Consider the following 142,296-nt stretch of genomic DNA (forward strand, 5'->3'; position numbering starts at 1 on the left):
AAGTAAAGGATTTTAAATCTTTAAACGAGTAAGTGCTTTAACATGATCACCAAAACCAATATACAAACATCATAAAATTGATAACAGCAAATATTCTAAATTTTTTGAATATTCTCTTTTATCTATTTCGAGTTGTTCTGAACGAAATGACGATTAAGAACAGTAACATGGTATTTGATGGAAACGAAACGTTTTTCCATAAAATTTGACGCTTTAATCGAGTTATCGGTGACCTATAGCTTCGTTAATTTTGGACCGACTCCCTTTTCGAGCTTTCGATGAAACAAGAAAATTTCTAGCCGGACGAGCACCTTCGCGTCGATGAAATCGCTTGATAACGCGATTAGCTAGTACGGTACCTAAAATTCTGTTACGTGGGCGGGAAAGACACGAAATGGGTATTTTTAAAAGCGCTACGTTCGTGAGAAAGAGAAGGAAAACGAAAAGAGTACGTGTGTACATACGTGCATGTGTACGTGTGTATGTGTGTATAAGAGAAAAAGAGAAGGACGACGAAAAGGTATATAGGGTCGGCCCTGAGTATCCACGAGCTATAGCTGAACGCATCTAGTCTGTATACTGGGTGTACGCGATAAGTAATTCACTTAGAGCTCTATTGAGTTAACCCTTGCTTCTGCCGTGGCTCCATTTAGCCTCTGAAACCCCCTGTTCCGTTACTTCTGCCGTCCCGCGTCCTCTCTTCTCCAGCCCCTTCGCGTTCTTCCTTCTTCTCTCGCACCCTATCCAAAGTCTCGACTTCGTCATCGTATGCCATACATTGTTAAAATCTTCCTACGATTGTCAAAGTTCTTGTTCGTCTTCGATTTAACTTAGACCATTCGCTCGTATATGAAAAGTACTTAAAAGAAATGAAAATTTCTACCAAAAGGTAAATGAAAAAATCAAAATAACAGACAAAAATTACAGTCGTAACAAAGTTAACAGCGAGAATGATAAAAATTTAAGAATTTGGATTATCCACTTAATTATTATAAAAACAAAATTTGTATTAAAAATAAGCATTAAAAAAGTCGGATATGTGAGATAAAAAATCATCACAAGAAAATCAGAAGTGAAAAGTCGTGTTGATTTTTTCTTATTGCTGTCAGAACTTTTAGTTGAAGATTTCTAGACTTTCCTTTCGAATCCTTGACAAGAAGGACATCGGTAATTGATATCCATTTAATTAAAGAGAAAGATGTTAGATAGTCTGGCCATATGAAAAAGTGTGTGAGAGAGAGAGAGACAGAGAAAGAGAGAGATAGGAAAGGAAATAGCAGCTCCAAAGAGAAAAGGATACTGCGAAGGGGCAAAAGGCCAGGTGGTCATTATATTGCGGATAGGTAAGTATCTACCTCGTCGAAACGTCGGTGTAAGACCACTTAGGGCAAGGGTTCGTCTCTTTGGGAAAGCTTATGGCGGGCCCTCAAAGTGGCCATTACCAGCCAATGGTTGGCTCGTGGATGGTCATCAGAAATCGACGAGCATCAACAGCTTCCTCCTCTTTACCTCCCACTCGTCTCTCTCTCTCTCTCTCTCTCTCTTTCTCTTTCTCTCTTTCTCTCTCTCTCTCTCTTTAGATCTTCGTCCGAAGCTTTCATTTCCACCTTCTGCATCATTCTCACTCTCTCTCTCTCTCTCTTTCTCTCTCTATTTCGCTACAGTTTCTCGGCGAACTTGTCCAATTAGGTGTATCAAGAGATATCGAATAATTTTCGCGGTTCGTAGCAGTTACTTTAGCAAAGTAACCGACCATCTTCACGGTATCAATGATAGCTATTATGTTTTTTTCTCTCAAGAACGTAGATAAACTAAATCTATTTCGAAAAGGTTTTCATATATCTACTTATTATATGTATTGTACGTATCAATGTTTTGTATACATAGGGAATAAGAAAAAAGTAGGAGTTGGTTCTGCATGGTTGAGGAGGGACACGTTTAAAGAATTAAAGTATCTAATGCGAAAGAAAGGTCCCCGAAGCCGCCGTTTGAAAGCGAAGCATTGTCTTCTTAAGCCTGGCATTCAGTGGCCTCTCTGTCTCTCTCTCTCTCTCTTCCTCTCTCTCTCTTTCTCTCTCTTCAGAGTATAAATTGCGAAAGGTAGGATAGAAAGACGGGGGTACGTTGGAGGGAGAAATAAGAAATTAAGAGAGAGTCTTAGGAGAGAATAAAGCTAAGAATTAAGGTAGCTGGGAGGGTATAGGGGGTGGAGTGCCGAGTGGGTGGGGGGTGGGGAAGGAGAACGAAAGAGAGAAGAGAAAACGGAATGAACTGAAACCACCGAGCGCGCTCGCTTTGGGGCTTAAGTCCTCCGAGGGATTCTTACTCGCGCGTCATTTAACAAAACAATTAGAAGTTAACCCCTTCTTCTTCTTCTTCTTCTTCTTCTTCTTATACTTCTTCCTATTTTCGTTTCATCCGGTGCTTCTTTTCTTTTCGAATCGCTCGTCCTTAAATCGAGAACAGGTTTCTCGATTAGATGCTTTCGCTTATCGTACGAGGATTATCCGATTGATATGATAAAAATGGAATCCTTAGAAATATTTTCAATTTTTAAACATTTCATATACTTGTCTATTACGTATAGTTACGTATTAATTAAAATGAAAATGTGTTCGAGGAATATTTCCCGTGAAACTTGGAAAAGCAGAAAACTCGATTATATACACGCTATGTATCGATCCTTATTACAGCCTGTGGTTGGATATACGTGCTATTTACGAGCGATCGATTCCCTTAACGACGAAGGAGGCAGACTAGGGGCTAAAGGAGAGGAAAAAGAAAAGCATAAAAATAAATGAAAGAGAAGAGCAGTATTTTTCTTTTTTTTCTTTTTCTTTCTTTCTATTTCTCACAAAAAAAAAAAAGATAAAGTTCGTCGTCTCCGAGTTGCCTCCGTGAATTTCGTCTTTCACGGAGATAAATAAAAGTAAAGCGCAAAGTAAAGACATCCTCATTTGAGTGACTCTGCGAGGGGAAGCGAGATGAACGCATAGAGAAGAAAACCAAGAAGAAAGAGATAGAGGAGAGAACCTTTCCTTTCGTCCTATCGATACAGAACGCGCCAAACACAGTCCTCCTCCCAACCCCATGACCACCCTCCTCTATAAACTCCAAACTCTCAGCGAGCTTTTCAGCCCTCTCGTACCCGCCATCAAACGATATCGAAGACACAGAATAAATATGCGATCTTTTTCCATCGCAACCACCATTGCCAACGAGAAACGCTTATAATCCTCAAACGAAGACGAGACGACGACAGAGCTGGGGTATCGGGGCTGGGAGTTGAGCGAAAAGATTTCTACCAATTATCGATGAGCGCGTCTTTTGATCTGCCGTGCGCATATGTTGATTCTTAAAACTCTTATTTCTATTTGAAAAAATCTTCTCTATCGCCGTCGCCGCTATTCATATCTTCGATCTCAAGTCTTACCACAAGTCGTATCTATTTTATTTCGAATAGGATCTCTCGCAAGTGATTCGACGTTTCTTTTGAATCGTCAGAAACAAATTGTGGAAACGCGATTTTTTCCCGTTTTACTTCTCTTTTATTTTATATATATATATCTGTTTCCTTTTACTTTTTATATATAGAGAAAGATAAAAGAATACTCGAATAGTCCATTGTTCCTAATAAGACGCCCTCTGTGTATCTCTCTTATGATAGAAACGCTATACTCCTACCTCTCTATCCTTTAGACAAGTTTCAAGTATCTCCTTAATCGGACTACGATAGCAAATGGCCGCTGAAGTTTAATTATTTTAGAATGGTTCGCGAAGATCGAGAGAAAAGCCATTAGCGTTGACTGGGCTCAACGTAAAGAAAGTAAGAGAGTAAAAAAGCAAGAGAGAGAGAAAGAGAAAGACAGAGATTTTACTCAACGTAGGACGATTCATCAAGATCTGCTATTCATAAAAGACTTCTAATCCTTAGTCTCGCTGATATTTCGTTCATCGACTCGCTGATAGGGAAGAGAAACAGGGAAGAGTGAGAGAGAGAGAGAGAGAGAGAGAGAGAGAGAGCTCTGAAAGTGGCCATTGTAATGTTAAGCACTCGTCCTTCACTCTCCTCGTGGTCTTCTTAATGCAACCTCCGTTATCTTATTGAAACTCCTCTAACTTTTAAGAGAAACCTTACTTATTTTATATTTTCCTTCTGAAGCACGTTCGAAACAATACTGACGATCTTCAGTCTTCTTTCGTAACAGCATTGATATCGTTATCAGTTATATCGGGTAGGAACTATAATTCTTCTATAGCTATTGCGATTTCCTTCGTTACATCGTTGCTAGGCGTCGCGACATCAATAGCATTTTTCGCAACTATTAGAAACTGTTTCCAATCGAATATAATTTTAGGTAATTCATAAATGGATACTGTAGAACTCTTAATACACATATGATAATCTCAAGTATAATTTTTCTTGATTCAAATCTTGATTCGATCTAATTCTTAGGATTGTTTGTTAATTATCAAAGATTTTTTTTCTTTTTTTTCAATACACTCGATACAAATTTGATTTGTAATGATTCAATCGGATGATCCATGGTGATGTTTTTTTATTTTTTTTCAAGAGTCTCTATCAATTATCCTGATGGAAAGCTCAACGGCTCTCGAACGAATCGCTTTCGGACGAAGTGTGTTCCATATTCGAGCATGTTCGTATTGTAAAGGGTAGAGGTCAACGTTGAGAGCGAATGGAGAATAGATGGATGTTGATAGGAAGGGGAGATGGAAAGGAGGGGTAGAAAGCTCACGACGAAAATCGACGGTTTTTCGAGCTCGGCCAGCGTCCATCCGATCACTCGGTGTATAGATTAATTTCGTCCATGAGTGTTAGCCCAACACTCGAGATTCAGCCGAAGTGAAGCATCCTCGACGTACTCTATTAACAGTTTAAAGCGTATTATAACCGCGAACGTGCGCGCACACTTACGTTTGACCGCAGTCGCGCAAACGATCGAATAAGCCGTCACCATGATATTTCATAGACAGGAACTTGCTCTGTCTAGATATCCCTTCGAAAGTTCTGTCGTTTTTAAAACGATTACGAAAACTCTAGTTTTTTCAAGTTCTAATCACGATTGAGCTTATAAGAATCTCGAATTATTCATTTAAAAGGAACTTGATATTAGTTAGTAGATGTAACTCGATGCAATCTATTATTAAATGCAATATTGCATTTTTTCAATATTCTATTTTTAAATGTATTGACGTTAAAGTATAGTCACTGAAATATAACAGTATTCTCGATTTTACAATTTTGATTGTTTCTAAATAATTAAACTAGTACAGGAAACTTCAAATTAATTGGAGGAATTACTAATACTTTTTTTATACATATCGCAACTTCCCGACCGTAAAAACAATGATTCTCTGTAAAACGACAAAACTTTTTACGAGTTCTGATAATACAAGTATCAAACTAACTAGAAGGCTTCTCTCGCGGGAAAGAGAGAGAGAGAGAGAGAGAGAGAGAGAGAATAGTACATGCAAAAAAAGAAAAAGAAGGGTTAAAGGGTAAAAGAAAAGAATCTAGGGAAGGAAGTAAAAGAGGAGTCCGGGTGAAACTCCTTCCCGGCGCCTCTTTTTCGGTGGAAATAAAACTGTTGTATCTACTAATAAAGGCGGAGTCTTACTTTTAAAAGCGCGCAGCGCCAGCTCGCTTCATCTCTTTCTCTCTCTCTCTCTTTCTGTTCTGCGTTAAAATAGGAGGGATTAGTTCCTATGGTAGCGTCGGAGCTTAAGCATTGATGAGGTTTTTAAATGGGTTCTCCTTTGACGATGGTAAAAGAAAGAAAGAGAAATAAAGAGAGAGAAAGAAAGAAAGAAACAGAAAGGGAGAGACAGAGAGAGGGAGAGACAGAGAGAGAGAGAGAGAGAGAGACCGTAGAAAAAGGGGTGGGAGTGAAGAAGAGGGAAGACGGTGGTCGCGATAAGGGGTGGAACCTTCTTTTCTAAGAAGGAAGAGTAGAAAAGTAGAGAGAAGAAAGAGAAAGAGAAAAGAGTAGCGAGAAGAGAAGGAGTAGTACAAAGGAGGGTCGGGGGGAGGGAGTGGACGATATTTACCAAGAGATTAAAAAATCGAGGGAAAAATTAAGTGTTACGGGGGCACGCCCTCGTCCAGGACTTAATTCTACGTAATCCTCTGCTAAGATCGTCTCGAACCGAACTCCCCACCAACCACGTAGAATCTAGCAGCCCAGCCAAGCGAGTTTCCTTTCCGCCTTGATTTTCAACCTCCCCAGTTTTGGCCTTCTTCTATATCGTACGTTAATCGCCAAAGATTAGGACTTCTAAAAATGTTCAAAAAAAGTCTTCGATGTTCATTCGACTCGAATGAGAGTAGGATCGTTGCTTTTTCATTTTAATCCTTTTACATATAATAATATTTTTTTTCTAATGAATTTCTCTTTGTCATTGTTGAATAAGATAATACTTGAAAGATATTTCCTCCGTATCCAATTGATGTTAAAAATAATAACAAGAACAACGATAAAAACAAAAAAAAAATATTAATAATAATAATAGTAATAATAATAATAATAATAATAATAATAACGAAGCTCAATTACATGAGACCAACTCGCGATATGTTGGCGACACAAATATTTAGAGGGTGGCCCGGATGGTGACCATAGAACGATGTTATTAGTAAATTAACTGACATCAAAGAAAATGCGAGCGACGGTCACTTACTCCGCTAATGGAAAGCCCTGCATCCTCGATACGCGAGAGTGAGAGAGAGCGAGAAAGAGCGAGAGAGAAAGAGAGAGAGATAGAAAAATATATATATATACATATATATACGATATATGTGTATCCCTATAGTCGTTCACTATCCCCACTCCTTCGTACGTGGTCACTGTCAGCCATATTCAATCCACTTCGCGAAAAATCCAGCTGGAATTTTTTCCTGCGTCTTGCTTTTAAAGATTTTATACATACATATATAAAAAAGAGTATATACTTGATATTACGTGTAAATAAATTTTTTAATCAATAATTTAAACGATGTCCATTTAACGATGAAAAATAAATTTTACAAAAAAACAATATTACTTATAACTAACTAAAGAAAATATTAATAATTATGCATCTAATTCTTCCACTTATTTTCTTTTCTTTGTCTCTCAAATCTTCCCTTTTATTAAAATAAAGGGAACACTGATACCCTCTAAAGAAGAAAAAGAAAAAGGAAAAGAAAAAGAGGAAGAAGAAGGAAAAGAAAAAAGAAAAAAGAAAAATACCGAGGAAGAGAGAAAAAGATCTCTCTTTGGAAAAGCACCGGCGCACCGAAGTATCCGGGTGTTATTTATTATCATCTTTATCAGTCAACGAACGAGTGCGTCATCGTAAAAATATTTCATCCTCAAGAGAAAGAGATGATGCATGCTCACGGTACGAGCTATATTCGTAGCTATCAACCTTAGGCATACTCCCCCTCTCCCACCCTCCCTCTCTCTCTCTCTCTCTCTTTCAGTCTTACCTTCTTCTTTTTCTTCTTCGAACTCCGTTACTCAGAGTCTTAGGGGGTGATTTTTTTTCACCCCTCCTGTCTCTGACCTCGCCGGACTAAATTTCGCGCGTTAAGCCTACGGTGTAATCCCGCCCTTAATATTCAAAAACGTGATCGCCTTGCCAAGCGAGTCGAGCTTGAGCGTGATCGCAACATAGGAGTGGGGAGAGACCTCCTGATGGTGTGGAAGAAGAGTGGGGCTGGAAAACGAGGGGGGGAGGAGCGGTAGAGAGGAGGTGGAGGAGAGGTTGGGAAGCTTTTCATATGCTAATTAGCATTCGTCATTTTCTTATGGCACCGACTTAAGTGTGCTTAAGCTCGCTAACTCCTTCCCATCCTACCGCCCACTCACCCTTTCCCCCTTTTCTCCCTCGTTCCTCTCTATCTCTCCTCTTTCTTCTTTCTTCATCTGTATCTCTCTCTCTCTCTCTCTCTCTCTCTCTGTCTCTCTCGTTTTTTCATTCTTTCCTTCTCAGCCATCGGCCGAAGAAGAGTTCTCTTCGAAATTGCTCGCTTCTCGATTCATCCCCGTTCGTTCGCGAGGAAAGGACCTCAGAACTGTAAGAAAAATGAACGAGGCTCTCCTCCACGACTCCTAATACAGAGAGAAAAGTCGAGGATTCTCACTAGAATCTCGACGAGAGTCTTTCGTGGTCTCTTATTTCCATCTCATTTTACGCTGAACATTCGACAGCATAGGCCTTCCATAAATTGTATTCTCCCTACGACAACTTGGATTTTTCTTATGGAAATTGACAAAATTTTAACACGTCCGCTTATAGAGCATATATCGATCCAACCGATAAATCATTATCCTCGACGAGAAATCATTTCTGTAACTTGTTTTGCTATCATTATTTCTTTTCTTTTTTATTATTAAAATATTTTGAATATACCATCTGTCAATATACGTCGAAATATTGTAATTATTTTTAATACTCTTCGTATTTATTAGTTCGATAAAATGTATATATAATTTCATACTTTATATTGTAATCAGATTATTAGCTCGTAAAAATCAATAATCATCAATTCATCTTTAATTATAACAATTTTAACCAATACCAAGAAATTCATTAAACGACAATACAATGCTCTTGAAAAATTCTTGATGTTGTCGTTTCAATATCATTCTAATTACAAATGATTCTATAGTTATCGATTTAGTCTTGACTTGCATAGCGTTTAGTTTCGATCTATTCGTCGTACGTACGAGTAATAACATCGTTCCTATCGTAGCACACGCATGTATTACATTCGGCCTTTATCGAAAGATATCTTAGCTGCGTATCTGTAATGAGATAACGTGCGCGTTAGTTGAACCAAAGTGCCGCACCTTCGAGCTCTCCTTAGTCTCTTTCATAAGTGTGGATGGTGACAAAGAGAAAAATAAAATCTTGGGAGTATTAATAATTATCGTAGGTTACGCGAAAAAAAGTGTACGGAAAATATTGTTTATCATTGTGCATCATGTGACGACAACGAGAGACACGCGAGTGTAATTTTATATAAAGTTAATTTGTTCGTTCGACATTGGACCAATTCACAAAACAGGTATAAAATAACAAAAAGATTAAATTCTTTTAGGAAAATATCTTTTATTTTTTTTTTAAGTCGATTTCAAAACTCTTATCGTTAAAATTTTTTTACCAATTTGTTTATGAAGAAAATGGTTCAGATTAGTTGAAAATGTGTTAGAAAAATTGGTACTCTTTCAAGTGATTCACGATGACGCATCAGTCGCGTGCTCTCTACGTACACGTGTGATTTGTTCATATAAAAGCATTATTTATAAACTTGTAAAAACACTATGAATCTGATTGTACTATATTAAAAAAAAGAAAAGAAAGAAACAAAAAATTAGGATTAATATACGTATATTGATTTATAAATATCTTTGTTGAAGGTAAAGTTCTTTTCAAACGATGGCTATCCATCTTCAAGAAGTGGTAAGATCGGAAGTGGAAGGTGGTTTATCAGGGCCGGCTAATCCAATACCCAGCCAATCGATGGATTGTGGATGTAGACAATTACCATGTCCAAAATTAGCAAAATTTGCAACAAGACGTATGTTCGTTGGATTGTTATGTTGGGTCGGCCTTTTTCAAGCTGCTTCATCGACATATTTTTATATTATTGGTCCTACGATAGCAAGAAGGTTTCAATTCAATCCTTATTTGATAGGTACGTGATATTGACCTATCAAAATTAATGTAAAAAATAACTTATAAACGTTTCGTTTACAGATTGGGTATTGGTAACCTCAGAATTAACACCTTTTTTTCTTGGCCTGATCGTTGCATACTGGGGTGACAAAATTCACAGAGCATCATGGATAGGTGCTTTGGTATTATTGCAATGTGCTAGTTACGTGATATTGATAATACCACATCTAACTCATAAAGTTAGAATTATCGAAGAAACGTTGAATGTGACGCATATGTCTCTATACGCAGGTAATTTCTATCATAAAAAATTATATGAATACTTTTATAAAATGGATAATACATTTAATGAATCATAGCGGAATTAATGAACTAGTAGTTTGTTTTCAGACGATAGTCCGGATTTATGTTCGGCCAGTACATCCAGGCTAATAGTGGAAGAGGATGACACGTGTTATTTCACTCTAGCAATCTTAATTTTGGTACAAGTTTTAGTAGGTATGGCTAATATAGCCTACTATGCACTTGGTATATCCTATCTCGATGATAATACCAAAAAACAGCATGTAGCGGGATTTTTTGGTATCATAATCGCAGTGAAAGTCATCGGTATTCTTCTGGGATACATTCTCGCTTGGGGTTGTCTTCGGTAATTAAATGAAAATAAAATATCTCGATTATTAGACATATGAAATATTCAAAGGATTTCGTTATATCTTTCATCGTTCATTTCTGCCCAGGGTAGACGCGGAGGATTTGAAAATTGTGGAATCTTATCAAGAACAGATAGGTGCTTGGTGGCTTGGCTTTCCCATACTCGCAATAGCCATGATAATTCCTGGTTTATTTCTCTCGTGGTTTCCTAGAAGATTACCTTCTGAGGTAAAACTAATATAAAACATATATTACTGATCAAAAGTTTTTTTAAAGATAATACTGATATGATACTGATTTAACGAATTGAAATTTAAATTTCATCATCAAAATAATGTAAATCTTAAATTTTATCAAAATGAAACGTATTCATAAAAATTTTCTGAACTTTTAATTCTTGGTAAGTGTATATATAAAAGTAATTAACAAAATACAATAATGAGAATTAATTCGGCAGGTAGTGGAACAGGCAGCTGCTTCGATACTCGATCGTGCGGGTACACTAACTCTTCATCGTCTAAAATCAATCGATCATAAAATTGGCACTCCAAACTTTTGTGCGATGCTCAGAAGGCTAATCATAAACAAGATATTGATATGCAATATTCTTGCTTCGGCCTTTTGTGCCACTGCTCTCTTGAATTTCATGACACACGAGAATATCATTCTGGAATCTAGATATCAAATACCCAGACCCACAGGAATGTTGCTCGGATTTGGGGATCCCTTTCATTCTAGATTAATCTCGACTATTTTGAAACCAGTTTTGATTGGACTGATCATAATTATATCTGGATTGGTATTGTCCAAAGCTAAGCCACGAGCAACATTTATAGCCGGTTACAACTTCATTATGACAGTTTTAGCAACTATTACAATATTTGCTTTGGTATTTGCATATTGTGATATGCTACCGATTGTTGGGATGAATAAAAGATCGTAAGTATACATAGGCATATATATATATATATATATATATATGTATATATATATACATATACATATATATATATATATATATATATATATATATATATAATTTAATCGACTTGATCTTCCTTAATTATTATATATTTTAATAAAATATGTCATTCATTCGCAAGAATCACTTTGTTGAAATACTGCAACAAGGATTGCCGTTGCTCGAGAGATTCCGATTTTCGGCCAACCTGCGACACTAGAGGCATGTTCACATTTTATACGCCTTGTCACGCTGGTTGTACATCTATAAACTACATAGACAATGTCAAGATCTATAGTGGTTGCAGTTGCATCGAAGATATGACGGGACAAGGAAACCTAGATGCTAAGGATGGTCCATGTGGCTCGTCTAGTTGTCAAATCGGATGGCTAGCTTTTGAAGTACATCATTGAGTTTTTAATTCAATTATTACTCGACAAAACCAATGAATTCGTTTATTAAAAAAAAAACAACTTTTACTATTTCAGTTTGGTACTTTGCTCAGCTATGCTTTGATCGCTTCCACTTTCGTTGGTGATCTATTGATCAATCTCAGATCAGTCTATAGACAAGATAAAGCGAGTAGCATAGGATTTTGGATGATGTGGGTTGCACTTTTTGTCAATGTACAGGGCAAGATTCTTTATCAAACGATTGCGAATATGACATGTATACATTGGGGTAATAAAAGGACTATATGCCATCTTCACGACAATAAAAAACTTGGAAATTATATGTTCCTCTTGACGACTGTACTACTAGTTATCTGCATTTTTTTTAAGATTTTGGTATGGATTTTCTGTAGAAATTTAATGATATATGGTAAATCGGTAAAAGAAAACGAAGAAGACAAGGCCCAGGAATTGATGCCAATTCAACAACCTTCGACGAATTCCGATAAATCTGGTAACAACGGTAATAAAAAAAAAATAAAAAGAAAAATTATATTTTATAATATGTTTTAATAATTATTTATGATATTTAATAATTATTTATGATCATCTAGGTATCGTTACATGTCCACAATTTTTCGAAACTACAGAAAAAGAAGCAGTACAAGATACAGCTAAACTAAAGACAAAAGAAGAAGAAGATGATGAGGAATCGAAACGTCCTTTAATATACGGCCCTCTGGGTCCAGGAAATCGACGAAAGACCAGTAACGACGTTCAACAGGATCGTCCTAGAAAACAGAAAACTCGAAATCTTGAAACGGACGACGAGTTCGATAGTTCCAGCGACGAAAGTAAGAAGAATTCTAGCCCTAAGATCGCTTATAAACCATTGGAACTAGACTCGGACGTTGAAGGCGATCTTGGAAGTACAGCAGCAAGATCTCGAAAGCGTGTCCTTAGTAAGGATTATGATGAATTCACGGAAAGATCGAGCTCGTCGTTGAGCTCGAAAAGACGAGAATTTCCAAATCCAGATGATTACGGAGACCCAAGATCGATAAGGAGCGTTTCTACGAAGGATCGAAAAGCATATGAAGATGGATCATCCAAAACAAGTAGTTTTGAGTATTCCAAGACGGAGAGATTCAAGAAAGGAGACTTCAATGAAGTTGGTATACCAATAGTCGAATACCATCCTCAAAGTTCCGATAATTCGACTGGAAAAGATTCTATATTCTTGAAAGACGTTAAATCGTTGATAAGCAAATATGAACAACATTCGAGCCAAGAAAAATTGGAGGATGATCGAGTGTCTATCAAATCAGCTGGCAAGACTGGTATTCCTCTCGTTGCTATGACTCAACCCAGACTCTCTTCTGGGCAAGCCTCCTCAGGATTTGGCAGCTTGAGGGAAAGCTCCTCCGATCCTCGAGGAACTCCCAGTCCAAAGAACTCTTCTATCAAGGGTAGCAAAGGGGCACTCTGTACCGATTTGTGAATTATTTATGTTTCGTGAAACCACGAGTACACATACATACATACACATACACGTTGAGGTCACCTTCGATCTCTGTCGAACTATTCTCTCGTCGATATCCAAATTTTCGTTGCTTACGATTATCGAATCGTAACTATAATACGATAATTGCAATTTTATATTTTATATTTATTGTTCAATTAAAATTTATTATGTCCTAAATTTATTTTAACTGTTGCTTTACCTTACCTTTCCTTGCAAAAGAAAATATAATTCGTTTATTATCCAAAGAAATATTTCGAAATGTTAGGAGTGGATAAGGATCCGTCACGTCTTCTATCATAAAATATTTCATTATTTTTTTCCAAGCAACATATACAAGATTCCTGTTAATGACATCCTCTTTCATCCGTGATTAGCTTAATCTAATTTTCATCGATTATGAATATGATCCCTCGAGAAAAGTAAGCAATTTTTACAGTTTTAATTCGTATGATCACACAGATATAAAGTAAATGAGAATGTTAGTAAAATTAATACAACAGAAAGGAGACCAAGTCCTGTTCGACAGACAGTCTCTCCGATGATAAACCAATATAAGATTTCGATCTTATAGGTACCACGAGCTTTAAATATTTAAAATGATTCTTAAGGTACTTGTAAAGTCTTTATTCGTCAGCCCTTTTTCCTTTCTTATTCTTCGTTACTCAAGTCTCTCTTTTTTTTTCTTCAACTCTTTTCGTCTCAAACCTGCATCTTGCTTTGAAGAATAACACGACATCGAGTCTATCAAAGTGTTTCACCGGGCTCCTCCGCGATATCCTCTAGTTCGATCTCTTCGTCGAAGATCTTCACGTCTTTCACGTAATACCAGACCCCAACGTCAAACAATGTTCCAATGATCACGAAACCTCGAAAAAAGAAAAGAAATTCCTTCAACAAAAATATCTCGAAATTTTTTAACGATTATTACATGCATTAAAAAAGAAAATAAATAGCGAACAACAAATTTTCTTCCAAGTTCATTTTTATCAGTGCTATCAAGGTCATCGGTTGTCGTAGATTTTAGCCATGTATTTATTTACGACTTTGAATTTTTCTGACCACCCATTTCTTTTTTCACAACTTTTCATTCAAAAAAAAAATATTTAAATGCTTTGCTTCTTATTTATCACTTTCTTTATACGAATAAAAGAAAATAACTTACTCGCTGCGGTGAAGTTTAGCAAGTATCTAAGAGCCTCGCCATTGTACAGCCAACAATTTCCAGTTCCTGTATAAGTCTTACCCCATACGAGGCAAGTTTTGTCTACAAAAAATATGTATATGCATACATATATATGTATATAATTTGCTCACTTTTAAGAGGAAAATTTCGAATTGAAAAATTTAAGAAACGAAACTCACCTAAAATGAATCCAAATAAAATGGGTGACGGTATGAAGGCGAATAAACTCATAATAGTTAAGCTAAAACCCATAGCTACCGTCTTATCTTTCTCGTCAACGCATCTCACGGAAACAAGAAAGTTCGATGCCCTTCCGGTACCACCACTAAACTTGAGTAGACACATAACCGCGAGGAACACATAAAATTTACTCATGCAATCGACAGGACAGGCTCCGGGTATCGCTGTACCTAAAGTTGGCATCGACTCGGGTTCCGTCATCTCTGTGGATAGCTCGGTAGTAAAGCTTGAAGTGTTGTTCGCCGTAATGAAGTGTGTCAAAACGCGAGAGAATTTCGATTTCACGCAGCTACAGTCGGTATAAACCTTGCTACCGTCTCTGTGGAGCTAAAGGAAATAAAGAAATTATGGTTATAAGAAATGAATTGCATTAGGTGTATGATTATAACTAAAAGTGTTCTTATATGCAGTTACTTTATCCAGATATATATATATATATATATATATATATATATATATATATAATAAATCCATTTATAAGATATAAACGTTGCGATCATTAATCGATTTTATTTCGAATGTTAATCTTGGAAGAAAGAAAAATAAAAAGGAACCTTCATGCTCCGACAACCAGCGTGACAGGCTGAAATGAACGTTTGACCATGTTCAGAGCAGACTGGATTGTACGTAACGTAGTCACAATGGCAAAGCTCGTTGCAAGGTAATTGGGTTTTCAGTACTCCGTTCGATTGAATAGCCATTTGATCGTCGTTTGCGGAACATCCCAAAAAGGCGTAAGAAATTATTCCCATGATGGATATGGCACCAACCATAACGTTCCATGCTGCTAGGTATCTAGCTTTTGGCTTGTATTTGGAGATTATCAAGCCAGATAATAGAATTCCAAAAGCACTGGAAATTAGACCAACAGTACCGGTGATCAACGAAGAAACGGATGCCGATTGTTTGTATTGAGTTTCGATGTATTTCGGCATGAATATCCAATATGGCATGTAACCCATAAAATAAAAAACCGTAGCTAGATTGTTGCACATCAAGGTCGTATTAGTCAATAAACGTTTGAACGTTCTTAGCATGTCTGACAAGGAAGCAGGAAGTTCAGGTTCTTGATCGTTTGCCTTGATACTAGCAGCCGACTTATTTCGTTCCAAGGCCAAAACTTTTCGAGCCGCTGCTCTTGGTAGAGTTTTTGGGAAGAGAGCGATCACGCATGCAAATACGAAGAGCAGAAAGGCCAAAATTATCCAACCTAACCACCATGCGCCAAGCCACCTGTTCGTTTATCGATATTTAAGTTTTATTTGAAAATACACTTGTTATGAATCAAATTGGGGTTCGTACCTTGGATCCTGAGTCGTAATGGTCGGTGTCAAGGTCGGACTGATATAGAATTTCAAGGCAAAGGATGCCAGACCGTAACCTATCGCTGGACCCAACATCCTCAAAAAATATGAAAAACTTATGAGCGCAGGAGTTTTCGATTTTTGTATATTGTCGTCCATGTAAGAAACACCTAACGTGTAATAAAGCGATCCACCGACACCCGAAACTAATTGGGCAATAAAGAGTAACACTTGAGGTGCAAAATTATTATCGGTGTCCTTGCACTCTTGCCCACGGCCATCTTTGCCCAAACATAAGAATTTTCGATACTTGTCGGGAATCAAGCTGGGTATCGTGTTGTTGGACGAATTTTGAATTTTCCCACCATACTCCTTCGTCAACATCAATGCATCCTCGCCCGGTCCATAAAGAAAATGTGGTAACATCGTCAAGCAACAAAATAGTACAACCTGAAAGGAACAAAAAATTATAATTTTATTAGCAGGATATTGAACATTTTTATAGGTACATACATATATATGTGTGTGTGTGTGTGTGTATAGATAGCAGATAGATAGATAGATATATTCCTTCGTTGGATTTCAGTCGTGCAAAATTTTTCATTAGAAAATAATTTATTATAAAGAAAATAATAAATCACTATAAAAATTCTGTTTTCTATACAGCTTCTAAAAACGATATTTACCATCCCGTTATCTTAATGATAACTCGACGTAAGTCTCGAACGATGTCGCGAAAGGGTGATAAATATGTCATAATTAATCCAACGAGACTGTGTGTAAACGTTTGACCTTACGTGATTTTTGAATGTAACTAAACAAATAACGACGATATGTTTAAACTTTGTTTTATGATGTTGGAATTGGATTATTAAGAATTAAAATGAAAAGAAGTTAAAGAAAAAGAAAGTGAATAGGAGAAAGAGAAAAAGAGAGATAGAGGGAGAAAGAGAGAGAGAGAAAGATAAAAAGACAGAGACAGAGAAAAAAAGAAAGAAAAATAAATGAGAGATAGTCCTTTAATTATATTCGACGAAATAATGAAGATCTTTATAGCGATAAAATAAAAATGGACGACAGCAAAGTTGCAAGCACTCCACGAGCGCCTTTTCACTGTTCAATGAATGAATCTAAGCATAGCTAAGCGTACGATGGCGAGAGTACGAGATGGTAAGAGGCGTGAATGAGCGTAGCTACGTTTTCAACGCTTCCTAATTTAATTAAGAACCGACCAACCGGTGAGTTATGACGTCTCCTATCTCGTTCCTCTCGGGGGCGTCCGCCGACACGGACTTGACCGATACTACGCATTTTTCAAATTTTTCTTTTATCGAATTGTCATATCTTGGAATCTCTAAGACACTTACAGTATAAATTCCGAATGCGATCCATCGTGGCCTGTGACCCCTTCCAGCGTAATAAGACAATACCACTGAGACGAACAGCTGAGAAATATCGTTACCTACGGTGATAAGACCTGCGACACGAGTTATTAAAATTAGAAAAAAAAATAGAAAGAGAGAAAAATATAAATATATATATTCAGCTTCGTTTATATAGATAAAAAGAGAAACAAAATCAATTTCCATAAATCTCTTATAGAGTATTATATAAAATACGATCATTTTATCATAGTTCAAATATAAATATGAATTATCGAACATAAAAACATAAAATCAATGAGTAACAATTAACTATGATATAAAGATAGTTTTTATGATCTAAACGAAATTTGTTTTGAAGTAAAGTAAGAAAAGTGATATCTCACCGGTAGTCTTTGAGGGTATTTTGAACCTTTTTTCGATGGTGGTGATCGTGCCGTTAAAATACGCGTAACTTGCCGAAAATATGCAACCAAGGATACCATAAAGGAAAACGTATGCCTTTTTATTGGCAAACCTCTGTAGGTTTGGTCCACGAAGACACCATATACCACACGAGGTGTCATCCGTGATAGGTAATTCCCTAAAAACATCTTCGAGGCCTCTGGTTGGTGTTGTAGGTGTCGTTGGAGTTGTTGGTGGGGTATTAGGCACCCTCAAGAGTTTCAAACTCTCGGGCCCATTTTTTTCGTGGCCCGAATTGTTACTCGAGTTTTTCGAATTCTTCATTGTCCTTTATATATTCGTGTGGTTACTAGCCCTAAGTTATATGATTGTCACCCTCAGATATATTTCTATCTTTCTCTCTCTCTCTCTCCGAGTGACCTCAATCCCGTGTCGCGTCCCGTTTCCGATCTCCGGTCCTTGGCATCGCTTTTTCTTTTACGAATTATGCGAACACCGTCGCGACACCGTAGCAACAACTCGCGACGGAACTTGATCTTTCTCCCCCCCTCTCTCTCTTTCTCTCTCTTACTCCCTCTCTTTCTATCTTCTCTCTCTCTCTCTCTCTCTCTCTCTCTCTCTCTTTCGGATGTTCCCGCTATTTCGATCGATTCAAACTCGCTCCTCTCGCGAGATCACACGATTTTCCATCTTTCGTGACACTCGAGAGAAGGAAGCGAACAGAGAAAGAAAGAAAGAAAGAAAGAAAGAAAGAAAGAAAGAAAGAAAGAAAGGAAGGAAGGAAGGAAGGAAGGAAGAAAGAGAGAGACCTATCACCTATAGACGACGTCACTGCAACCTTGCTTGCTTGCTTGCTTGCTTGCCACGCGAATAGATCGAAATCGGTCGAAGAAAGATTTTTTTAAAGTTCCAAAGAGTTCTCTCTCTTTCTCTCTCTTACGAGAAAGTTCGTCAAAGTCGGCACAGCTTTTCACGAAATATTTCTCCCAACCGTCCGGAAACGACGATTATTCTTTGAAAACTGATACGACGTTGGTGAACGACGGTGACAACGAGAGAATCCGGGATCTCATGAAGGATCCCCACCTTCGGCCCTGAAGATCGACCGGATTACGGAGGTCCACGACGCGGAGATCGACGTGATACGCACCTATGATATCCTCGCTCCGTCGGCGCTGTTATCAACTCGATGCGTATCTTCCATCTCTTTCTCTATATCTCTATCTCTATCTCTATCTATCTATCTCTTTCTCTCTCTGTCTCTCTCTTTTATACATCGTTCGAATCTACGCGACACCCCTCTTTCTCGTCGTCTTTTTCTCTCTCCTTTTCTCTCTCTCTCTCTCTCTCTCTCTCTCTCTCTCTCATTCTCCCTTTTCTCCGCCTCGCTCGTTCCTTCCTCTACTTGGCTAGAACGATCTATTCCATAACGTTTGCTATCTTACTACTCTTCCACTCGCTCTACTTGTTCGCTCCTGTCTTGCTAAAACCCTCTCTATTTCGCACCCTTTTGCTCTCTTTTTCTTAGATCACTCGGATCATTTAATAGAATCCGCAAACGTGTTCGCGACGAAAATGAAACTAACGAAAAGTCTATGATGATCTTGTTTTTATTTCAACATAGGAAGGTAAACATCTGAAAAACGATATCATAGATTTTTGTTAGGCCTTTGTGTCCTTTGGTAAAAAAAGGTCCTTGACAGGAGAGAATTGGACGAAAACAGATCGCGATTAGCCTTAGGAGGTCTCCAGTCTCGTAACTCGATGTCTAAGCTCGTTTCTAGTCGAGCTCACCGGAGTATAGGCTTACATTGTGAACCCATTATGATTTAATAGATCAGACGACGTGATGTACACGCGCGCGCGCGCGCTCACTCGCGACACACGCCGCCGTAAACTCTTCCGTCTATTCCCGCGCATTGCTAATGGCGCACACCAAATAGCTATACCGCTAATAGCTGCCGGTTAATTGCTGGAATTTAATTTTCGTCGTGCCCGACCAACCACTGGATCGAGTGCTCGCAAACGTCGTCGTCGTCGTCGTTGTTGTCGTCGTCTTCGTCTTCGTCTTCGTCTTCGTCGTCGTCATCGTTGTCGTAGTCATTGTCGTAGTCGTTGTCATAGTCATTGTTTAGTCTTTGTCGTCGTTTTTCTTTCTCGCGAAAAGATTTTTCAAATCTTCCATTTACTTCCTTTTTTATCTTCGAAGCTTAATTGGATAGTCTTTGATAATTTTGATAATCATTAGTTTCGAGCGCATCATTAAAACGTTGTAATTATATAAACGTTGTAAATTGACAAGCTTCGATATTTACTAAAGCAATTAAATAACATCATAAGTACGTTTCCTTTTATAATAATATTTAATCAGTAGTAGTAATGAGCCACCTTGCTTTTTCATGCCCATATATGCCTACATGATATCTCCAAGAACCGGTAAACTTTTTAAGTAAACTTTAGCCTATTCCTTTTATATTTTCTCTATATTTCATCTCTTGTAAGATATTTCTTATTTCTTATTTTAAAGTAGCCGTGGTATTTAAATAATATGTTTATAATATCGGAAGATATTTCTTCTCTCTTTAAAGTCGTGTTGTGGTATTTAAGTATCTATATGTTTATCGATAGAAACTATTATAGCTGTTAAGGTGTATTGGTATAAAAATTAAACAGTTCTTTTCGATCCAACGTAATCGAAGTTACATGTACGCGTTTATTAACATCCGAGATGATTTGCGAGAAACGTCGCTTCTTCGACAATATTTACGCTCTGATCGCGAATATGACGAGACGAATGAACATTTACACATCGACGATAACGGGCCGCCATAAATTTATTTGCAATCTCGGAAATGTTCTCGTAGCAGACTGCACGAAAAATCGTCGGTATCATTACTTTTCTATCAAGCGCCATTACGAACATAAACATAGACACATAGACGCATACATAAAGATTTCTTCTCCCTCTTTCTTTTCTCTTGAGAGAATAAGAAAATATTTCGAAAAGGTGGCGCCATTTGAGCTTATCTCGAGAGAATACTAAATGATCGATTGGTGGAAGCACTGAATCTTTGGTACTTTTAAAATCGTGGAAAATTCGTAGAAAATCATTCCGTAAGATTTCGAGGAGGAAAGGGAAAGGAAACAAAAAATTTATGTGACACGATTAACTGGTACAAACTCATTCTTTAAAAAAAAATAAAAATAAATAAAAAATAATAAAGAAAAAACAACCGCTGATCCACGCGTCTGATTTACGATTTTCGTTTTCTTTTATATTTGTACAGCATTCCACGCAGACGTTATTGTATTTATGACAAGATTTTGCCATAGGTATTTATGTACGTCAGAAAAAAAGTTAGGTCGATTCGTATCCAAAGAGAACGTATCAAATCTTTGAAACTCATGGCATATCTTCATTGATTGTGGGCCTATCAGCAATCTTCTTTAATAATTTTTATGAGTATTATTTCATCGAGTTTTTTGCTGACGAACTATTACGTTGCAAATTTTATTTTTGTCCTCGACAATCATCGTTTCTATCAAAATTTCGTCGTATCTATTATTTGCACTCATCAACTTCTTAAAATATTTTTTTTCTATACGATAAAAGCATGAATAATTTATGATAATTAATGATAATTTTACTATCGCTCAGCTTATTATTAGAAATTGAAAATGGAGAAGAAAAAAAGAAGCAGGATCGGATGAAATGAATTACAATCATTATTATTAATCATCCTGATAGTTTTTCTTTCTCCAATTAAAAATTCTTTTTCGTAATCATTTATTATAGAATCGTTTGTTACGATTTTTTATTTTATTGTTATTCTTTTATAAATTTTGATCTAATGCGACAAATTCTCGATTATAATTTTCTTTTTTTTTTTCCTTTTTTTTTAAACAATCAATCTCATTTTTCGAGAGCGATTCGTTTTGACGAGTAACAACAGTTCGTTGATCGCGATGCTTCGTTTCTCTTTGCCGGTCAAACTCCGAAGATGTCGACAACGTTGACTAGATCGGACTGTACCTCGACTTAGAAGACTTTGATGAGGTCTATATGAAAGATGGGTCAGGGTCATGCACAATGTACCACGTACATACATCGACAAAACTTACGAAAGCTGACCTATAGAAAGAATGAGACGTTCGATTCATGTTCTCCATCTCTTTCTTTCTCTCTCTCTCTCTTTCTCTCTTTCTCTCTTTTCTTTTTCATCGTTCAAACATTCATTCGATCGCTCGACAAGTCAATAATCGATAAGCTCCAATCAATAATCGAGTCAATAATCGCGTCTCTTTTTTAATTTTTCATCGATCAATTGATTAACATTTATTTGTTAGAAGATATCTGTGACTTCTCAACAAAGTGTAAGCTATTGTGTTATCGTATCGCGTTTAATAATTGTTTAACTTATGTACGTATACATAAACTGTTTACATTGATCATTTCGACATCATGCATCGTCGTAAAATGAATGAATCGTTAAAAAAATTACATTTGAATGTAATATGCATTCTAATATATCTTTAATGATGTTTATCTCTCCCTCTTACTCTCTTTTCTTTCTCCCTCCCTCTCTGTCTTCCTCTCTCTCATTTTCTCTCTTTCTCTTTCTTTCATTCTCTCTCATAAGTATTTTTATATTTATTGAAATTAAGATAAGGATGGTTACTCCCTAAGTAGGTTATCTTCTCGATTGAAAGCGTATCTTATAGTTAGAAAATTGTGCCATTTTTATATTGAACCGAGCTTGGCGTTGCACTTAAAGAAAAATTAAAATCGAAAGTAGAGCTTATAAACGCGCACTTGAAACAAAAAGATCGATAGAGCGAAAAGATCGAGAATTGTCTATTATTATACGACTGACAATGTAATTTTTCAAATTTCAAAATAATGAAATGTTCAAAAAATTCTTATCAATCCTAGCATAGTACTCGATCGATATCGATTGAAATGATGGTAAAAATAAGAACTAGAACTCTCTGACAAAAAGTAAATAGACAGAGAGTAAAAAGTAAAAAGAGAGAAGAGGAAAGAGAAAGAGAAAGAAAGAAAAAGAGAGAGAGAGAGAGAAAGAAAGAGAGTGAAGGTAAAGATACAAAGAAAATAAGACAAGGATAATAATCATTCTGGTACATTTATACGAAGTAGAAGATAGTCGAGGTCGTTCGCGTCTTTCGTAAATCCCGTAAAGGTAACGGCAAAGCGCATCCTCCGAGAAGGAAGTGAGCGTCGTAGCGAAGGATGGCGATCGATAGCGACGTCCTGACGTCACGGGAACGTCGCGAATTCATTACAACATCGTCCCCCTCTCTCCACTATCTCGTTTCCCCTCCTCCTTTCCCTATCTCCCTCCCACCCGCCACCTACAACCCCGGCTATACCACCTTCCAGCTCGTCGTGGCTGTTCTGGGTGGGCTTAAAAATTAAAAGACTCTCAAACAAACACTCCCTTTTTACTTTCGGGCTCGCGATAGTAATCCCTTCTTTCTGTTTCTCTCTTTCTCTCTATCTATCTATCTATCTTTCTGTCTCTTTCTCTGTCTATCTAGAATTTAGCTGAGGTCTAAAGACGACCCCTTAAGACCTCGATCTCCCACCATCCGTTTTTACCTCCCTCGGTTTCGTTTCCTTTCTTTCTTCCTCTCCTTCTTCCTCTCTCTCTCTCTCTCTCTCTCTCTCTCTCTCTTTCTCCTTTTCTTTGTTCCGCTTATTCTTCTCCTCTTTTTTCCTTCGCTATCCTTGGTTCACCCTTTCGCAGCAGGAACGTAAGGCAGGACGACGACTATGACGACGATCGAGGACGATTTACCTACCGCTTTTCTTTTTCTCTTTTCTTCTTTTTTTACAGTCAGGTCGAAAACCCTCTCCTCTCTCTCGGCTGGGCATTACTCCCTATTTGCGAGAGTTTTAACGTCAAATCCGAAGGGTTCCTCGTCGAAACGCAAGGATTTTTATTCATTTTTCTTCCTTTTTTTCTTTTTCTTTCTTTCTTTTTTGTCTATACAGACACGTATATTTAACATTACCACAAAATCTCTTCGTTTTATTTCGTTGTCAATCCATGTTATTATTTAAAAATATCATAGTGATTTTTACAAAAAATGTGACATATCGGTTCGTTTAAAGAGAAAAAGAAAGAAATTAAAATATTAGGAGAGTCGTCAGGGGAATTTATCGATTTATGCGAAATACCATAGAATGGTGGACGAGTTAAGCTAATAAAAATATAACATCGAATCGTCGATCGTCAGAAGCTTCTACGATAATACGATCGATCGATGGATCGATAACAACAAACTCGTAAACGCTTCGATGATGACGTTTGTATTTTATTTCCAAAGCTAACGAGCAAAAGATATCTAAAAGCGTTTGGTGCCGTGACGATAATGATGGGTACAGGAGGAACTTTGCTGTCCTTTTTTTTCTTCCATTTTTCTTTCTTTTTTTTTTTTTTTTTTTTTTTTTTAAAGAAAACAAAAGTCTTGTACTTTATTTACAAGACTGTGTGAATATTCATTAGCGAAATGTATATGTATATATGTGTGCATATGTTCATATGTATACGTATGTATGTGTCAGCTGATGGTAACAAAACGATCTATCGTTGAAAACGTTTTTTTATTTCGATTATTTGTCTAAATGAAACTTTTTTTGTTCGTTCTTTTCTTTTTCTCCCTTTTCTTTTCTTGTAATAATTATTATCTTAATATTCGTGTTTTATATACCTTTGAGTTACGTCTTGTCAATAATCCGAGCATCTTTTTCGATCGCAATAAAATATCTTTCTACATACATATAAAGTGCATACGATATATATATATATATATATATATATATGTATGTATATAATATAAAATATCGTTTTTCCCCGTGGTAACTCGAACGATCAACGTTCGTAACATGTTATTAGATATCTTCCCGGCAATTCTCAGGTACCTAGCAAATCTCATAAAATCACAATTTTCTATGATTAAAACTCCAAACTATCATTTGAACACTCCTCATTCTCTCTCTCTTTCTCTCTCTTACTTCTTCTTTTTCTTTTCCTTAAATGCATTTCATCGAATATAAATTCAAGGAACATTACAGATGCGTGCGTTCTATCCTCTGATTCGCGTTTCCATTAACAACCTTTTTCTTGTTAACACCGGTGATGTTCTCGTCTTCTTTAATAAATTCGCGACGTCTGTCGTTCTCGAGTGTCCCATAAAGATCTAAATCCTTTCCGAGATAACATACGGCTACATCAAAGAGTACTCCTATTATAGAAAATCCTAGAAGAATGGAAAGAAAAAAGGAAAAAATAATATCTATTTCCAAAAATCGATCACTCTTCTCGAGTAAATGTTTTCAAAATAAAAAAATATTATACTAACCAGCCGACGTGATATTAACGAGATATCGAAAATTTTCTCTATGATGGAACCAACAGTTGCCTCTCGTCCCGCAGGATTCCTCCCAGATAAGGCAGGTCGAATCAATAATCGCACCGTAAATTATCGGTCCTGGTATCAGTGCAAACAGTGATATTATCATAAGCGTGACACCTTGAGCAAAGCTTTTGTCTTTCTTCTCAACGCTTCTATAGTTTACGAGAACGTTGCCGATCTTCCCGGAACAGGCAAGAGTTTGTATGATGCAAGTGAGCACCATGAAGAGCAAATAGGGTCCGTTGCAACTGGAAGGACATGGACCAGCTCGGACTTTGTCCAAGTTAGTGGATAATCGGACATCGAGGGCCTGGAGTTTGTTTTCAAAGTAATCTTCTTCCCCTTTGTTCTCGTCTAATCGATCATTCACACAACTGAGCTTTATCGACGGCACGCAACTGCAGTTACCAAATTCTTTGTCGTCGACTATCGTACGGCATCCCGCGTGACAGGCTGAGAAGAAGGTCGTTTTCGAGGGCTCGTGACAAACCGGTGCATATTTAACGTACTCGCAATTGCACGCAGCATTGCAATTGGACGTTAAATTCATTCTGTCGAACGTAAATAATCATTTTGATATTTAACAATAGAATTTAGATTATTTAATCGTAGGATTTAGTTTCTAGTTAATTAATATTCCTGAATTATTGAAATTTTATTTTTAAACGAAATTTTTTAATAGAACTTTTTAGAACGATCTTAACTGTTCTATAAGAGCATACATATAGTTTTTTTTTTCTTTTCAAATATATTGCTCGAGTAAAATTATTATCTCACAAATTCATATCTTTTCGAAAGAAATCGAGGACGTACTCACTGCATAGTTTGAAGATCGACTCCTACGATTCCTACATCGGAACATCCGAGAAAAATGAAAGAAATTTGTCCTGCGACGAAGCAAACACCAACGAGGACGTTCCAAGCGAGCAATGGCCTAGGACCCGGTTTGAATTTACTTATCACCAATCCTGATAATAAAAATCCTAGTACCATACCCACCAAAGATATCGGGCCTAAAATAATTGCGACTATGTTAAAACGATTTCAAATTATTTTGAAAAGAAAAAAATAATAAGTATGAGAACTTGCCGGCAATAACCGTGCCGCCAGCGGCAGAGGTACTGTACTGTACTTCGAGATATTTCGCTAAGAACGTGATATAGGCAGAGGCGCCGAGAACGTAAAATACACCACTGAGATTGTTACAAGTGAGCAACCAATTAGTTAAAAGTCGTTTCATGGCAGCTGGAAATTCTCGCATAGTCGGTACGTGTTCTTGTTTCAACGAATTCGTTGATCTTACCGACAACGACGATCTCGTCGATTTTTCTTGAAGGGCCAGCTCCAATTTCAATGGTAACTCACCGTTCTAAAATTGGGAAAGGGTGGAAAGAAATAAAGGATGTTATCGATTAGTATGAAAAAATTAATGAAGTTAAAGTATTCCTATTTTCTCTCACGTTTTTCAACGTGTTACGTGGCTTTGGAAGATCCCGTGGAAACATGGCGATCAGTATGGCGAACATTCCCATGGTAACGCCTAAAATGATCCATCCCAGCCACCAAGCACCCAACCACCGTGGATCCTTCTTCGTTATAACGGGATGAAGGGTTGGATCGATGTAAAGGCTCAAGCAACCGTATCCCAGTAGAAAACCAATCGCCGGTCCCACGGTTCGAAGTGCGAACGTAAAACCTAAAGGAAAATTTCAAATATTTTCAATCTCTCCTTCTCAGTTCTATCCAATATTTATCCATTGTTTCCTTTTAGTAATTCGGTCATCAGATTATATCGTATCAAAAATTACACGAGAGTAAAAGATAAGCGAGAGAATAAATACTAATATATTATCATCGATGAGCACGATGCAAACAGAAGAAATTATTTGTTAATATTATATAAACAAAAATTATCTTCGAATTATCGAACGACGTTCTCTATCGATAATAGATTATTTATCTATTTTGATAGCGAATGTTCAATTGTTGACGTGCAATCTCATTAGAGATTAATTTAAATATTATTACGAAATGATGCATAGGCTCTAAGAATTTTTTATCATAAATTCAATGCAAATATGTTGTCTTCAATCATTATTGATTTAAAAAGAAATCTTATCTAAGTAAAAAACGAATATATAATATATAAATAAATAACAAAAAAGATATATTATATATATATATATATATATATATATATATAAAATATTCACCTAACAGCATAGGAGTATTTTTTTTCTTCGTGTTATCGTCCAAATACGTTTGACCAAGTCCATAATAAAGAGTAGTGCCAATTCCAAGGATGAATTGAGAGAGAAAGATAAGTAAACGGGGAAGAAGACTAACATCTAAAAGAGCTTCGTCATCGCAATGTTCCGGTTCATTTGTTCGTGGACAAATTGCAATGTCTCTTGGCACTGTTGTTGCATTCAATAATGTCTGATCCAGGTATTCCTTGGTCAAAGCCATTGCGTCTCTTCCAGGACCAAATATGAAGTGTGGAAGTGCGAGAACCAGACAGGACAAGGCACTTAAACCAACACCTACTGCGATCCATCTTGGACGGTGCCCAGAACCACCGTAATACGTCAAAATCAACGAGAGTATTTGTGAAATCTCGTTTCCCGATAATATCAAACCTGTAACGTGATACTCGATAAGAAAGATGTACCTATCTTTTTATAATTTTAAAACTATTTTTTTTATTACTAATTTTCACGAACATCATATTTGATTTAAAGTGCAATTTATAACAGGTTTTATAAGATTTTCTACGTATATCTGTATATAACAAATATATTTGTATCCAAGTTTAAAAATGATACGTAGGGTGTCCTCTTTCAAACAGATTATAAAATCATTAGAACATATAATTACATAAGTCCTATTCACGTAATAAAGCGAATACTTTCGCTCGATTATATAATATTTATTAAAGAAAAAAAAAACTACCAAGAAATATAAACGTTGATGTAATACTCTGGAATGGTCGCCATGTATTTAACGTTTACGATTCGATCGATCATTAAAACGTGAAAACTTCTGGCTGCGAATAACTTTAAGTGATGAACGACGACATTTCTTAACTCACGAATGTTTCGTGTCCCCTTACCCTCGCTAGAAGATGTCGTTTTATGAGTAACGACAAAGCTCTCACGTAACACATACATATACACGTCTGTACGTCAGTGTTGCAAAACATGTACACAGTTAGTCCATCTAACGACAGATTTCTCACTTCTGAGATTGCTATATATATACATAGAGAGAGAGGGGGAGAAAGAGAGAGAGAGAAAGAAAGAGAGAGACTTACCTAGACGAACACATACGCATATGTAAGCATATATATGAATAATCTTCGAATGCGTTGCACGAGCATATGTTCGAATGAAAACGTAAGTACTTAAATGCGTACACATTCAGCATGAAAATACATTCGTTAGTTGACTTACATTTAGATGATAAGTAAGACGGAAATAATAGATACAAAACGTTTTTCGTTCGACATGGATTGGATTTAATCAACTCTCTAAGAGAAGTTCGCAAATTATTATGTCTTTTCGTACGATACAAGTGGTACATCGGACCGAAGGAATAAAACCAAAGCCAGCGAAAGACCCTCGGTTTAGCTTGAATTAGATAAGTGGAGGTCCGCACGATATCGGATGTACCGTCTTGTAAAAGTAAAACGAGGATTATAACGCGGGAATGGATCTTCGGTTTTAATGGATCTTCGGTTTTAGTGGCTCTTCAAAAACTTCATTATAATATCTCGATCGATCCTGATATTAATATGTGTTTAAGAACTTCAATTTTCCATTATATGAATGCACATAAGTTAATTTAGTTGAAGTTGAACAATAATAGCATCGATCGTATCAAAGTATACACGATTTTATATTATTACAAAGTAGAAATGAATTAATATATAATAAAAAAAACTTGTACACATTTTTTGTTATGACTAATTATAACAATTATCCAATTTATAAGATTATCGTGTGTATGTATGTGTAAAACTGTAAGATGACTTATAATTTTACAAAGAAAAAAACAGGATCATCTCATCAAGAAAATATCAGATTTTTGCAATCTGAATATTTACCTACATTTTGAACGTGGTAATTTATTATGCATTAATTATCTTGCTTTTGTTTTCTCTTCTTTATTGAACGTGATCTTACCTGTCGTACGACTGGGTATCTTAAACCTCTTTTCCAAGGTCGTGAGAGTGACGACGATATAAATGAAAGCCATAGCTTGCACGGTACCCAAGAGACCGTAGACAGCTATGAAATTCTTAGGAGTAGCTCGATCTCGTAGCCATTTGGGATAAATCCCGAATATTCCGCAACCGTTGCTCATCCCTCTGACGTCGCTGAAAAATGTTATATATCAAATTTCGTAGATCAAAAGTTATCATAATACAACAACATATGTGTGTGTATGTGTTTGTGATAATGATGAATGACTTATACAATTAATTTCTAATGATAAAGCCGTAATGATAACGAAATGGAACTTACGTTATGTGTTAATTTTTAATGACTTCCGTTATCATATTTCATTATTAAAAATGGAAAGACGTAATAAACGTTAGACATGAAACGTAACTTATAATGATATATAAATATATATATATATATTACGTGTAGATTTTTTCTATGATATTATGTAAGTTATTTTTTACATAATTTACACAATTTATAAATACTTATAACCAATTGTATTACAGATTTATCAGATAGTTCACAAATATATAGATGATTGATACACATACTATAATATAATACTCGTTTATGGAATTGAATAAAAATTCAGTAATCGATATGAGGATCGTCGACGGAGACAAAACTCGAAATGAAGAAATCGTAGTTTATCTGCCAAGATCACGCAACGCTAACGTTTTTATCTTGCACAGATGAATCCGCGTAATTAGACGTATTACGAATGAAATAACGCGCGAACGTTGTCGACTTTGCAATTTAATTTCTTTTCTCTTCTTTTTCACGATTTCCTTTTTTTTGCACGAATTCCAAATTTACATGGTTTTATTTTCAAGAAGCATGCTTTACAGCCTATCGTAAATGTCACGTTTTCTATAGATTTATTTCAACTTGATTCTTCCATCTTTCTTTAGGTATTCTTCCATCTTTCTAGATTTCCGCGTGATCCTCGCGAATGAAATTTACTAAGTAACGTATTTACGGTAGACAAAGAAATAGATATTTATATGAGGATTAAAAGCGATATGATTAAAATTATCATTTCGAAGAAGGAGTATAAACGAGCGGAGATTAAATTGAATTAAGAGACTATGAGCTTGTTTATCGGTATTGACCGTGATATAGATAATATTCAAAAATATTTTGCATTATTTCGTTCCGCGTTTTTAATACGTAGATCGAAAGAGAAGTTAAACTTGTTCTGTTAAAAGACAATTAACTTCCGCGACTCTGATTACGATCGCCATACTGTAATTTGCAAAAATTGCTCGGAATCGTTCGCCTACGAGCTTCTATCGTCTACGCTTATTAATGAAAAAAAGAAAAAAATATATAATAATGCTTGTAGATAACGATAGAGCTATATACAGATAACTATATACATTCCACATTTATATATATATACTCTTAATGGTAATTTCTCTCATTATCAATAATTTGTGCTCCAACGATAGATAATGAAACAAAATACGATTCATTTGAAGGATGAATTTACAGAAGAAATAAAATTATTATCGACTTAGTGCAATGAACTTGATCGTAAAGAAAACAAAAAACGTAAGAAATATAGAGGATCGAATTTATAAGAAGTTAAAAGAAGAAGTAAGAATAGAAAGAGTTACGCTTGTAAGATTTACATATTGAAGACGGAAGGAGTCGGTTTTCGCGTGAATCGTCAAGCGGCAAGAACTACGCTCTATAGGATGTATATGTACATGTGTACACCTACCTGAGACGCGAACTTACGTAATTGGAATCGCAACGAGCGAGCAGAGATTTTCATTGGCGACGATCAACGATCGCGCCAACGTGCACTTTCGAACGCTTCCGCCTTGTGATAAGTGAGATTCTTGAGCGAGACCATCACCGAGAAAGCTATCACCAAATTTCAACAAGAATAACGAAAACATTCGTTATCGATTTACGTAAATAAATGTACTGTAGATAAGATCATTACTACGCGACGACTACTTTTTTCGATTTACTTAGACTCAAGATTTACACGCAATAAAAAAAAGAAAATAAAAAAAAAGAATAAAAAGTTACCAAACAAAAAAGAAATTAAAAAAAGCAAGAATAACGCAAGTAACCCAAGTACACACAGCTTACCCAACGAACTGACGTGTATATTGAGATAGGAGATAGCTGACAGGTATCATCGATACGAAACGAAATTGAAACGCTTTATAAGGATAACAATATCGATGTATACTTCACCGCAGTCAACGATGACCGGTTTCAGTCGGTTTAAATGATCATGATCGAGCAAATCGAAATTCGAAAAATATTGAGTAAGATGCTTATTAGGAAATCTATTCGAATGTTTTAACAATAATGAGAAAGAAATGATTCGATTTAAAAATACTTGTACGTGAAGAAAGACAATAGAAAAAAGAAGGATAAATAAGAAATGAAAAAAAAAGAAAAAAAGAAAAGAAGAATAATGATGATAACGAGACGAAAGAAGAATAGAAGCACGTGAGATAAGTATAATCTCGGACTCTCACCTTGACCTTAAACTACTGGCTTCTGCATGGACTCTCCGAAAAGAAAAGGACTTCTAGGGTCGCGAGTCTCCGTGGATCGCGATCCTCGAATCTTTTCCTCCGTGCACGTTAAATTTTACTTTGCTTTCCCCTCTCTTTCTCTCTTTCTTTCTCTTTCTCTCTCTCTCTCTCTCTCTCTCTCTCTCTCTCTCTCTCTCCCTCTCTTTCTCTCTCTCTTTCTCTTGTGTTCAGCGCTCTGTCGGTTTAGTTTTAAAAACGATAGACGGAGATAGAGAGAAAGAGAGAGAGAGAGAAAAGATCCCGAGGCCCCAAGAGCGTTCCAGTTTGCACTGATAATCGCGGGATTACTGAGCTCGCTCTCGTTTGTGTCAATGGTAATGCTCTCCTACTACTATTGCCCCATCAAATCGAATGATAAGCGGTACGTCATTCAAAGGACGCTCTGAATGAAGTGCACTAGTGCTGACATCTCATCAGACAACATACACGTTGACGACTATGACCGTTCGAACCGCTACAGAGCGCGCTATTCTCTCGTGGTTGTGATCCGAGCTAATTGGTCGATCGTAGACAGCACGTGGAGAATCTTCTAGATATCTAATCCTAATATCAATTTTCTCAATGAAAATCGTTTTTTCGTGAAAAACGCAAACGATTCAACAGCGATAAGTTATCTATACTTCTTCAAAGTGAATCATTCTTCTTCAGACTTCTTCGATACTCAGAGCGTTGGACATTTAAACGGGAATATCTGTGTACAATAAGATTCCTTTTTTCTTCATAAAACAATACTTTTTATCGATATACTTATCTTTTTAAAACTTTACCTTTCAGCTAATTCTGCAGCAACTTTGCGATTACAAGCAAAGATATTTAAACGTTTCTGTTCAGATGTCCTGTCCTGTATAGAAAGAAAAATTGCAAGCTGAGTTTTCGAAGTTTCTTTGAATTCTTGGAGATGTCGGAGTCTGCTGCTCGTTGACGATGTCCGCTGTTTTTTGTCAATCATTTTTTCATTATCATAAAGATAATAAACTTTCATGTAAAAATTATTGCGAACACGAAAATGACATATGTTAGGTACTAAAACAATGAAGAAAATCTAAATTTAATAACTCCTTTAATTTTTTTAAATATCTTTTCAATAATTTCAACGTATGTATGCAATTTATTAGGAAACAAAAGGATATATGAACGTGTCGCAAAATTTTTACGTCGAGGAAAGTTGGACGTTCGGCGTGTATGCCATTCGAGAGGAAGAAAGTGATCGGAGACGAGTTCCTTCGTGCGGAAAATACGAGCGGTTATTTTTGTCCGGTTCTTACGCGGAGATGGTTGGTAACTGCCGTAGGGAGGAGAGAAGAGGAAGATGAGAAGGAGAAGACGGTCCATTCGTTCTACTCTCGTGCACGCTCCAATATATCATCCTGCGCAGCATCCAGCGTAGACCGAACGGGAGAGCTACGGGATTATCTTTAGTTACGAAAAACGACGAGATCGTGTTTCGCTCGAAAACTGACGTCGAAGTTCATTCGTTTTTACCTCTTTCTCTCTATCAATCTATCTCTGTCTCTCTCCCTCTGTCTCTCTTTTTTCCTCTCCTTTTGCACTTGAAAATAAAAGATTTCATTCCTTTATGGAGTGAAGAAAAAATCAACCAGCCGTAGCGAAACAAATAATATCGAGTTGATTCATAAATAGATACTGTTATACAAGTAATAAATTTAAGATAATGGAAGGGTACTTATTTATGAATCAACTTAATAACTATAATATACAAAATAATAAAGCTAGTAATTCGTAATTACAAATTTGATTCACATATATATCCAATAATAAAGATGACGACAATGATAATGATAAATAAATAAGAAAACACGTAATGCAATAAAAAAATAACATCTCATCGACTTCTTTTAGAGGTAATATATTTGTTTTCCGATTTTTTTTTTTGTAACCTATTAATATATCGTATAATAATTAATATTAATAAAGATAACAGACGATATATATTACAGTTGTCGATTCTAAGCGTGTAGAATAACCAAGAAAAGATCATTCGTGCGTAGGGACGACGAAAGATCTATTCTCGCTCATGGCCTTTTTCTCTTTCGCTATTTCCTCTCTTTCTACTTGTCGTCGATGGAAGCTACTTCTGTGTTTTTTTTTCTTTTTTTTTTCTTTAACTTTTATCTGAGCAAATTTCTAACTATCTCGTTCGGAACACTCGTTCCCGCTAGAACGTGCGCGTGTACATTATAATTTTTCGTCGTTAAGTACATAATCATCGATGATTGATAAAAATAAAAATAATATAACCAATAATTATAATACGAATAATAATGAATAAGACAATAATAATAATAATAATAAAATCATATATAATAATAATAATAATAATAATAATAATAATAATAATAATAATAAAATAATAAACTGACAATAATAAAGTGCAATAATAATAATAATAGTAATAATAATAATAATAATAGTAATAGTAATAATGATAACTATTAAGAATTAATAATGATGGTAATATATAATATTAATTTATTTGTTTACTATCTTAATCAGTTGATTACGATATGCAATACTTGATAATATTGAGCTGCCCCTATACCCCCCACCCCCCACCCTCATCCCCAAATCCCTAACGACATCTCGTCATTCTCCGTAACTTCTTACAAAACTTTTGGTTTTTCCCTTTACGTGTATGTATGCGTTAACTTTCTACTTAAATGTCTAAAGAATCGAGTTCACCTCGTATCTAAGGTCTCGAAAGATTTAGGACTAGACATCCTCTTGTGTCTCATACATAGTTCGATTTTTTTATTTCTCTGAATATTATCATCATAGTTTTGTTGTTGAATTTTTCACTTGTATTCTGTTATTTTTTTTTGGCGTAAACGGGCCAATAACGTTCACGTGGAACGACGATATCGCTTTCTTTACAAATTACTGACTAGCTTCTAGCTGTTAAAACTATACGCGTTTGTGCTTAGTTTTATAAGGCACCGAACTAAAGGTTAACAAATCTCGTTTCTTGCTCTTTTTCTTTTTCCTTTTTTTATTATTATTTCTTCCTCATTCATTCTGTCTTTAGATACGACGAAAATTTGGTCTGATTTATTTCTCTATCTCTTCTCTTTCTCTATCGCATATGATGATTTCAACAACATCGTTCCTTTCTTTCATCATTAAATGAAAATAAAAGTTTTCCATACTCTGTACTAAGATAAGGCCACACGAGTAAGACACTTTAATTATTCTTCATCATTTACGAAGATATTCTACGAAGGGCGTCCTCCTTATCATTTTATTATTATCTAGAATCATCTATAACTTTCGTGACAGGAACGTTCGTACGATCGAGTTACAACAGACGACTCGGTATTTTTGTTTTAACAAAGATAGAGCAACTTTATGAATAAAATGTCGTGTCGACGTAAGACCCCTTGGATGATTGTTGTTTCTCAAATTTTTTTTTTCCTTTCTTTTTTTGGAATTTTCTAATCGATCCAAAAAAAAAATCGCGAAGAATCAAGGGAGGTCGACATTATGATTAAAAACACTATTCTTTCTCTCTCTCTCTCTCTCTCGCGCGCGCTCGCTCTCTCGTTCTCTCTCTCTCTCTCGCTCTCTCCCACTCTCGCTACTCACATGCACGAATAAATAAAAATATGTGTCTAAACTATGCGATTAAATAATCGCTCGTCGTACTTGTCCTCTGCTCATTAAGCGAGAACCTTCCAAGAATTTAATATAAACGTACGCATGTACGTTCTTCGATACAATATCAATTACGATCAACACAAAAGTTCGCTTTTTATTTAAAAAATTGAGAAGAAATTGACTTAGAAGAGGGTGTACATATATATATATATATGCTTATATGTGTGTATATATATATATGTATATATATATATATATATATATATAGCGAACACGAGTGATAAGATCGTCATTCGATGATTTCGAAGATAAACGTTTAAAACATCTAGTGAAATCGTTCGAAGGAATTCCTTTTTTCTCTTTCTCTTCTTCATTTATTTTATATCCATAATAAAATGATCCTTCGATACTCTCACTCTCCACCCCCTCCTCCCCTTACTAATTCTATACTAAAAAAGAAATAAACGACAATCGTTAATCGTCGAAATCGTCGCGTCGAGACGATCCTCGCTTAGAAACGATTCTCATTTTTGGCAAGACTTCGTGGTCCTTTTCTATTGTAATCTTGCTTCCTGAGGTGTTGTTTGGTATGGTAATCCTGGGAAAGCGGCACCCGCCGTAGCTGCAGCAGCAGCAGCAGGCAAACCTGCTGCACCTGGCAATGTTGCATATGTGTATGGCGTTACGTAACCTGCCGCTGCATTTACTGAAAAAATTACAATAAAATTTTTTTAATTCGTTGCAAAGAGTTCCATGTCTCTTTACAAATATTAATAGAAAGCAATCTTATTATATAAATGTATGATAAATTTTTTAAACAAAATAAAAACAAAAAGAAACGATTTTAAATATTATCGTATCTAATATTAATTATCCGATACGTATCTAAAATTGATTAGAATTTGTCTAAACATAAAAACGGCCCACTATCACCATTATCATCCATCATCATCCACCATCTTATCATCATCAACGTCATCATCATTACAACCACCAGTACCATTACCATCATCGTCGAAACCATTATAACCATCATACAACAGCTTAGCAATACAGTAGCGAACATGTTTCCTCGACCACAAAGCGAAATAAAAGAAACTGTAAATACACATATGGAACAAGGACATTATAAACAAACATCTTAATATGTGTGTGTGTGTGTGTATGTGTGTATCTATGTACAATATGTATATGACATACCAACAAACATATACTAAACATATATCGACAGATAAATATCCATTTTTACATGCGAACAATTATATAAATGTATATATAGAGATCATCTTCACAAATTTATTATACTTATCAATGAATCAATTTCTCATATAAAACGAATAGTCGATAAAAGAGACAAAATGACGAAAACCCATCAGAAACATAAATATACTACGAATTCGAATGTTAAATATACCATACGTTTTTCGCAATTGCTGCTAAGCTCAGAAGACTGCAAATTCGATAAGTTATTTGATCGATCGATCCATAGTTGAGATGTCCTGGTATTGATAGAAACGTGATCAGAAGTGTTGTCAGAAATATTGCTAAAATCGTGGCCACAATTGTTGTTCTTCTGCGAATAACGCTGTTGATAATATTTGCAATCTTGTCGATATAAGAAAGCTAAGTGATTTAGATAAGATTTGTAATATTGGTAATCTTGATAATTTTTGCAAGCTAAATAATCTATGTGATCTACGTACATTTGGTGTTTTACGTAAGCTATACTATCTAAGTGTTTTAGGTAAGCTATATAGTCTGAGAAATGTAGGTCATCCTTCTTGACATCGATATAATTATAAGATTTAGGATCTATGAGATCATAATCCTTAGAATAGTAATGATCATGGTGATCGTAGTGATCATGGTGATCGTGATCGTCATCGTGATCGTGATCGTGATGATCGTTGTGATCTTCGTAATTGTAATGATCTTGGTGATCTTGGTGATCTTGGTGATCTTGATCATCGTAGTCATCGTGGTCATCGTGATGATTTTGGCGATCATGATGAATGAAATGATGATAGATTATGATGATATTTTGCCTCTCCTGAGGATTTGCCAACGTACCAGCAGCAGCAGCGCTAGTGTATGGATAGGCCTCTGCAAAATTGTAGGAAGTACCCGGATAGGTGGCAGCCGCTGCTGCTACATTCTGATAATCGTAAAATTGCGTAGCTGCAACTGCGGCTGCGTGGCTCAACTGTGTCGCCGGAAGTGGTACCAAGCCGCCTGGCGCCGCTGCGGCCAGATAAGGAGACTGGTAAACGTAGCTCGGTGGTACTCTGAAACGTGAAAACGATCGTTGGTAAGGTGTTCAACATTTTTATATCCAGCTTTTTTGAAAACACAACGAGAACTGCCGCGCTCCGATCATCATCGAATTTCGTAAATCAAAAAATGAGTAAGGATAACTTGAAAAGTTATTTGAATTGCAGTCAAAATTTTGACTTTTAATCTACAGGTTTTTTTTAATGCTTGAAGTTTGAAATAATATTTGAATTAATTCTCATCATTTTCTATGATATGGATCGATGTTTTAAAGAAATTACTAACTTTGTTCAAAATCGAAATAGGAATCATTTATTCATTTTTTTTTAAATCTTTTTCAAGTATATATTTCAAAATTCAATCGAGGATATCGAAGAAAATAGTTCTTTATATAATCACAAAATTTGAAAAATAATCGGAGTACGGCCGTTTTCAGAAGAACAACACTTCCTTCTTTGATAGGATTCAATGGACAGGAAAATGCGAGCTACCCCGGTGCTAGGTTTATGACTACTGGCTCACTACTGGGTGTTTTATTGTCAAAGACGTACGTGCTCTCTGAGTACACGATTGAGAATCATCTTTTTGTTATCGTAACCTACTAATTCGTATAAGAAAATAAATATTCGCAGCACGTCGATAAATGGACGATCTTAATATGAATACTTATTAAACACGAAAATTAATGATTATCAACGTTAACGGTCTATCGCTCCTGCGCAACTTTCTACCAAAACCAAACAACAACACCAAACCGGCAAGATGAGCGAAGGACCGAATCTTTTATCATATATATATATATATATATATATATATATATATATATATATAATATGTATATAATATATATATATATATTCATTTATTAATAATAATAAAATAATACAATATCTAATAATTTTTTCTTCTGAATTTTTTCAAACCCAAGTAGTAACTTTTAAATAGAACGCGATTCGCCAGTGAATAAAAAGGAAACAAAGGAAACAATATTGGAAAAGGAAAGCGCAAAAGGAAGCGAACCCTGTTTCGTAGGTGTGTATGTGTATAACATCATTATAAGGCAACAACAACAAAAAAAGTTACGCAACAATCCAAGAAAAAATCCTTTCAACGTGTTGGCAAAACAACAGCAAACCATCAATGACAAACGTGTACGAGTGAGAAATACTCTTTCGGCACACGGCACACGATTATCTAACACCAACGTTAGTACCTAGCTTTTACGTGAATTAAAGAGAGAAACAACAAAAAAAAAGAAAAAAAAAATGGAAAGAAATAGTCAGAAAGAGAGAGAGAGAAAGAGAGAGAGGGAAAAATAGAGAGAGAGAGAGAGAAATAGAGAAGAAGAGAGAAAGAAAGAGAAGAAAAATTATAAAAAAAATATAAAATATAAAAAAAAATTAAAAAAGAAAAAAGAAAAATTTTCTCCTTGGCCTCGTACGTTCCTTTTTCTTTCTTTTCTTTCTCTCTTCATAGTTCAGCCGTTTATTAGTCATTAGAGATCATTAGGTATATCACATTCGTTCGTCTTACTAAATACTTTCTCAATCTTTAAGAAAATGACCGAAGATCCGTAAAAGTTGGTGTCTTCCGAGAAATCTATTTTTACGATATATACATACATACATTGGGAAATCGAGAGAAACGAGGATAGTTCCTCGTTCTTTTTCCTGGAGACAGCCCTGAACTTTTTAACGGATCGATAACGGCTAGTGTCCAGTCTAGGAGGAAAATCAATATGTCGTCCTGCGGCATCGAACCGGTCCGTTCCTCAGTTTTCTCAGAGTTCCGGGGCCGTTGGCGAGCGGATTACCGGAGCCATCGCGACATCGGAGAAACGCCAAACTGTCTTTTCTTTGTCGCGTTATTCCCCTCCCCAATCGGTTAAATCGCCCTCAAGTTTCTTACTTTTCGAGAGTTATATACAGACTGAACAATGAACGTTCTAAATGTGTTCGTACACTTTCCTCACAAATACCATATAACTTTCTTTTAGATTGAATCCAACTAATCTGAATTTACGAATATAATCAGAGAGAGAAAAATCAATATTCTTATCTTTTGGATCCATTGTTATTGTCATCAAACTCGATGTAAAAGAGAATCTACAATTTTTTAAGTAATCATAAGACCTGAAATATATATAAATTTTTACCAGAATTTCTGATGTATATTGGAAAGATAGAAAAAAGTCACAAGAGAGAAAAACAAAGAGAGAGACAGAGAGAGAGAGAAACTGCTATATTTCATTCAAATTTGGATACTTTGCTACAAAATCTAAAACACGAGACCGCAGACGGTATCCTTTATTTTGTCAAACAATAGAAAAAAAGATTTATGAACTATCGAGAGTTTGAAAATAATTTAGCGCACGGAAGTCGATCGACGATCGTCGCAAAAATATCACGCTTGGCGCGTTACCAGCTCACTACCAAATGCTCCGTCTTCTCTCTCTCTCTCTCTCTCTCTCTCTCTCTCTCTCTCTCTCCCTCCCTCCCTCCCTCCCTCCCTCCCTCTCTCTCCCTCTTTCTCTCGCTCTCTCTTATTTCTACCACGATACTTCGAGACGAACGAATATCCGGCAGATCATGCTACGACGATTTGTAGATCCATCATTTTTAGACTGATTTATAACCCCTTTTATAGCGAATACCGATCTATTAAAGTAACTACGAAGGCAAGATATCTCTCGAGGTAATCATCTACAGAGTCGCTCATTACGTTGCTCTAGAATTGCATTCTTGAATTATAAATAGAAATTGCCCTACTAATTGTAAGTGCCGTTTTTGAATTACATAAACCCTTTTTATCTATCGTTGAATAAATGAATAAAATAAAATATAATATTTTTTTATAATAATATTATAAAAATTGCAACAGTATAAAACGTAAAAGAAAAAAGAAGAAAATGCAACTAATCATAATCACTAATCATAAGAAAAGGAATGAAACATTATTATCATTGTAATCGCAATTGAAATATTTCCATTTCTAACGTTCATGAAACGGAATACTAAAACGAAATGTCTACTTTAAATAATAAAATAATTATCAACAGTACGATTGTCATATCGATTAGACCGACTATCGATTCTTGAAAATTATCTTTCGAAAGATCGCAGATCAAATATTCCAAATAGAGATCTCAATAAAGTACGCTTGAAATTGTGAGACCTTTCATTCTTTATCCTCGTCCAAGTCTCGCTTTTCTATATTTTTATGATTATGATTATTTCTTTTTTGTTTTTTTTTCCTTTTTTATTTTAATTTTTTTTTATTCCTTTTTGCACCTCCTTTTCGATCGAACTTATCTATCGTCCGCATCTCGAGCGAGGCCCGTGCATTATGGATGGCTCGCGTGTGCTCAACCCTACTTTTCCTATTCCGCGTGTCCCTATATATATCCTCTTTCTCTCCCACTTCCTCCCCTTCTTTTTTTTTCTTTCCGTCACTGTCGTCCTCCCGACGATTTTCAATCTCAATCCTGTTACACCCCCGCAAGGTATAAACCGACATAAGTACATATGACAAATTAGCATTAAAATTTGGAAAATGTACGATCATTATGTTAAAAACAATTTAATTTTACATTTACTATTTACATGAGTCTTATTACGTAGAAACGTTTTATGTTTTAATTCCATGAATTGTACTATCTCGCTAATTTTGCGATAACGATTAGCATTAGGTAAATGGTCAAGGTGACTCTACAAATTAATAACTTGCGAGAAGGAAAAAATTAATACTAGTAGATGCCATTCGATCAATTTAATTAATATATCGATTTGTAATTTAGATCGGCTGACATAAATTTTATTATATCTTCTGAAATTAAATAAATTACCTATTTTTTTATTCTTTGTTAATCGAGATACCGGGAAAGTCGATTGAAACGATAGAAAAATATAGAGTCTCAAGATGAGATATTTTCAACGATCGATTGACCACGACCACATTGTCGTCCTTGGTAAGTTCGCGCGAAATGCATGTACTGTCATTTTAATACCTCCCGTAATTCGCCACGATGTAAAATTGCGTGGTGGCGCATCGCGACTGAACGAACATTATACGGAAAGCTTTTATACGATCGATGTAACCCTCTTTCAATTTGTGTGTGTCCGTACGTGTATGTTGATGTGAGGGTCGGACGCATTATGCCATTCCTCGTGGAGATAAGTGCGCATAATATGTCTTCGGGCTTCATCAATTTAGTGGTAATTTAGTCACATTATTTAGCTTATACATACATAGATTAACGAATAATAATAACAATAATAATAAATGAACCAAACATTCTTTTCATCTTTCCGTTATCCTTCTCATCTTCTTTAAATAGTAAAATAGAAAAAAAGATTATCGTTGCATGTCTTGCATTCTTGTACATATACTGAAAAAATAATTAAAAAAAAAAAAGATAAAATATAAAAAAATAAACGATTTAGATAAGGTATAGTTGTACAAGTCTAAGCGTCGTAGTAATTTTTTCTGACATTTTTACTTTGTGCGATAAACAAATGGATTCTATTATTACAATATTTGCAGTTGTAGAAATGAATGTGATACGTCATTCGGTACATTAAGTTGACCTTTTTAAAATATCGTTTATATGCAATGAAAACAAACGATTTAATTTGGTTTCTTGATGAAACAATGACAGTACATTTTCCAATGGTCACTAATATTATTGAATGTTTGATTTAAAAAAACAAAATATAACGTATTGTTATTTTTATATCAATCGACAAAATTGACGTGTCTATATATAGAATGATTCGAATTCAATGATACAAAAAAAGTTTCTTCGCTTTTATTTATTTAGCCTGTTCACGATTGAAGTTTGAGACGATTAGGCGTTCAAAGGAAGAGACCATTAAAAGACAACTTGGAATTCAAACGCGTGCCATGTGGTAAGCCTAGAAGAATCGACGAGGTGAGACGAGGGAGAAGAGGAAGAGAAAGAGGAGAAGGAGAAGAAAGAAATCGTTGGGAAGTCACGAAGATAGTCCCCCGTTGGAATCGTCCTTTCGTGACGGATCTAAGTGACCACCCTCGATTTCCGACGTAAAGTGGCCGTACGTCGCGATTAGGATCTCTCGACTTGTTCGCCGACGACTCACGCACGCACGCACGAAAGTAGAAAAGAACGCAAGGTGGCTCCTGTGTTTCGATACAGTAAAAGACTCGATGTGGGCTTGAGAGAGGGATGGATGAAAAAAAGGGAGAAAAAATGAACTTCGAGTAAAGGTGAAGATCGGTAGGGGTAAATTTGTGGGAAGAACGTGGCCTTTTCGTACGTACGTCTATATACTTACATATTTGTGTGGGTATGTTTTGTACGGGTATATATATGTATACGATTCAAACTCGTTAAGAGGGTGCAGGTGTGAACCGCAGTAGAACGTTATTGTGATTAGAAATTATTGTCATCGTACACCTGCTCTGACGTACGTAGCAGCTTGTACATATATATTACATATTATGAAAGGAAGTGATGTGTTTTTTACAACACCACGAATTACGAATGGAGTGATACAGTCTAAGTCGGTCAGAGGATAATGCGATCCTTGAATGATGTGGACTACTACTGTAATGACCGACCTTCAAATCATCCTGTTTTAAACGAACTTTTTCACGTGGAATGTTTGATGATCTAATCGACGAATCTACCGGCCAGTAAAAACTATTCAACAAGATCAAACAATCTATAAGACAATATTTAAAAATAAAATCATCGAATGAATTATGTTAGAAAAAGAAAAGCAAGAAAAAATATACGAACAAATTATTTCGCAAATTGAACAGTTCTCAATAATTGCTCGTTATTGATAATAATTTGTCCTTGGCGAATGAATTACTGGAAGTTTGGTGTTCAGAGGTATTCATCGTAAGTGTGTTAACGTCGTTCGCGCGCATGTGTGAACTCGAAGAAGGTGTCGCGAGGTATCCGGGTCGTGTCTTGCTCGCTTTCGATGCGCAGGGAGAGAGGATAGGCCAAAAGGCTGTGCTGCGGCGCCGGCGCCCTGGATAATCCAATGGGATCATCCGCCAATCCACGGAAAGCAGGCCAGACCAATAGTGAATCGTGGGGGGTGGTTCCTCGTGATGGCTTAATTGCTTTTCTGCGCGAACATTGATAATTTTTTCTTTTTTTAACTGCCAAATAAAGTTTGATTCTAAACAATGGAGAAGAGCTTGAATGTTTTACAAGAGATGTTCAATTATAAAAAGTTTGGTATGCTTGGAATTTTGTTTATTATAAACATGTTATTTTTAAACCACGGAAAATTGATGAGTGGGACAGATATTAAATTTGGCCGTCGACGAAATTGAAATGGTATAAACAAGAAAACAGTAACAATATTCCAAGTGTGCAATCTTTTAAATATAAAATACATTTCGAAAACATTCCATGCTATAATAAAATATAAAACGAAAGTGGGATGATCGAAGAACTATGATAACTAACAACGATCCAAATAAGATAAATTTATTAAGATCAAGATTAAGAGTTATATTCAATTACTCTGAAAGATTTATAGATATACACAAATTTTGTAGAAACTTTTCTAACAATACATTACTACTGTATGTGAACTCGAAAATGCTATAAAAATACATAGTGCGATGGAATATACGAGATACCGAGAAAAAGAAGGGAGGGAACCTTGAGGATGAAATATGTGTCGTATGAGAACAGACTGCATTCGTTGAAAGAACAGCGACGGTGTTGGTGCATAATGACGACGGACGTTCGTATATTGAAAATAAAAATTCATTTTAATGCTAACAATTTCGTTAGAGCTTTCAGTGTTTCGGCAAGAAGTGGAAAGAAAAATCAAATTCGATTAAATTCAACGAAAATGAATTTTTAAGAAATTTTTCATCATTACTAACCATTTCTATCATATGAATAATAGTACATGTATGGTAATAAACGTGTCTCATACATATATAAGTTTCTAATAATTTCTATATGAATTTTTATATATTTTTTGTAACTATTACAGTATACTAGTATCCTATGTAAATAACTGTACGCGTGTGTATATATATATATATATATATATATATATATATATATATATACACACACATAGATATCAAAGAAAGTTTCGCGACATAAACGACAAAATGAATAACGTTGATCATCGTCGAAGAGACACGATAGTTCGATGGCGAGAAGAATTTGCGTCAGAAGAGCGACGACGACAGGTGAAGAAGAAGAGAACCGCGATAATGGAAATAGAAGCGCGATCCTTTTAGACGACGTTCTGGATTATGACGCGAAACATGAGGAGGAGAAAAGAGGAGTGAGAAGTTCTGGTGAAGTACCGTTCTCGTTTCCAAAATTTCTTATTCACGCTAAATCGTTCGAAGAATATATCGGAATAGTGAGAAATCTTGAATCTCGTCAACAAATTTTCCTAAATTTTAAATTAAATAAATTGTTTTTACTAAAACAATTCAATCATCTCTTTGACATTAACATACAATAATGAAAATGAGTAAATCATAAAAGTAAAAGAAAAAAAAAAATCATATACCCATATACCTGACATAATCATATATGTATTAAAAAATATCTATAAACAATAAACGTAGAAAGAAAATAACCATATACCTGTACACCCAAAAACACATAATCAAAATATAATATAAATGTATCAAAAAGAAAGAAGAAAGAAAAGAAAAAAAAACAAGAAATGACAGAAGAAAGGATCAGTTGTCTACGCAGACGCAATCGTCAAAATGCAATTTGGCAGACGTCCTAATCGTTACTCGAGGAAAGTAGAGGAACGCGTAAGTAGGTTCGCTCGTCGCTTTGGTATCCCGTTAACGAGGGAGAGAAGACGGCGAACTAGAAAAGGGATCTTCGAGAATAGACGTCGCGATAGCGCGGAAACGGCCTTAAAGACTCTTAAATCCTCTTCACGAGGGAGAGAAGCTTCTCTTTCTTTCTTTCTTTCTTTCTCGAGACGACGCGACGGCTCGCGCCGAGAAGTTGACACAGGGGACAGGTGGATCTAAATAAAGACTGGACCGACGCCAGGAGCCACAAAGATGGCCGACACCGAGACGCGAGACGTCGTCGTCGTCGTCGTTGTCGTCGTCAACGAACGACGACATCGTCTTCTTGTTATCTTCGTTGTTCGTCAACGATCTATACATCGAAAAAAAAATCTATCGTTCGTTCGTGTCAAAAATCGAGTTTATCGTCGAATTAAAAATCGTCGATAATTTTTTATATAAACGATTACGTTAGCTTTCTTATCTATCAAGTTTAATATTAATTTTCAAGTTATATCAAGTATACCGATTATATCTATAAAAAATATATCATACTATAAATTATTGTTTCAATATTTTTTTTACAAATAAACAAATTCAATGTACGGATCGATCATGAAATTAATGATAATGTCTTCGAATAAAATCTATATGTCATTAATCTCATTACTAATATATGTATTAATATAACGTGTAAATGAATATTAATATTCATTATCACGATCATAAAAAAAAAGCACGACTCGAAAGATTTCCTAATACTTCTAATAACTCAAATGAAATACGTTTTCACGAATTTGGATCGAACGAGAGGGAGAAAGTTAAAATGCTTCCGTGTTGGATGCATCGCGGACGCGTCGGCGGGCCGAACGGTGTTAGATTTCACTTATCCCACCTACGTTTCGCTAATTCGAGGACACGCGTTCTTTGCCACGTGGTGCTAGAGCGTAGAAGAAGAAGAACGTGACGTAAGCAATATCCTTGCCAATTACGCCTTCACCGAGACGCATCGAAACTTACGTATATACATATATTCACGTACCTACTATGTTATACGATTATTCTCATTGGCTAAGCATTAATTTATAACTCCCACCATGTTGCGTCCCCATCGAAAATAAATCCCAACGCAACAATATTTAAAACTTTTCGTCGGCGTGCCAAATGCGCCCGCGCGTTCTATGCCAAATGCCAGAGTAGTACGAGATTCAAAACTCGCGCCAAATTTCCTTCTCTCTAATATCTCTCTATCTCTCTATCTCTACCTCTCTCTTTCTCTCTCTGATTCTCGCGACATATTAATAAATTAGCCGACGTAAGGGAGTCACAGAAAACGCTTTTGAAATGTTCTCTATCTCGTACGATGAGACGACGAATCTCTCGAAAGATGCAAAGCTTTGCATGGGGCCTGAATCGAGGAACAGGGCAAAAAAGAACGAATTCTTGTCGTCCATGGGGTCGAAAGCGCGTATTCACGATTCTCCGTTCATTCTTCTCTCTTTCACGGACTCGTTTCGAAAGGAGATGTCTTGAATTTTCTTTTCTTTTTTTTTCTTTCTTCATGTTGTTATAATTAAATTCTTCAAAGAAAAAAAAGAAAAAGAAAAAAAAATTAAATAAAGGAAAAGAAAAAGAAAAAGAAAAAAACCATTAAGTACAACACCAAAAAAATACAACACCAATAGCGACACCAAGTGTAGTGTAAGCTTTCACCACACACACAAGGTTATTATTAATATTACAGTGGTTAGCGGAGCCTGTACACTCGACTAGACTCTTTCCCTCTTTCTTTCTCCCTTCTTTACTCTATCTTCCGATTCTCTATCTATCTCTGTTTTTTTTTTCCTATTTATTTCTCTATGCTCCGAAAAGAGACTTCCGGCTTTCCGCGAAACTTACAACATGTGCCAATACGAAATACCGTGAATAACCCTTACGATACCTATTAAACGGCTTAAATAATTCCCAGAAGTTGTCTTTTGGTTTGATAGTTGTAAATAAACTTCGAATTACAATCGATTTCAATAATCATATTCTATGTTCTAAATAATTATAAGTAATCTAAATAGGATAACAACGAACAAATTGTCAACTCTAACCGAAAAGCAAATATGTATACAAAATTTAATTCGTTTAGAAGTTTACTTTCGTAAAAAGATAGTAATTCGATTTTTTAATCGTCGAAAAGAATTTTTTAAATAGTAATAAATTTAATAAGTTCGAAAATTGTTTTAAACGAAATTTAAACGTAATCGGAAATTGGAAAGATAGCCCCTTTTCGTTATCCACGTTCGATCGCATCTAAGTTTTGTTCGGAAAATAACGCGAAGGAATCTGGTCGTGGCAAATAAGGTTGAACTGCGATAAAATCGATAGAAACGTAATAAAGAATTAACGCCGCGCCAAGCTTTGTGTCCTGGGCCAAGCCAGGTCGATTTTTCACGATCAACGAATACACAGCGTGTCGTTTCGCGTTCTCCTTCTAACTCTATCTCTGTCTGTCTTTCGTCTCTCTCTACATCTCTTCTTCATTCTCTCTCTCTCTCTCTCTCTCTCTCTCTCTCTCTCTCTCTCTCTGTCTGTCTCTCTCTCTCTCTCTCTCTTTATGAGGAGGAGTCCTCGTCGACGTCGCTGATAAAATCTATTTTCGCTTTTAGCCGGACAAAAGGAAGAGAGAGCACGCGCACGCGCTCGTTTTCGTCCGGCGCGAAAGAATAAATATTTGTGTTGAGTTAAATGGCTCCCGAGACGTGAACGAAAATCTCGATTTGATCCTACAAGAATTCTTCGACTCGTTGATTGCTAACTATTAATGCTATTCTCGATCCCGATATCGATTTTTCTATTATATATTGTTCCAAAAAATGTTTCTAAGATTCCTAGATTAACATTTGGAAAAAATTATAATTATAAATATCAAGTATCATACTAATGTAATATTTGATAAAATGGAATATTATACGGGCATATCGACTTAGAGAATATCGAAGAGAGACAGTTAAATCATTAAAATTATGGAAAAGAAATTTTGTTATCAGAAGTAACGTTAAAAAAAAATTTTTTAAATAATAAACAAGGGAAATGATTGCGTGAAAATTCAATCACAGAAATGAAGAAAAATTCACTACGAAAAGCACAAAAAATAATGATCGTTTCGATGTTCGACTAATAGCAAATAATCACGTTATTAATAAGATCGATCCGTCACAAATATTATTGATTAATTATAAAAGAAATTATCGCAAACGTTTCCGTTCTTACTCGTAGCCCTCGTATTGGCGATTTGTTAGCGTTATCAGAGAAAACAGTCTTCGAATTTCTTTTCTTTTTTTTTTCTAAATGTATTACAAAAGGAGGGAAACGAATTCGAACGCACAGGCATTATGGCTGTATCGTTACGTTACACGTTAAAATTCATTATCATCATCGTTACCGTGTCATTATTATAATTATGCTTGATTAAAAAACAAGAGGTGTGTGTATGTGTCTATATACGTATGTGTGTGAGAGAAGAGTGAAGTATAAGATAAAAAAAAGATTTAAAAAAAAAAAAACAAAAAAAAAAGATAAAAGAAAGAGTCAAAACCAGTAAACAAACAATCGCAACTCGCTCAGCAACCGCAATCTCAATTATTCATCACTTCAACGTAAACTTCACTAAGAAAGTAGAAACAAGGAAAGTAAGAAAAAAAAACACAACTCAAAAAAAAAGAGATACGGTAGATGAAGAAGAGGAAGAGACCGAACCCTCCGAAGAGATCTCCCTTGCAAGTAGCGTGTATACTTCATCGAAAGAAATTCGTAGGTACTCGTGTGGCTTCGTATACGTGTGCGTGTGCCGTATATTATATCCCCTTTCTCTTTCTCTCTCTCTCTCTCTCAATTCCCCTCTCTCTTTCTTTCCCCCTTTCTCACCCTTTCTTTCACAGTTTTCGCGAATATTTCTCCCTCTTTTCTCATACATGTATTTTTTTCTCTTTTAGTAGATGGACTTCTTTTTTTTTCTTTTTCTCGCCTCTTTCGTTCGTTATACATAGTCTCTCTTTTACAAACGTTTGTTTCATCATTTTCTTTCATTTTTATTCTCTTTTACTTTTGCTCCTTAGAACGGCCCACGGCCCTCTCAAGGATCTCGAAAAGAGGACTCTCTGCTTGCTGCCTTACGCTCACGCGTCAGGATGCTGAAACGTTATATATAAGACTGTCTTCAACAAAAAAATCTACGATCTCAACCACGAACCGTATGCGATTAAACGAACACTTATGTATATGCCTATGTATTATATTATATTATTTATACGCGTTAGTGTGTAGTACGCGTTGTAGTCTCATTGTCGGTAAATAAAAAAGAAAAATATATAAAACGATTTTTCTGGAGGAGAGAAAAAATATCCGTCGTATCGATCGGATTTTATAGAAAAACAAAAAATAAGTAGGCTTTTCTTTTTTACGTTCATCACGTTACATTGAAAATCGCCAAAAAGAATCTTGAAAATGTTTACGATTGAGATTCGATGCATCTTACGCTACTTCCTTCATCTATACTCTGCGATAAGTTACAACACTTACGTTCTTAAATATACTTCGAAAAAATCACATCAACATAGACTCACCCATATTGGCCTGGAAGAACCGCAGGATATCCAGCTCGAATGCCAGCAGCAAATGGGAATGCTGAAATCATAAATGGTGTACGATTAATTTCTATTTGCGTTTTCTAATCATCGACCCTGAACTACGTTTACGTTTCGATGGTTTTTACGTACGAATGGGACAAAGACATAGTTGGTACTTTCTAAATGCGTCTACATGAAATAAAAAGAAGAACAGAAATAACATAAAAATGAAAAATAAGTAGCAATTTGGTCGAAACAAAGAACGTGGCTAAAGGAGAGAAAAAAGAATAAGAGAAGAAAAGACAAATGTAAAGTCGGTGGCTCCGTTAGGGCAATTTTAGACACAGACTCCAAAGCTATGTTGGCCTAAAGCCATTTAAGAAAAAAGAGAGAGAGAGAAAGCAAGCGAGAATGATGCTGAGAACGCGACTACCACTTCATTTGGGCTTCCAAAAATGTTTCTCGCCCTTTCTGTGCTCCGCTATCGTCCCTCTCTTTCTCTCTTTTGAGATCAAAGATCAAACTGGGTTACGTAACGCGACTCCACTCTACCTTCTATCTTTATCAACATCTAGCTGAAGAAACAAACGCGTGAACCATGCGATAAGTTAGCTACGATCGAGATCTCTAGCATACAGAATACAGGGTAGAATTTTTGATTACAACATTGTGACCAACCACAATTATTCTAAATTTTTTAACGAGAATTCATTGATACATACATACATACATACATACATACATACATACATATATATATATATATATATATAAAAATAATCTCGAAGATTCTGTTTCAACTATCATATTTTATCTTTTTGGTCAAACAATCGAACTTAAATTCTAAGATATTAAAAAAGAATTTTTGTTTTAATAAATTTCTCTTTCATATATCTTTATCTTTATCATTTGAGATGAAGAAAAAACTATGGCCAATCTCTATATGTACTGTCTTTCCTACTTCAAAGGTCAAAATGTGTACCGTGTTCTTCCAGTAAGACAAAACTCACTGAGTCGAGCCACGTATCATTGGACGTTTAGTACGGTAAATATGATTTACAGAGAACACTCACTTTTCTAAGTGTTAGTGTCAGAATCGTAAAACGATCGTCTATGTGCTTTCGGTACTGAACAGACTGGAAATAAGTAAAACTGTAGATCTTGGAATAACCAAGCACTGTAGTACTATAATATCTTAAGGCAAACGCTGTATGACTCATCTGTGCTTTCACGTTTCAATTTTTTTTACGATTTCTCGAACGCATCGAAATGTTCATTATTCACTTAAAAATAGACCGAATGTTTGCGAGGTTAAACATCGGACCGACGTATCGCAAAGATTCTCTGGAAATTGTATCAAATGAGATATCTTTACACTATTCGAAAGAAAGAAAGAATGTTAAACACTAGAACAGTATCACCTATTTATTCAATCTATAAAATAAAATTGGGATATTGGCAAAAGTTTTCGTGGAATGAGATCTTCAACCTCTTGTTATTTCAATGAAAAAAACTTATAAAAAGACTTTTAATTTGTAACACACTTACATCCAATTTTTACTCCGATTAGTCGAATTATTTTATAAAATATTTTCGACAGACGTCACTATTCTAAAGATAATGCAAAATAATAATGAAAGAAAAAAACGTGTAGAAGTGAACTTACTCGTTTGCAAGTTACCCCTCGGCTTGGCTCCGAGTATTGCTAAGTTAACGTTGGCCTTGCGACCATCGATGATGGGATTAGGATCCTTGCATGCTCTCTCAGCAGCCGCTCTGTCTCCCATGATAACCTACGAGCAAAATCGATTGATCCAACACGTCTGAATTGCTTGTACGTGATCGTCGAGTAGCGAGCAATGAATAAATGACGTGAACAAGGCAAAAATACTTTCGTTAATCAACAAGAATGACGTAAGGTCGATGCTCGAATTTCCATGTTATCTAAAGTAGACTAATGATAAGACGGAGAACAGGTTTTTCGACCGAGTTTTATGCCATTTATACATTCGTGACATTCGCGAAAGAACTTTATCGGCAAGAGGACACCGTGTGAAAGTTAGTCCATTTCGGACAAGAGCATGGAAACTAGTTCGCTTTTAATCGCAATGATTTACGAGTTTATCGATAGGGACCGGATTTCCTTCGCGGAGAAACAAACTCGATTCAAGTCGTAAATCATACGAACATAAGCTCTGATGAGATTAAAAGTATGTACGTATTGCCTCGTGTATACTTTCATTTGACTAGATATTAGTAATTCATTCTATTATAATAAGCTTCATGTTCGACAACGCCAACAGTAAAGTCACACTTGTACGAAGAAATTTTTTCAATACTAGCAAGTTCTCATTAATTCTTATTGTAATAAATATGATAATCAAACGTTTTGTTAGCAATATTTTTTTCCGTTTGGTACTATTTATCAGTCCGATCTATCTATGCAAACATTGTTAAGATGTATACTCACGAAACCATAGCCTCTGCTCTTTCCAGTCTGTCTGTCGGTGATGACAACGGCTTCCTCGATATCCCCATAAACACTGAAATGTTCCCTGAGACTTTTATCGGTCGTGTGATAAGGTAGACCGCCAACGAATAACTTAGTCCAGGTGGTATCTTTTTGCTGAGGTGTGGCACCCGCAAGAGCACCCAGCCCGGAAACAAGCTCGTCCGGGCCTGGTGCTCCCACAGCGCCCACGGCACTGAGACCGGCGGCACCGGGCATCAACATCCTCCAAATTTTGGCGATGTCACCGCCGGACGACAAAACCACTTGATCAATCTTGACAATTTATTTGGTACTTTAGGGATGAAAAGAAATCAGGCGTGCCGTTGGTTCAACAGCATCTAGGTCAAATTAACGCGTGGTTGTCCTTTCTGGAAATATAAAATAGTAACGATTTGAAAACGTGTTCTACTCGAGTAAAAAACGTTAAGCGACTTTATACGACATCATTTCTTTCCTCGATATAATAATATTTACTAATTATTCAAAATCAATCTTTAACTCGATAATAAAAATCGTCTAATCAGTTCTTTAAATCCCAAGAATTTTTTAAATACTTACTTTATATAATCTTTAAAAATCTCTCAATTCTAAACTATTCAACGCATCCTGTTAGTGTCGTGCAGAAACGATCGAAAAGGAACGAAAACGGTTTTCCCTTCGTCACAAGCCATTTCTCTCTCTCTCTCTCCCTCTCTTTCTCTCTCTCAACGAATCGATGACTTCAGCATGTACAAAGCGAACAGATAAAAATCCCCCTTTGCACGGAAGCCGCGAGAGAAGGAGAAGGAGAGAGAAAGAGAAAGGGAGAGAAAGAGAAAGACAGACAGAGAAAGAAAGACAGAGAACTAGCTAGAGAAGTCTCGTCGAGGAAGGAGAAGAAAAGGGCAAGGAGGAGGGAACCCTGACCTCCATTCAAGGTTGGAAGAGCCTGAAAAAGGGAGGTAGCGCAGCTTAGACCCTATACCTTGCTCAGGTAGATCGTGTATAGGGTATTTTTCGTAGGGCTCTCTCGCCTTTCGAGTTTCAGCGATGGAGCCTGCAGAAACGAAAGGTCCTCTCTCTCTCTCTCTCTCTTCTCTGTCTCTCTCTCTCTCTCTCTCTCTCTCTCTCTCTCTCTCTCTCTCTCTTCATCTCTTTTCCTCCCTCTTTAAGAGCTGCCTGAAGCGGACTGCGTCCCTCTCTCATTGTGCACACCAGGCCTCGACGAGGACCCAACGTACCTCCCTCTCCGTTCCTCCCAACACAGCTCGTCTCACCTAGCTTTCGTTTCTCCCTGACCGTCGTTACCCCCACCACAAACAACACCGGGCCCTTTTACTCGGGAACCGACGTCCGTCCGTTCGTTCGTCCGTTCGTTTCTGCCGAATCCCCCAAAACGATCCGGCAGCTGCTGCAGAAAACCGGTGCAGCACTGCGTATAATCACATTGTTGTAGTGCGTTCGGCTCCTTTCCTCCTCCTCCTCCTCCTCTTCATCCTCCTCCAACTTCTTCTACTCCTCCACTAACCTTTTCCCACCCCCCCTCTCTCTCTCTTTTTCTTTCTTTCTCTATCCCTTTTTTTCCTCTCTTTCGGAACGTCCTAGACGTCCTCCTAGTCGCAAACCTCGCCGAAACGATTGGCCGAGCATAAAGGCTGCTTTCCTGAACGCAACAACAACGTGAACGTTATCACGTAAGAGTTTAACACGAAAACTATCCAAGCGATTTTAACGAGCATTGGTTCAACTGTCTTTGAAAACTGATAATAAATGCTGATAGTCTAACTTGCAACATTTTATTTATCGTCACTAATACTAATATAACTGATTCGTCGAAATATAGTTTTCTTGGTCAATATAAGAGCCTTCGAAACGGATACATAATTATCATGATATGTTAGAAGAAAATCTTTACATTTATATATTTGAGAATTTTTGATCTATTGTTAACAAGCATATTTGTTATGTATCTATATTCAGCTGTAAATGTTAATGTTCATACATGATAATTAAATTTATATAACTTTAACCTCGCAAATATATTTGTTATTTTATGGCATTAGTTTTAAAATAACATTCATTTTCAAAATAATCTTTATTGATTTATGTAACTAGTTGCAAGTAGTTACTGTTTTCTTCTTTCTTCTATAAAAATTTACATTTGCCGTTGTTCAATATGATCATAGACGATCTAAGTACTGTAGTACCTAAAAACTGAAAGTAACGGGTATTTGAAAAACCTTCTATCCTTTTCAGTTGTCCCTTCAGGTAGACGGTTAGAACCCTCAGTAGAGAAAGTACTGCTTCGAGAAAGAACAACAGCCGTTAAGCGGGACACAGCTGAGTTAGTCATAACTCGATCTTCGTCAAATCGATTACTCACTCTGACACAATAGAAGTTCACGTCGTTTGATGGTAGTAAAGTGAACACACTAGGACAAATGAGAATTTTCGATGGCATAGGACAAATATCCTATATCATCGTCACGACGTATATACGCCGTTTTATCGCGCGTTCGATGCTGGCCGATTGCCACGCGCTCAATTTTGCCCACGAAAATATCTTCTCGGCCAAAGTCACAAAGGCCAGACAGAGAAAGAAATAAAGAAGTTTATTATACTAGAGCTGTGAATCTTACGAGTATATAGACAGTTAAAACTTTGGAGAAAAAGAAAAAAATAATTATATCTCGAGTAAAATCTCTTCGAAAGCGAAAAAGGTAAAATAAATAAATTTCTTATACTATACTGAAATATGTTCTAGAACATTTTACAACAATCATTATAATAATAATTACAATGTAAATTCGAGGGAAGAAACAAATCGTTATTTAAATTTTTGTGGCAAGTAAGAGAGAAAGAGATAGAAAAAAGAAAGAGAGAAAGAAACATTAGAAAACTAGAAGACGATTTCATTGACGATCTTCCACACGAACTTTTCCGCGTCAGCTTTTAAAAATTTCGAAAGAGATCGTTTCCAATGGGCAGCGCGACGAGGCATCGATAACACGATTATCGAATTGTTTGCATCTCATGTGGAAACACTTGTTGAAGCACGATCAATGATGATGGTTGGTAAGCGCGTACGCACGATGGCCACTTTTTGCGCACATTTTTCAAAATCTAATTGAAATTCGATTTTAATCGGTTAACTCGAGGAAAACAAAGTTTACTCGTCGGGAAAATTACATTCGTAAATGAGAAAATGAATGTATCATTCATACACTCATCGTAAAAACATTATTCTTTCTAATGCATTCATTTGTATATCAGCAGTCAATAATTTTATCATAAAAAATAAAAAAATTATGATTGTATATTAGAAATATGCATACTCATGTTTAAAATGCTAATCAATAGAAAATGCAAAATCGAAACAAACTTGAATGCATTTGATTACTACATTCACTACTATTCTGTTATTTAACCAACCAATCGGTTATTGTAACTACTTTTAACAAACTTAATATTAATCTTATTCGTTAATTGTCGAATGAAGCAAAACCAAAAAAAAAAAAAAATCCTCATTCTAATAGAAGCGAAAAGACCGTGACTTTTCAATAGTATAAACATTGACGTTGTTTTATCAAATCGTTTTTTTAAAGAAAAACATATCTCATTATATCTCTTCGATCTATGAAAGGTTGGTAAACATGGTTGGAATACTTAGTATCTCTCATTTTTATCGATGTAAAATCTTTGTCGTGAAGAAAAGAAGAGAAAAATAAGGAAGATGGATAAAAGAGAGAGAGACAGAGACAGAAAAAGAGAGAGAGAGAGAGAAAGAAAGGAAGAAAGAACGGCCATTCGAGCAGAGTGCCGAGGGAGATTTCCAGGCGGATCGTGTTGCCCGAGGCAGCCTGGTCCAACTCGAAAAAGTTCGCCGTTCGTCGTGTAAACACAGACTTTTCCTTTAAATCCGTGTCTACGGTTGTGGAACCATCGAGCATGATTCTCGACGCCATACTAGCTCGCGAAAGTAGTCCTTTTTCGAGCGGCTAACTTCGATCGCGTTATAACGAACATATTTCTCGAAAAGTATACAATTACAAATATGTACTATATACGAAGTAAGAGAAAGAAAAAAAGAAAGAGAGAGAGAGAGAGAGAGAGAGAGAGAGAGAGAGAGAGAAAGAGAGAAAGTCGAATGAGGAAGGAAAAATCGTCTGCTTTAACAAGCAACGATCGAACGAACGATCGAGACACCGTTGAGAAGCGAACGAAAAATAAACAAACTGCCTGTACACGTTGTATTTCTCATTACACATATATATAGCTTGTGTATGTATGTGTGTATGTATGTGTGTATGAATACTATATATACAAACGGAAATACAAACTCGGCCATTAGGAATCGGCGTTTTTCTTCTCTTTTTTTTCTTTTCCATGAAGATGACGTACGCTCGATAGAAAACATTTCTCGTCTCTTTGGAAAAGCATAGATCAATTGTTTATTGTTAACAATCGAATTATTTCTGTGCCGTTTTGTATATGTATTACATATATACGTAACGTATTCGAAGAGAAACGGGTAAACGAGTCGAAACCTGCATTCTCCGCAAAGCTATTCTTCTTATCAAATGAAAGTCCATTGAACGAATGTGCAACAACTTTCGAACAAGAAGAAAGTCTGAGAGACGAAGAATCTTTCGACCGTCTCACAAGCTGCGTCAAAATTATATACTTTTTAAAAGCATTCGTATAGTTCCGTATTCTTCCTTTTATAATTATACATTTAAATAACTTTCATGATGGACAGTCACGTCAACTTCCTTGCATAAAATTGCATTAAACAGTTTCGTACGAAATGATCAGTTAAAAATGTATTTAACAACGTCATACATATAACCTTAGAATTAACGCATGAAGAAAATACGAAATTGGAACGTTACAAACAGATAATACACACGTACAATGATAGATATACCCTTGCTATCACGATCTCACTTATATATACATAGAGAGAAAAGAGAGAGAGAGAGAGAGAAAGAGAAAGACAGAAATAAATTGGCACGTGAAAAATGTCTACGTCGAAACATATGTATGTCGAATATAATTGATGGGGGAAAAAAAAGAGAGTGAGAGAAAGAAAGAGAGAGAGAGAGAGAGAGAGAGAGAGAAAGAGAAAAAAAAGGAAAAAAACAAGATGAAAACTCACCTCTTTTTTCTCGTCGATGTTTCTTCCACACTTGTGCGTACACGTAAAATAATCCCACTGTTAATTAATAATCCAACGAATAAGCTGAACACCGGGAGCGCGTATAAACACCCGAAGCTCGTGCGACGCGATGTGCGTCGTTCGTTGATCGGACACGAACTATTTCTTAACGCGTTAAACTTGCTCGTGATCGACAAAGGGGTGGTAGGTAGTAGTAGTAGTGGGGAGAGAAGAACGATGGCACACTATCTTGGTAAAAAAAAAAAAGGAAGGAGAAAGGCGACGCTCGGCTGGCGTTTTTTCGACGACGACGACGACGACGACGACGACGACAACGACGACGACGACGACGACGAGGACGACGATAACAACGCGACGATAACGTCGATTTCTTGAAGAGAAAAAAAAACGCGGGAGATTTAAAAAGATCACTTGCCGACGAGAGCTACAAGGAAGAAACTAAGGATGAGTCCTCTTTCACTAAATTCACAATTATAATGATAAAGACGACGAACACGAGTGCCAGTAATAGTTGTGACGGTGGTAGTAACCGTATCGTGTATTTATAAGCGTGTACTAGTACGTTGCCGTTCGTTCTTATATCTGAGCTTGCGCGCACATCCGACACGATCGAATGCCCACGTGCGAATGCCGAACCGCTTTACAGTTTGGGAATACCATACGGCGCGCCAGTTCGCAGGATCCCTCCATGTCGGGGTTTCTCATTGGTCCAAAATTCTTCCCTACCACACGGTATACCCAGGGACGTCTCGACTAGTTCGTGAACCTAGTACGAAGATACGGATATTTTTAACCTCGTGTCTCTTACGCGTGTAACAAACGAACAAGAGATGTTGTTCTTCTCATAAAAAATCTATGACAAAGATCGATGTTTTATTTTTTTTACTTAAATAGGTTGATAGATATCGCTTTGTTCCCATCGATTCGAATATTCCGCCTCGACGAGAATTATTTCTATTGTTTGAGATAATAAATGATTTTGTATTTTTTCTTTTCTTTTTTCTTTTCGAAAACGTGCAGAAATCGTTTTAACCGGTTAACCCGGATGATTACGTCACACGCGTTTCCTGCCCTCTTTTTCCAAAACGCGTTCCGGCGATCGCACGAGGAAAGATGAAACGCAAACGTGTTGAGAGAAAGGAAGAAAGAAAGAGAGAGAGAGAGAAATATATAGATAGATAGATAGAGGGAGAAAGAGGAAAGATGGAGGTCTTCCCTTTCTTTTCTTTCACCCTTCGAAGTTAGATCGTGAGGAAGAAGACGAACAGGGCACCGTGAACGATCACCACGGAAGATTCATAACTACCGAGAGTAACCGAAGCAAGCCGAATCGTACCGATGTAGAGAGGTATCAGCTGTTCGAATTATTATCGTCGTGGAGGACGGCAGATGTTCGCCAACCTGAAACGCTCCCTCGAAGGCTTTGAACCCGCTGATCTCTTTTCTTTCCTACGAACGAAAAACCTTTCGAGAAAAGCCCGCCGACCTTCCCAGCTGCGTCCGATTCCGACGCGTTTTGCACGTTTCCTTTCTTTTTCTTTCTTATTTCATTCTCTCTCCTCTCTTTCACTTCTCTCTTATCTGTTTCTTTTTGCTCTCTTTCTCTTCTCTCCTATCTCTTCTTTTCTCTTTTTCATATACACACGTACATAAAATTACTTAAATTTTAAATGCTCTAAAGCATAACTTCCATTTTTCATAAACGCTAGTCATTGAAAATTTTTATTGAAATACGACCATTCTGAAAGTGTTGGCAAAATAAATTTATGATCGTCGGTCTTTACTTCTTCTCTCTCTCTCTCTCTCTCTCTCTCTCTCTCTCTCTCTCTGTCTCTTTCTCTCCCTCTCTCTTTTTTTTTCTTTCTCTAGGTAGAATACCTAATTACTACTTAGAGCGAAAAACAATAGTCAGAGAGATGAAATTAAACGTGATCGGGAATTCCCGTTTTCAGAGATCAGAGTTTCTAATAAAAGTTATATGTACAATATATATAATGTACAATAAAATGTACAAATTGCATTTGATATATTATTGACCAGTTAATATATATTTTTATAAATGATAGATTAATTAAAAATAATGAACGGAATAAAAATGATCCGCTCAATTTTGTAGACATCGATATTTTCACGGATTACAAATTTTTCAAGATTTCTCAATTTATAAGATACTTTACGAACAGTGGATAGAGGCAATGAGGAAGTTCTGTTTGTTTATCGGCTCGTCTCAGCCTTGAAATAAATAACGTTCGAACACTTTACTGGTGGAATTTTGCTCGAGCTAATGCCGAATGGTAAAACAAACTAGGGAGTTACAGTTTTATCGTGTTCCATATTCCAACACTTTTCCAAACGACGAACGAGCGATCATAAACCTTGAAAGGTTGGGAAGTTAACGACGAAGATAGGGATGATTTCGAGTGCGTCGTAACAAACAAACCCTACCGTCGCTCGAGTCTTATAAAATATCGCTATTTCAAATATTAATGCTTAACTTAGGTCCTCTGTTTTCAAGCCATTTTGACCTTGGAATACTTTCTCTTTTCACGCGCTTTTTATTTTATATTTTTCTTATATTATAAAAAAGAAAAAATACATTTTCAAAATTTACCCAAACTAAATATCATAATAACAAAATGTTCTGTGAATTAATAATTAAATTAGTGAGTTAAGGCGCGTTAAAATCATGGTAACAATTTGTTACGATATATCGTACAATGTAACGGATACCATTGCAATTCGATAGATATAAGAATTGATTTCGATCTATTATTTTGTAAAAATAATGGAAAAGTTTTCACCTTATGTTAATGAATAAATATACAATGAGACAAAAAAGTTTCATTAAAATGAAATAATTCAGCAGAAAATTAATTAGTGGAACTAAAACGATTTGCAAGTTAAGTAAAAAATAAGTATAGTCATAACGATTTTTTATACCAAAAATAAAATGGAACAAAATCAAGCCGAAGATTTTAAAACGCTCGAATAAATGTATATATGTATGTATGTAAATATGTTAGAAAACGAAACAACGACGGATTCATCGACGTCGACGTTACGGTAACGTCGTCACGATAAAAGCGAAAGTTCTGCAAGTTTCCGTGTATATCGCGTCGCTTTCTGCCGTAGCCCATCGAAGCGCGATTTTTTCTTTCCATTCACTGAGTTTTCGTTCGCGACTCCGTTCGTATTTCAATAATCTTCGTAGAACACAAGGAAGATCTTCTTTACAAAGGCAGCATATTGTTTTATCATATTTTGCGCTTCGATGATTAACGATCACTCGTCGATAACTCCGTTGCGTATCAGGTTCGATCGTTTCGCTTTCTTCTCTTAAAAGTATCGCGAGCGTTCATTTTCGTGCTCACCTGCTTACTTTTTAAATCCTTTAATTTCCTATTTCATTATATTTTTTATTTTTCCTTTCGGTTTATATATTTTACTCATTTGGACTGATTTGCTATTAAAAATAATTCAATATATATTCACATATTTATATGTATATATATATATATATATATATATATATATGTTTGAAATATATATATATATTTGATGAACACATATATATGTTTTCTTTTTTTCTATTATAGTTTCACTTGATATAATCTTTCCATCAAAAGTCCATGTTATATCATAAATTATGTCATCAGTTTTCTACTGTACTTTCCTCTCCTTGTCACCAACAATCGCTACGTAATTAATATTATAAAACTTATGAATCTCTCTCTCTCTCTCTCTCTCTTTCTTTTAAAAACATTCGAAAAGTAAAATTTGCAAATCGGGGTAATCTGTGATAGATATAGGACTCAATGTGTTAAATATCTCTTTCTCTTTTTTTCTCTCTTTCTATTTCTCTTATGATATAGTTGCATCTTCTTCGTCGTTGTCGTCGTTGTCGTAGTCGTCGTCGTCGTCGTCGTCGAGAAAGGAGACCCCATAGGTTTGTGGCACGCGCTGCCAGCTGCCCCACAGCTGTCTCTCCTCCGTCGTCCCCCAACCCTATAAAGTCCATGGTTCTTAGCCGAGCGTGCTTCGCATCTACGCATATCCACACAGAGAACGGACCGTTTCGTTTCTCCGTTTGCCGTGCACATGTCGCGTGAGCTCGCGCGCGCGAGCACGCACGGCTCTGCCTATGTTGGTGCACGCGCGTACTGCACGCGCGTGGTGCACGCACGGCTTCTGTCCGTAGGGCCGTATTTTATTTTCTTTTTCTTTTCTACTTCGACATTTTCGACCTCGCACAAAAATTCGTACAAAGTATCGTGCAAAAATCGTTTAAACTTAAACTAACGAAGCTAACAATTTTCTATAAAAGCGAGAAAATTATTTATTTTTATCTTATCGATCCTGTCTCTGAGCGAACAGTGAACTTTATCTGAAAATTGATAAAGTGTAATACATAGTAATAGATACATTAGAAAACAGATAATTAAATAAGAAAAAGTAAATGAGATAATATCGTGCACTGTATTTCTCAGCGATATTATTATTAACGAAAACATCTTATGTCCTACATTGAAAAAATATTTGGTAGCTCTCATAAATTTTTGTCGTTCAGTTGGCGTACGATGCTAATGTCGTCCCTGGCGATGCATACCCGATCGGCAGGCTCACCCTTTGCTCACTGCTAAACACGGAACGACAAAGAAGACGGCCACCGGCGAGAATGGGGTAAAGGAAAGGGGAGGGGAGAAGAAGAGAAGATTCGCGGGAAGATCCGTTGCGAAAAGTGATTCTAAAATCGCGTTCGTAGTCCGTTGCTAACGTTGAATCTAACATTCTATATATATATATATATATATATATATATATATATATATATATATTACATATGTACCTATATTCCTTCCAGTTGTTGTATGTAACTAATGTGTATGTATAACTGATTATATAAGATACGCGAATGATTAATAATAAAAACAGATTGGACAGGATTGAACCTATATAAAAATTGTTTGCAAAATATTACGCAATGGTCAATGATATAATACCTCTGTAACTTAATTATTCATTCGTTTGTTCGATTATTCATTATGACTAACAATTATATAAACAATTTAACCACTGATGTTGTTGACAGAAGTTAATAAATATATGCATCATAGAAATATTATTATTATTATTACTATTATTATTATATTTTCCTACTTCTATTCACGTCTTTTTGCATTTATTGATATAATTTTGTAACAAAAGGATTTCAAGATAAGCCGTCTACCAGTTAACCGTTGCTTTAGATATAGATTTTAACCGGTCAGAAATTCGTACACTTGCGTATTCAGTCTATTTGAATAAAAATTTGAATGTTTCCTGTTATTGAAATCTAAGCGATGTACAAACTTATACGATAAATGTGTGTGCATATATGTATGTACATAGCAATAACGCATACATATAATGTTATTGGAATACCGTAAGGGGCTTTATATTTGCGGTTTCCCGTCCGGCTCGTCCAACGTGTACTCGCAGGAAATAGTCCTGGAGTGTCCTAGAGGATACAGGGCTATTAGGTTTCGCTTTGAAAAAGGAATGATGGAACATGAGAGAGAACGAGAAAGAAAGAGAAAAAGAGAAGAAGCTATATGGTAAAAAGGAAGAGAAGAAAATGGGAAAGACACAGAGACATCAGAAGAAGAAGACGAGGTGGTGTAAGAGTTTGTAAAAAAAAAAAAACCAAAAAAATGGAAAAGAAAAACGAAAGGAAGAAGAAGAAGAAGAAGAAGAAGAAGAAGAAGAAGAGAGAGAGAGAGAGAGAGAGAGAAGCACAGTATATGAGCCAAGAACCGGAAAGCCCAGGGCGTTCAACCCTGACACTCGACGTATATTTAGATTTAAAGAGACCAGATCTAATTCGATATATCTTAGGTATCCTCGAGGCGAGCCGACAAAGTACCGCTGATTTTCCTCGATCGATACACGATCATTGGAATTCTCTACGAAAGCTGTGAGTACATCGTGGATAGGTAAATTCACGCCTTTGGCGTACCCGTTGATGAGCAAGAGAGTAGAGAAAGAGAGATAAAGAGACGAATACACACACGTTGAAAGCTTGAAGGGTAATACCGCGATAAAATATTTGTCCTTCGAATGAAATACGTGACTCTTCATGCACAGAATGAATCCTTATTTTTAATTGATTACTTAAACATTACTATGCGATGAGAACAAATTTATCAATGGTACGTTCAAAATGTATTTGATATCTCATTATATTTTTCGCCGATTGCGACTTTATTAATTGCGTAATATTAATTAATGTCAATCGTTTATTTGTACGTTTTTGTTTCTTTTTTTTTTTGTAAAAAGGATAAAAAATTAAATTAGTAAGTGAAACGTGTGATTGTTAATGAAAAAAATCGTCGGGAATTTTAATGAAAATGATAGTTATATCAATTGTTAATGAAAAAATAAAATACGGGTTGCGGAAATACAATTCGTCGTCTTCCTAGGACAATGATTTATGATAACTCGTTCAGAAAGCAACGTCGTTCGTTAAGCCCGTCGGCGCGAAATCAGCTGATAGTATCAGCTGCACCAAAAAGTGCTTACCACTTCCGTAAAGGAAGTTGATCGTTTCCTACGGTACGCGTTGTTGCATAATCGTGCACGCGATTCCGCGCTCACCGGAGTTGTTCGATCCATGCTGTGTGTGTGTATATATGTATGTCTATATGTTAAGACTTTTAGCACGCGCCAACTTTATCTTTCTCGCATTGTTATCGAAAAAATGTGAATTATCATAATCTCGTAAAGAGAAAAATCAGCTAGTCTTAATGAGTACTTATTAACATAGCAAGAGATATCTTTCTTATTTGTTAAGTACATATCTGTATCTATACATTTTATCATGTTTACATTAATATATGTTTGTTAAAATGTGCATGTAAATTAATATTACAAGTGTAATAATATCTAATAATGATGACGATGATTATAATAATGACGAAAGAAAGAAATCGTGTTTTGAAATAAGTAAAATTCAATTAAAAATAATTCTCTCGTTGGAATATTAATTTATATATATAATTTAATAAATAACCGTCGTAGCAATTCGTATAGTAAAAAATAAAGGAATATAAAAATCCTGTAAATAATCGAAACGATATTAAGGAAAAAAGTTTGAAAAGATATATAGTAAAAAATCGATCGAGGATCGTGCGTGAAAATTCGCAAAGTACTCGTGTGCCTTTGGAGATACAATACCAGAACGGTGGCGGCAGCGGCCTTCTCGAAATAGACGAGAAGCCCGGCCCTCCAAACTCGTCCGAAAATAAAACAGGTTTCTTCGTTGGGAGCTGCCGCGAGTCGTCCAATTGGTCGGCGTGGACTGACGGAAGAGCGAGTCGTGTATTAAATCCGAGACAAGGCGGAGACTGTGCGGAGACGAGCCGTGATTTATTTCCGATTATTCTTCTCTCATATACACGGTGTTAAAAAGAAGACCTTACGACCGAACTAAAGAAACGGTTAAGAAAAAGAAAAAGAAAAAACGAACCAGTTCGAAGTGCACTCGCGTCATTTCATTTTGATAATGCAATTGATTAGCATCCTTGTGTTCATTTGATAAAGTAAACAATGGATTGCCTATGTTTTTACTACGAGTGAAACTGAGTGAATTGCATTATCAAAAAAAAAAAAAAAATAGCAAGAAAAAGCATCGTTTCTAATCTACTTGTTCTTTAAATCATTCAATTCTCTTTAACACCGTATATATGTATGTATATGTAGTAGAACATATTGTATGTATATAACCGCTACTCGATTCCGTGACAAATTATTTGTGTTACAGTTTCAAGGATTTTCTGCGTCCATATGATCACGCACGAATGTCCAAACAATTGTGCAAACAAAGTCCCATGAAATGTCACCTAAGAACGGCTGTAAAAACGCGATTCTCTTATCTCTTTCTCTATCGTGGTTATAAGTACCTATCGTCAAAATGTAATCATGTCGAATAGTTATAAGTATATATATACGCATTTTTGTTCGAATAAGATGAAAATGAAATAGTTAGTACGAGTTTACGAGAAGAGAGATAATTTAAACAATTTAAAATCATGATTAATATGTTGATTCTTCTGTAAAATTAACATTTCGAAATCATCTAAACGTTTTTTTTTTTTAAATATCTATATTAACGTCACTATGTTGATTCTCTTATAAAATTAACGTCTTCTCGATATCATTTAAATGTTCTTCTTTAAATATATATTAATGCTGATCGTCAATGTCACACACACATATATGTATATAAATATATAAGTTCGTAATTATAAAAATAGCTTATGTTGTATAAACATACACACACATACGCATATATATATACATACATACATATATATGTATATATATATATATATTTTCTGTTGTAATTCCATATTATTACGATATATACCGATATAACAAATATTAAGCAATGAATTCAATTTTATCAAATTTTTCACTTTAGCAATTTTCATAATTATTTACTTGATAACGGTTCAGATTAAAAAATGTTGATGCATACATACGTGTCATATAATAACGAAATTCTTTAAACACAACTGGATGACGTCTTCTAGAAGATTTCACACTGTTTTCTTCTCAGAACGTAATGATAGCAATATAAAATTATTCTGAAACGTGATTTAAGAGAAATTTTGGTTAACGAATATGCGACCGATCGCGAACTGTTCACCTTGTTGACAGACGAAGTTCTTAGAGAGAATTGTTCTCGTCGTATGATTGTGCGGAGGTCGTTGATATCAAACACGTTTTGACCTCTCCAATGTTTTCAAAATATGTCCTTAACTACCAAATCTAAGAAAAACTAATACCGATAATATAATGTTTATAAACTTACGTTCCTCTTGAAATAGTTTTTATTAAAAATATTCTTATCGATGTAAAATGTTAAAAGTAATTATTCTAAATAACATAATGATACTGATAATTGAACTAATACTAATAGTAGAAACGTTAATATCGAAATGTGATGAATAATGTAATGATGTATCGATACCATTTTTTACTTTTCTTCGTTTATCCATAAATTTTCGAAAAAAAATAGATATATAAATATATATATTTTTTTATATTATCCCGAGAAGACAGGCACATATAAAAAATAATAAAAATCAATATGTGTGTGCATAAGTTATTACCTAAAACTAGATCTAAAAATAAAAATCTATATATTTACTTTAATATATGGAAAATGGAAAACGTATGTTCTACGTATTTTTTTTTTTTTTAAATTAAAACTGAACATTCATTCGGTGGTATCATATTTTTAATAAAAAGATAAATATTCTGCGTGGTCTGTGAATGGATACGTATATATGTATAAATGAAATTAGTTATACTTTATAGGTTTAAACTGATTGACGTATGTCGGAGAATTATTATCAGGCGGATATACATATCGATCGAAATCGTTGGTCGAATAATCTGATAGATGTTCGGAGAAGAATGGTCCGGAAGGATACGAATTTGGGAAGGAATTTGAATAGAAATTGTATCTCTCATCGGAATAAAAATTGGCAGGTCTTTCATACGGTAAATGATAATTGATTGGATTAGGTTCTTGATAAATGGGTGGTAACATATCAGAAGTGAGATCAATGTTTTCTATGTTTTGTGGATTACCATCGTAATAACCAAAAAATGGCGAAAAAGTTGTATTATTTTCCATCGTTGAATTTTCTACGGTTAAGTTGGTAGTGGTAGGAGTTGAAGCATGTGTGTGAGTAGGTCTAGGTGTATGATCACGTCTTGTAGTAAAATTACTGTCTGGCCTAGAAGTTGTTGAATTGTTCGCTTGAGTTTTTCTTCTGTTCGTGGACGCTCTCGAGTTATCGGCATCTTCTTGAAGATCTTCGAAATCGTACATCATAGAATCTTTCGTCGATACATTATCTATTTCTTCCTCAATTTTCTTTTGTGTTTCACACGTAACAATTTGGTTCTTCATCTACAAAAATGACAAAGTAGAACTTATTATTTCGCAGAGATAAGAACAATTGTAACGGAATCGAAATTGATGATCGAAAAGAAGCACGAAAGATCGTAAACTATAATCTCGATGAACGATCGTAAAAGATATATCGTAGATTTTTCGAACGGTAAGATAATTATCTAACGTGTAAGTGTAACGACGAATAGATAGAAAGATATTGAAATGTATGTCATATGATTCATCGTTCTGGTTTCAATTTAATATTCGTTAAATTCTTACCTCTCCTTCTGTTCTTTTATCGACGCTACCAATAAGAGATTCCGCACTTCCGACACGATTTTCGAGACGACTTGAAGATTTTTTTGATTTATCTATTTTCTTTTTTTCCACTATATATTCTTCCTCACTATCATCAGAATCAGACGGTCGCTTGTCGTCGAATACAGTAATAATTTGATCCGGACGATCGGCTCCATTTTGTTGAGACGATCCACCAATGAGGGATTGTAGTTTCAAAGGATCCATGAAAGGATAGAATCCCAAAGGAGCATGATACAGATAAGGATGAGGTACAAAAGGATAAGGATCGTAATAAGCAGCTAAATAAGGCCCTTGTTTCGAAGGAACAAAGTTCATTGCTATTGCGGCTTGAGGAAACTTTGCATAGGCTTTCACAGTTGATGAAGCAGCACCAGCGAGTCCACCAAAACCAAGTCCGGCTAGAAAAGCTAGACTTCCTAAGAATTTCGACTTCCGCTTGTTAAACATTTCCATAGTATTTATTTTATTGTTTTCATGCTTTTCCGTATTTTTGATATTCATTGATTCCAGTCGCTTCGATAACAAACTTGACCACAATGTTTCTTTTTGCAAGGGATGACTATCATTTTTCTTCAAAATCATCGTATTCTCGGGTTTGAGCGTCTTCGTGATGTCATCGCAATAAACATCTACAAAAATTCGTCAATAAAATATGACTTAATTTAAACGTTCTACGAATTATTATAAAAAATTTTTTTTTTCAATTTCTTACCTCTACCATAAAGAATAACGATTGAAAATAAGGCGATTAAGGAGCTCATCCTCGCTTTGCTGCGATCGATTCAAAAGTGAAGAGAAACTCGAATGGTTCAGTCGACCAACTTCAAAATCTGCGGGTTACCCTCATGTTCGAGAAAGTGTGTTTCTAGATATCGGGATAAATATGATAATTGCGTGACTTTAAGCTTCCCTATTTAAAAATGTGGGCTATAGACCGTCACTTCCTAATAACATAAATATTTTGATATTAATTAAAAACTCTCTCAAGTTTTATCGATATAGAATAAATATATGATTAGATGTAATATTCAAATCATCGAAAATACAAATTATATCATGTATTTATAATCTTATTAAAAAAGTCCAAACTTGTATGGTAATGAATAAAATCATTAATAAAAGGTATCAGTGCACATACGTATTTATCATATCTTAGATTTAAATTTAGCGCGCACACGAGGATGATGCGTGCGCAATAATATGTAGTTGAACGACTTCCCCACTTTTTCCTCCGCCATAAGTGAAAATCCAGTGTTAAATCGTCAAAATAGTTTGTTACAAAAAATGATTGAAAAGGAAGAACAGAATGATGAATCTGATAAAAAAAATATAGAATTAGACTTTTCGACGTCGGAGAAACAAGAAGCGCGTGCATTCTTACGAGAACGTTTTCTACGTGTGATAACTGGTATCGTCGGTAAGTTTTTTCGGTTTTTCATCAGTTCATATATTTTATATAATCTTAATAACTACAATGAAGTTAAAATCGATTGTATTTTTCGAATAAATACTACATTTACAATACATCGAGATAATAGATAATATCGTAACCTATTTTTATTCAAAGTAATACTTGAATATGGCGCCAATGAAGAGACTCCATTTTTGTTTAACTTATATAATGCACGATAGGAGAGAATTCAAATAATTTTTAAAGAAATTTCAATGATTTTATGTGTCTGTAATTGAAATATAATACTTAAGATTATATATATAGACTAGTACTAACGTGATTTGTTCGAATATTTTTGTTCTGAAAATTTTCCTGCTATTTTATCATATTTATTTTATTTTACAGGGAAAAAGACAAAATTTAGTTTATATGAAAATTCACACGTCGTTGGTGAATTCCGTGGCTCCGACATTGACTGCCTGGAATTATTTGTGAGAAATTTGGAGACACCGCTTGGAATAATCCCAGAAGCTATACTCAGAGTGAACGACATAATCTCCATGAACGTTGATGACATCATAAGCAATCAATAAGAAAATTATTCTAAGAGGTAGGTAAATTACACATTTCTGCTCGCATTCTTATATTAGTTATGATATAACTTTATCATATAGTAGCAGTCTATTATAACTTAAATAAGTATATACATCTTACAATCTAAGATCGACGCATGTTCAGCATCGTGTTTATTTCTGAAATGATACGTCTTAAATGATCAATGATTTCCTTAAGGTGCCTATTTTTTAACACAACTTGCTGGAAATTATAAGATAATTGATTATAATCAAGTATAATATGTATTTAAATTTTTTAAATATTTTACTAACCTCTGTAATCTCTTTACTTTCTTCATATGCCAATCTATATGCTTCTGATGTTTTTTTCTCATCTGATTTCATATCCCATTCTTCTTTCAATGGTATCAGACTTTCAATGTGCGTATATTCCATTCCTTGAAGTTGGCAATTTTCATTGCACTTTTCATAAATCAGTCTCAAACGTTTGAATAATAACTTTAACATTCGTAACTGTTCTTGCACTTTAGTTTTTTTATCATTGGCTACACTAGCTCCTTGTGGTGTGCCTCAAGGATCAAATATAATTTACTATAGAATCTCATATTGTTAACTTCTATTGAATTTAAATGAAATCTTACCATTTGGTGGTTGCAGTACTTTCAGCGTTTGAAAGACATCTAAAGTACGGCTTACAATATCTTGTACAGTTTCTTGCCCAAATCTACACAAGCTGGCAGTATTAAAATCTTTATTTTGCTGCTGTTGAGGTGGAGGTTGTGTAGGCGGAACGGGTGTTTGTGGCGTAGTAGCTTGATTACTAGTCTGATTACTTTGTTGTACAAGAGCTGCTTGTTGTTGTTGTTGTAATTGCAATTGTTGTTGTTGCATCTGTTGCATTTGTTGTTGCATGGCAACTGATTGTTGTTGTTGTTGTTGCTGGGCTAAAACTTGTTGAGCATTTGGCATTCCCATAGCATTAGAACCTACGCCTCCAACTCCAACGCCAACGCCTACTCCTACTCCAAATTGTTGTGGACTCACTATACCTAAGATGATTATATTGCTATAATTAATGCTCTTCTATAACTCTTGTATATTTCTACCTTTTATTAATTTACAATCTCATTGTAAATATTTACCACCTTGTTGCGGTCCCATCAAACCAGAAACCATTTGTCCACCTCCAAATTGTGTTCGCATTGCCGATTGTTGCACATTTGGAAACCCAGATGGGAAGGGATGCTGTTGTCCAGCCATTTTTTTTTTATTATACAACAATCCTTAATTTATTGATAATCCTATCAAACAACAGAAACAGCTTGTAGTATAACCTGTTTTAGGTTACGTTAGGTTATTTCACACGTTCGTTAATTCTAATGTATTCACTTTTACGAGTACAGAATTATTTTTGATTGCGATAAATTTAAAAAGAAAAAATTTTTAAAAGAGAGACCAATAAGAAATATATTGTAGGTTAGCCAAATCGTTGATTACGAAAGAATCGTTTGCTTTACGCAAATCTCTACGTTACAAGGTATCATTACCTCGCAGATAATAAAATAATATCAAAAATCGATGCAATCACTCTCGCTTAATATCGAAAAGCAATTCATTCTTCGATCGTTACATGTGCGACGTCTCACGGAACGTACAACTCGCACCGTGTTAAGAATTGTTGACATCACGATGCGCATGCGCATATTCCAAGTAAATGTCAACGACTCGGTCGCTGCGAATGAGTAAAGTCTTGTAGAAATTATCGTGTTAACGTATGTAAGAAAATTAAAGTTCTTCGAATCACAGAACTTGTTTTACGAGCTTTTTATCTTTCGATCAGAAAGTCTAACATATTTATGCGTCTTCATTTTTTCTCAAGATTTTCATTTTAAACCGGTTCATTCGTCGAACAAGTACTTTTCATTCATAAAATTTAATTCATCTATTTTTTTTTTTTAATACACGCATCATGTGAAAAAATAATAAACGAGTAGCTAGGCAAAAAGATTAATTTTATTAATTCATCAAACGTTCGTGATATTCGTTTAACGCATTCGTTGTTATTTTAATCTCGTTTAGTTGAGCCACTGGTTTACACATTTGTAAAAAAGGAAAGAACAAAGTCGTACGTTGTTCAAATTAAATTCTTCTCTATGTTACTATCGATAATTGTAATTTTACAAAATACGCATATAGAGTAATATATTACAAATATTTTAAGAATCAACATCAACAAAATTTCTTGTATCGATCATTGATAATAGAATTATTTTATTTTATATCAAACATTTTTCGATAACGAAGATTTCAAATACAATAATCTACAAACTATAATCAATGCTTGCGTTGGGTATCGATTAAGCCACACATAGGTTCAAAGTCGAGTAAAATCTCGTTTGATATCGTCGAGAAAGTCAAGACGACGAGTAGATAGAAACAGACTAAACGGAATCGAGGAATGTCTAAACAGGAGATAAGGTCCTTGAACATAAAGGGCATTTACAGAGCAGAACATCTACTAATCTCTGCTTGTAACATACTCTAACACCTTGCACGAGCTCGTAGATACCACACTTATATCGTTTCTGTTTTTTTTCTCGGTTTCAGTAGATTCTCTTCCAGCAAGGCATTACGACGACGTTCTCAATCTTCTCTAATCTCTAGAAGACATTGAAAAGATTACTATATTCTGTCAAAGTAATTTCGAATGATATCCAATTAATTGTGCTACAACATTATGTATCGCGTTATTTTATTCGTCACGTTGACGTGTCTCGTCTTTAATATCAGTGGCAAGTTGATCGAAGAAAAAGATCCAAGGATGGAGCTAACGACGAAAGAAGAGGAAGATACAACTACATCGTTGGAAGTTATCTCACGTTCTTCGATCATTGACGATTCACCGACTAATCACTCGTCGAAGAATTTCAGTTTGAACACGAAAACTGATTTGTGTTCAAGTGTAAAGGATCGATATCGTTGTCTCGTATCTGTTTTATCCAGAATAGCAAAAATTCAAGTCGACGATAATCATGACTCGAGAACTTGGAGAAAATCGTCGATAAAGGATTTATTCGATAAGAAGAATCAAAAGTATCAATCGAATTTCGAAATAAAAAAGGAACAGGAATCTGGATTATCTGATCAGACCCGAGCAAATTGTCGTTGCAATGTTATTCAAGATGTTTACGTACCGGAAGCTGGAAAAAAATTACCGGCCTATGCTTGTAAATTTCACGACAAGATCTTCGTTCTTACCAGCGAAAGATTTCTCGAGGATCGTAGACCTTACTTTGATATAAACGTGGACGAGGAAACGTCACAGCATTTGAACGTTGCTGTCTCGAAGCCACCCAAAACGGTACACGCCAAAAAACTTCCGGTCACGCTCGTTTTAAAAAATGGTGAGGATAATTATAGGATACGAAAAAAACCATAAGATGGAGATAACGAAAGTTGAGACTTTTATACACAGTGAATATTTTCTTTAGATAATAAGATATATATATATCGCGTCTATTGTATTAATAAAATCTCACATTAAAATGTCTGTTCATGCGTGTTGTTTTTTTTCTATCTTGTGTCTTTTTCGATAGGACAATTCATTCATTATAGATTTACTTTTGCACTTATATATGCTTATCGAGTTTAGAGAGTAAATAAAAACTTTGAGTCATATGTGTGTGAATAGTTGTTAAGAAAATTGTTAAAAATATTTACGTATTTCAATCTTCTCTGTGTAAAGGTAATGAAAATATTTTTATTATTATAGATAATAGGCATTTAAAAAAAACTGTAGTTAAAGTCTTCAAAAGTTTTATTATAAATCAAGTTTCGAAATTCTCTCTATTCATCCGCTCAAACCAACGTTACCGACGAAGAGAGATCGAAGATTGATCTTCCAAAAAATTTACAATATTTCTTCGTGCTTTCTATAAGCTTGAAAAAAAGTCGGAACAACGTTAATCGAGCGAAATAGGTATATCATAAAGGATCAACATTACGTATTTATCCTCTCTTTCTTAGAAATAAAGATCCAATTTTTCTTTTACGTAAATGTCATCCTACATTTTAAAATCGTAAAACGAGAGAATCTCTAATCGATCGTCGAGATATCAAATATGATCGATAAAGGAATTCTCAGTCAATCAGACGAAAGTATTATAATAATCTCTTTCCTTTGAGATTACGTCGATACGTCGTCGTTACGTTCAGTGAGATGTTTTCTTATCGTCCTGAACGATTTCTCGCATGAGTATTGAACTAGGAACACCTTCTTGATCTTCTTTCTTCGAATATTCTTCTGGTGGTGCAATAGGTGAAAGTTTGAAAACGTTAGTTGGAACTTTCAAAGGAGATACCACCTTTATCGGTGTTTCCTCATTCTCTTTTTCGGTAGTCGCTTTTCCTTGATCGTCTGAAAGATGAGAAAGATCTTTGTAAAGATGAACTACCGGCTGTTGAATCGGTAGATGGAGAAGCGACGTATTGATTGGTTTCTCTTCAATTTTGTCTTTCGTTAGTTTCTCTTCTGATTCATATGCTTCTGGTGGAGCGATTGGCGAAAGTTTAAAAACATTTGTTGGATTCTCTTCTTTCGCTGTTACCTTTATTACTGTTCGAGAGAAAAAATTTATATGAACCAATATACATATATATATGTAAATCATTTTATATAAAATTTTGTAGTGCTTATAAATTATTAATATTCAATAATTATACTTTGAAATAAGTACCTATATCCTTGTCGGCGTCCGATGAAGTTTCTTCTTCCTTCTTATCGGAGGATTCGATCACCTTTTGATTATTAGAGAGATGAGATAAATCTTTATAGAGAAGAGAAGTAGGCTCTTGCGTGGATGTTGTTCCTGTTATACTCTCAGTTTTGCTTTCTGCTTTCTCGTTAGACTTTTGGCTCGCATAAGCTTCCGGTGGCGCGATCGGCGAAAGTTTCTGCACGTTCGACAAAATATCCGAAGGACGTTGCTCCTTAACCGGTTCCTCCTCCTTCTTGTTTTTATCGTCGACCGCGTTTTTCTCGTCCGTAAGATGCGAGAGATCCTTGTATTGGCGAACGTTCGGTTGCTCGGTCAGTGCTTCTAGTCCTATCACAGACACGAAGTCCTGCGGAGTATCACGATTGTGCCCGATCTCAGCAGGTAGTTCAGGATAATTTGGATTAGGATCATACAAATCGTTTGGTTTCGTTTCCTCTTTCTCGATCTCTTGCGACAATTTCTGTGAATCTTCTTTTTTCTCCGTCGATAAGATCGGACTGACCTATCAAACCAAAAAAAAAAAAAAGAGAGATACAATTTGTTTGAATCGTTGAAAAAAGAAGAACGAGATTATTTGAAATGATGAGTTAAACGAGAACATTCGTCAAATATGTCAATTTAGATTTTTTAAAAATATGACATCATTGAGATCTCTCGAATCCAAATTTATGTTCAATCATGTAAGACGGTTATCGAACGTAGTTGGACCGATTTGTATTGATCAGGATGATTTACGACGAGATTACTATGATTTGTTGATTCACCGTTAAATCAAGGAATAAAATCTTTCGAGCTGTTTAATTCTCTTGTAACATGACACGAATAAGAGAAATTATCGAGATACAACACGTGACATTGAGTATGCTTCTTTTATCTGTTCAATCAACAATTGTACGAACAGATAAGAATCTATAGATATTTATGCGTATACGTATGATATACGCGTAACGTAAATCAATCGAAGATTCGATGTATAGAAATAATTAATGGTCATTTTGTAAAGAAACGTCGTAGTATTTATTCGTCATTTGAAAACATCGCGTAAAGTAATCTTTATTTTTAATTTTAAGGATTTCACTAAGTATAATGACTCATGCAACGGATCCCTTAACACATTCAACGTCAAGATAATTTTGAATATATCAAAACATTTATCTGCTAATTATATAAAAAAAAAGAGAAAATTGAACTACATTACAATCATTGATATATACACCTGCAAATAAAAATGACATATGATAAGAATTCTCTATAGAGTACATATTGAAAAATAATATTTGCTAATAATATTTGTATACATTGAATATATGACAAATGAATTTGCCATTATGTTCATTAGTGAAATTTGATTTTCGAGATTTTTGAAAGAAATTAAATTAAATTTTAATATCTTTCTCATATTATTAGCTCGTTATAAAATATAATATTCTTCTCTTTCTTTAATTATTTCAATATGACGATGAAATTGTTAAAGGTACTATTTAAAAATTTCTACGGATATTCATAAATATTCAGTTAAAATTACTTTGGTCAGAGATTCCCTTAAAGCGAAACCAGCTTTCAATGGATCCTCCTCCTGTGTCTTTTTCAACTTTTCGTGCAATTCGTAAAGGGAAATGAGTTTTGGTACTTGAACAAGCTCTGGACTTTTTCCAACGTGTGTTTCTTCCTCATCGCGCCTTTCATTGCCGGCTATTGAATTTCCGGATTCTCTAGCGTGGGCAGGGTAATATATTTTTCTCGATTCGTCCACCACCAAATTGGTTCTGCTCTCTTTAGTGGATTCGAGCTGACCATAGTTGCGATCCAATCGAATACTCTGCGTCAAATGAAATGATCTATATTTCAATTTTTTTTTATAGAAAATTAGTAAAAAATATTTAATTATCATGGACCGTTTATGAATTTAATGAAATAAAATATTTATAAGATTTTTTTTTAACCTTATCAATCGAATGAGAATTATTGTAAAGACTAAAACGATATCTATGAGTAATAAGTTATTTAATTTTTTTATTAATTACATCCGAGCCTACTTTTTATCAAACTTTCTTGTTAAACGATTTTAGTTGTCGCTTTATAGTTTTTGTTCCATAATATTGCAGTAAGTCGATACCTTGGATAAGCCCGAGTGTTCGTGGAATGCTTCAGCCAGGGCAGGATTTATTTCCTCCAATGGTTGATCTCCATTTCTTATGTATACAGGTATATAACCGGGCATACTGGGCAATATTTGATAAGGATAGGAATCTACGAAGATAGAGAACGTACGATTGAAAATTATGATCATCGTATATATCTACGTAAATCTCGAATCAGTGATTTTATCAATAGAAAGAGAATGATCCAAGAATGATCAAAGATTAATTAAAATCGTAATTATATAATTATTACAGTAACATTTGTCACAGTAAATTTGAAGCAAACTACTTATTAAACAAGTTATTAGATTTCTCTTGAATAACACCTTGCAAATGAAAACACAGTAGTTGACATATCTTGAATAACGCATACGATAAGTCTACGTATTTTTTTTGTTTTGTTTACAAAACGATTATGCATGAATAGATGGCGAAACGTTGACAGAGAAAAAAATAATGAACATCTACGCAGTTTCGTCGTGAAGATCTTTCGAAACTCGAATTATTTTTTTTATCACTTTGCCAATCTCCTTATAGACGATCTAAATGTAAATTTATGCAAATCTTATATAATTTCATTTATCAGCCATAGAAACATAGACAAGTTCTTAATCAAATTAAATTTTATAAAATTTTTTGACTCCTATTAAATAAATGTGAAAATTGCGTGCTTTTATAAAAAGATACAACGACTTATCGAATACGTCAAATGCAACACAAAAACAAAATCGATTATATCGAATAATATTCCATATGCGAAGAACTAACACACGATTCTTCCTGAAACTAAATAAATATTTCATTTGTTTTATTTTATTTTATTTTATTTTCTTTTATTTTTCTTTTTTCTTTTCTTTCTTTTCGTCACAAAGCAAGACAATAATTTATTCGCGAAAATCACAAAAGAAGGTTGTTCGAGCACGGTTCTCACTTCACGTCACTGATTCTCACAAGGGATTATATCCTTTTACTCACGAGCATGATCAACGAGAGGCGCGAGTAGTACGAGAAAGTAGATGGCCCTGGTACCACGCAGCATCCCGGCAGTCTGCATCTTTGAACGGTACTGGGCCCCCAGAGTACGGGGCTCTCTCCTTTATATCAACGGACCCCCTACCCTTTCGATCGTCTCTCTCTCTCTCTTCCTCTTTTTTCTCTATCTCTGTCTCTGTCTGTCTCTGTCTGTCTCTTTGTCTCTCTTTGTCTCTCTCTCTAACTCTTTCTCTCTCTTTGGTTGAGAAGGCCCCCCTCGAGTTTAACTCCATTCCGTTAATATCAGAGCAAAAAGTTACGGAGACTTCTTCGACAATGAACTTGATCGATCCGTAAATCAAACTATGAATAAGTATCAACTTTAATATATTTTTAATATCGATAACAAATAGTATCGATATGTAATGATAAATATATAAATATATATAGGTTTCCTAAAGGGTATATTATGGAGAATATATTATAGTTATCAATCGTAACATTGTTGATTAGATTTTGTTGAATATTAAGTTTGATTACATGCTATCGATAGATATCAAATTGCTATTATCTTTAATTGAAAAGAGTTTAATTAATTATTGAGTGGATGATTTATAATTATTATATTGTGTGTTTAGAAGTAATCTTTTTTCTGTTACGAATTATATTTTAAAAAAATATGGTCACGAAGTTATCAAAATTTTATGGTATCATTATTGGTATTGTTTTTATAATGTCGAAATAATAGTTCTTTTGATTATTTTTTTTTTCTGTTAGTTAAAGCGACGACCTATTAGAAAAAAGCAATGAACTGTGTAATTAGAGTTAGTTAATGCGATAGTATGATATCGAGTAAGACGAGTAATACTTTAAACCAACAAAAAAGGATTAAAAATAATATATGAAAGGATGAAGGGAGAATAAGGGATATAAATTGATCGACTTAATCAGATAGCGCTAAAAGAAGATTTCTTCGGTGTTGCGAGAACGATTTTCGTTGATTGCATTACAACTAGACAAGGTATTTCCATTTGTCGTTCGATGATAACATCATGGATCTTAATATTATAATATATAATATAATACTATAATATAGTTCTTTCTAACAGTTACAATGTATAATATTATCGTAGACTGGTTTCTTACCTATACCGAAGGATTTTTCAGAAAAATTATTAAACGAGCTCGTTATTAGCAAACGAGTCGTAGAAATAAGATTGTCTCGATGTAAGTAAATTGATGATATTAATAATGAAATGTTATTTTTCTTTCAAAAATTACTTTTCATTTATATATCCTTGATGCCAAAGTAGATTTAGCTAATTACTTCTATCAATTTCCTATCAAATGCTAACAGTATATTTATATTATTTTAATAATAGAAAATATTTATAAAATAATTTTGATATTTTTTTACAATATTCTTTTTTATATGTATATATAAATATAAATAGTATAGTAATAAAGTATTCAATATTATTTTTCGAGTATCGATACTCATCGATATATCGGTATCGTTATTAACTATAAAGTTATATTCGGTGAATCCTCAGAGTCCACATAGAATACAATAAAAAATTTCTATGCTATGTATTAATTTGAAATACGTTTATAAGATAGGTCACATTTCGAATTGCGTTATCGTGATTGCGTTTGCTTCTAGACGATAAATTAAAATTATGACTAATAAAACCCGTGATTTTAAAAAATGGACGACAGGGGGCTGATTCATTTGTTGTACTTGCAAAGTCTGAAGATATAAGTAAAGAGAAAAAGAAAGAGAAAGAGAGATAGAGCTTCATTATAATCTCTGACGCATATTCAGTTTTATTTGAATTACGTTAATGACGATAAATCTGCATTCCCATCTGTTCATCTTCTTCATTTTATGTGTTTCACAGTGTATGTGCACAAAATGAAGGTTTCGCGGGAAGGATCGTGCGACCATAAATTAACCAGAGTTGGTATCTTGTTCGATTCAATGGGTTTGATCGACTGAAGAAAAAAAGCGATAGAATTAACGGTAACTTCGGTGATCTCCGTGGGGAACGTATGATTCTCCTCTTAAGGAGAACTATAAAGGATTACGGCATATCAAAAACAAAAAAGAAAACAAAAAAAATATCTGAAGTTTAACAATTTTATAAAATTTATTATACTATCTAAAACCTTGTAAAATTAACATATTGTCAAGGATTAGTTTTTTATTAAACTTTTTTCATGGAATCGATGATTCTAATGATGCGAAATTATTTTGTTCTTACGTGATTATTTTTACGTGATTTTATTGTCACATAAAAAATGATCTATGACGATAAAAAACGATTATAAATGGATAATCGCGTTTGATATGTTTCGCAAAGATATATTTCTGCGTAAAGGTTCTTTATGATAAATATATCTAAAAAAAAAAAAAATTAAAAGAAATGTAATCGTTAATAAAAAAAAAGAATAAATAGCCTTTTAAAAGGGATATATCGTTCTTCGATCTCAAGATCGCCATTCAGCAGCTTGAATTCCTCGTGTAATTTCCGCTTGAAAGAATTTCCGGCGAAATCGAGAGATTCCAATAGTTCGAAAAGGAATAAAAAGAAGTGGTGGAGGAGGAGTAACATGTAAGTAAGTACGTGCCTTATCCTTTCGAGAATCCCGAAGTAAACGTTCAACAACCAGCAGCGCTACTGCTCGACAGTACGATTTATCGATTTCTCATTGTCCGCCGATCAATTTGGTGACCTTCGATCTTGAGGATTTTTATCGTATTTCCTATCCTCGAATACCATATATATGTAAGTAAGTACGTGGATAGGTATATCGGATTCGCTTGATCGATCAGGAAGAGGAGAGAATCCAAGGCTGAAATTTCTCTCGCCAGAAGATAGAATATCTTTCTTTTTCTTTCAATTTATTTTTAGAACGTATCACAGATAGATCACAGAGTTACTCATTATTAAAAGTTACTGTATATTTTATTGATTTGTTTGAAAGATTTTAGCGATAATTGTGCAAGAGATATTTCATTTGTTTTAGCAACTATAATAATATTCTAATAATTACGATGAAGTATAATAATCAGAATGAGTTATATTACTAATGATATATCATATCTATTTCTAAGACCAATTATTATTTTTTGTTTTTGTTTTATAGTATGATGCGATTTTTTTTGTAATTCATAATAAATAAAAATAATCATTAATAATCAATGTAACATTTAATATAAATATTTTCGATAAATATCAAGGAAAATTCAAGTTGCTGTTCGTTTCTGTCGCTAATTATACGATTAAATCCGATTATCTTGTTTCTAAAAAACGATTTAACATACTAATTAGAGAGAAGGATGATTCCAGCAGCATTTTATCATCTTCAACGTGTTTGCTCGGGGCAATTATGTATCCTGGGTGAAAGGTCAGGAGAGGCGTACGACCTAGAAGCATTCGCGTGCTCGCCCGAGGTGAGCGTCTTCTCTCTCTTTCTCTCTTTTTCTCTCTCTTTCTATATCACTATCTATCTATCTATCTCTTTTAAATGGAGACAGGTGTTAACGAGTAGCTGTTTGAACTCGCGGATTCTGCGCACGTCACGCAATATCGTCATCGCGCGAGATTTAAAATTACGTCACTTTCCATTTTGCGTTGTTGCATCTTCCATCTCCCTTTTCTTTCTCTCTCTCTATCTATTGCTGAATATATACGTTTATGCATACAGATTATAAATCGTTATAACATCATATATTTCATTATATTTAGTTTTTGCTATGGTAAATAAATATAAATATATATATGTATAATCATTGAAAGTTAAGAAAATTATTAGTCATCGTAGATTTTTTAATTTTTTGTTAAATAAAAGAGAAAGAGAGGAGAGAAAAAATTTTAATTTAATTTTAATTTTGATTATTAATTTTAGATTAATTTATAAATCGTATATATTTCGATCTCCCTTAAAAATGTTCTCGCATTTTCGTTATTCGCATTTTCATACGAGTATATCATCTCTATCAATCTTTCTCTTTTTCTATGTTTGTATCTAACTCTTCCTCATCGATCATCGACGACGCCCCTTTTCCGCTCGATCGAGCCGTGTAAGGGCATTTGGAGAACACGCGAGCATGCGTAATCTCTGTCGTTGACACGGTTAACGTGTTCTGGTTTAGTGGGTCGTTCTTGTATGTATGTATATATGTATGTACTATGTATATCTTCGATCTAAGCTTCCGTGAAAAATCGATGCACGTGGTTCTTCATTTTTCTTTACCGTTACATCTCACTTTCCATTCTTCTTGTAATTAGAATTGACCGAGTTTATTTATTCTTTTAAATATAACACGATTTCTTAACTTTTTCTACTTTCGCATATTCGAAATACAAGTAAAATAATAGGTACAGATCTCTTGCAATTATTTTTATTTACAATTAGATAACTACATATCGAGAATTATTCTTTAGATATCTTGTTTTCTCTTTTTTTTCTCCTTTTTTCCATATTTTATTTTTTAGAACGTCATTATGAATTGATATTGATAGATAAATTAATTTTAATATCGAATACAACTTGATATTAATTGTCTTTTCTCTCATTTTCATTTATAATGATTTAATATTTCACATTCTTGTATCTCTTATAGTTATCTACTGGTGCAACTGCTTTGTACCACCCGTTGCGTAGCTTTATCTTTTATCTTCTATTACATATTTATGTGCCTTTACGAATACACTAGCGAAATGCGATACCATTCGAGATTTGTTTTTTTGTTTTTTTTTTGATAAATTTCGCTTAATCGATAGTATTTAAAAACACTCTGTTTTATATACTCTGATATATTTCATGTTAAAATTTATTCATTTTGTTTTTGCTAATTATCATAGAAAAGAATAATTAATTTTGGCTCCTGTCGCTTTTCATTTTATTGAATGAACATTCATTAAGATTGTCATTTATAAAAGAAAAATTTTCAATGGAAATGGTTGTTGATTCTGAATGCTGTCCAATGCACGAAATGAACGTGAGACGTGTCACGACTAGATCATTCGCAATTGGCAGGCAGGATGGTCCTATTGCGATTCTAGGCCGCGTCAAATTGCCCAGTAAGGTCGTCGTTCGCTCGATTCTCGCGAGAGAAAAGCTTCGGGGAATCGAAAGAAAATTCTTTAGTACATAGATGTACATATGTATATATTTAACTTCTCTAAGATACTCGATTTAAAAGCAATCGTCCATACTCGTGCTTTTTTGCATTAACCAACGAAGTTGAAGTTGCTTGGCCAAGCAACCGGTTCTAATTTACGAGCTTTACGAGTACACTTGGATCCTTAAAACTCCGAAGGGATTAAATTAAACTCTTGGCATGCCTTTAATCAGACAACGATCTTGAAATCGAGCGATATCGAATTGCGAAAAAAGAAAAACTTTGGATTTTTAAAGGATATCAACGATGATTCCCAACGTGAACATATTTCATCGAGCAAACCATTTTCTATCTAATCTCTCTCTCTCTCTCTCTCTCTCTCCGTTTTTGCTTTAGTTGCAGTGCCAGAACTATTAATACTAACGGTGCGTCGATCGAATTCCGAACGAGTCCTAACTATGCCGACGATCCACGTTAGATAGGTAGATTTAGTGCTAGAGGATCGAGCCAGCTTGCTTATCGTGTACCGTACGATGACTGATCGTCGACTAACGAGCTCTCGATGATATAAAAAATAAATGAATAAATAAATAAATTAATTAATTAATTGAAAGATATAAAAATATCCAAATGCATCGGTTTCTAACGAAATAAATCTACGATATTAGCAATAAGACACTATACACTTGACTGGTTACGATGATACATCTGATAAGTATGATTAATATATTATCGCGTACATACAAGTATTTCTCTTATTTTTATTCGTAAATGTTTATTTTTAAAGACGATTAATACTTGATGACAGTCTAACTTAATTGAACTTTATTTATAAATAATATAAATAGACTGTTAATAAGTATAGGACGAATGTGAAATCCTGTTTTACGTATAATTTTATCTCTTTAAACAGGTCAGATAAATAAATTGCGAATAATTATAAAACTATATCTAGCAATAAATATTCTATACAACAGATGAAATTAATTAACATAGAAGATTGAATATATCGAATTGTTCAATAATGTAGATATAAATGGTGAGGTAGAGAATTGACTATTTTTTGTCTCTCTCAAATCGATCGTTCAAACGTCCTTCTTACATTCGAAATAGATAATAGTATTTTTTACAATTCGATCGACATTCGACTCCGATCAATTGATCGTTCGATCAATCGATTGCTAGGCTTCACGCCAGGATTCCATTAACCTCGATGCCGACTTCGAAAAAGTGCTTCATGGAATAACGGACGAGTTATAACAATTTCCCGTCTTTTGAAGAAACTAAATATATCTATGTGTATATATTTTATTCTCTGTAAGTATATTAATTCACTAATTTATACAAATAATATATACATATATTTATTAAATAGCATAAATATTTAAATGTATGAAAAAGATCGATATAAGACATCTATGGATTATAAAATAGTTTATAATAATGAAATGATAGATCAGAAGATTCTAATAGAAATTAAAAGTACTTGTTCAAAAGATTAAACAATATTATCCAATAATTAATAAATATATATTTGATCTTGTAAATTAATTATTTGCTTTTATCTATAATATCAAATATATATGAGAGTTAATTACGAGAGAGATTTATTTACTTTCGATGAGAAGTACTAATAGAAGATCGAAAGCTGCGAAATTCCGAGATACACGAGAGAGCTCTTTCGAGAGATGAGAGTCTCGGCAAATGCGATTACCTCACGTCGATCCGGAGAGTAAGTTTTTTAACGTCGGCTCTCCTCGTTCTCCCAGTTTTTCCGCGACAGTTTGCTCTTCAAAGAGAATCCACTCGCGATGGCCGTTCGCCGGACGTTGACGGTCAATGACCGAAAAGCGTGCTGGTATAGCTGCTAAGAGAATGTCTTCGAAGAAGAGGAAGAAGAAGAAGAAGAAGAAGAAGAAGAAGAAGAAGAAGAAGAAGAAGAAGAAGAAGACGAAGACGAAGACGAAGACGAAGAAGAAGAAGAAGTAGACGAAGACGAAGGCGAAGATGAAGCCGAAGAAGAAGAAGAAATAGAAGATAAAAAGACGAAGGAAAGACTACCTGAGAGATCGAGATATCGATGGACGCCAACGGGTATTCATCGACCTGCAAACCCACATTTTCTTCGCTTCTTCATGCAAACGTTAAACCGACGGCTTATCCTGTCTTCCCGATCCTTCTGGAATAAATTCAAGGCCAATTAAAGCATCAATTTTGCCAAAATGACCATTAATTCAATCCAGATTAGCGGTTTACTTTCGAAGAATCTTTTCAATGTACTTTAAGTACCTACATTTTGAGTCGGACGATTTAATTAATAAAGAATGTTCCGTTATGCATTTCAGATTCAATAGCTTAACAGTAAGCTTCTTCATTCGGAGACAAGTTGTAATATATTAATGATGTAATCCAGCTAGAGATTTGCTCTCGGAATATCCATCAGTATACTAAAAATAAATATATGTGTTTATCTAATGCTACTTGACTTATGACTTATTAAAATTAATTATTAATATCAATTAGATCTATATGAGATTATATTTTAATCATTTTTCAAATCACTTTCTGCACTTTCAAAAGATTTTAAATTATATCGATTTATCAAATTTCTTATAAAATTTCAAAAGAATCTAAATAGCATGAAAATCGAAGATTTCGAAACTGATCTAGGTAAAAACTCATCTCCTTTCTCTCGTCTTCAGTAAAACCCTAAAAAAACTCGACTATATAATCGAAGACGAGGATATAATTTCAACTGTCCAATCATCAACGAGTCGAAGCAGGTAGACCGTTTAAAATAGCGGACAAAGTGGTTCTCGCCGTTTCGAATTGGCTTCGTTTCTTTCCAAGATATTTTTTTTTTTGCTCATTTCTATCTTCCCATATTCCCTTTGTATATTCTCTTCTTCCTTCTCTCTTTCTACTTCGATGCTCCGTATCCGGAAAAATAAAGAGAAAAGAGTCGAAAGTTTACCGTTACGTTCACCCAAGTCGCGCCATAATTATGGCACCGTCTATCTCTCAGTACTCGCAGTTAACACATAGCAGCCACGACTCGAGTCGTTCATTGGAAGCTGCGTACTCGTTCACACTACTCTTATTTATAGTCTCGATACTGGACACCGCTTTTAAAGTCGATCTAGGACAGTACTAGAAAGTAAAAAAGCGGACGACCTAGGATAACCATCTCGGGTTAATAGCTTTAGTAACACTTTTTGAACATAGAACAAAAGCTTTTAGTATCATACGAGCAGAATGATTTAAACAAATTTCTATATCATTATATTTTCTTGAAAATATTCAAAAATAATTTTCTAAATATCTTAAGATTTTCCTTGTTCTTTTTAAAAAGATCAAATTTTTTGGTACATCACCATATCCACAAATATATTCTTTTTTATATTTTTATTCATCAAGAACTTTTGGAATAATGTCAAATATTTTAAAGGATATATTTCAACGAATCTGAAAATAATCGATCATCTTGATGACAACGTGATGACGTTTGTGTTTTCGTCGAAACTTTTTGTAATTTTCAGAAATTCATTTAGCCGACGATCATATATTCCGACTTGTGGTTAGGTAGTAACGTTTAATGTGGTATTATACAAATTACAATGTGGCATTTATTAGAACGATGCAACTTCATTCTGCTTTGCGAGTAGAGCCGATTAAGTCACAGTCCATTATTCTAGGAAATTTCAGATATATGCGTAATATCGCGAGGAATATAATTAATCTAAACCTGTTTATCCGTTTTTTCCCTGCGCCGATCATTTCATAAAAATATTCCCTCCTCTTCTCTTGTTCTATCGATAGCTATTAAATATTTTACTAATACAAAAGAAAAACGAAGAACATCGATGATACATAAAATTATAAATAAATAAAATCAAATTCATTTCCACTTCGACATACGACAATACCGCAATTTCACTTTTTTATAATTTAACTAAAGACCCAATTTCTAATCACACAATTCACATAATTGTAATACGTTGTTGCATTCATATTTCCTTTGGACCATGCGACCAAGTCGAGTCAACTTATCATTACCTACTTATTTTTAATTACACTTAGAGTGGATAATTAACAGGTTACGCTTTTTTTTTATCTCTACTATAGGAAATAACCTAGTTAATAAATTGTGATTAATGTTAGGCAGTTGTCAAGGCTAATTTAACAATTCTTTTTTTTTTCTTTCTCTCTTTCGTCAATAATATCTACGAAAGAAAATATTCAATTTTCTTGAAGATTCTTGTAGCGAGTAGATTATTCAAATAATTATTCACCAGCTTCCAGCACTGGCTTGAGCACTCGCATGTGCCCAAGCACCACCACCGCCACCTCCACCGCCTCCACCACCACCGCGTCTAAATAAATAGAAAAATAACGTGTTATTAGCATTATGCAAATAATAGCTAATAATAAATCGATTGACATTCTGTCAACAAAAAAAAAAAAATAAATAAATAAAGAGGAAAGGATATATACCCTTGACACGGATCGCACACCGGCTGAGGATGGTATTGTTGAGGTGGAGGTTGATACTGAGGTCTCTGCGGTTGTTGTTGAACCGCAACAGGTACCACATATACCGGTATAACACCAATCGTTTGTCCTGGGAAAAGAACAATAATTAATTAGATAAGAAAATATAACGAACCATTTACTCCATTATTGATCAGGATATTTTTTTTTATGATTATTATGTTTCCTCGATTTAAATCAATTCGATCGAATGATATATATAATTATTTATAATTGTTATAAAAACTATCCAGCGAATGTACTTTTTTAAAAATTCTATTAATTGATCGATCGAAGAAATGTAAAATTTATGAAAATTCCCAAAATCGCGTTTCTAATGAAAACAATTCTATTTTTTCATATTTGCATTGGATACTTATTTTACCAATACTTTTTCAAATCATTATTATACTTATTATTATTCTAGAAACATCTAATAAGCTTTGTGTCTTGCCGTGCAGCTAATTTCTACTTACTTGTGTGTTTGAAAACTAGCGTGCTCTATCATAGACGATTATTATATCAGTAAAGTTACCTCCGTATGGATCGTAATATTGATAACTACCTCCACCGTAACCTCCACCGCCACCTTTGCCGCCACCACCACCTCCGCCTCCGTGACACTTATGACAGGCCATCCTTCTCGCTCTATATTTCTTAGATTTTGATAATTTTTCTGATGATGAATTTTCTGCCGTGGATTCCAATATCTCCTTTACGTTATCTATCTCTTTGTCTGCTACTTCTGTCCTCAGAACACTCGTTTCACCACTCTCCTCGATTTTATCCATTTTGAATCCGTGTTCCTCCATGTACTTTGCCATCTCGTCGAGATCGACAGGTTTCTCATCTTCTCCCTCCTCTACGACTAGAAATATCGTTGCTAAGGGACCTGTAATATATCATCCCTTTTCATCATCCATTTCTATATAAATATTTGTTAATATTAATATTAGTCAAAGTGATTAGTGAATATCGTGTTCGAATTTATCTTTTGCTGGTATAATTAATTAGATATAATTTTAAATATAACATCGAATTATACTGTAAACCGTGTAATATATTATTTTATATATATTTGATGTGTAAGTACTTTCAATAATATAAAACATAGGTGTGCATGTAACATCTATAATATATTTATTGTTTCGAATCTTTCCATAAAAAATAACTCACCTATTATATCTGGCATTTTTTCCATGAGACTATTATCGAGCACTTCTTCCGATCCTTCTCCCGAATGATTTCGTACAGCGTAAAGATTTATAATAAACAACGTAATATTCTTATCCTCGTCATCTTTTATCATCGGAGGCACAAGATCCAATGACAACGTTGAATTTTCCTCATTAGTATCGGCGGTAATTTCTACGTAAAAACAACTCGTTAATTCTATACATTTTTATATTACCAAGATTTATCTGTCAAGACGACTGACAATATAATTTATGTGATGCAAAAGAAACAAAAAATTATTGTGAATCTCGTATCATCTTCTTTTAATAAGAATAAATAAAAATGTTACACGAGTATAAAGTCTTGCAAAATTAAAAAAAAAATATATATATATTTTTTGTTTAAAATCTAAGGAATAAACTCACTCGATTCATCAGGTGCAGGTAATCCAGAAATGGTCGTAGTAGACAATAAGAGAAAGCCAAGAACGTTCCAAATAAGAATAGCCATCGTAGGATTATCAGAAATCCAAAGATGCACTGCAACGCGATTCTTTGAAGTTGCCGCTTTTATAGGCATCGATCCTTACACGAGAAAGATCTACACGAGGTATTATATAATTCAATACGTGAGTTACGAGAAGACCACCACTCCATCGTACTCCGTTATCTTTCCATTCGCATTTTCACATTCTACGTTTCAAATTTTCCGTGAAAATTTTATGATCTATTTTTGTCATATTATGACCACCAAATTACTGATTTTTCATCAAAACATTCATATTTTTTTGCTTATTAAAGTCAAGAGCATGAAATTATCGGGTTTTTACTCACTTTGAGGATGTTATGAGCAAAGGATAAAATTGTGATTACACGTCTTCATATATATAGGTGTCTATATATGAATCCGTGTGTATATAGATTGATTATTTGTCGTGATATAATGTAGAAGAATTTTCATAAAAAATTGAGAATACAATTATTGTATTATTTCCATTTTAAATAAAAATGGAAGGAATATCATGATCCATTTTCTTTTTGTATTATAATAGCCGCTAGATTATTAATTTCTGACCAAAACATTCATAATTTCTTGGTTATTAGAGTCAAGAGCATAAAATTAACAATTTTTCTATATAACCATGAGGATATTATGAGTACAGGACAAAATTGCAATTACACGTTTCCATATGTGTACGTGTCTGTGTATAAATTCATGTCCATATAGATTGAATTTTTCAACAAAGTTGAAATTGCATTTATATTTAATAAGTAAAATATTTAATAAGTAAAAAATATAAAAACAGCTTGAATATATTTAATGTTGATTCATATTAGTGATTCGACTTTGTTTCTATAATTTATATAATTATATGCTATAATTGATATAACAAGCTGTTTTCTCTCTGTCAATATTTAAATAAAAACATTTTTAAAAAAGACAAAGTTTATATGTGAATTTACGTAATTATCATAGGATTTTTTAAGATTATGATATTTATTATTGAAAACAACAATGAAGCGTTAATGGTCTTCTTCGAGAAAAAAAAGAAAAATGAAGAAAAAAGAAAGAGAAGAAAAAAAAAGAAAAATGAATAGATCGATTCTGCGCCATCCAAGCGATAAATAATTTACGTTGGTGAATCGAAAATAAGTTAAATGACTTCCGGGAACATGCATTAAGATTAAATAACGATACGTGTTCTTAGCTTGCGCGCACAAAAGTATTTACGTCGGATGTTCCAGCATCATCTTTCGCCGTTATTCGATAACGAGTTTCATTGTTATCATCAACATCTTATTTTTCTTCGTCACTGGAGAGACGTCATCTCTTGTGCGAAGTACTCAAGACGTCCCTTAATTGCGCGCTTGAGACTTTTAAATGATCGTCTGTGGATGAAAAGAAAAATTTCTTTCTACTTTTATCCTTTCGATTTCTTTTCTTTCTATTTTTCTTTTTCCTTTTTTTAGTATTTTACTCAGTATAAGGTGAATGTAAAAAATTACTTATTCCTTTTGTAATCAACTTGAACATGTAGAAATCAGATAAGATAAGAAACAAAGCGAATTGATCATGTTACATGATATGTTTAAAAGTTCACACGTATTTATGTTTCTATGTTTGCCTATGTATATGTATATGTGTATATATATATATATATATATATATATATATATATATATATATATATATGATTCCACATATTGATATCTCATTATTGTACAAAATTAGTTTCTCGCATTTTTCCAAATACAATTCGAGGGCATTGCATTTATGTAATTACTTTTTATACGCCATCGCTCATTTACTTCCACCTTGCAAAGAACGTTGCATACTCTTAGATGGCTCGATGGTGCATCTATGCTGCATTGAACATCGACCTCTCATCTCGGCCTTGACCTTACAACGGTTAAACGACGACTCCTGCTGGCTTCTCTCTCCTTCCTTCCGTTTATTTTAAACGAGTCTTACAAGGCATTAACCACGAAACGAATTTGCAATTCGTCCCATGAATTTCGTTACAATGAGATTTAACTTGTAAAGTGTGTTAAGATAAGAACCGTACATTATCAAGACAATTTATGGAGTGAATAAAAATACAAATAATTTTTTTTATATCTCATCGATTTGATACACTTAAGATATTATTTAATCTTTTAATTGAATTATCTTTCCTTTAAAAATCTCTCCATTTTTTGAACGGATCTGTTATCAAAGATTGCATATCTTTATAAACACATTATATTTTATGACATACAAATTTTACTTATATTTAGATAAAAATGATCTATATTATATGTAAATTATTATTTCAAGTTCCAACAAAGAACTAACGTGTAGAAGAAAAGTTTCAATGATAGGAAAAAAGAATAAAGAAAAAAAAAAAGAAAAAAGAAATACGAATAACGACATACAATAATTTCTTTGCAGTGAAAGGTAGAATCGAAGAAAGAATGTAAGAAAGAAAGGCATCCTTACATAATCCTTATTATCAATATCATTTTTTTTATCTTTTCATCACAATAATACTTTCACCAAGGCTTGTAATAATTTTTAGATAATTTTAATATGTGGTATAGTATTTGATAGAATCTCTGAAAGATTACTTTTTTTAAATCACAATGTTTAATTATCAATGAAAATAAATGAATGCACCAAATAATTGTACCGATCGTTTTCTTATCTTTATTTATTTTTTCGTGTAGGATATTTCAACGATTTCGTGTCTCAATTATTTAACGTTTACATTAAAGTTTTATGAATCGTCCTGTAGATCAAAGAACAGTACGTCCCCTTGTTTTCAAGAGCAAGGAGACCGAGTCTACACGCGAATAAGGCTTGCGTATGGATGCAGTTAAATGCGTTTCATAGCCAGCAGCACGCCTTGCATTTTCGCGATCTCTCTTGTGAGACGGATGGCGAAAGGATCGACGATTATATGTACTTTTTCCTTTTTTTTTCCTTTTTTATTCTACTCTTCTGCACGTATCTCTTCTTTCACCGATGATTATCTTAACGATGTAGCTATATTTAGATTAAACTTTGTAGAGCATATCTCTAAAGTTATCATACTTTGAGATAATATATGCAACTTGCGAAGAAAGATAGATTTCATCTTTTCCTTTCGCTTTTAACATCTTCCTTTCGTCTTGAGTTTTTTCTCTGTAAATTCAAGTTAATTGGATCGTTTCCCAAGAAAATCGTAGGCCCTATTAATACATACTTATCTCGTTGCTTAATTAAAGATCTTCATAAAATTTAAACCCTTATTACTTATTTCGTATGATTACAAGTCAAGCACAACAAAGTCTACGAATTACGTACTTACATGTATGTACTTTTTATAGATACATATTTATTTACATATACATGCATTTTACGTTTATATCGATTTTAATTATTTCATCTATATAACGTTCATTTCATTAGAATAAGAATATCAATATATGTATATGCACAAATATATAGAATTTCTACTCTGTTTCGTTTTTTATAAAGAAAACAATTTATTTTTCTATCAATTTATTACGAGGCAAGTTTGTAGCAACCCTAAATCATTTCTACGTAGAACTGAATTACATTTCTTCGAAATTGTTTGCGCAATCTTCTTACTCAGAAAAAAACTGTGATATCATTGGCCAGTTCCTTTTGAAAGATTTCCTTTTGAGATTTAAAAGCAATGCCGATGACAGTAACGATCGTAACCTCGTCTATCTTCCTTTTTTCTCTCTCTCCGTCTTCCTCTCTTTCTCTCTCTCTCTCTTTCTCTTTCTCTATCTATCTTTTTCTTACCGCGAAGAAGAGGGACGTTAATCCTGCTTATCCTTGACCATTGCTACTCAGGTCAGATGGAAGGATAATAATCCTCCGAAGGATCGTCCTCGTCAAATGATGTATATATGAGGAAGGGCGAATGGATCACCAATCGTTGATTTCTTTTTCTTTTCTTCTTCTTTTTTTTTTAAAGTTTTTTTTTTTTAATTTTTTCTCAAGAGCTCATTAGTCACAATCATTTTGCATCCTCTAGTCGATATATGCGTTTTCATAAACGACGTTTCTTCTCATTATCTACCAATCATCGATTCGTTTCATCGAAGAAGCAACAAGAGGAACTATATCGTCTATGAACATGAGATATACTATCCATCGAACGGGTAGCACGTCGGTCGAGATCATTAACGTGCTTATTTAATGGCTATGCGTATGATAGCTATAAAAGTCATCGAGTCAATAATTCAAACCTTAGAACGTGATCGTGAAAGGGGCCCTCCTTTTCTTCTATCCTTTTTTTTTGTTGTAACTTTTTCGTCTTTTTATTTAAATTAATTAAAATTTAATATACGATCTATATGTTTCTTTTCTCCATTAACGATTTAATGCATCTATTTGGATTTAAGAAACATATTTATTAGAAATTAACTAGAATATGAACTTTCGATATTTACTGAAAGAAAACACACATATCCTCTTTCTCTTTCTCTTTCTCTCTATGTTATTATGGAGCATCCGGAAGATTAATTCTATAGTACGTCATAATTGATCGGGGATTTTCAGAATCCGAGCTGACTTTCAATTAGTCACTCGCTCTTCCTCTACTAAAACATTGCAAATTAATTGAAAGAAAAATTCATGGATACTGATTACCGCGAGTGTAGTGATCACGTTTCATGCAATCAGTTTTTAGTCTCTCTCTCTCTCTCTCTCTCTCTCTCTCTCTCTCTCTCTCTCTCTCTTTCATTATTTCTCGCTCGCCTGATCTTCGATCATTTGTTGCACGTACGAGTCTTACACGTATGACGTCTGTAACGTTCCAATAATAATTATAGATCGACTAATAATACAAATAATAAGCCGGACTATACTTCTCGTTGTAACATAATTATAGACTTATCTTGTTCCTTTGGATATTCTGTTGTTATTATTATTATTATTATTATTATTATTATTATTATTATTATTATTATTATTATTATTATTATTAACATTACTACTACTATTGTTGTTATCGTATCAACGACCGGTTTACTAGATTATTCTCAATATCTTTTCTTATTTTTTTTTGTAATCCAAACTCATTCATTTTCTTATTATGCATTAGGTTGCATTAACGTGTGTTAACGCAAATGAGAATCGAACACAAACTTGTGCATTGATAAAGTAGATTTCTTTTTATGGTGTATAATATTTTATTTATTTTTTTCATGCAATATAATTTCTTTTCCGTTTTATCTTATTACGGTAAGTATACCTACAGATGTTACAGAAGAAATCGTTTTTACCGTTAGTTCATAGCAGTGTAAGCGATATTTTCTTTCATAGATAATCTTCAATTACCGACAGATCATTTTTAAAAGATGGAGCTAGAAATTCATGTTATATGAATTTTATTGAACGTGCACTTTGACCTTCACCCATTTAAACGCCGGAACTGACGCATCTGGCAGTGATGTGAATGGGAAAATAAATAGAAGTTCTCGATAGTTGGCGCATTATTCATCGTCGATTTATGAAAATTCTTGGCTTTCTTGTCCGTAGAAATACGTTCTTTGATTCGCAGAATTCAATGATTTTCGACAAGTATCGTCATATGTTTAATTAAAGAGCGTTTCATACGATGGAACGCGATGTCACGATAAATAATCCCTAGTAAAGAGATTTATGAGAAAATCAATTATTGATTTTCTATATCTCTCAACGTGGATCAATTTCTTGGAATGATTCCTGGAGTAAGGATAACGTTGAGAAGGAAGTAATCGGCGGATCGTAAATCATCGATCGAACGCCTACGATCAGGAGTCAAATGGATGAGCTATAATTAAAACATAGTCAATAGATCAAAAGGAGTGAAATTACGAAATATCTAATAAATCCGATACTGTATCCGTGATGTCCGATACGATACTTTCAACGAAATCTTTTTCTTCTCTTCGATGTTTGCCGTCGAACATTTGTTTGCTCCTGACAAATTCCCGTGGTATACTTTGAACATTAGTTTGTCCTGGAAATTTGACAAAGTCCACCGATGGGTCGTTTTCTCTCATGGAATTGACATTAGCAAAGTTCCTTTCGGTTCGTCTATAGGGATTCCGATGGACCGAAGTAGCTTGTCCTTGAGTATAAACACCGGAGTTCGATGAGGCACTGGAATCAGCTGAAGCTACGGTGATGTGCAAACCTCCATTTGACTGTCCTTGACCCTGCAACCACGAGTTAGGAATTGACGGATATCCTTGAGCGTACTCGTGCTTCGAATGTGGCCTCCACTGATGTCCTTGAAAGTTGACTTCTCCGTTAGGATGCCACTCGTTCACTTGAAGTTGTGGTCTACCTTGTTGCCAGCGTGGATTATAACCACCTAATGTCAACGTTATTGGTCGTTTTTGTTGAGTGGTAATTGGTGCTTCTTGTATGGTTAATGTAGGTCTATTAGAAATAGGATGACCTATTGATAAATAATATTAGTTAATGAATACGGTTAACATTATGTTCATCAGGTTTATGCATTTAGTTGATGATGAAAATTTTAATATCACACCAGGGAAATCATGATTAGGTCCAATGTTGGTCCAGACCGGTTTTCTTGGTCCCTGTGGTTGTCCTATTATCAGACCATCAGAGAGAGCCTGCACGTTGCTACCGGATGATGCTGAAGAATGCACGGAACCGATCGATGCCTGTGAACCAGAACTTGCCTGACCGTTCTGTGCATTTGCTTGCGAGGAAGCACTCGCTTGACCAACACTGAATGAATTGCTATTGGCATTTGACTGCCCACCGAAAACAGGATGGTTTACATTGAATGAATTAGCATCCGATGCAGAAATTCCTGTTAATCCTGCAGCGAAAGACGAGGATTGACTAGAGGATAACGAAGATCTAAAAAAAGAAAAAATAAGAAAAAAAGGAAAAAAAAGAAGAAACTATTAACCACAGTTTTTTTCATTATTAACCATTCATCCCAGACATACGCATTTTAATCACCGATATGTATATCATCGTTCCACGATTTCATAAATTTAAAAGCTTCCTCTCATTCGAGTCGATGTTTTAAAAATCATTTATAATCACAATAAACGATTATAGTAAGATATAAATTGTTCTAAAAGTATAAAGATTTACTCTCTCATTTCTGTTACTTTGGGGAAACGTACCCAGTATTCCCAAAGGAATTAGCTTCAGCCTGAGAGAAACTAGAACTTTGAGATACACTGATACCCCCGAGGCCTGCTCCCAATTGCAAAGCCTCGCTATTGTCCTGGCCAGCGTTTAGGCTGAAGCTTGCACTGAATGGAAGAAATCGTGCCTCTGCTCTTCCATTTATCGTCTCCGGCTTTTTCCTGCTAACCTGCTCCGGTGTCAGTTCCGGTGGTGTGTTCCATCGTTTCTCCTGTTCATCGTTGAAATGCACGCGATCGTCTGCGGATATGAATGAAAAGAGAAGAAAGAAAAAAAGAGGGAAAAAACAACGAAACAAAAGAAAAGGCGGAACAAAGAGAAGAAAAAAACACATTTCCTTCGTGACACGCAAAAAAGAGGAAATTGTTCGAAAGAGAACGAACGTGCTAAACCTTTTATAACTTTCCACTTCTTTTTTCACCTCACGTCGAACACGTTGAAAAATTTAGTCTCTCTGGTTTGTTCATTTTTTCTTTCTCTCTCTCTCTCTCTCTTTCTCTCTCTCTCTCTCTCTCTCTCTCTCTCTTTCTATTCGTTTATTTCGAGTTAACGAGAAGAAAACTAAGTACAGCACGTACAGAAAGCTCAGCGAGTTTTCTATCGGATTCGGATTTTATCTCCGCGCACGTGTGTATGTCTATGTACTTTTTAAATGAAGTTTCAAATGGATTGAAATATATTTTTTTCTAAGTTTCTTATAGAATTTAAAAATATTGACTATCGTTGATAAATTGAAGTTAGAAATACTAATGAAATAAGAAAATAGAATCAAGTATTTTCATTATGATCTGAGAATAGAGATTAGAAATTTTAGATAAATACAGAACAAAGCTATTGCTCGTTAATTTGTCGTTGATTACATTTTAAATAACTTTCACCTGTTTCAAAATATATTATCATTTTAATTAATTCTCATCTTTCAAATATATATCAAGGTAAAAAGAAAAGGAGAAAGAAACTAGATTTGCATCTACTGTCAGGTGATGCAAATTTCAAGGACTTTTAATTCGTTATCATTAACTTATTTAGGCCAACCAAATTCAAGTCTCTATCTTTTTTATTGTTTTAAATTCTTTATATATAATGATTATACTGTGATATAGAAAATATATGCAGATGTGTTATAAAAATTCAAGTTATGCACGTATATATGCACTTTTTCTATGTGAATTACGGTATAATCGATACTATTACTTCATATGACATTCACTTTCCACTATACACTGCATGATTCATACGATATTTATACGTTTAAATTTCACAGTATACTTTTAAAGATTGTATTCTGAATTTTTTATAATAATTTAAACCACACTTATGCCACGATTCAAATAATTTTATGACTCACTTCTCTCGAAAATAAACATATATAAATTTTTCGAAGATGCAACACAAATTTCATTTCAGCATGATATTCACTTTCCACTATTAACCTTATCTCAAAGAAACTCACTTTCTTTTCTTCTTTTATTTGAGTTGGAAAACAAAAATTCGTCGTAAACGAGAGTAAAAGGTTTTTCGAATCATCGTCGATAGGTCATTTCTTACCTGCTCTCACGAGCACGAGGAAGATAGAAGAAAAAATAAGGAATAGGCACTTAACGCACGAAGCCATGTCTAAAAACGTTCTGAGTTCTCCGTGACTGTGCTCTACCCTTTTTCAATGTATACGCGTGACCTTAAAAATCACATTAAAATTCTAGTCGTGTCCGTCCGTGTAATATCTTTTTCTTTTTTCTTTCTTCTTATTCTTCCGAAACGTTCGTGGTCATCGAACGGACGTCTCGATTTTCATCAAATTCGTATTAACGACGGTATGATTTCATAACTTCGATAGTCTTCCGTATACAATAACCGTTCATCCATTTTCCCTTATAAAAATAAAGGTCTTTTATTTTTCTTATTATTTTTTAACGAGATGGATACGGAACGTCGTTTGAATACGATGTGTGTGACGTTAATGGCCTTGAGAAATCCCAGAAGATTGCTTGTGACTAGGCTGTCAAAGTATACAAGACTTGTGCAATAATCGTACGGTTTCGTCGATAGAATCGATAAAAACACATTCGGATATAAGCATACATGCATAATCGAACAGGAAAATAGTTGATAGAAAAAGAGAAAGGAAGAGAGAGAGAGAGAGAGAGAGAGAGAGAGAGAGAGAGAGAGAGAGAGAGAGAGAAATTATTTCTATTAGGTGGATGCTGTCATTGTACGAGATAAATTAAAAATGAATTATAGGATTATACAAAGATCGATTGAATGCTTCATTTATGAACATTATGAAATTTTAATTGTACACGCCATTTGTGTACCACCTTGTGTATGTGTTCGTATTTATATCAGGTGAATCATTTAAGATAGAACGTGTAAATATCTTTGATTTACTTGAAATGATTTTTTTTTTAATTTACGATTTACGAAGGATATATTTAATTCAAGAACCGGTTGATATACATAGTATTCGATTATTTGCCTATAAAGTAGATCAAGGCAAAAATTTAAAACATTGTACATTTTTTTTCTATCGTTTGATATTGCCAATGAAACTTAAATCTTATTCGAAAGTAATCGGGTCTTTCGTTTTTTCATCTAAGCTTAAGTGATTCATCCGGTATATATGTAATTTATATTTTTATTTACTTATATAAAGTGTATATAAATAGTTATCGACAAGGTTACTAATTTTTATATGTGATAATAAAATCGAAGTAAAAATATATTTATTTGAAATTTCGATAATGTCTTTTTTTTCAATATTAAGGAATACCAATGGTAATAATTATTGCATAAAAAAATATTAGGTGTGATTGAAGTTTAAAAAAAAAGATTAAATATTTGTAATGATACAAAATAATTCTTCTTGTCAAACAATATTTGGAATCATAAAATATTATTTGACTCGAAATTATCTTAAAGACTTCGTGCTTAATTAGTCATCATTTCGAAAGAATATACGATAACAGTGAAAAAATGCATACTCAAGCATATTTTTTTCTCGTGTTTTAATATTATATTAACTTAAAATGTTTCATGGTTTCGTTTCTTTGTTTGTTTTTTTTTTCTTTTTTATACACAAAATTAAGGTCGATCACTGTCAACCTATACATTATTTTTTACGAGTTGTTATTTCATAATATATGAACATTTTTGTACCTTTAAACAGTCTAGTTTGTGTCCTCATCGTCAAGAGACGAAGAAAATGTAGGAAAAATTATGTCAGACATAGAATTATCTTGGTCGACTGAATCGATAGATATTCCTTTCATTCTAATGTTAGAATCTACTTCATTTTTTTTGGTTGTCTGAGGTTCAGTTTCTAATGAAATCGATGGAATTTCTTCATACTGAGTTTCCATCAAGGTGTCCGTTTCAGAAGTAGGTGGATCAATCAAGAACGTGTTACTGATTGCTGATGGAAAATCTGTTTCCATAGTTTCCATAGCTGTTGTTTTCTCTAACGTGCTGCTAGTTGTTAAGGGAACAGATTCTATTTCTAATCTTTCTGTGGTGATTGTTATCTCGCTGCTTGGAAAACTAGTCGTTTTTATTTCATTCACAATCGAAGAAGTTTCTTCATATTCATTCAATTGTTGCTGCGATACTTGATCCTTTATAGTCAATAAATCTGTCATATAACATATACATAACGAACATTAACAATTTTTCGTTTATTTTTAATGATTTATCGTTAGGTGCTTTGTGATTTAATTTATTCTATTTTTTAATCTTTGATTTGGATTTTTTATAATTGTATAATTTGTAATAAAATTTCTATTTCACGATTAGTTCGAATTTAACTTAAATTATATTATTTTAATTAACGAAACTTTAAATCTCACCATCGCTCAATTTCTTCAAAAGTATAAGAATTTCTTTCTGAGTCTTTTCTAATTCATCGAGCCTTTCATTTGTGTCGGGTGTGTCCTCATCATCGTCATTGTCGTCATTGTCCTTGAAGAAATAACTGATGGACGGAAAATGAGGAAAGTTCCAAGAACGATGATAGTCTGACCATTCTCTCGAATTTGGCCCAAGAAATAATATGTTTCGTTGAACTCTAGTTAGATCTTTTTTATTATCGATAGGATTACCTGAACACGAAAAGTAAAAAAACCAAAAAGAATTTTAATCTGTACCACTCTCGAAACTATATAAATATTTTTTCAAAGAAATCAATAAGCTTTGTAGTAAGAAACTCGTTTAATAAAAGGCATGCAAAATCGAAAGTTCGAGTTGTTTGTTAAATGATAATACGCTTTGAATGAGTCACGATCAGCATATGCATCTTTCAATTATTCATATTAATTACGTTTATATTACGCTACGTCAAAACGTAAAAGCTTTCATGATTCATTAGATATGCTAAGAAAAAAAAAATATCAATGAAACAAATCGTACGTATCCTTATTTGTACGCTTACGAATAAAACTTACATTCGATACTTTGTAACTGCAGGGCTATCAGAATTATAAAAATGACGTTGATGCTGTACGACATATTAATTATTTTCACTATTTTTACACTATATTCCTTCTGGAAAATAACCTTTCGACACCAGGAAATTTCGAACGCTACTGACAAATTTACGATAGTCCCTTCGGCTTTTATATCTCTCGGAAAACCTAGAACTAATAGCAAAGAGGAAGCATTAACCTAATGAGTCGTTCCATTTGTCTTATCCATCTCTACAAGTATATTAACCTCTTTGTATCTTGCTACCTCGATCGCTGAAATTTTTAAAGAGATAAACGGCTGGAAATTGTTTCCGTATTTTATTGCAACTTAAAGTATTTTAAAAAATAGATTATCTCGTAATATAAACAAAAAGTAGATTTTCTAATCTTACGTAAAAATTTCAGATATCGAAGAATCATAAAATTAGAGTCTCTTCAATCGTAATGGTTCTATAAATACTTATTTTTTAAACAGACAATGAAAAAATCCAAAAGAATTTCTTAACAATCTAATTACAGAGGGCACTAGGAAAATCGCGATTACCAACACGTACAGTTAATATACGGTTTATCCGTTAGGATTGAAGTCGGTCGCAAAGTAAACGTAGTTAATTTCTAATAATCCTTAATGTATATCATTATATTCTTCTATATTATTATATTTCGATAAAAATTTAACAAATCTTATCGAATCTATTTATACCGTAATTTCTAATTGATCGTCTTGTTAAAATATCGTCAAAATGATATTAATCAATATACTTTAAGTTACCTTGACAATGAACTTTATTAATTGATGTATCAAAGAAAAAAGAAATTTTTAAGAATGGAAATGAAATCGTTGTTCATAGTAATAAATTATTACGTACGCGATAAACTACTTTCGCCAGTGTGGGTATTTCCCAGTATTATAATGATCAATAGCGTCAGCCACGTTCGTATCAAATAATAATAATCAACGATGCTGTTGTAGGATCTCTATTGATCATGCAAGCTTTTGTCTTAGGTGATAAGTGGAAAAGTTTGGAGGTGATAGTCCGATATTATTGATATGAATAGATTCTTCAAAAAATTACGATTGAAACGAGTATTATCGAATTTTCAAGAATTTCCGATAAAATCGAAGATCTTCGATTGAGTGTTGAAACGAAGATTCGAACATTCTAAACTAAGAGAAACAAATTCGTGATATATATATACATATATATTTTTACACGTGCATTCAACATCTGTACAAACATCGACAGATAATATTGCAATAAAGAAACAACGACATGATTTACGTTCGATACGTCTTCGTTGATTTTTCTTTAACACTCGTTATTGCCATTATTCTCGCGGGTTAGTCCTATCGATCAGGATATTTTCACTTTTGCTTCGTTTGTTCTTTTGAAAATGATAAATGGCCCGGATGACTAATATTTTAATATAATTTGATTGCTCTGATAATTCTGGGTAAATTGATATATGGTATATCTATCGAGTCATAGGGTTTTTTTTTTATTCAGCATTTTTCAGAAAATAATTTACTCTATTATTCTGTCCACCAGCTATACCTTACTCTTATCACATAAAAAAATGTTGATGTATACAGATAATAAATAAATATACGAAAACTATAATAATTTATATATACACCTGATATATATTTTTAATTTATTCAATTTTTATATATAAATAAATTATTCGAATGTATGTTCAAAAGTTTACATATAATGTACGTCTTACATACTCTTCATTCAAAATGATGAAACAGCGTAGGAATCATCGAAGACCCCTCTATGATATTCATAGCTCTTAAATAACAATTTTGCATGATTCTCTTTATCCTTCGTTCTGTGATAAAATTCTAACGATTTACTACACAAGATTCTGCGAAGTTTATACGCTAGGTACCAATTTTATAGCTGCTACCCATTAATCGATGAACCATACATATTATGTCTAATTATTATTTGATCTCCCGATCGATCGACTGGATCGACGAATATTCTTCTTTCTTAAGATGTACAATTCTTTGAGGGGTGCGAGAAACGTTATTCTTCGATTCTCGACGATCGATTATCAACGTAACAGGATATGCCAGACTGGTCACGATCCGGTTGCTTATAAATAATTACTTGTTTCTACTTCTGGACACGATGTAACACAAGAAAAACATTTTATCTTTACGGTGATTTTATTTTATTTTATTTTTTTTTCTCGTCTTTATATAAAACTTATAAAATTTTAATCGAATCTAACATATTTCAAGAAAAAGGAAAATTATCAAAATAACTCAATTTTATTATTTAATTAACAAGAAGAACTTTGACCTTCGTTTGCTCGGCCACTTTATCGTTCAGGGTTATCGACTATTTCTCTCAAACGATTAAGAATTTCAGTGATGATCATTGAATGCATATACATAGATGAATCAGATTTTGGTTGGTTACGTATGATTGTTTTGACCTAGTATAGAACAGACAAGATCATTGCCAAGGTCTATGCGATTGATATTGTAAAAAGAGCAATGAAAACGTATGAGATCTCTATCGTTATAATTACGTTCACACGTAATAAAAATAAAATTTCTTTCTCTCTCTTGTATAAATAAAAATGAATATAAATTGAAAAATCGAAATTCGAGTTTAGCTTTAATTAAGCACAATTGATTCTTTTATTTACAATACCGTTAATCGTAGGAATATATTTGATTCTTGTTTTCGAATAGTTGTGAAAAATCAAAAGAATGCGCATAATTAATTAATCTTGTTTAGCGCGTTTAGTTAATAACAATATCTACATAGACGTTCGTTATAAAAATTGACGAAACAAATAATTATTATCGCATATATATATATATATATATATATATATATATATTCATGAGTGTATGTATTTACATATGTATATCGAAAGATTGCATCACTCATTTACGCGATTCAAAAACGATTATTTTTTTGGGATTTCAAAGTTCCGATCGTACGCGATTAATAGCTCGATAATTTAACAGAGAAGACGAGTTCTTCCTCGTAAAAGTTTTCGCGAACAGGCTATCGCGACTTTGAAGATACTTTCAGGAGGTAACGTTGTTGATACGAGCGAATGCTATATAAGATGATCGCCGACACCAGCTGACTCAGTCATTCTCTTGCAACAACGACGCACATCTGAATTTATTCCTTTCGTGATATTTTTTTTTCGCGCGTTTAGTGGTAATATCAACGTATAAATACGACGAAGGGTAATAAGGCGGAACGTAATAAAAATTCTATTTTTTTTTTCATCTTATTTTTTTTCATCTTATTTTTTTTTCTCCCTTTATCTCTTTTTTTTGCATTTTTGTTATTGCTATTATTAAGGCACCCTATCTCGACGATCTATACGCGCGATGGATATCAGGATCTACGCTCTACTGCTTCTTTTTGCATTCGTTGGATCCAACGCCGAATTCCGTTCCTCTGCTCGACATCGTAGAGGTAAGTACCAACAACAACAAACAAAAAAAAAACAAAAATAAAAAATACATTAAAATAAAGTGAAATAAAAAAGAAGAAATAATTAAAAATTTTTAATACAAAAAGAAAAGCAACATCTTTAGACATACGATAAGTATATTCATTTCGATATGCGCAAATGGTATACTAAGAGATATGTACTAAATAAATATGTTCGTTCACTAACACACAAGAGGATTCCTATTCGATCGTTGTACGTGTATATGTATATGTGTGTCGTTTATGCTAACATTAATGGACGAAAGACAATGATCGATAAAGGAATGAAATGGTTTTTTATTTTTACGACACGGTATCATACTGTGAGAATATGTATATAATGTATATTTTATATATATGATGAAAATTTGTCGATCACTTCGAGGACATTGTGAAACGGTGTGAAAAATACGGGAAATCATTTTTAATAGCAATTATATGCTATTAATAATAAAAGAAAAAATAGATTCGAAATTGTCTTACGTAAACGCAAGTCATCTTCGTGTATTTAAAAAAAAAATTGCCAAGCCGGGATTTCAAAGATTATTACAAGATGTCGAGACGTAAATTCGTCCGTCTGTGAAAACGTCTTGACTACTTCGTTTATATAACAAATCGCGAGAGTTAAGAGACAAAGTGCTACCTATTCTTTTAACTGCAACATTGACGAGAGATCGTCTCGAAGAGATCGATCGATTTAATTACATATTTTTTCTGCATGTAAAGATATTTATGTATATATTTATTGGTCTACATAAGTCAAATTTTTTAATTGTTTATTTTGTTTTTTTATCTGTATTGCGAATACTAACGTTTATATGTTTTATATATCTGTTACGCAGATATACGAAGTAAGCATAAGTGTGTGTATAAAATACGTGTATGAATGTACAGCGATGGATCTTGAATCACTTCGAACATATATCTGAAGTTTCGAATTAATTTGAATATTATTCGATATCGGGAGATTCATACAAATTCGAAACATTTAAGTCTTAAGAATTTTACATTAACATTGAAAGTTAATTACGTATAGGTATGTTATCCATGTACCTATTACATAAATAATTATTTCCATTTTAAAGTTATGATTATTACAAAATTTGTATGATAATAATATCATAAAATAAACGTATATTATAAGCGAGATTGTAAAAGTGATTTAACTTTTAATTACATCTTTTAAGATTTTCTAAGGCTCACAAGAATTTCCGGTTTCGTATAATACGCAAAGTGATTCGAAAATTCAATTGAATCGCACTTACAAGATAGATCATCATCTCCTTGTATCTATGTATGTGTATATATATATATATATACATATATGCATGTATGTGTATATAATCGCGGTAATAGATAGTCATATCCGTCTATTGATGTATGTATAATAATAATGGCGACATTGAGCGGTACATGTATCGTTTGCATGTAATATACATGTAAGCCGACAAGTATCACGGTTCAAAGTAAAATAATCTACCGAGACGTTTCTGAACCATGACCTCGTTTCTGTTTCCTACCTTGACCCAAAGAGAAGCAACGATACTTTCCTTCTCTCCTTCTTTACTTTTCCTTATCGTTCTGCATCTCATCACCATAATAGCATCTCAAATCAAATGGATAATTGGTTGAAAAAGATCTCTTTATATTTTAAATTTACTCAAAATATGCTATTTATAAATTGAAAATAATCGCATCAAAGCATATATATATATATATATATATATATATATATATATATATATCGAGTGAAACGTTTACGTGTTTTATCATATTTACATGAAACGGAAAAATTTTTTCGTCGATAACATTGAACTGATTATATTTGAATGTTTAAAGAATACCACGTACGTCGAATGATCACAATCAAATAAATTCCACTTCTGTGTTAATTAACATCCACGTTGAAACTTTAAGTGTGCTTTGTGTTTGGTAAAGGAAGTCGAATTATGTTTTGAGATTAATGGCATGAATACAAGTACGTGTAATGAAAAACGGGAATATAATTAATCGGATAATTCTACGTGTGTTATGTTTTTATCGATCAAGATGTCGAAAGGAAGGCTGGTGAATACTATAATTTAGCCAAGATAATAAAACGTGCAGCTGATTCAACTACCACGACTACTACAAAGAGCAGCGAGGAGGACACTAGTTCTAGCAATAAGAATCCTGGCACTACGAGTCCGAACACTGCAAGTCCTGGCACCGCGAGTCCTAGCACTACAAATCCTACCACTACAAAAGCTACCCCATCGTCACCTAAGCCAACTAAACCGACAAGTGGCACTACCAAAGCCACGACCACTAAATCAGAACCTACGTCAACAGAGACAACTACTAAACCTACTACCGAAGCAACAAGCAAACCACAATTGGGTTCAAGATCGGCCTTCGAAGACAAAGATGATTCTCCATCGAAGCCTTCTAACTCCGATGAAAAATCTGAGAAAAAACCATCGGCTGTGTCACCTCGTATAAAACCAGATACACCTGATAACAAAGACAAGAGTCCATCTTCACCACCGATATTAAATCCATCAGCTGGTAGTAGCTATCCATTCCCTGGATTTAACTCTATACCACCTTACGGTCCTAACTATGCATTTACCAGTACCAATCATAGTCCCGGAGGATCAGCAAGTGCATCGGCTAGCAGTTTCGCCAGTGCCGGTGCATCATCGGGTAACCCAGGATATCCAGCGTTCGATTCACGCGGTGGATTCTATCCTAATACTCCCTTCTATAATCCTGGATACATACCCAATAATATGTGGCCGATCAATGACGTTTCTCAAAATAATCCTACAAAACCTATCACGAATTCGCGTTCTTCTTTCGACACGGAAAACAAGCCTACATCTTCGAATAATTCGCCAACTGGTAACGATGCACATCCAGTTAATAATCCTAATTCTATACCATCAACTGGTCCACAAAATTTCCCAACTCGTTCTTTCGGAGGTCCCTACACTCCCAATTTCGATTATCCCCCCGTGAATTCGGTTCAGGGACCTAATTATGCTTGGACTAATTCCGGGCCTGGTTACGCTGGAGCATCTGCTGGTGCTTCCACTGGTTCTGGACCGACGTTTGGTAGTCGTGGTGCATTCCCTGACAATAATGCTGGAGTGGGATATATGGATAATTCAGCATATTCTCCTGGTATCATAGGTAGGAATACAATAGTCTGATCTAACGATTGATCGACTATATGCAAACCCTTTGTAATAGTTACACGAAAAATGTCGTTACGCTTCAGAATTGGAGGTGAACGTTATTTGAATAGAAACGATTTGAAACATAATTTGAAATTAGCAAAAATTCGATACTTTCGATATTATCAATATAGTTAAAACGTTTATAAATTATTGACGTAAGAAGATTTATAACATTTTAAAAAACGATAGATCATTAAACCATGTAGAAATATAAGAATGTGGAAACATGCGAATTCCTAATTTATCTGAGACTATAATTTGTTGACGAATGATCGCCTAGAATATTAATGGATGTAAAGCGATATGTCAAGAACGTACAAGAATACTTTGTAAGATACCTAACCGAATTTTTGTAAGAAAACGTCAAGTGAATTATTGTATTGGCAACGTAATACTATATGTGTATTAGTATTACATATAAGTACAATTAACCCTTTGACAATATCATAAAATGATAAGAAAATACTTAAAAAAATTTTTAACCTACTTTTATTTGTCGTTCATTTTTGACGATCTAAATTGTTAAAGGGTTAAATGTTACTTCCAAGAGAATTCAATAGAAATTCTTATACGAATGATTTTGCACGTTTTGCAGATCCTGGTTTTGCATTTCCTCAATCTGGATTTGGCCCAGATTTTAGCAACGATTTCGCAGTTCACCAACGCATGATGGAAGATCATTTCAAGGCTATTCAAGCCCAGATCGAAGCTCAACAACGAGCGTGAGTTTTTCGTTGAATCTCCATTGTTATCGTACATAAATATATTTTCTTCTTTATCTTTTTTGAATATATAGAATATTCGAAGCGAGCAATGGATTAGGTTCCGGTCCAGGTTCTTCTGACCCAGGATTACAATCTGCTATTTCAAGCATTAGTGTTGGTCCTAGAGGTGGATTCCAGGCTGGTCAGATAAATCCTGTAAGTTATTAATCTTTTTCCTATGAGTTATCTTACAGTTACCTATTTACTTATAATTATAAAAAATTATATGACTAAGCTACTTGATATTCCTAAAAATTATGTCGAATGAGAAGAAATAGATATTTATATTGGATTTTTTAGATCATAAAATTAATCATCAGTTTGAATAACCATATTAATAAATGTCTGTAATTTGTTATCGTCAATGATATAGGCCGCTCCAGGAATAGAGTCTCGATTTGCTAATGAGTTACCACCACCATCAGGAGGACAATATGGTGTCTTTGCTAGCTCCCATTCTTCCAGTGCAACAGATGGCAGTGGAAGAACTATTGCTCACAAATCAGCGACCACTGGAGTAAATGATAATGGAAAGATTACCTTCCGTACTGTTCAAGATAAATAATCTTACATATTGTATTAATATATATATATTTGTGTGTGTGTGTGTGCGTGTCTATATACCTATATACCTACATGTATATGCAAATGTGCACATTCAATTAAACTAAATCTTCGCATCGAGCGTAAAGCTAGATGTTTATTTCTCAGGGTAACAAATAAAAATTTCAAGTTCCACATTATAAATATTACTACCTCATATGTGCAGGAAATAAAAGGATTAATAATAAAAAAAAAAAGAAAAATCTAAAAAAATAGTAAAAAAAAATGTTTGCTCGCATCTGCTATTAAATCGTACCGTGTTTTAGATTTTTCATATTTATTTTTAATCCAAATATTGTACCTCTTTTGATAGAGAATAAAGAAAAACTTTAACATATCTTTTTATTTTCACAATATATTTTTCTTCTCTTTCCTTTCTTTCTTTTTTTTATTTTTTATTTTTTTTTTTTTCATTCTCATTTACATACTCAACAAAAGAATCACTGTATGATAGTTGCATTGTTTCTAGCATCTAGAAACCTTTTATTCCTCGGATTGCTTCGTTTTACTAAGCGGTGCTTCGATCTTATCGTCGACAATAACTCTTCGCGGAAGCCACGACCTAGAATCTTGAAAACCTTTGTTGTATGCACGATGTTCATGATTATGCCCGTTATACCAAGTCGGAAATATTCTTCCGTAGTTTCTTCGATCTTGGAAATGAATTTCCTCGTTGTTTGGTTCTACAAATCCACGGACTTGAACCTGACGTAATCGACAAAAAAAAAAGGAAGAACAATACGATGAATTACGAAAGATATCAAATTTTAAACATAATTGCAAACAAATTGTCATTATCATCTCTAGTAATCTCTGAAACATTATATAAATTAAAATAGCCTGTACCATGTCATTATTGTGTAATTAAAAGATATTTAAAATGTATCTCAGTTGTTGATTTTTCGAAATTTCAATTACAAACATTTTAATGTTTATTTTATGCAGAAAGTGTAAATATAAAATTTTGATTATTTTTTTGCTTTATACTTTCCGTATATTTTACGCGTGAGAGACTGGAAATAAAGTGAATTAATTATAGTCAATAAACAATCAAAAAATAAATTAACGTCGCAATGTGTACCATCCGTTTCGCATAAACATTTAATTAAAATTAACGAGTTTGAAATAAAATAAAAATAAAAGGAAGAAAATATTACTTGCGGTATATCGTTACGTAGAAGATGAGTGAAAGTTGGTTTCACATGATCGAGAGGATGAAACATGGGAGATGATCCGCGAGGCGTATTCTCTTCTATTCCTCGAAATCCATCGATAACCGGAATTTCGGCGACCTCGATGGCCGGCTTTGTGTTTGTGATTATGGTGATGTGTACGTCCGTCACAATGTTTCCCTCCTCGTCGATTTTCGACGAAACCGATACGTCGCAAACACCATTTTCGCAGGACGCAACATTCGATCCCTTTTCTGTCTCGTTTCCGTTTACAAAAATTCGTACGTTGTTTACAACAGTGTTTGTCGGAGTGTTTATCGGGGATTCCTAAAAAAAAAAAGAAAAAAAAAATGCGGCATCGAGTACAATAAAATATCAGTTATACGAGTAAGATGGTTCTTAATAACAAACGAATCATTTTTACTTTAATTTTAGTTCGCCTAAAATTTTACATACAAAGTAGATGATTAAAATAATTTACTTTCATTTTCGTATCAAATTGGCATTAAATGAAAAAGTGTACTACCATCTTGTCGCATTTAATAATTATCCAAACAAAATAAATGAACTAATGAGTTTCTGAAAACGAAACTAGGTCTTTGGTACTTTACATTAAAGATAAACGAGAAGTAAGGAAATACGACTAAAACGCGCTACTCGCCATAAAAGTCATACTTTTTACAGTTTACGTCGTTGGAAAGACTCGTAAAACGATTTTACGCGGTACGCGTCTCGAGTATTTCTTGTTTCAACGGAAATAAATGAAACGTTAACATTCCCTGTATAACCCTCTCCTTCCTTTTCTTTATTTCCTTTTCCTGCGAAATGGAATCGCGAGTTACAAGTCCAGAATTTATAATATCCGTCCCACTATAGAAATGCATAAGTCATCATTTTACAGAGCTATTCATCAAATTCAAACCAACATCTTCCCTTTTTGTTTCGTCCTTTTTTTTCCAATAATGTGACGATAAATTTTATGTTTTTATCGTCAAAATATATCGATACAAATATAATCGTAAATAACTCGCTCGATTTTTAATATAAATAGACTGTTCAAATAGAATTTTTCCTGTTTTGATCGTTACTAAAATCCATATTCAAAATGACAAATAAAAATTCGAGAAATATATTTCATAATGAAGTGACAAAAAAGCATTAATTAATTCTTAGAAAGAATGCTCACGGATGATAGATGTGTCCTTCGTTTTCTTAAATCTTCTGGGAAACTTGATCTTACGAAGGATTGACTCGGACGATGTAGCCATGGGTTCGGTTGTTCGTTGATGCGTATCGAAGGTTCCTTTTGAACATCGACGATCCTTTCTCTTTGGTTTGAGACGATGACAGGACGATCGGAGGATGTTAGTTGGATCTCGTTCGAGTCGAGATCGATCTTCGAGGAGACGTTCAAATCGGATACGGTGTCCTTGGCAAGGATAATAGTCAGACATACGATCGACCATCCTGTGAGTTTCCTCATCTCATTTGAGATAGAAAAAGGATATAAGAGAGAGACGGAAAGTCGACTGATTTTTTCGTCGGCACCGAATGAAAGACAAAATTCGAATCGTCGTTACTAACGTCAATGTCGCCGTCGTTCTCTTTTTTGTCGTCGTTTTTTTAAAAAAGTAGTAGGGAGAAGATATACGAGATACGTGCAAGATAATAACGATCATTAGACGAGAAAATTACGATGGCCTTCGCAAATCTTAAGAATATAATAAAATAAAAAGGAAAGAAAGGAAAAGATAAAAAAAAAAAATAGCGAAGAAGACGATTCTTTCATACCGGATTACTCAGATTATTGATCCTAATTACTTTCTGAATTTATCTATCACGAGATATAAAATAATTATTCCTGCTAATCGATACGAGTTTATTACTATAAACGAATCGATGACTTGACAGCTTCGACGTGAGAGACAACGATGAAGGATTATGATTACATTTCTTAAATATCAATCACTATTAAGGATTGAAGCTTTTAATACCCTATTATCCTCTTACTGACATTAATTATTTCAAACTATACAGATATGCGCGAATATCTAATTAATAATATAAATATTTCTTGTTAAATTTTACAAAAATAACGATTAATAATTTGCTTCATTATTAAATTAATTACAATTATATAGATTTCAGCGAAATAATAAGATAAAGATTTTTTTTTATAAATCTCTATAAAATATCGATGCAGTTAATCAGTAAGTTCCCCTTATGTTATTATCGTATTACACGTTGTTAGCAAATCCCAGTTGTCGCGTTATCGGTAAATCGGAGAAATACATAAATTCGTAGGTTATATAGGCGTGAACGGGATCGTCGAAAAGCCCGTAGGAAGAAAGTGGCGTGCAACTCGGAAGACGAGCGGTATGCACTTTATCGCGCGTAATTACGACCGGTTAATTACGGCGGAGTATGCACGTCGGTAGAAAAACAAAGGGTGAGGACGGAGAGCTCTTAGACCACCAGGAGTTCGTTGTGAATGAACGGCAAAAGGCGTGTTCGCGAGCACACATGCACACAGACACATACAAAGATAATACTATAGCTCACAGACGATATTATCTCGCAGCTCGTCGTTTCCTAAGTGCATACATATATACAACATACCTACATACCTACGTAGATGCATACATGCATACATGCATAGGGGAAATAGCTACTCCAAAATGCACCCTAGAATCCCATGATTGCAGTGACTACATATACTCGCCCGATAGTAATTTTAGTCGGCCTGTAAAGCGGCCTCGATGTTTGCCCAAAGTTTGCCGTCAGCGAAGGGTCGTCGAGCTCATTGAAATTCATTAAATCCGCTCGTCGTTGTCCCGCGAATAGACCTTTTGCAACTTGCTAAATAAACGCACTCTCTTCTTTTCTTCTTTCATTTGCCTCAACGTCGAGTGTTGTTAGAGATCTTTTATTTTGACGTTACAATCTCAAGTTTAGTTTTTAGAGATAATTTACATTTAATGTTTATTAAAATGTCATTTCATCGTTGAATATCTTTTTTCTTCATTTTTTCTTTTTTTTTTTTTTTTTTTAATATTGAAATAAATTCTGTTTCGATAGGAACAACTTTTCCATAATTTTGAATCTGATTATTTCAATTGGTTTGAATCGAAATCCAGACCCTTTGCTTCGCGTGATATCATGGATTACGTTTAAACTCGGAAACCGTAGATACGCATACATACATACGTGTGATTACGCTCGTACACGCGCGTAACAATGAATCGTCTCTAGTCTCTCGAGTTACGTAAATCCTCTGGGATCCTTCGACGTTACGAGATAGCATGGTTGAATGGAAATAGCACTATTTCTCTCTCTCTCTCTCTCTTTCTCTTCTTTGTCTTTTTTTTATCTTTTTATATGCATCTATATAATATCTATTTATCTCTTTGGATATCGTTTAAAAAATATAAAAATATATTAACTTATATAGTCATAGTATCGGCAATTTAATTTATGTAAGTGTCAAATTTTTTATATAAATTATTTTTATGTTATTTTTTTTACACATTAATAAAAATATTTCAATAAAATAGTAAACTAATGGAAATAAATGAAAAAATGTTCCTATTTATTATTTATATTTCCTTCTCTGTTACCATGTTCTATCTATATAATTTGTTGTATTTTATACTTCGTTTTTCCATTTTTATAAAAATAATAAAGTATTAAATATTTAGATAAATTTTTCTTATCTCTTTATTTATATCTTTTTTGCTTCGTTGAAAATTGGAAGACGTGACTACGACAGAAATGACGAGAGACACTAATTTGTTCTTTTTACAAACGTCGATGAGAACGTATGCTGTTAGACATGACTCTACGAGACGAACGATTACACTCGTTTACTGTGTACGATCCGACATTATCTATCAGGGGTTACGTTCTTTTTCACACGTACGCGTACATACCAGCTTCCGGTTTCCCAAGAACCCCTAGCTCGGTTGTTAAACTCACTCGTAGCCAGAGCCATTGGTGTGCGTTTGATGGAGCGTAGGAAAGCGAGCGCCTAATGTACCGTGTCTAATCGGACGTGCATTATTGTGGAATCGTGGCTCGTGCACGATAATGCTTTCCGACGATGTAAATATGCTACATATTTACGTCCCACCGAGAGAAGAATTATACATATGCTTTCTTTATGGCATTCTTTTTCGTAGGACATTAATTTTTACGGCATCAGTTGAAAATATGAACATTTAATCGATATTATGTTAATCCCGTTTATGTTACGTTTATTCGTATATTCGTCCATCATCGTTTACGTTGGATATTTTATTATTAATAATAATAATATCGTATAGATATAAAGAGAATATGTATGTACGATAGAGATTAACATAATGATAATACTATTACGTCATACGTAGTATTATCTATATCAACATGAAATCTCTCCTCAAAAATATCACGATCATGGTGGTCTCTTCGTATATCGAACCGATCGTCCATTACGCAAAGTCATCCTTGCTTCTAACTTAACGATGCAACCGAAGATTATGTTTTTTTCCATGACGTTCACCGACGAATATAAACATGCTAATTAAACTTTTGTCTCTCTCAATCTCGCCAAGCAAAACGAATTCATCGCGTTCGTTTACGGGTCCGTCCCGGTCTATACGCTTCGTATCACGCTCGATGTATCTTGTTACAAGTCGCGAGAAAGGGAGACGAGAGAGAGAGAGAGACAGAGAGAGAGAGAGAGAGAGAGCAAGCTAGGCTGCTGCCATTTGTCATTTTAAACAAGACGTCAGCGATGCGCCATTAATTTTGTCAACTGACGCCGTCCGAACGACGACGTAGCAGCAATAGCATTAACAGTAGCAGTAACATTAGCAGCAGCAACAGTAGCAGCATCAGCAGCATCAGTAGCAGCAACAGGAACAGCAACAGCAACGTACGTATTACAGGACTGGCTTGCATTGCCACGTATCTCTTTTAGCCTTTGACGAACGATTTCTGAGAAAACAAAAACTCTTTCGACCTTTCTTTTCGCCTTTTTCTTCTCTTACTTTTAACCGAAGCCAAAGTTCTCCTCCTCTTCTTTCTTAGACGTTTGAGGGAAAGAAGACGAAAATAGTTGAGGTTGTGACGGTGTTCGAGAGGGTTTATAAGGGTTCGAGCTTTCGACAAGAAGAAGAAAAAAAAAGAACGAACGAAACGTGGAAGAAGAAGATCAGAGGAAACGATCTTTACGATATTTTTCTTCCGGAGTCACGTGGAGCAGGGGAGACATCTCTATCGTATCGTTTCTTTGTTTTATCCCTTTTTCTTTTGTTCGCATTATAAATTTATTTTTTTTCCTGACTTGCAACGTTCCTGGCGAGTTTGTACATTCATAGCGATTCTTAAGGATACTTATAGTAAGTTCGACGAGTCGTAAGAGAGACCAAGTAAACGAAAATAATTTATAACCTTCTTTTCCATTTCCCTGCGATATTACTAAACAGATATATTATTTTGAAACGGTCTGACTCTCTCGACTCAATATACGCAAATATGTAGTCATTCGTATAGATATATGTATATATATATTATATATATATATATATATTTACATAGAGAATATCTTCATTTCATATTTTCCTCTGATTGGACTTTTTTAAGCGTAAAGCTACCTACGCTTTTAATAATATTAAATATACATATATAGATATACGGTGCGCACGGCGAATTAATATACGAGTACGTATGTACAAAAATACAAAAGGAATTGGCACAGTCGAAAGACTAGCGTGGCAAGGGAAGCATTCTTTTTCTCTTTCCTATATGTACGCGATTTTCTTTCTTTTTTTTTCCTTTTTCCATCTTTTTTCTTTTTTTTCTTTCGAAACATTCTCGTTCGAGCAATAGAAAGCTGATCGATTGTAAATGCACAATGCTAGTTTATATATATGTGTGTATACATACAACCCTATGTTATATGAAGACTATCGAATTTATTTCGATGAAACTCTTTTTTAAATTTTTCATAAATAGAAGAAGATTGATCGCTTTTCGATATTCCTAATCGTAACGCTCCGATCATCATTTACGTAAGCATCATCCGACATTTAACCATCCTCTCCAATCTACTCTACGTATCATGGCTGATATGACGAAGGAAAGACGAAATGCTTGCCGGCAGTTGGGTAGGATCGATATTTAACGCATGGATTATTCGAGTTATTTCATTTCGAATAAAATAAGCGACACGTGAACGATGTGCAAATTTGCAAGAGTAAGTACTTTGAACGAGATATAGCAAGTATATACAGAGTGATCCAAAAGATAAACGAACGAATTTCGAAAAGTTATTTTTTTTTTTACGTAGAAGTGTAAAAAAGAAAAAAAAAGAAAAAGAAAAAGAAAAAAAATGGAATACGTGGAAACGAAGCATTTTGATTTTGTTTCACTTCCTTTTCTTCTTTTCTCACATATTTCATTTCTCTTTAGATATGTATCTATTTCTTGAAATATTTATACGTTCGTAGAATTAAAATTGGTCACCCTGTTTACGAGTATATACACAAACACACGCACACACATCTCTTTTCGAAAAAAAAAAGAAAAAATAGATTACTTCGATTTCGTTCGATAGCTAAACGAATTTTTTTTCTATTTTTCGTACGAACATTAAACGTATCTCGTCAATTGCGTGTGGAAATCTTGCAAACAGACTATGAGCTGTCCGAAGGTAGGTCTCTCGTCGGGAGACATGGCCCAACAATAGGCCATTACCGCGAATAGTTCATCGGGACAATTGATCGGTTGGGCTAATCTGTAACCATCACGGAGATAACTCGCCATCTCGAATGGATCTACTTCGACGTAGGGTTGTTGTGCCAACGTAGTTAATTCCCATAGGAGAACACCGAATGCCCACTGAAAAAGTAAAGAAAAAAAAAACCTATGATCTCGATTGTTTTGATAAGAGAAAAGAATTAGATCAAATTTCAGGAGGATCTAACAATTAAATCAAATTTTTATTTCGCTATAATTATTTTACGTGAACGCGAAAGGAATTAAGCGATTAACCAAATAGAAATTAAATAATGAAAAATAAATATAGACCGATGTAACTGTTTATTTAGGAATTGTATATATTCATGGTTTACTTACAACGTCTGATGCAGTGGTAAACGTTTTACCAAGTAGACTCTCTATAGCTAGCCACTTGATTGGTCGATTCTCGTTATCTCCCAAACAATGGTAATCCTGAGGGAAGAGATCTCTAGCTAGGGCGTTGTCCGTTATTTGAACGCGTAGATCGTCGTCGACGCTATGAAAATACGAAAAATAATATTTTATTTCAACCTCGTTAAATTCGATAATCTCACTTTGTTGGACATAAAAAAAAACACACACACAAAAGGAAAAACAAAAAACAAAAAGAGAAGAAACGAAAAAATAAAGATATGGTTAATTACGAGGAGTTGCTTTTGTAACAAGACCGATAAAAGAAGAAAGAACGTCGGAATCACCTTTCGAAGACGAAAGCAACGTGAACGCTAATTAAAGAGCCACCGAAGTAACCGTGTACGGTGCTTAATTAATTCGTTGCGCTCAATTAATTCGGTAACGAGACATAACGGCCTCGGGACTTGCTGAGGCAGTGTTAGAGAAGCGCTTTATTAAAGTGGCCGATGCGAGTAGCGCGTGCTCGTAAAAAAGGATCTTTCGTTGTCTCTCAGTTATTTAACATGAAAGATAGATAGAGAGAAAGAGAGAGAGAGAGAGAGAGAGAGAGAGAGAGAGAGAGAAGAGGGAGGTACATGTGATACATCTCGCTCTAATTAACCCTTCGGAAATGTCGGTTCAATTATAGAACTAGCGGATATATTAAGTATATCGTCGATTTCTTTCATTTCTTTCTCGAATACTTATTTTCATATATAATACATTAATTGTATTTATTATTGGATCAATTCTAAATGGACTCGTATCCTTGATAAAATCGATATGTATAATAATACATACTATTACATTCTCAGTACGTGTATATCTGAACTAATTTTAATTTCATTTTATGAATAGTCGTCACTTCAATTACTATGGCATTTACAAATTATCTCACGAATCCATAAAGAGACGTGCCTATTTTTTTTTTGCACAGAGTAATTTTTTTGTAAGCGTGTCTCGCATTGAACATACGTTTATATATCGTTACGTTTTATCTCAAAGTCGATAATAATAAATATTCGTGCGATATTAGAAATAGATCGTTCGACTTACACGCAATTCCTCGCAGCGAGATCTTTATGGACAAGCCGTTTCCTATGAAGATACTGAACCCCTTTGGCAGCTTGAAGTGCCATTTCGACGACTTCCTGAGTAGTAAGAGCCCTCGGTGGCCCTTCGCTGCTCAGCTTGCACCTTAGTAAGAATCTCTTCATGTTTTTGTAACCGGTATGAGGATAAAGTAGAAAGGGCGCGCTTCTGTCCTCGATCGAGACACCCAGAACAGGGAGTAAGGCTGGGTGACTCAAGCCGTAAAGAGCTAAACCTTCTCGTAGAAGAAGGGCGACCTAGAAAAGATAATGTGCTTAGCTTAGTAGAATTCATCGTCGTATTACGTCGTCTCGACGTTAGCTATACTCTCTTAGCTTCTAGTGACGAGAAGAATTATTGACGTTGTAGTGGACGTCATTAAATAAAATCGATAACCGACTCATTTAATATTCATTGTCTCTTTTTTTTTTTCTTATACCAACTACAGTTCGTACTAACGAATATACTGTGACATATCGGATCTTCGTTTATTAACAATACCGTCGGCGAAAGACGTCGAGTTAAATAGATAGTAAATTAAATAAAACGCGAAATAGATCTATTTTTCAAGAATCTCTTTTTCAAGAATTAATTCATATTGTATCGTGATATACATATATGCCATTTGAAGATATTTTCAAATAACGCGATTAAATAATTTCAATATTTCCATTATATTCTGTAAAAAGGAAATGAAATAGGAGAAGAAAGAAGAAGAAGACTCACTTGCGACTGTGAGGCGTGCTCGGCGGCTGTTTTTACTAGAACGTCCCTCGGAGACGAAGCACCCTCCTCGTGATAACTACCCCTGTACACGCGACCAAAGGTGCCCTCCATTTCTATGCTGAGAAGACGCACCCTGCATCTACATGGTACAAAGGAGACTATGTAATACGATGACCGCCGTTGTGATACGGGAAAGGGAAATGTAAATTAATGGCTCTTGTCGTACATCGTGACGTACATTGTAAAGTTACGTCGCACTGGCTAATGCACAAATCGTACAGTTTAGAGAATCAACAAACTCCGTTGTTTCGATTCTAAGTTTCTAAATGGCTTACGTGATTTATTACTTGGTCAATTATCTCGGTTACGTAGTAGTCAAGGTGACTCGAAGGAAAACAAAACAATTTCAAAGAATTCACTTTCTCAATGTTAAAGGTCATTTGTTTAAACAAACAGATATACCATTAATATCACATATCACCAATAGATACATATAAATTAATGATCTTTGTTAAAAATACGTAACAGATATCTGCTAATTCATAATGTATATCATTCGTGTGACTCATTCTGCATATCTGTACCTACATACACGTTACTCGAAACTAGGCCTTGACGCGAATGTATTTTAAGCCCTGATCTGGCACGAAAGTCGATCGGAGTGTCGATAACCTCGTAATCGTGAGTGCTTTCAAACATTTCTTTTCTTTTCTTTTTTTTTCCTTTCTCTTCTGCTTTTTATCTCTCGACTCAAAACTCTACTCGTTAAGAAATTTTTATCAAAAAATGATTGAGTATCGAGTGTTTTGCGAGCATATGTTTCGTTAATTTATTATCGTTGATGTAACATACGAAATGTAACGTAATACGATAATGTAATATCATAAATATTATATGTAACTTAATATCGTAAATACTTCAATATCGCATCATATTATCATATAATATCATATAACGTAATATGATTTTCATATTGCTAACGTAGTAAATTATTTCTCTCCTTTCTATTTTTCTTTTTTTCTTCTTATTTTATCAACGAACAGATACGACACTTTTCTTACCTTTGTACGGTGATCTCTTGAATTCTTTCATGTAGCTCTCGACTAGGTCTGTCGTCTAATCTTCTATAAGTGGATGCTGATGCTCCAGACGCTGAGGGTGGCGGAGTTTCCGGAGACAGAAAGGTTTGCGCCGGACCGACCCCTGTTCCTCGTTCTACGCTACACGCTGAACTGAGCCCTCTGGATTCTCTATGAGAATAATAAGCCCGTGTATATCTTTTTCATGTCTTATTATTTACATCGGACGACGGTAACAACGCGTAACAACGTGTAATATAAGGAACTGAGTCATCGTCTTGTATCAAAACAATGTTTTGTATCGCGACCTTCTATTATAAATATCTTTTGTATATAAAATTTTTGTTGAATATTTAAGGACGAAATAAATCTTCGTAAATTATTAATATTTTAACATTCGCATTTTAAAATTAAGATTATTTGAGATTTAAGATTAGTATTTTACGATTCATGGAAATTTTTTTTTTTTCTTTTTCATATATAAAATCGTTCTGATATATTGTATGTATTTATATTATACGTATATATTAAGATGAAAAAGTGACGATTATTTTAATAAAGAATGAATAACATAAATATATTAAAATGTGTTTCTGTTGATATTAATCGCATAACCTCCTTATTATCTGAAGTAGGCCATTATTCCTTTTACGATGAACATAAATGAAGAAAAAGAAGTCAACTTACTGTAACGGATCCCTATGCCTTCTGGCCTTCTTATCTCGAACGTAATAGGCCACTACGAGAACGCATATGGCAGCGATGAAGGCACAGGCACATCCGATGGCTGCGTAGAACACCTGTCCACCGGAAGTAGAACCCGAAGCAGCGACTAAAACCTCTTCGGGTCCGGTATAACCACTCTTCTCTTTCAAACAGATCTTCTTCCGTCTAAATTCTAAACTCGTTGTGTTCTTTCTCGATACGGAAACGTTTATGCGTAGGCTAAGGTCTACTTCGGCGTCATAGGGACCACAATGTAAAGCTAGGGCCCAAGTTTGTAAAACACCGACTGGTATCTCGCCCGTTTGAGATATGTTCAGCGAGCTGCTCAAAGCCGATGGATTGCTGATATCAACGTCCATCGTGTAAGGAAGCTTAAAGTAAATTTTACTTAGAATCAATTAAGATTGTTATATGCAGTTAAATGTATAGACAAAATGACAAAGAGAACGATTGCATTACGGATTGAATTTTTGTAAGTAGAAATAAAGAAGATAAACGAGCTTGAGGATTGATTTCAGTACTAATAAATTTTGAAATGTAAATGAACGTAATGTAAGATAGTAATGGATGATAAATCAAATGTTAATGGATCGATGAGACAAAGATATGTATCAACATTTTCAACACACGTTGAGAAGCGTTATGTACGGTGCTAATGAATTTTTCTTTCTCGTCGAGTATATCCTGATCCATTAACAAAGTCGTGCCTTCGGTTAATAGATCGATGGTCACGGTACACATTGGTATTTCCGCGTGGAAGGGTGGAAAACGAATGAAACAATGTTGGCGAGACTAAACGAGCGAGAACGTTGAACCTCCTTGTAATCTCGAACTTACCATTCTCGGAAGACAATTTGCGCACGGCGAGGGGTAAAGTGAGTTTAGAGAACGAATGAAGAGAAAGAGAGAGCGACAGAAAGAGAAAAAAGGAAGAAGAAGAAAAAGATGAAGAAGAAGAGAAGAGACTAGAGCGAAGAAAAGCAAAGGCAAGCCTCAACGGCTGATTACCAGTTCGCGATGATGATCGGTTCTTGGTTAGATGTGGAAAACGAGAGAGAGAAAGAGAGAACTGAAAAGAGGCTCGTCAACTACGCTGCCTGTCGCTACCACCGTTCCGTTTTGCGGTCTCTTACGACCGCGAATAGCTTCCTCGTGAAATGGCAACGAATGTTCCTGCGAACAGCCTCTAATAGCATTCGATTTGAACGCGTTCCGAAGTCTTCGCGTTCCAATCTGACGATCTCTCGCCTCATAGATTTTTTCCCGGCTACAAAATTTCCAAGTAAAGGTATTCGTAGTTGATAACTCGTTAATGTCGCTACTATGTATCGCTCATGCTTCTTGTAAGAAAAAGATAAATGAAATGAAATAAAAAAATGGAATATAGAAATATAGATTTTACATCGTTATTTGTAATTATGTATATCTCAAATGAAAATTATTTTTGTTGAGATGAAACAAAAATGAAATTCGTAAATGAAACGAAACAGCAGCAAGTTATTTCTATCTATTACTACCTTACTATCTATTATTGATATACATATTTCATTTAAGAATTAGATACTTATTGATACTAATATTCGATATTAACACTTTTGCTCGTAAGTTGGAAGTGATTTTTACTTGTTAACTTCATGCTAAAAATTCAACTGCAACTGCACAGTATACAATCTACGTGCATTCGAATTCTCGTTATTGAAAGAGACGCGAAGGGACACTATGTACTGTGAAGGTGCTAACGCGAATACTTGACGCTGTGTAAGCAATAGTTTTCTTTGAAAAGAGTTGTCCGCGACAAGAAAGAACCGAACGATTTGTTTACCTACGGTCCATGTTCCGGGTCACTTCTCTTTCTCAAAAAGATTTTATCTACTATGGAAGAAGAAATTCTTTCCTCCGGTCAAAAACATCTCATTTAACATTATCACGATACAAAAGAAAACCCTTAAGAAAATGGAATATTCAAAGAAACGATTAGTCCGTCATTCGTTGGAATTTAGAACGAACAAGATATAATAAATATTAGAACAATAAAAATAACAAAACTATAATACGTATTAGTAGAGAGAATTACAATTACATTGTATAATTAAGTGACTCTTCAAAAATAAATTCAAGGATGTTAAAGGATATTCATACTATTGGAAGGATATAAAAAGAGAAAAGATGAACGATCAACTAACTTTTTCATACTTTGGATTTAGATGAATTTTTATGAATCACCGGTGTACGCGCGTTAGACACGTTATAAAAAACTTTCTCTCTTATCGAGAAATTTCCTTAAATGCCTGCCATTCTCCTATCTTTCCCAGACTGATTTACAAACAATGTGGGTAGAAACAGAAGAATGGAATCGAAGAGGGTGAGAGAGAAAAAGAGAGAGAGAGAGAGAGAGAAGAGTTTGATCGACAGCCACCTGCGAGTTTAACTACCATTCAGAACACCCGCTTTTGTCACGGAGGTGACGGATGTCTCGGAACCGCTCGTCAGTCTTCCTCTTCTCCCAGCTCTTCTTCTTTTTCTTTTTCTTCTTTTTCTACCTCCGATAACTCTCTCTTTTTCTCTCTCAAGCTCACACAGAACGGCTCGAAGAAGTGGCTGAACCACTTTGTCCTACCCGGCCGATCTTCTCTTTTTTTCCGTGCCTCGTCGACGAGTCAATCCGACACCACGTCGCGTACTTTGTCCACTTTCCGCCGTCACTTTGTCCAGGTACCTACCATTCCTTCGACCACCGCGAAGAAAAAGGAGACGAGAGAAAGAAAAAGAGAGAGAGAGTCTAAGTTAGTGAGTACTTGTTCGTCTTGAAAAACAACGTAACTATGTCGATCGTAGTCATTATTTAAGTCGAATGGAAAATTTCAAACGATTCGTCAAATTACGAACGAATCTTGACAATAAAATCATCGAAGATGATTCGCAAAAATGTTTAATACAGTAAAAGTCTTATTGCAAATATTTCTTCTGGATAAAATAAAAAAATACGAAAGGGATTTCTTTTTCTTTCGCTTTTTCGTTTGTTTTTTTTTCATGAATCAATTTACGACGTCGTACGAGATTTTTACAGGAAGGATCATTTTTCTTTAACATTTCTTTTGTCATATAAATCATTGTAACGTCTATGGGATATAAATCTATTTTCTTTCTCTTATTTTCTACCTTCACTCACGACCTTTAATAAGGTCTCCTTTATTCGTTTTATTATCAAAAGGAGGAAACATTTTTCAAACGTGGAAACATTATTCAAGAGAAAACTCCTACGCCATTGTGTCCGTTTGAGAAGTCGATGAGGTGCGGGAAAGGAAAGATATGCTTCGATAATCCTGATAAGTACGAGCGTTCTTAGAACGTAAGAAAAAGAGAGTAAGGAGAGGAAAAAGAAGAAGGAGAAAAAGGAAGAGAAGAGGAGGAGGAAGGAAGAAAAAATATGATAGTAGCTTCAACGTGACCATTCAACCTTGACGAACGAGGATTCGAACGATCAGCTGGTCACTTCGTGTATCGGCAAAGCCGTCAGTCGTTTTTTTAAAGATAACGAATGAATTATCGTCTCTCCTATTTCTCTTTCTTTCTTTCTCTCTTTTTTTTCCTTCCTATCGAGAGATAACTTACTCCTTATCATATAAATCAAGAAATTAATAATTTGTAACTTACCGGCCTACCGGCAAGATTTTGCCATGTGAAATGCAGCTTGTGAACTTGTGCCGGAACCGGTACAACGAATTTAATTGCATATTCGTTGATCACACCTTCTCTGACGTAGAACAACTCCGCTTGGAGACCTATGAAAAGAAAAAACGACAGAAAAATATTATATTGTATTATATTTTTCCTTTACCTTTTTTTTTTCTTTTTCTTTTTTGTTTCATTAACAATCACTATCACGTAAATCAGAATTTATTGCGGCTTTGAGACAATAGGGGACACGGTAAATCTTAGCTTATCGGAAAATCTTGCACGTATGTGTCTGTGTGTGTGCGTTTAGTCTGTCGAGGCATGATAGGTATTTTCTACCCACGGGATATAGTACCCTAGTGACGTCATACTGTGGAGAAAGGGAGAACTTTATTTATCGAGAAGGACAGAGATAGAGAGATAGATAGAAATGAAAAGAAAGAGAGAGAGAGAAATAGTCGGATAAGAAAACGAACTACCGCGAGAGAACGATACGAATGCTTCGCATAGATGACTCACGCCACCGTATTTGTCCAGTGGCTGAACTAGCGTGAGCTTGTCCCACAAATCCATAGAAATGGGCTGCCGTACGGTGATAATTTTGATAAGCGACATGCATGCGGACAAATTCGTATAAACGCTTAAGTGCATTCGATCTTTTATTTAACTCCTTATAGGTATATACGATATTAATTCGATAATAAATTTCTTCGGTTTCTAAAAGCGTAAACGAATAAAATGTATAACCGGTGCTAATACCAATAATACAAATTATTAGATATTGATAAAATTGATGAATGACGATGTTTATAATTATAATAAGATGTAATTTGTAATTAAAAATTATTTTTTATGAAATAATTGTACGTTCGAGTTATTGCAAATTTTGTTAATTATTTTGTGAATTAGAGATTAATATGAAAAAAATATTCTAATACAATTTCGAAATGTTTGATTAGAGAGTTTGGAACGATAGGATGGAAGAGGTTAAAGAATAGAATAAAAAAGAGAAGAAAGAGGAAAAAGAAAAAGAAGAAGAGGTAGAAGAAGAAGAAAAAGTCAAATAAGTGGTTCAGATTCGAAATGCTAAGCGTATCGATTGGCTCGAAGACCGCAACGTCCGCAATCGTTCCGCTCGAATGTAATCGGCTTCTCGAATCCAAATCGCGCGAACCGAAGCGAGATTTTCTTCTCTTCCTTTTCTTTTCTACCATTCTCACCGTTCACCGTTTCATTTCTTATCTATCGGTAGAAGACAAAGGCGTATTGTTTTGTACAAGAGACTTTACTGCTCCATCATTTAACTGGTACGAGTCATTTTACCTATTTCAATTTATTTCGATTACTTCGACGTTTATGAGAGGAATAGCGACGTATTGTTCTCGATTTTCACGAGTAAGTTCTTATTTAATATTGACAAGATCAGTCTTACCTGGAATTCTTTTGTAACGAGTACTTAGTTAATATTAATACTTTGTTATTTAATTCTCCAAAATACTTAAAATACCAACCAACTTATCACATAATAATTATGTTTATTAAAATTATGAAAGAAAATCTATAACATTTATGTAATAATTCCAATAAATTATTTTCTATTTCACAAAATAATAATTGGATATTAAAGATTAAACTAACAGCTCCATTATTCCAGTCTTTCAATATATTATATTTCTAATTCTTCCTAACAATCGAATTTTCTAAAGAAGGTATTGAAAGGAGTCACGGATGAGAGATAGCAGATGGCCCTATGACCGCATTGGAAAAAAAACATCGAGCTACCTAACCATCCTGAAAATACAAGGGATCGTGTTTGGTAGGCACAAGGTCACATGGACCAGTCGGCGAAGACAGTGGATAAGGAAGCTGGAGAAGAAGAATACGGGTGCATGGCGTGTACTCTGTCTCTCTCTTTCTCTCTCTTTCTCTCTATCCTTCTCTCTCCCTCTTTTTCTTTCTAGAGAAGGGTATACAGGGTCTCATGGTATCTGATAGGACGGTTAACGAGGCACGAGTTGGATTTTTAAGCCACCCGAAGACAATGTGCCATGCCCCTTGGTCGTGTCTTTGCTTTCGGTGTTCTTCCACCTCTCCCTCCTCCCTTCTTGATCTCCTCCTACGTCCCACCACCTACGGTTCTCCCGACGTTTACCGGTTTTCTGCATCAGATATCGTATACCCACGACCCCGACACCGTTGCCCTCCGACAAGGTCCGCCAGAGGCACTTTCTAGATCTTTCCTCCTCCACTTCGTGGAGATCCAACGCTGTAGGGTACGTCGTAAAAAAGACGAAGGATACCCCGTAGGTCTTGGAAAATAATTATCCTTCGAAAGTGAGAGAGAGAGAGAGAGAGAGAGAGAGAGAGAGAGAGAGAGGGAGAGAGCGAGAAAAAGATTCTGCGTCGAGCTATCGTCGTTAAAAATCGAAACTACGTTCGTTCGAGTCCTTTTACTCCTGCTGTTCTCCCCTTGTTGATGCTGTCCTTTGTGTTATATATATATCTCTCTCTTTCTCTCGTAAAAATGTCCACAAAATCTTTCACTTGTCATTTTTCTTCAACGAATATAAAGAATAGCTTATTGATATATGAAAGAGCAGGTCATCCCGTTTGACCCAAAGACGAACGATCAATAGTCCGCTCCTTTTCGTTTCCTCTTTTCTTTCTTCCTTCGATGATTTATCATCATTTACCACGAGATCAAATTTAAACGAGATAGTCCGTCTCCCTTTACCTTTCCTCTTTTTATCTTTATTTATAATCCTCAAAGTTGCTTTCATTTAGAAAAATATAATTTTCACTTTAATTTTACCACCCTATACGCTGAAATAAATCCAATGCTGAAAAGGGACTGATTAAAAGCCAGAGGTGGGAATTAGTGATTCGCGAATAACAGCGCTGTCGTTAATAATCACTCCGACACTTCACCAAGTAGGTAATTTCCAGTAAAAGATCGTTTCATCGTTTTTCTTTTTTACTCCCCCTTTTTCTTTGATCGATAGAAAAAATGAGAAAAATAGAAGAAAATTCTCGCTCTCTTTTTCTCCCTTGCTTTCTATCATCAAAGATATAGGAAAATCAAAGAGCTACCTCTTCAAATTCTCATGACGATCTAAAGAGGCGACGAGATAAAAAAGTAATCTTCTTTTAATCTACCAAGGAGATTCCTCTCGTTATTACTAGCTACCGAGAACAGCTCGATTTTGACCTCGTTACGTTTCTCCCCTTAGACGCTTTCTCTGTGTGCTATCTTTTGCTTTTTCCTCTTCTTTTTTTTCTTCTTCTTCTTCTTCTTTCTCTTACTCTTTCTTTTTCTCCTCTTCTCTTTCTTTTTCTTTTTCCGCGCAATTATGCGAGAAGTTTGCACGAGGGTGGATACCAAGAAGGGTGGTAACCACCGAACATCCTTTGATGTCTGCTGCGCCCGCAGCCAGGCCAGAGTGCAAGCGTGAGCCTCCAAGACGGGAGTACGATGTAAAGAGAGCGTATGAGAAAGAGAGAGAGAAAGAGAGAGAAAGAGAAAGGCCTTTTCAGGGAAGGCGTCGACCCTCGACAAGCACTGCCAGACACAATTGTCACGAGGGGTTCTACACCACTTCGGCTCTTTTCTCGCAAAACACGTACGTGCGTTACCAGTCGGAAGGATCATAACGACAAGGAGAAGCTGCTGCAAGAGGACAGTATGTGTGCCTTCTATCAAACTCGCTTTACTTCGACGATATCCCTTTTCGAATTAAAGATAAGAGATAGTTGAGAACAAGAGATTCGCGCTATGGTACCATCAAAAACTTAGATCCAAATGCGTTTGAAACACTTCGCGTTTTTCTTCTCGCTAAAGTTTCTTAATTAAAATGAAGTATTACAATACGATATTAACGAGTCTTTTCTATACTTTTGTTAAAAATAATAATCACAGTATTGGTTTTTACAACGAAATTAAATTCTGTTTGGAATGGAGAAAAAAGAAAGAAAGAAAAGAAATGATACAGAAATCATAAAGAAGCATTGATGGGATACGCAGCAAGGGGTATCATAATTTTCAAGTTCTTGATCGAGCATCGAGGGTCATGAGAGCAGAAAAGAAATCGATCTCACCGAATGGTGCATAGGATGAAAGGAACGAAGGTGGGCTTTTCGCGAAACACCCGGCGAAATTTCGCAAAAAATACCGGTGTCCCCTGCTGTCAAAATACTACATTGAGGTAAGTTGACGAGGAGTATGGTCTTAGGTGAGTCCTTAAATAATAAAGGAAGAAGAGGGAGCCAGGTCCCGAAAAGAAGGCCATCGTGAATCGGCGTCTACACAGCGGGAAGACAAAGTTCTCTCTCTCTCTCTCTCACTCTCTCCCTTTTCTCCCCCTCTTTTTTTATTCTCTTGCTGTGGGCTTTGGGTCAGAAACCTAACACCTACGGAATACGAGAGGCATGGTGTGCTTATAACGAGATCCTCCCGTGGTGAGCCTTACAAAAGGACACAGCGACGAGGGTAGAAAGGAGAAAGGAAAAAGCAAAAAGGGTGATCCACAGGTCCAAGGGACAGGAAATATAGGATTTTAAAGTTCCCGACGAGACCGACCCCTCGAGAGGTTAGAGACGTCCTACCGGCTTGAATATGTTTCTTACGATTATCAATAGATTTGATGTATAAAATAATGAGTTAATGATGTTATTATATTTAGTTCACTACGAGCAAGGATTAATTGTATATTATACTTTTCTCCTTTTAAAAAATATTTCATTCGTTCAAATTCATATTTCGAGGTTGAAAGTCTTGCAGAATCATGTCAGGTATCACTTGACATCGTATAAAGTAGAAACTCATTGCAGATGCAAAACTACTAGTCCACTTACAGTTAGTGTTGAATTTACTAGTACTTCCGTACCTTTGATGAATTCCATCTTCGTTATAGCGAAACTTTTAAGTGTTTGCTCATTTTACTATTTGCTATTTACGTTGCCATTGCAACGACGCTTTTATTAAGATATAAACGAAAGATTTTTTAATTAATTCCAATAAAAACAATTGTAATTTGATAAGACAAGCGTACCTTGTTAAGACGTCTCTATGTTATTACGACAGGTAAATATAAGATATGCAAAAAATGATTATACAAAAATAAAAGTATGATCCTTAAACACAAAACACTCTTATAATTTTCTGCTACATCCAACTCATTCTAGTACGGAATCCTTCTCGTAGGATGCTCGCATTGGCGTAGAACATGAAAATAATTTTCTCGATGATTATGGCGCATGTCTCGTTCTTGATTATTTACGAAAGAGTATCTATCGTTTCTTCTAATCGCAAGTTGACTTAGTTATAGATAGTAAGACTAGTAGTAGTGTTTTAAGATTAAATTTGTATCATATCAGCATCATTATTTGCGCAAAAATCGAAGAATTATCGGTTCAAGATGGGGTTAACGACCGAATCAATGGCAGCTGGCATATATGCCCCGATATCTCTCGAGGCAACGACTTCAGTAAGAAAGAGAAAGAGAGAGAGACAGAGAGAGAGACAGAGAGAGAAAGAGAGAGAGAGAGAGAGAGAGAGAGAGAGAGAGAGAGAGATCTAATAACGCGAACGAGCCTCTGCATATGCACGCAAACATACTACTAGCGCTGCTACGGCTGCACGAGATATTTTTCACTTTCGCCATCACCCAGCTGAACGACGTGGGCGTATACGGGGTGGCGGATATTCTAAGCACAAATCTTCTAAGCATAGATGTCTGTTCTATGTATATTTCCATTCACGAATGAGTTCGTAGAAGCCTCCGAAAGAAAACTCAAATAACTCGAAATTTGTCTATTGTCTTTGAACATTAAATGACGGTCTAAATATTAGTAATAATTTCTGACAGTATTTACGGTAACATAATAATAAGTTACTTTTGCAAAGTAGTTTTGATATGTGCATGGATTGACTGAAAATATGACCATACCATAGACCTTTGAAAGATCGATTACGTAAACTTCTTACTTCGCCAACATGAACTTTCAATATCGTATCTACCTCCTTCACCAATACATATAAGTAAATTCATCCTTTAAAAAAAAAAAGAAAAAAAAAACAAAAAAAAGTAAAAGAACAATAAATCAATGAAACGACAGCGACTCAAAGTTTTTCTCCCCATTTTTTGCCATCCTCAAATTAATCGAACTTGTGAAGCAAGCAACGTATCCGACACCCCGTATATATCCATACATACATACACACGTATATAAAGATACACGAATACTCACACGCATACGCACATGCGTCTCTCACCCACGTGCGAAACCAGAGCCGTGGTACATGTACGCGATACAGGAGGCCGACTGCTTAGCATATATCGAACGAACGTGTTTCTCTCTCTTTCTCTCTCTCTCTCTCTTTCTCTCTACCAATGTTGCCTCTCCTGAATAACCCATAAGTCCTGGACAAGTCCTGGACGTCGTTTGTACGGCCTCCTCCTTCTCTTCCTTCTTCCACTGCTTCTTCTACTTCTCCCCCATCGACCTCAGCCTCTTCCTCTCCACCTTTCTCCTTACAGGCCATAGGTTAAATCCAGGAAGGCGTAACTTCGCGCGACACCGGTTATAATTCACTTCGAACGACCATGCACGTAAAGAAGAGAGAAGGAGAGTGAAAGAGGGACTCTCGACGCTGCTGGAGTGCGTGCCACAGCTTTTTTGGGCCCCACAACGAGGTAGAAGGGTGGTTGAGCTACTCGAAACATTGCTTTACGATCTTCGCGAGCTTCACGTATACATTCAAGAATTTGGAATACCTGAATTGATCGTAAACAACCGATGAGTTCGTTATCGTTGTTTCGATGTTAAAAAAAAATGTTTGATATTTCCTCGGAACGTATATAATTAGAGAGTTTAAGTAAAAACATTTGATATTTGTTATGATAATTATTTTATGATGTTAATTAATGCTATTAATATCAGTAATGTAAAAATGTAAAAATAATTAAAATTGTATCAGTATAATTAAATAAATTTCGCAAAGGATTCATCGGTATTTCGCATTTTCTCTACGAATTCCAAATCCTTACTTACTGTCACACGATATCATTAGTTCGTCGACTTTACGAGTCACTCGATGTAGTCACGCTAAGCAGGAGGTTTCCCGATTTAAAACATATTCTCTGTTCTCTCAATATCGTACGTGCAACGTAGACGAATAAATTCGTGAATCACATAGAAAATAAAACGGCTAAACCGAACAAGAAACTACTACACTACTACTACTACTATTCATCGAACTTCTGTTTCCTGATCACGTTTAGGACCCGAGGAAACATACTCATTAAAGTTGATTAGGTCTTCATCGAATAATCCAACTGGCACCCAATCTGAGCCCATTCAATATGGGATCACCATCGAAATCAGACTTCTGCATTTTCTATCGAACTCGTACCGTCACTATTGTCGTACGCTCACCCTTCCCCTTCGTGAAAATCGAGAAGCTCGTTCCTGGCTGAAACCGGTCGGGTCTACCGTACTATATCCGCGACAAAGACCTAAAGAGAAAGATAGATAGATAGAGAGAAAGAAATAGAAAGAGAGAGAGAGAGAGAAAGAAAAAGGGAACCAAATCCTACGGCCGGTGCATCATAAGTAACGCAGCTACGGTTTATTTGTCGAACGAGGGAGAAGGAAAGAGAGAAAATCTCAGCGAATGATGAAAGCAAAGCAAACGTCGCGACGCTATACGACGTGATTCCTGGATCGAGAGCTAAAATAATATTGTTCTTCGGTGCCCAATATGGCTCCGCCGTTATATCGGCCATCAACGAGCAACCACCATCATCGCGAGATGGAAGGAAAACGAGCGACTCACAACTCAGACGCAGCATCTGTCGGTGTTGATGTCGATTGAGACGTGTTCTCGGCGTGTCTGGGAGTTCGACATATGGCGACAGAGGAGTGTGAAAGGAGGTGGAGGATTACCAAGTTCCTTCTCTGTAGTTTAGTGTAGAATTCCGAGATTCGTTTGGTTCAATAAAACGAACGTGTTCTCGAGGTGAACAAACGATCGAAGAGATTCGATACATATTGATTTTCTTCAACATAAAATCATTTTTCTATTCGATCGATTTATTGAAATTTTCATATTCACTCGATCGTTAATAAATGTGAATTTTATCGAAAATTTATCGTATTAAATGTGTTCAATGTAATAAAAGTTTAAAAATTTAATAAACGTTCCGACTTTCGTTTTAATCATCGGTATTAATTAAAGCTGAGATTTATTTGCTATTACGTTAGAAATAGTGATAGTATATTTTTAAATGCGATAATATAAAATTTATGACCATATCAATTTTAAAAGATTTACGCGAGTTGGAACGAATTTTTCATTTAAAGTTGTAAATAATACCAATCCCTAACCAAATCCTTTCACTACATTTGTCCCGATGAAATCCCTTCTCGGATATCCTGTCGATCAATACGTTCTTTATTTTCTTTCTTTTTACAATGGGTATGCTAGCCGGAAGAAGTGATTTAAGAAAAATAATAGGTATATCGAAGCTCTCGATGTAAGTTCGTATGTAAGAATGAGAAGAAAGTCTAGGAAACTTGGTATAGGTCTGAGAACGACTCGTTTGGCATCCATTTGGTATTTTACGACGTCTTAAAGTCTCCGACATTTGTGAGACCATAGAAAAGCCACGGAGAGTTAAGCTTTTTCTTTTATCTGTTACTTTTCTTTTCTTTTTTTTTTATTATTTGCTTTTTATTTTCTCCCCTTTTTGTCCATCGAGCGGAAAAATCTTAAAAAAGAAAAAAAGAACATTTTCTATTGGACTTTCTTACGTTCAATGGACATATACGATTTATCATTGTCGCCTCGGGAGAAGTAAGAAGTAAAGAAAGAAAGAGAAAAAGAAGAGAAAGAGGGTGCATCAAGACAGCGAAGGGAAAAAAGGCAGAGCACGTCGAGCAACCCCTGCTGCGGGGTCCCGAGTGATTCCCCGATGAGATGGCATCTTCTAACCGTAGGAAGATTTCGAATTTTAAAAGGGGCCCCACTAAACAACACGTGTCTCCTCTTCGTGGCGCCGATGAACCGATAAGTCAACAAGACACGTTTGGAATCTCGTTTCCTGTCAGAAGAATGACGAAAAATACGATGAAACTCTCGAAATGCAAACTCTATTTCTTTCCTCTCTCCTTTCCTCCCTTTTTTTCTACCAATGCATTCTATTTTTAATTACAGGATACTAAATGTTCAATAAACATGTTCAAATTTTTTTTTTACGATATTTACTATATTAACAATAGTTTTATATTACTGTTTACGATACTTAATATATTAACTTATATATATATATATAAAACATATATGTGTGTGTCTATGCTATCAAATCAAATGAATTCGACTTTGTGAAATGAATTTTTTCATTGATCTTAATTATCGTTAATGACGATGAATTTATGCACGAATCTCGTAGAGTACGATTTCAAAAGAACTCATCGGGTTCTACTTAAAAAAAAAAAGAAAAAGAAAAAAACATTCTTTCTTTCTCTTCCTTTGTGTTATCAATCCTTTTTCGACATCGTTACTCGCTTTGAACGTTCCTTCTATGACGTCTCTTTCTCTGAGCTTTGCGAGAATCTCATCTTTTCGATTCTGTCCTTTTTGCATCGATTCACGTCGGTCAAAGTGATCTTTTCATAAGAACGACAGACTGAAAGATAATTCCGTATAAATTCATGTGCCATCGCTTTGATAATGCTGTTCTCTGTTTCTGATCTTCTGGGGAAGACAGGATAAGAAGGCGAGCTTTGATATAATTTTCACTTTTTTCAACAGAAATCATATTCAAGTACGACTTCGTATGTAACGATAGAGTGGAAATAATTATTACTAAATTATCAATAAAATACATATGTATATGTATGTATATATTAAGTTGTAAAAAATTATTCTGAATTCCAAATCTTAAATAAATGATAAAAAATATATAGAAAAAAATAAAATGATAATGGTTATGATGATGATAATTAACGTCATCTCTATAAATATCTACAAGTTTCACCTTTCGAAAATATAATTAACCATGTTATACATCGTTAATATAATTCAAAAAATAATTAATATACATATATATAGCAACCTTATACACACGCGTATAATATTGTTAATTTTTCTAAAGGGAACGTCTTAATTTCATGTTTCTTTGATATTTCGGCCTGCCGTTCAATATTATATGTTTTCCCATTTAGAGAAATAATTTATTCGTAATAAAAGCGTGGAAGAGAGATTCCACTTAAAGGCCCATTTGTCGGATATCGTTTTGTGGGTCCTCGAACGGATTGATGTTTCTACTTTGCCGAGTCACCTCGTATAAGGGCCGATGATCGAGAGGATAGTCGTTAGAAAAATGTTTTCTTCTAGTACGACCGATGGAACGTGTTATTTAGTGTGGAAGTGTCGTCGGATGATCGAAACGTAGGGCCCAAAAAGGCCCCGAAACAGCTACCAAGTTCTCTTATTCTTCCACAATGAATCCACTGGGACTACGTGGAGTCATCCTCGAGCAGCAGATGCTCGTTAAGATCCTGTCACTCGGGACTACTCCCGCTCTCGAGTATGGATTAAAAGATTTCACGCGAGGATAACACACGATGAGATCGATGAACGTATACCGGTTGATGGGAAAAGAAATTGAACAAGAAAGAAAATGAAATAAAAAGAGAGTAAAAGAGAGAGAACAAAACAATTGCTATTTAATTAATTTACATTGAAATGTGAAATGAAAAATAAAACATTTAAGTCCATTTAAATTCATCCTGTTAACTGGCAGATGTATACAATATATATATATATATATACTGTTTTAATAATTAGGAGATAAATTAATTGAAGTAAATTGATTATTTTATTACATTCTATCGAAGGGTATTCTCTCCCTTTTTTTTTCTTTTTCTCTTTAGTACTCTTTTATATGGTTTTCTACGACACTCTCGATCGTATTAAACTTTATTCACATCCTCGTTGAATGTATTTACTTCGCCTAGAGAGTAAGAGAAAAACGAGAATGAGTCTCCGAAAGAAAAGTGTCGCTATTCTTGATTAAGAAACTACTCGCTGAGACACTTTTCTTCTGTTCTCTCCGTGATAATCTGCAAGAGAAAAGGTCTCTACGAGAGATATACCCTAGGGAAAAATGGTGGTACAAGGGAATGGAAGAGAAAAAAAGAGAGAGAGATAGAGAGAAAAAGAGAGTATCCATTATACTCGCAGTGTGTTTTTATTCCCAGGAGAGAGACGATTTCTGGGAAAAGTCAATTCCATTACGAGTCGATCCGCAACACACTCTATATCTCTCAGCAACATTTTCAAATAGATTCGAGAGACGAAAATTATCGAAGGACATCAAGTTTATGCAAAAAAATATTTTAAAATTCTTAAAAGAAACGCAAGAAGCTAGCTGGTAAAAAATTTCGACTGAATTTATATATTATCTAAAAATACCAATAGTAGACAAGCAGACAAGCAGACAAACAGACAGATACATAAATATGTGCTTAACTTAAATATTAATTTAACATGCACTAATTTGCAATTCTAATTCCATTTTATAATGCATACAATTTTTTATACATTGAAATTTTTATTTTCAATTTTTATTATATTGTTAATTCTTTTATTTTCTTATTTTAATTGTATTTTCGAATCTGAGCATTGTTGTATGTATATATACATATATACCAATTTGATTGTCATTTTTGAACAAAATAAAGCATCATATTCGATGATTACTCAAATGACTATATCTTCCTCGAATTCGAAAAAGAAGAAAAGAAAAGGATTGAAGTTAGCTTTCAGAGGAAAATCCACGGGGGTCCATGTCCCCTCTCTCTCTCTTTCTGTTTTTTTATTTCTCTCTCTTTTTCTTCTCGACGAGTCCTCATGTAAATGACGGCCCGACACAACCCGTACTGTCTCTGACGCGCTCCCCTGCTCGCTACGAAACGAATTCTCGCACACACCAACGAAGTCTTAAGGCGCGGATCTTAACGAGGAGCCGAAGATTGATGCCGACAGAGGCGCAGGATCCGCTTTGAAATATCGCACCGATCGAAGCTGCCTAAAATATTGTTCGAAATAAAACACGTTTTTTCTTTTTTTGTTTGTTTCGTTCACTTCGGAGAATTTCGAATCGTTAACTCGAAATAGTAACTCCCTTTTGATCTTTACGATGGAACCATTTTTAATAATTTTCCTTTTTTTTTATTTGCAAGTCCTTCGAAACAATATATATAAAATATCATATCTATTAAAAGATGACAGTAAAGTCAACAATTATTTGAAAAAGTTTCAATATAAATAAAAATAAAATTATTACAAATTAAAAATACTTTTGATATCTCTTCTAAATTAATTCACCATTCGCGTGAGCGAATAATTATTATTATAAAAAATATTTTAATTAGTAGAACGTTACATTGTATGTCTGAACTGTTAGAAAAGTACACAAGTGTAGACAAGTGTACCTGTGTCCAATTCTTATTGTCGAAATACATTTTGTCGGATCAATCCGAGTTTTATAATGTTCATTTGTTCCACCTATTGCTACGCCATTGTGCGTACATAAACGGTTTCACGGGGCCCAGGCGGGACCTTTGAGACGACCCCACTCCTCGAACAACATCAAGATGGGTCTGTCAGACCCTAACTAGCTAAGGTCGAAGCCGAGCCCGTCTCACGCGAGCGAAAACTGGCCCCGGGCACGAGGTTGTCCGCGAACACGATGTTTTCCTGTTTTGACACGGACCTCTGACGGATGATTACGAATCGCTCCGCTTTGCAATATTCCAAATTGGTTATGCGCTATTAATTTACCGTAAGTTTGTATGTACATCCAAACGATGTTTCATCCTTCATAAGGAACTTCGAATGATTAGTTAATTTTTTTATCTTTCTATACCAAATATTTCATCGTCCTATTGATTATTTCCTTGTCATTTACAAATTTGTTACACGAAATACAATTCTGTTATATTAAAAGTAACAAATAATTTCAATCTTTTATTTTCGCTCTGTTAACTTTCTTATGTATTGTAAATTATAATTTAAAGAACGATTTAGAAAAAAAATTAATTGGTTTCTTTTATGACGTATCAGTTCGTTTGACATAGAATAGGTAATTAATTAATTCTTGTTTGCATCGATATCATAAAGAGAAATAATGGATTCTCGAAGATATATAAAGGTCGGAATATAATCCAGGTCTATTTCACGAGTATGTCATTCTCTCGCCCGTATATTGATGCAAAGCTATGCATTAGGAAGATGAAAAAAACATATAAAAAAAACAATTTTTAGATTGCAGTGATGTCGCAAGAGGGTGAACTACCATCTCTCGGGAATTACTCGACGAAGGATCGACAAATCCAAAGTAAAAGATAATCTCGGCGCCAATGTGAATTCGGAAGCTTATCTTATCCACGCTCGGGTGCAATATGAGTCTTAGGTGTTGGCAACCACATACGATCCTGTTTCTTCGAGATAACGATTTTCGAATCTTGTGTATAAGTATAAGTATATATACCTACGTATGTATTTACGTCGATATATTTTCGTTCTTAATAAATAGAACATCTTTAAAGTGAAATCTTAAGACTCACGAGTTTAAATAAAATCAATAATTGCAATTCTTTTGCTGAAAATGTAAAGTATGATTATATATTTTAATATTTAAATATACTTAATTATTAAGACTGTGACATCCAATTAATTGCCAAGATCTATATAAAAAAAAAAAAAAGAAAAAAATTCTCGAGCGCAATTACTTTCTATATGCATATATAAATGTATAGATATGCATGCAAATTTTATCGATAAAAAGCTTTCATCATTTCAAACGACACATTTTCCAGCCCGATGATTCTGAAATATTATTATAAAAAGAAATATAAAAAAAAAAAGAAAAAGGGGACGGTTAATATCAGATCAGATCGTGCCGAAGCACCTTTCTGTAGGATTCGATCGTGTACAGAGTAACCAAGTGGAACGACTGAGATCAAAATCGATTTCTCGACGTAGCGAATCGTGACTTGATGTCCTAAGCCTACCACAGGAAACCCTAGTCAACGCGACTCGAAATTGGAAACCCTATTCTTCCTGTAAACACGAATTTCGAAAACGCATATAACAATGTGTAAAGAAGGAAATTCTTTTTTTTTTTATATATGCATATAGCAAACACATATATGTATAAACATACATCCAAGTTAACGAACGAGTGAAACAGGCTACGTTTTTTAACCAAACCTATGAACCTTCAAATATAAAAAGGCAAAATGAAGAATAGGGAACCCAAAAGAAGATCCAAAAAAGAATAACAAGACAAAAAAAAAGAAAAAGAAAAAGAAGAAGGAGAGTGACTGTCGATTATTCGGTGTCTAAACAAACTATAGTCGAGTCCCTCCATCTCCTCATCCCTAAAACGTCGACGTTCAACAAGAACCTCGTTAGAATATTTTATTGAGCCGATCCAACGTACTATACACACGTCTACCTAATGATACAGCAACGAAAAAACTGGCCTACCTGTAGTACAAAGGGAAACCGATTAAACAAAACACCTTTCGACTTTCCAATATAAATTGTTAGAGAAAGTCAAAAAGTCAGATATTACGATAACATCGAAACATTTTGACTTTAATCGTTTTCGTGTCACACTAAATACGAATTTGATGGCATCCTTTTATAAGTGAAAAGTATAAGATTTTCTATACTTTAATTTTATCCTAAAAGGTTAACCTTTCTGTTCAGAAAGGTTCTTTTACCAGGTGTCACGTTCGAGATAATCTCCACAACCGGTAAAAAATATAAACTGTGTAAGTATACATATATGTATAAGTATCTGTAAGTACAACAACATATCTGTGGAACTCTAAAGAGAAAATCGATTTGTCAGTAATAGAAGTTTTTGACTTAATAAAATTTACTTTTTTAATAAGTTCGAACTATTATTGCTAGTTATCAAGAATTTTAAAGTTACAGGAAATTGGCAGCTCTCTTTCAATTTTTAACATTTCGAAAATGAAAGGTTAACTTCGTAATACAGCGAAGACGAAAATACAATCTGTACCATGTAGAAAAGAAAAGGTGCGAAGCAATAAGTATTTACGGACGAGAATACGCGATTTTCTCTCTCTTACTTTCCATCTCTCGGAAGCGAGAGAATCGTCGATCTGAGGCGTGGGTTCAGGTGTCGCCAGAATGCACGAACGAACGAGCCATTGCCGATTCGAACGGGGGGCAACGAGCCGAGTGCTTTTCGCGGCTCAACGAGCCGAAAACAAATTATCCGCCGCCGTGGAAGTTATCGAGGAAATATTGGAAAGTTCGCGCCGTCGAGTGGGCTGTACGGATTGCTCCGCTTCCGGTACACCGATTCGCGTGCAACCGGTCGAGCGATGATTTTTAAGGAACGATCAAAACGCAGAAAGATCTTGATCCGATCGAAAATAGGAGGATTCGAGGTAAATTTTTTCTTTTATCTTCTTCTTTTACTTCTTCTTCTTCTTTTGCGATCATCGTTCTACGCTCGTAATGCTCGTTATTAAGAAATTTTAAAGAATATATTTTGATCTATTATTGTATTCATTGATAATTGTATTTTATCGCAAGGTAAAATCCTTTCGATCAATAAATATATTTGTTTCTAAAAGCATCGATCAACTTTGTCGTTAAAGACTTCAAAGAAAATCCCCTGCGATTCCGTCGCGTGGATTTAATCGTTCGTAAAATATTGCACGAAGGAAAACGTTTTCACAGCTCGACGGCGAACGATTCTGGTTCTCTCGTATGACCGAGTAAAACGGTCAGCTCGACCCAATTCCAACGAAATTCATGTATCAATTGAGAAGCTCGAATCTATTCGTTTCCTTCGAAAATTTCAATTTTGTTCCAATTTTGTCGTGTAAATAGATTTTCTAGGATACAAGGGTGCTAGTTGTATTTTGAAACGATTTCACGGTTCGCCACTTACGTACTTAAGTCGATCCGAGGGATTTCGTGCATGTTCTACATACGTGTATGTACATACCTTGCGCCTGAACCCACGATTATGCCCTAAGGATAATGAAGGCTTATAGGACAAGCGGCGTAACGCGATAATAATTATTCATTAGTTCGTACGAACCTCAACGTACAAATGAAAAACGACCCTATCGTCGATCGTACAGGAGCTTAATTGCTATACTAAATAAGCAGGTATAGAAACGACGACGAGTATCTACACTTAATAATTAATTTTTTAATAAAACGATTCTCGTGTAATCAATGGAATATTCCGATCCGTTTTGAGATATAATAAAAACAGATCGCTACTTTTACGACCGATCAAATAATGATCGTTTAAAAACGGGACGTAAAACATCGAGTATAAAATCTCGAACCTTACACGTGATTTAAAATACGCGCTAAACTACGATATATATCGATCGCGAATGCTGATAGGTCGATGATATTCGAAAATAATGAGGACCAATCGTGACACCTTTAATAGGAGGAGGTTCGAGCGAGCCAATCGCGGGGCAGCTAGTATATTCGAAAAATCATTGGCGGCCGCAGTATACTTAGAGACGCGAGTTAATACGTTTACAGTAACAACGATCGTACGAATTAAACGCTATAACGAAGTTTATTGTTCGAAGTGTGTGATTGAATGAACTTACCCATGAGTTTGCGTACTTCTGCCTGGCTGAGAAAAAGATTGAAGTATCCCGAGGCAGGCGAGGCAAGCACGAGGAAAAGAATCGACGTCAGTTCGAGCAGCGACATCGCGTCTGCGCCCGTCAACAACGGTGGAACAACGATGACACGTGTGTAGCCTCGGGAGAGAGACAGTGAATTTCCTTCTTCTATTTTTTTCTTTCTTTCTCTTCTTTTCTTCCTTGTTCTTGAGCCCTTTAGAAGAATTTTCTCAAAGAGGTCATTTCTTCTGGTAAAAGCTGAGGCGTCGCGCTGCCAAGTCGTGCACGCGCGACGCCTGACACGACGCGACAAAGTATCGTTTGTGTGTGCTTGTATGATTCTCTCTTTCTCTCTCTCTCTCTCTCTCTCTCTCTCTCTCTCTCTCTCTCTCTCTCTTTCTATCTCTTTCTCTCTCTCTTTATCTTCCGAGGGAGAGAGAAAGAGTCGCGAAAAGGAGCGCGCTCTTTGACAGGCCGCTTTACACCACGATACTTTCTTCGACTTAATTTCTTCTTCTACGAAAGAGAAAGAGATGTTCTATCGTCGATAAAATACGCGACGAGAACGACGGGAACGAAGAACGCGAGAGACAAAAATTATCTTATACTCCGTCGTACGGAGCGACCGTGCTCGCCTCGTGAAAGCCACGAGCGATTGTGTGCGACACGGCCGCCATGGCTCGGCTGGGCTCGTCGCTCGCTCGCTGCCCGAATCTGCCCGACCTTTGCCGAACCTAACCGAGCGCTCGCGAAGTCCACCCACGACGAGCGTCGCGTCACGTTTACCCCCACCACTTCTGCTCTTCTACTTTACCACGTAACGCGTCTTCGTTCTCTCTCTCTCTCTCTCTCTCTC

The 142,296-nt window shown here is 34.8% G+C and overlaps 15 protein-coding genes across 27 annotated transcripts; 4 read left to right on the forward strand and 11 right to left on the reverse strand.

Moving 5' to 3' along the window:
* The first annotated feature begins 8,829 nt into the window (after positions 1–8,829).
* LOC127064962 (solute carrier organic anion transporter family member 1A5-like) lies at positions 8,830–13,397 on the forward strand. The gene is made up of 9 exons (XM_050996676.1): positions 8,830–9,073; positions 9,426–9,703; positions 9,766–9,975; positions 10,075–10,333; positions 10,425–10,566; positions 10,796–11,277; positions 11,442–11,700; positions 11,788–12,214; positions 12,306–13,397. The coding sequence occupies exons 2-9, from the start codon at positions 9,445–9,447 to the stop codon at positions 13,190–13,192; spliced, it is 2,925 nt and encodes a 974-aa protein (XP_050852633.1). The 5' UTR covers positions 8,830–9,073; positions 9,426–9,444; the 3' UTR covers positions 13,193–13,397.
* A 108-nt stretch (positions 13,398–13,505) lies between these two features.
* On the reverse strand, positions 13,506–18,937 carry LOC127064964 (solute carrier organic anion transporter family member 74D). 2 transcript variants are annotated; one of them, XM_050996678.1, is made up of 7 exons: positions 17,712–18,933; positions 17,311–17,420; positions 15,942–16,393; positions 15,194–15,872; positions 14,579–14,966; positions 14,379–14,480; positions 13,506–14,082 (listed from the first exon to the last, which is right to left on the reverse strand). In XM_050996678.1, the coding sequence occupies exons 1-7, from the start codon at positions 18,052–18,054 to the stop codon at positions 13,961–13,963; spliced, it is 2,196 nt and encodes a 731-aa protein (XP_050852635.1). In that variant the 5' UTR covers positions 18,055–18,933; the 3' UTR covers positions 13,506–13,960. The 2 variants fall into 2 exon arrangements, with proteins under 2 accessions (XP_050852635.1, XP_050852636.1); XM_050996679.1 differs by lacking the exon at positions 13,506–14,082 and adding an exon at positions 14,105–14,296 and having other exon boundaries at positions 17,712–18,937.
* Positions 18,938–24,339: 5,402 nt separating this feature from the next.
* Positions 24,340–32,271, reverse strand: LOC127064966 (solute carrier organic anion transporter family member 74D). 4 transcript variants are annotated; one of them, XM_050996684.1, is made up of 9 exons: positions 31,904–32,271; positions 31,143–31,271; positions 29,355–29,548; positions 27,384–27,809; positions 26,631–26,866; positions 26,260–26,539; positions 25,988–26,183; positions 25,117–25,721; positions 24,340–25,014 (listed from the first exon to the last, which is right to left on the reverse strand). In XM_050996684.1, exons 3-9 carry the CDS (start codon positions 29,533–29,535, stop codon positions 24,824–24,826), a joined length of 2,115 nt encoding a protein of 704 aa, XP_050852641.1. In that variant the 5' UTR covers positions 29,536–29,548; positions 31,143–31,271; positions 31,904–32,271; the 3' UTR covers positions 24,340–24,823. The 4 variants fall into 4 exon arrangements, with proteins under 4 accessions (XP_050852641.1, XP_050852640.1, XP_050852639.1 ...); XM_050996683.1 differs by having other exon boundaries at positions 31,126–31,271; XM_050996682.1 differs by lacking the exon at positions 31,143–31,271 and having other exon boundaries at positions 31,904–32,270.
* A 1,543-nt stretch (positions 32,272–33,814) lies between these two features.
* On the reverse strand, positions 33,815–66,622 carry LOC127065141 (RNA-binding protein 24-B-like). 2 transcript variants are annotated; one of them, XM_050997081.1, is made up of 6 exons: positions 66,440–66,622; positions 52,721–53,130; positions 51,917–52,043; positions 50,248–50,308; positions 37,646–37,860; positions 33,815–36,281 (listed from the first exon to the last, which is right to left on the reverse strand). In XM_050997081.1, the coding sequence occupies exons 2-6, from the start codon at positions 52,982–52,984 to the stop codon at positions 36,130–36,132; spliced, it is 819 nt and encodes a 272-aa protein (XP_050853038.1). In that variant the 5' UTR covers positions 52,985–53,130; positions 66,440–66,622; the 3' UTR covers positions 33,815–36,129. The 2 variants fall into 2 exon arrangements, with proteins under 2 accessions (XP_050853038.1, XP_050853037.1); XM_050997080.1 differs by lacking the exon at positions 66,440–66,622 and adding an exon at positions 57,900–58,553.
* A 568-nt stretch (positions 66,623–67,190) lies between these two features.
* On the reverse strand, positions 67,191–69,474 carry LOC127064976 (uncharacterized). Of its 2 annotated transcripts, XM_050996711.1 has the most exons (4): positions 69,326–69,474; positions 68,900–69,131; positions 68,146–68,816; positions 67,191–67,881 (listed from the first exon to the last, which is right to left on the reverse strand). In XM_050996711.1, exons 2-4 carry the CDS (start codon positions 68,946–68,948, stop codon positions 67,264–67,266), a joined length of 1,338 nt encoding a protein of 445 aa, XP_050852668.1. In that variant the 5' UTR covers positions 68,949–69,131; positions 69,326–69,474; the 3' UTR covers positions 67,191–67,263. The 2 variants fall into 2 exon arrangements, with proteins under 2 accessions (XP_050852668.1, XP_050852667.1); XM_050996710.1 differs by having other exon boundaries at positions 68,900–69,444.
* Positions 69,386–72,891, forward strand: LOC127065144 (gem-associated protein 7-like). 2 transcript variants are annotated; one of them, XM_050997086.1, is made up of 3 exons: positions 69,386–69,604; positions 69,986–70,190; positions 72,763–72,891. In XM_050997086.1, the coding sequence occupies exons 1-2, from the start codon at positions 69,472–69,474 to the stop codon at positions 70,171–70,173; spliced, it is 321 nt and encodes a 106-aa protein (XP_050853043.1). In that variant the 5' UTR covers positions 69,386–69,471; the 3' UTR covers positions 70,174–70,190; positions 72,763–72,891. The 2 variants fall into 2 exon arrangements, with proteins under 2 accessions (XP_050853043.1, XP_050853041.1); XM_050997084.1 differs by having other exon boundaries at positions 69,389–69,604; positions 72,766–72,891.
* On the reverse strand, positions 69,667–71,855 carry LOC127065140 (mediator of RNA polymerase II transcription subunit 30). Of its 2 annotated transcripts, none has more exons than XM_050997079.1 (5): positions 71,703–71,855; positions 71,301–71,456; positions 70,797–71,204; positions 70,468–70,724; positions 69,667–70,396 (listed from the first exon to the last, which is right to left on the reverse strand). In XM_050997079.1, exons 2-5 carry the CDS (start codon positions 71,413–71,415, stop codon positions 70,298–70,300), a joined length of 879 nt encoding a protein of 292 aa, XP_050853036.1. In that variant the 5' UTR covers positions 71,416–71,456; positions 71,703–71,855; the 3' UTR covers positions 69,667–70,297. The 2 variants fall into 2 exon arrangements, with proteins under 2 accessions (XP_050853036.1, XP_050853035.1); XM_050997078.1 differs by having other exon boundaries at positions 71,298–71,456.
* A 1-nt stretch (position 72,892) lies between the features above and the next one.
* On the forward strand, positions 72,893–73,705 carry LOC127065142 (uncharacterized). The gene has a single exon (XM_050997082.1). It carries the CDS (start codon positions 72,893–72,895, stop codon positions 73,592–73,594), a length of 702 nt encoding a protein of 233 aa, XP_050853039.1. The 3' UTR covers positions 73,595–73,705.
* Positions 73,706–73,954: 249 nt separating this feature from the next.
* LOC127064973 (uncharacterized) lies at positions 73,955–78,191 on the reverse strand. Its single transcript, XM_050996701.1, has 5 exons — positions 78,050–78,191; positions 77,050–77,183; positions 76,459–76,752; positions 74,892–75,435; positions 73,955–74,770 (listed from the first exon to the last, which is right to left on the reverse strand). Exons 1-5 carry the CDS (start codon positions 78,126–78,128, stop codon positions 74,367–74,369), a joined length of 1,455 nt encoding a protein of 484 aa, XP_050852658.1. The 5' UTR covers positions 78,129–78,191; the 3' UTR covers positions 73,955–74,366.
* An 8,374-nt stretch (positions 78,192–86,565) lies between these two features.
* LOC127064983 (uncharacterized) lies at positions 86,566–89,454 on the reverse strand. Its single transcript, XM_050996735.1, has 5 exons — positions 89,309–89,454; positions 88,884–89,075; positions 88,273–88,599; positions 87,672–87,798; positions 86,566–87,550 (listed from the first exon to the last, which is right to left on the reverse strand). The coding sequence occupies exons 1-5, from the start codon at positions 89,391–89,393 to the stop codon at positions 87,466–87,468; spliced, it is 816 nt and encodes a 271-aa protein (XP_050852692.1). The 5' UTR covers positions 89,394–89,454; the 3' UTR covers positions 86,566–87,465.
* A 5,297-nt stretch (positions 89,455–94,751) lies between these two features.
* On the reverse strand, positions 94,752–98,179 carry LOC127064984 (uncharacterized). Of its 2 annotated transcripts, XM_050996738.1 has the most exons (4): positions 98,109–98,179; positions 96,536–96,800; positions 95,920–96,260; positions 94,752–95,826 (listed from the first exon to the last, which is right to left on the reverse strand). In XM_050996738.1, exons 1-4 carry the CDS (start codon positions 98,173–98,175, stop codon positions 95,234–95,236), a joined length of 1,266 nt encoding a protein of 421 aa, XP_050852695.1. In that variant the 5' UTR covers positions 98,176–98,179; the 3' UTR covers positions 94,752–95,233. The 2 variants fall into 2 exon arrangements, with proteins under 2 accessions (XP_050852695.1, XP_050852693.1); XM_050996736.1 differs by lacking the exon at positions 98,109–98,179 and having other exon boundaries at positions 96,536–98,099.
* A 1,191-nt stretch (positions 98,180–99,370) lies between these two features.
* LOC127065319 (uncharacterized) lies at positions 99,371–102,163 on the reverse strand. 3 transcript variants are annotated; one of them, XM_050997491.1, is made up of 5 exons: positions 101,887–102,163; positions 101,265–101,290; positions 100,997–101,191; positions 100,403–100,654; positions 99,371–100,188 (listed from the first exon to the last, which is right to left on the reverse strand). In XM_050997491.1, exons 3-5 carry the CDS (start codon positions 101,058–101,060, stop codon positions 99,728–99,730), a joined length of 777 nt encoding a protein of 258 aa, XP_050853448.1. In that variant the 5' UTR covers positions 101,061–101,191; positions 101,265–101,290; positions 101,887–102,163; the 3' UTR covers positions 99,371–99,727. The 3 variants fall into 3 exon arrangements, with proteins under 3 accessions (XP_050853448.1, XP_050853449.1, XP_050853447.1); XM_050997492.1 differs by lacking the exon at positions 101,887–102,163 and adding an exon at positions 101,790–101,850; XM_050997490.1 differs by lacking the exon at positions 101,265–101,290.
* A 1,941-nt stretch (positions 102,164–104,104) lies between these two features.
* On the forward strand, positions 104,105–109,166 carry LOC127065356 (DNA-directed RNA polymerase II subunit RPB1-like). Of its 2 annotated transcripts, none has more exons than XM_050997546.1 (6): positions 104,105–104,258; positions 104,362–104,478; positions 106,546–107,670; positions 108,313–108,439; positions 108,514–108,637; positions 108,855–109,166. In XM_050997546.1, exons 2-6 carry the CDS (start codon positions 104,391–104,393, stop codon positions 109,044–109,046), a joined length of 1,656 nt encoding a protein of 551 aa, XP_050853503.1. In that variant the 5' UTR covers positions 104,105–104,258; positions 104,362–104,390; the 3' UTR covers positions 109,047–109,166. The 2 variants fall into 2 exon arrangements, with proteins under 2 accessions (XP_050853503.1, XP_050853505.1); XM_050997548.1 differs by having other exon boundaries at positions 104,105–104,243.
* Positions 109,167–109,421: 255 nt separating this feature from the next.
* Positions 109,422–115,337, reverse strand: LOC127065357 (uncharacterized). Its single transcript, XM_050997549.1, has 3 exons — positions 111,443–115,337; positions 110,242–110,583; positions 109,422–109,789 (listed from the first exon to the last, which is right to left on the reverse strand). Exons 1-3 carry the CDS (start codon positions 111,737–111,739, stop codon positions 109,568–109,570), a joined length of 861 nt encoding a protein of 286 aa, XP_050853506.1. The 5' UTR covers positions 111,740–115,337; the 3' UTR covers positions 109,422–109,567.
* Positions 115,338–116,832: 1,495 nt separating this feature from the next.
* On the reverse strand, positions 116,833–142,171 carry LOC127065355 (tyrosine-protein kinase Dnt-like). The gene is made up of 8 exons (XM_050997545.1): positions 141,423–142,171; positions 124,710–124,837; positions 121,017–121,426; positions 120,312–120,500; positions 119,251–119,389; positions 118,489–118,781; positions 117,376–117,535; positions 116,833–117,138 (listed from the first exon to the last, which is right to left on the reverse strand). The coding sequence occupies exons 1-8, from the start codon at positions 141,526–141,528 to the stop codon at positions 116,890–116,892; spliced, it is 1,674 nt and encodes a 557-aa protein (XP_050853502.1). The 5' UTR covers positions 141,529–142,171; the 3' UTR covers positions 116,833–116,889.
* Between the last annotated feature and the right edge of the window lie 125 nt (positions 142,172–142,296).

This window comes from Vespula vulgaris, chromosome 7, assembly GCF_905475345.1.
Source record: "Vespula vulgaris chromosome 7, iyVesVulg1.1, whole genome shotgun sequence".
Classification (NCBI taxonomy): domain Eukaryota; kingdom Metazoa; phylum Arthropoda; class Insecta; order Hymenoptera; family Vespidae; genus Vespula; species Vespula vulgaris.

Coding starts and splice junctions, on each gene's coding strand:
- LOC127064962 (XM_050996676.1), top strand. CDS start 9,445: ATGGCTATCCATCTTCAAGAAGTGGTAAGATCGGAAGTGGAAGGTGGT. Junction 10,334..10,424: donor CTCGCTTGGGGTTGTCTTCG/GTAATTAAATGA, acceptor ATTTCTGCCCAG/GGTAGACGCGGAGGATTTGA. Junction 11,701..11,787: donor TCGGATGGCTAGCTTTTGAA/GTACATCATTGA, acceptor TTACTATTTCAG/TTTGGTACTTTGCTCAGCTA.
- LOC127064964 (XM_050996678.1), bottom strand. CDS start 18,054: ATGAAGAATTCGAAAAACTCGAGTAACAATTCGGGCCACGAAAAAAAT. Junction 16,394..17,310: donor TCGCATTCGGAATTTATACT/GTAAGTGTCTTA, acceptor TGTTCCTTTCAG/GTTGTACTATTTTGTTGCTT. Junction 15,873..15,941: donor ATTACGACTCAGGATCCAAG/GTACGAACCCCA, acceptor ATAAACGAACAG/GTGGCTTGGCGCATGGTGGT.
- LOC127064966 (XM_050996684.1), bottom strand. CDS start 29,535: ATGAGCAACGGTTGCGGAATATTCGGGATTTATCCCAAATGGCTACGA. Junction 26,540..26,630: donor CACGTAACACGTTGAAAAAC/GTGAGAGAAAAT, acceptor TCCCAATTTTAG/AACGGTGAGTTACCATTGAA. Junction 26,184..26,259: donor TGGCGGCACGGTTATTGCCG/GCAAGTTCTCAT, acceptor CAATTATTTTAG/GCCCGATATCTTTGGTGGGT.
- LOC127065141 (XM_050997081.1), bottom strand. CDS start 52,984: ATGTTGATGCCCGGTGCCGCCGGTCTCAGTGCCGTGGGCGCTGTGGGA. Junction 52,044..52,720: donor AGAGCAGAGGCTATGGTTTC/GTGAGTATACAT, acceptor TTTTGCTCGTAG/GTTATCATGGGAGACAGAGC. Junction 37,861..50,247: donor GTTCTTCCAGGCCAATATGG/GTGAGTCTATGT, acceptor TTCACGTTTCAG/AGTACCACCGAGCTACGTTT.
- LOC127064976 (XM_050996711.1), bottom strand. CDS start 68,948: ATGAGCTCCTTAATCGCCTTATTTTCAATCGTTATTCTTTATGGTAGA. Junction 68,817..68,899: donor CGTTATTCTTTATGGTAGAG/GTAAGAAATTGA, acceptor GAATTTTTGTAG/ATGTTTATTGCGATGACATC. Junction 67,882..68,145: donor ATAAAAGAACAGAAGGAGAG/GTAAGAATTTAA, acceptor TCATTTTTGTAG/ATGAAGAACCAAATTGTTAC.
- LOC127065144 (XM_050997086.1), top strand. CDS start 69,472: ATGATTGAAAAGGAAGAACAGAATGATGAATCTGATAAAAAAAATATA. Junction 69,605..69,985: donor TGTGATAACTGGTATCGTCG/GTAAGTTTTTTC, acceptor TTTATTTTACAG/GGAAAAAGACAAAATTTAGT.
- LOC127065140 (XM_050997078.1), bottom strand. CDS start 71,415: ATGGCTGGACAACAGCATCCCTTCCCATCTGGGTTTCCAAATGTGCAA. Junction 70,725..70,796: donor AGTACTGCAACCACCAAATG/GTAAGATTTCAT, acceptor TTGATCCTTGAG/GCACACCACAAGGAGCTAGT. Junction 70,397..70,467: donor AAAGTAAAGAGATTACAGAG/GTTAGTAAAATA, acceptor TATAATTTCCAG/CAAGTTGTGTTAAAAAATAG.
- LOC127065142 (XM_050997082.1), top strand. CDS start 72,893: ATGTATCGCGTTATTTTATTCGTCACGTTGACGTGTCTCGTCTTTAAT.
- LOC127064973 (XM_050996701.1), bottom strand. CDS start 78,128: ATGCAGACTGCCGGGATGCTGCGTGGTACCAGGGCCATCTACTTTCTC. Junction 76,753..77,049: donor AACACTCGGGCTTATCCAAG/GTATCGACTTAC, acceptor CATTTGACGCAG/AGTATTCGATTGGATCGCAA. Junction 74,771..74,891: donor GGACGCCGACAAGGATATAG/GTACTTATTTCA, acceptor TCTCTCGAACAG/TAATAAAGGTAACAGCGAAA.
- LOC127064983 (XM_050996735.1), bottom strand. CDS start 89,393: ATGGCTATTCTTATTTGGAACGTTCTTGGCTTTCTCTTATTGTCTACT. Junction 89,076..89,308: donor ACCTGCACCTGATGAATCGA/GTGAGTTTATTC, acceptor GTTTTTACGTAG/AAATTACCGCCGATACTAAT. Junction 87,551..87,671: donor GTGTGCGATCCGTGTCAAGG/GTATATATCCTT, acceptor CTATTTATTTAG/ACGCGGTGGTGGTGGAGGCG.
- LOC127064984 (XM_050996736.1), bottom strand. CDS start 96,894: ATGTGTTTTTTTCTTCTCTTTGTTCCGCCTTTTCTTTTGTTTCGTTGT. Junction 96,261..96,535: donor AATTCCTTTGGGAATACTGG/GTACGTTTCCCC, acceptor TTCTTTTTTTAG/ATCTTCGTTATCCTCTAGTC. Junction 95,827..95,919: donor ACCTAATCATGATTTCCCTG/GTGTGATATTAA, acceptor ATTTATCAATAG/GTCATCCTATTTCTAATAGA.
- LOC127065319 (XM_050997490.1), bottom strand. CDS start 101,060: ATGTCGTACAGCATCAACGTCATTTTTATAATTCTGATAGCCCTGCAG. Junction 100,655..100,996: donor GCAGTTACAAAGTATCGAAT/GTAAGTTTTATT, acceptor TTTCGTGTTCAG/GTAATCCTATCGATAATAAA. Junction 100,189..100,402: donor TTTGAAGAAATTGAGCGATG/GTGAGATTTAAA, acceptor GTTATATGACAG/ATTTATTGACTATAAAGGAT.
- LOC127065356 (XM_050997546.1), top strand. CDS start 104,391: ATGGATATCAGGATCTACGCTCTACTGCTTCTTTTTGCATTCGTTGGA. Junction 107,671..108,312: donor ATATTCTCCTGGTATCATAG/GTAGGAATACAA, acceptor CACGTTTTGCAG/ATCCTGGTTTTGCATTTCCT. Junction 108,440..108,513: donor ATCGAAGCTCAACAACGAGC/GTGAGTTTTTCG, acceptor TTGAATATATAG/AATATTCGAAGCGAGCAATG.
- LOC127065357 (XM_050997549.1), bottom strand. CDS start 111,739: ATGAGGAAACTCACAGGATGGTCGATCGTATGTCTGACTATTATCCTT. Junction 110,584..111,442: donor GAAGGACACATCTATCATCC/GTGAGCATTCTT, acceptor TTTTTTTTTTAG/GAATCCCCGATAAACACTCC. Junction 109,790..110,241: donor TACGTAACGATATACCGCAA/GTAATATTTTCT, acceptor CGATTACGTCAG/GTTCAAGTCCGTGGATTTGT.
- LOC127065355 (XM_050997545.1), bottom strand. CDS start 141,528: ATGTCGCTGCTCGAACTGACGTCGATTCTTTTCCTCGTGCTTGCCTCG. Junction 121,427..124,709: donor AAAATCTTGCCGGTAGGCCG/GTAAGTTACAAA, acceptor ATTTACTTTAAG/CTTCCTTACACGATGGACGT. Junction 117,536..118,488: donor CTCGCTGCGAGGAATTGCGT/GTAAGTCGAACG, acceptor GTATTTTCATAG/CGTCGACGACGATCTACGCG.